Here is a 141816-nt window from a genome sequence, read left to right as displayed (position 1 = left end):
ATATCGAAGGATGGACCCCACACCGAAGTTGTCCCCACCTCAAACTTGTGCTGCCCTGATAGACCCAAGGCAGCCCTACAAACTGACATCAGGAACCTGGACTGCTGAGTTTTCTTTCCCAGGGAAAAAGGAAAAAGTATGTGCCCAGGGGCCCCTGGCCCTGACTGCAAAGAATCCTTATATCGAAGGATGGACCCCACACCGAAGTTGTCCCCACCTCAAACTTGTGCTGCCCTGATAGACCCAAGGGAGCCCTACAAACTGACATCAGGAACCTGGACTGCTGAGTTTTCTTTCCCAGGGAAAATGGAAAAAGGATGTGCCCGGGGGCCCCTGGCCCTGACTGCAAAGAATCCTTATATCGAAGGATGGACCCCACACCGAAGTTGTCCCCACCTCAAACTTGTGCTGCCCTGATAGACCCAAGGGAGCCCTACAAACTGACATCAGGAACCTGGACTGCTGAGTTTTCTTTCCCAGGGAAAATGGAAAAAGGATGAGCCCACGGGCCCCTGGCCCTGGTCTGGGACCTCACTGCAAAAAATCCTTATATCGAAGGATGGACCCCACACCGAAGTTGTCCCCACCTCAAACTTGTGCTGCCCTGATAGACCCAAGGGAGCCCTACAAACTGACATCAGGAACCTGGACTGCTGAGTTTTCTTTCCCAGGGAAAATGGAAAAAGGATGTGCCCAGGGGCCCCTGGCCCTGACTGCAAAGAATCCTTAAATCGAAGGATGCACCCCACACCGAAGTTGTCCCCACCTCAAACTTGTGCTGCCCTGATAGACCCAAGGGAGCCCTACAAACTGACATCAGGAACCTGGACTGCTGAGTTTTCTTTCCCAGGGAAAATGGAAAAAGGATGTGCCCAGGGGCCCCTGGCCCTGGGCCCCTGGCCGTGACTGCAAAAAATCCTTATATCGAAGGATGGACCCCACACCGAAGTTGTCCCCACCTCAAACTTGTGCTGCCCTGATAGACCCAAGGGAGCCCTACAAACTGACATCAGGAACCTGGACTGCTGAGTTTTCTTTCCCAGGGAAAATGGAAAAAGGATGTGCCCAGGGGCCCCTGGCCCTGACTGCAAAGAATCCTTAAATCGAAGGATGCACCCCACACCGAAGTTGTCCCCACCTCAAACTTGTGCTGCCCTGATAGACCCAAGGGAGCCCTACAAACTGACATCAGGAACCTGGACTGCTGAGTTTTCTTTCCCAGGGAAAATGGAAAAAGGATGTGCCCAGGGGCTCCTGGCCCTGGGCTGGGACCTCACTGCAAAAAATCCTTATATCGAAGGATGGACCCCACACCGAAGTTGTCCCCACCTCAAACTTGTGCTGCCCTGATAGACCCAAGGCAGCCCTACAAACTGACATCAGGAACCTGGACTGCTGAGTTTTCTTTCCCAGGGAAAAAGGAAAAAGGATGTGTCCAGGGGCCCCTGGCCCTGACTGCAAAGAATCCTTATATCGAAGGATGGACCCCACACCGAAGTTGTCCCCACCTCAAACTTGTGCTGCCCTGATAGACCCAAGGGAGCCCTACAAACTGACATCAGGAACCTGGACTGCTGAGTTTTCTTTCCCAGGGAAAATGGAAAAAGGATGTGCCCAGGGGCCCCTGGCCCTGGGCTGGGACCTCACTGCAAAGAACCCTTATATCGAAGGATGGACCCCACACCGAAGTTGTCCCCACCTCAAACTTGTGCTGCCCTGATAGACCCAAGGGAGCCCTACAAACTGACATCAGGAACCTGGACTGCTGAGTTTTCTTTCCCAGGGAAAATGGAAAAAGGATGTGCCCAGGGGCCCCTGGCCCTGGGCTGGGACCTCACTGCAAAGAACCCTTATATCGAAGGATGGACCCCACACCGAAGTTGTCCCCACCTCAAACTTGTGCTGCCCTGATAGACCCAAGGGAGCCCTACAAACTGACATCAGGAACCTGGACTGCTGAGTTTTCTTTCCCAGGGAAAATGGAAAAAGGATGTGCCCAGGGGCCCCTGGCCCTGGGCTGGGACCTCACTGCAAAGAACCCTTATATCGAAGGATGGACCCCACACCGAAGTTGTCCCCACCTCAAACTTGTGCTGCCCTGATAGACCCAAGGGAGCCCTACAAACTGACATCAGGAACCTGGACTGCTGAGTTTTCTTTCCCAGGGAAAATGGAAAAAGGATGTGCCCGGGGGCCCCTGGCCCTGACTGCAAAGAATCCTTATATCGAAGGATGGACCCCACACCGAAGTTGTCCCCACCTCAAACTTGTGCTGCCCTGATAGACCCAAGGGAGCCCTACAAACTGACATCAGGAACCTGGACTGCTGAGTTTTCTGTCCCAGGGAAAATGGAAAAAGGATGAGCCCACGGGCCCCTGGCCCTGGGGTGGGACCCTACTGCAAAAAATCCTTATATCGAAGGATGGACCCCACACCGAAGTTGTCCCCACCTCAAACTTGTGCTGCCCTGATAGACCCAAGGGAGCCCTACAAACTGACATCAGGAACCTGGACTGCTGAGTTTTCTTTCCCAGGGAAAATGGAAAAAGGTTGTGCCCAGGGGCCCCTGGCCCTGGGCCCCTGGCCCTGACTGCAAAGAATCCTTATATCGAAGGATGGACCCCACACCGAAGTTGTCCCCACCTCAAACTTGTGCTGCCCTGATAGACCCAAGGGAGCCCTACAAACTGACATCAGGAACCTGGACTGCTGAGTTTTCTTTCCCAGGGAAAATGGAAAAAGGATGTGCCCGGGGGCCCCTGGCCCTGACTGCAAAGAATCCTTAAATCGAAGGATGCACCCCACACCGAAGTTGTCCCCACCTCAAACTTGTGCTGCCCTGATAGACCCAAGGGAGCCCTACAAACTGACATCAGGAACCTGGACTGCTGAGTTTTCTTTCCCAGGGAAAATGGAAAAAGGATGTGCCCAGGGGCCCCTGGCCCTGGGCCCCTGGCCGTGACTGCAAAGAATCCTTATATCGAAGGATGGACCCCACACCGAAGTTGTCCCCACCTCAAACTTGTGCTGCCCTGATAGACCCAAGGGAGCCCTACAAACTGACATCAGGAACCTGGACTGCTGAGTTTTCTTTCCCAGGGAAAATGGAAAAAGGATGTGCCCAGGGGCCCCTGGCCCTGACTGCAAAGAATCCTTAAATCGAAGGATGCACCCCACACCGAAGTTGTCCCCACCTCAAACTTGTGCTGCCCTGATAGACCCAAGGGAGCCCTACAAACTGACATCAGGAACCTGGACTGCTGAGTTTTCTTTCCCAGGGAAAATGGAAAAAGGATGTGCCCAGGGGCCCCTGGCCCTGGGCCCCTGGCCCTGACTGCAAAAAATCCTTATATCGAAGGATGCACCCCACACCGAAGTTGTCCCCACCTCAAACTTGTGCTGCCCTGATAGACCCAAGGCAGCCCTACAAACTGACATCAGGAACCTGGACTGCTGAGTTTTCTTTCCCAGGGAAAATGGAAAAAGGATGTGCCCGGGGGCCCCTGGCCCTGGGCAGGGACCTCACTGCAAAGAATCCTTATATCGAAGGATGGACCCCACACCGAAGTTGTCCCCACCTCAAACTTGTGCTGCCCTGATAGACCCAAGGGAGCCCTACAAACTGACATCAGGAACCTGGACTGCTGAGTTTTCTTTGCCAGGGAAAAAGGAAAAAGGATGTGTCCAGGGGCCCCTGGCCCTGACTGCAAAGAATCCTTATATCGAAGGATGGACCCCACACCGAAGTTGTCCCCACCTCAAACTTGTGCTGCCCTGATAGACCCAAGGGAGCCCTACAAACTGACATCAGGAACCTGGACTGCTGAGTTTTCTTTCCCAGGGAAAAAGGAAAAAGGATGTGCCCGGGGGCCCCTGGCCCTGACTGCAAAGAATCCTTATATCGAAGGATGGACCCCACACCGAAGTTGTCCCCACCTCAAACTTGTGCTGCCCTGATAGACCCAAGGGAGCCCTACAAACTGACATCAGGAACCTGGACTGCTGAGTTTTCTTTCCCAGGGAAAATGGAAAAAGGATGTGCCCAGGGGCCCCTGGCCCTGGGCCCCTGGCCCTGACAGCAAAAAATCCTTATATCGAAGGATGGACCCCACACCGAAGTTGTCCCCACCTCAAACTTGTGCTGCCCTGATAGACCCAAGGCAGCCCTACAAACTGACATCAGGAACCTGGACTGCTGAGTTTTCTTTCCCAGGGAAAAAGGAAAAAGGATGTGTCCAGGGGCCCCTGGCCCTGACTGCAAAGAATCCTTATATCGAAGGATGCACCCCACACCAAAGTTGTCCCCACCTCAAACTTGTGCTGCCCTGATAGACCCAAGGGAGCCCTACAAACTGACATCAGGAACCTGGACTGCTGAGTTTTCTTTCCCAGGGAAAATGGAAAAAGGATGTGCCCGGGGGCCCCTGGCCCTGACTGCAAAGAATCCTTATATCGAAGGATGCACCCCACACCGAAGTTGTCCCCACCTCAAACTTGTGCTGCCCTGATAGACCCAAGGGAGCCCTACAAACTGACATCAGGAACCTGGACTGCTGAGTTTTCTTTCCCAGGGAAAATGGAAAAAGGATGTGCCCAGGGGCCCCTGGCCCTGGGCACCTTGCCCTGACTGCAAAAAATCCTTATATCGAAGGATGCACCCCACACCGAAGTTGTCCCCACCTCAAACTTGTGCTGCCCTGATAGACCCAAGGGAGCCCTACAAACTGACATCAGGAACCTGGACTGCTGAGTTTTCTTTCCCAGGGAAAATGGAAAAAGGATGTGCCCAGGGGCCCCTGGCCCTGGGCTGGGACCTCACTGCAAAGAACCCTTATATCGAAGGATGGACCCCACACCGAAGTTGTCCCCACCTCAAACTTGTGCTGCCCTGATAGACCCAAGGGAGCCCTACAAACTGACATCAGGAACCTGGACTGCTGAGTTTTCTTTCCCAGGGAAAATGGAAAAAGGATGTGCCCGGGGGCCCCTGGCCCTGACTGCAAAGAATCCTTATATCGAAGGATGGACCCCACACCGAAGTTGTCCCCACCTCAAACTTGTGCTGCCCTGATAGACCCAAGGGAGCCCTACAAACTGACATCAGGAACCTGGACTGCTGAGTTTTCTTTCCCAGGGAAAATGGAAAAAGGATGTGCCCAGGGGCCCCTGGCCCTGACTGCAAAGAATCCTTATATCGAAGGATGCACCCCACACCGAAGTTGTCCCCACCTCAAACTTGTGCTGCCCTGATAGACCCAAGGGAGCCCTACAAACTGACATCAGGAACCTGGACTGCTGAGTTTTCTTTCCCAGGGAAAATGGAAAAAGGATGAGCCCACGGGCCCCTGGCCCTGGGGTGGGACCCTACTGCAAAAAATCCTTATATCGAAGGATGGACCCCACACCGAAGTTGTCCCCACCTCAAACTTGTGCTGCCCTGATAGACCCAAGGGAGCCCTACAAACTGACATCAGGAACCTGGACTGCTGAGTTTTCTTTTCCAGGGAAAATGGAAAAAGGATGTGCCCAGGGGCCCCTGGCCCTGGGCAGGGACCTCACTGCAAAGAATCCTTATATCGAAGGATGGACCCCACACCGAAGTTGTCCCCACCTCAAACTTGTGCTGCCCTGATAGACCCAAGGGAGCCCTACAAACTGACATCAGGAACCTGGACTGCTGAGTTTTCTTTCCCAGGGAAAATGGCCAAAGGATGTGCCCGGGGGCCCCTGGCCCTGACTGCAAAGAATCCTTATATCGAAGGATGGACCCCACACCGAAGTTGTCCCCACCTCAAACTTGTGCTGCCCTGATAGACACAAGGCAGCCCTACAAACTGACATCAGGAACCTGGACTGCTGAGTTTTCTTTCCCAGGGAAAAAGGATGTGCCCAGGGGCCCCTGGCCCTGACTGCAAAGAATCCTTATATCGAAGGATGGACCCCACACCGAAGTTGTCCCCACCTCAAACTTGTGCTGCCCTGATAGACCCAAGGGAGCCCTACAAACTGACATCAGGAACCTGGACTGCTGAGTTTTCTTTCCCAGGGAAAATGGAAAAAGGATGTGCCCAGGGGCCCCTGGCCCTGACTGCAAAGAATCCTTAAATCGAAGGATGCACCCCACACCGAAGTTGTCCCCACCTCAAACTTGTGCTGCCCTGATAGACCCAAGGGAGCCCTACAAACTGACATCAGGAACCTGGACTGCTGAGTTTTCTTTCCCAGGGAAAATGGAAAAAGGATGTGCCCAGGGGCCCCTGGCCCTGGGCCCCTGGCCCTGACTGCAAAAAATCCTTATATCGAAGGATGCACCCCACACCGAAGTTGTCCCCACCTCAAACTTGTGTTGCCCTGATAGACCCAAGGCAGCCCTACAAACTGACATCAGGAACCTGGACTGCTGAGTTTTCTTTGCCAGGGAAAAAGGAAAAAGGATGTGCCCAGGGGCACCTGGCCCTAACTGCAAAGAATCCTTATATCGAAGGATGGACCCCACACCGAAGTTGTCCCCACCTCAAACTTGTGCTGCCCTGATAGACCCAAGGGAGCCCTACAAACTGACATCAGGAACCTGGACTGCTGAGTTTTCTTTCCCAGGGAAAAAGGAAAAAGGATGTGCCCGGGGGCCCCTGGCCCTGACAGCAAAAAATCCTTATATCGAAGGATGGACCCCACACCGAAGTTGTCCCCACCTCAAACTTGTGCTGCCCTGATAGACCCAAGGGAGCCCTACAAACTGACATCAGGAACCTGGACTGCTGAGTTTTCTTTCCCAGGGAAAATGGAAAAAGGATGTGCCCAGGGGCCCCTGGCCCTGACTGCAAAGAATCTTTATATCGAAGGATGGACCCCACACCGAAGTTGTCCCCACCTCAAACTTGTGCTGCCCTGATAGACCCAAGGCAGCCCTACAAACTGACATCAGGAACCTGGACTGCTGAGTTTTCTTTCCCATGGAAAATGGAAAAAGGATGTGCCCAGGGGCTCCTGGCCCTGGGCTGGGACCTCACTGCAAAAAATCCTTATATCGAAGGATGGACCCCACACCGAAGTTGTCCCCACCTCAAACTTGTGCTGCCCTGATAGACCCAAGGGAGCCCTACAAACTGACATCAGGAACCTGGACTGCTGAGTTTTCTTTCCCAGGGAAAATGGAAAAAGGATGTGCCCAGGGGCTCCTGGCCCTGGGCTGGGGCCTGACTGCAAAGAATCCTTATATCGAAGGATGGACCCCACACCGAAGTTGTCCCCACCTCAAACTTGTGCTGCCCTGATAGACCCAAGGCAGCCCTACAAACTGACATCAGGAACCTGGACTGCTGAGTTTTCTTTCCCAGGGAAAATGGAAAAAGGATGTGCCCAGGGGCCCCTGGCCCTGGGCACCTTGCCCTGACTGCAAAAAATCCTTATATCGAAGGATGCACCCCACACCGAAGTTGTCCCCACCTCAAACTTGTGCTGCCCTGATAGACCCAAGGGAGCCCTACAAACTGACATCAGGAACCTGGACTGCTGAGTTTTCTTTCCCAGGGAAAATGGAAAAAGGATGTGCCCAGGGGCCCCTGGCCCTGGGCTGGGACCTCACTGCAAAGAACCCTTATATCGAAGGATGGACCCCACACCGAAGTTGTCCCCACCTCAAACTTGTGCTGCCCTGATAGACCCAAGGGAGCCCTACAAACTGACATCAGGAACCTGGACTGCTGAGTTTTCTTTCCCAGGGAAAATGGAAAAAGGATGTGCCCGGGGGCCCCTGGCCCTGACTGCAAAGAATCCTTATATCGAAGGATGGACCCCACACCGAAGTTGTCCCCACCTCAAACTTGTGCTGCCCTGATAGACCCAAGGGAGCCCTACAAACTGACATCAGGAACCTGGACTGCTGAGTTTTCTTTCCCAGGGAAAATGGAAAAAGGATGAGCCCACGGGCCCCTGGCCCTGGGGTGGGACCCTACTGCAAAAAATCCTTATATCGAAGGATGGACCCCACACCGAAGTTGTCCCCACCTCAAACTTGTGCTGCCCTGATAGACCCAAGGGAGCCCTACAAACTGACATCAGGAACCTGGACTGCTGAGTTTTCTTTCCCAGGGAAAATGGAAAAAGGATGTGCCCAGGGGCCCCTGGCCCTGACTGCAAAGAATCCTTATATCGAAGGTTGCACCCCACACCGAAGTTGTCCCCACCTCAAACTTGTGCTGCCCTGATAGACCCAAGGGAGCCCTACAAACTGACATCAGGAACCTGGACTGCTGAGTTTTCTTTCCCAGGGAAAATGGAAAAAGGATGAGCCCACGGGCCCCTGGCCCTGGGGTGGGACCCTACTGCAAAAAATCCTTATATCGAAGGATGGACCCCACACCGAAGTTGTCCCCACCTCAAACTTGTGCTGCCCTGATAGACCCAAGGGAGCCCTACAAACTGACATCAGGAACCTGGACTGCTGAGTTTTCTTTCCCAGGGAAAATGGAAAAAGGATGTGCCCAGGGGCCCCTGGCCCTGGGCAGGGACCTCACTGCAAAGAATCCTTATATCGAAGGATGGACCCCACACCGAAGTTGTCCCCACCTCAAACTTGTGCTGCCCTGATAGACCCAAGGGAGCCCTACAAACTGACATCAGGAACCTGGACTGCTGAGTTTTCTTTCCCAGGGAAAAAGGAAAAAGGATGTGTCCAGGGGCCCCTGGCCCTGACTGCAAAGAATCCTTATATCGAAGGATGCACCCCACACCAAAGTTGTCCCCACCTCAAACTTGTGCTGCCCTGATAGACCCAAGGGAGCCCTACAAACTGACATCAGGAACCTGGACTGCTGAGTTTTCTTTCCCAGGGAAAATGGAAAAAGGATGTGCCCGGGGGCCCCTGGCCCTGACTACAAAGAATCCTTATATCGAAGGATGCACCCCACACCGAAGTTGTCCCCACCTCAAACTTGTGCTGCCCTGATAGACCCAAGGCAGCCCTACAAACTGACATCAGGAACCTGGACTGCTGAGTTTTCTTTCCCAGGGAAAATGGAAAAAGGATGTGCCCAGGGGCCCCTGGCCCTGGGCTGGGACCTCACTGCAAAGAACCCTTATATCGAAGGATGGACCCCACACCGAAGTTGTCCCCACCTCAAACTTGTGCTGCCCTGATAGACCCAAGGGAGCCCTACAAACTGACATCAGGAACCTGGACTGCTGAGTTTTCTTTCCCAGGGAAAATGGAAAAAGGATGTGCCCAGGGGCCCCTGGCCCTGGGCCCCTGGCCGTGACTGCAAAAAATCCTTATATCGAAGGATGCACCCCACACCGAAGTTGTCCCCACCTCAAACTTGTGCTGCCCTGATAGACCCAAGGGAGCCCTACAAACTGACATCAGGAACCTGGACTGCTGAGTTTTCTTTCCCAGGGAAAATGGCCAAAGGATGTGCCCGGGGGCCCCTGGCCCTGACTGCAAAGAATCCTTATATCGAAGGATGGACCCCACACCGAAGTTGTCCCCACCTCAAACTTGTGCTGCCCTGATAGACCCAAGGCAGCCCTACAAACTGACATCAGGAACCTGGACTGCTGAGTTTTCTTTCCCAGGGAAAAAGGAAAAAGTATGTGCCCAGGGGCCCCTGGCCCTGACTGCAAAGAATCCTTATATCGAAGGATGGACCCCACACCGAAGTTGTCCCCACCTCAAACTTGTGCTGCCCTGATAGACCCAAGGGAGCCCTACAAACTGACATCAGGAACCTGGACTGCTGAGTTTTCTTTCCCAGGGAAAATGGAAAAAGGATGAGCCCACGGGCCCCTGGCCCTGGTCTGGGACCTCACTGCAAAAAATCCTTATATCGAAGGATGGACCCCACACCGAAGTTGTCCCCACCTCAAACTTGTGCTGCCCTGATAGACCCAAGGGAGCCCTACAAACTGACATCAGGAACCTGGACTGCTGAGTTTTCTTTCCCAGGGAAAATGGAAAAAGGATGTGCCCAGGGGCCCCTGGCCCTGACTGCAAAGAATCCTTAAATCGAAGGATGCACCCCACACCGAAGTTGTCCCCACCTCAAACTTGTGCTGCCCTGATAGACCCAAGGGAGCCCTACAAACTGACATCAGGAACCTGGACTGCTGAGTTTTCTTTCCCAGGGAAAATGGAAAAAGGATGTGCCCAGGGGCCCCTGGCCCTGGGCCCCTGGCCGTGACTGCAAAAAATCCTTATATCGAAGGATGGACCCCACACCGAAGTTGTCCCCACCTCAAACTTGTGCTGCCCTGATAGACCCAAGGGAGCCCTACAAACTGACATCAGGAACCTGGACTGCTGAGTTTTCTTTCCCAGGGAAAATGGAAAAAGGATGTGCCCAGGGGCCCCTGGCCCTGGGCTGGGACCTCACTGCAAAGAACCCTTATATCGAAGGATGGACCCCACACCGAAGTTGTCCCCACCTCAAACTTGTGCTGCCCTGATAGACCCAAGGGAGCCCTACAAACTGACATCAGGAACCTGGACTGCTGAGTTTTCTTTCCCAGGGAAAATGGAAAAAGGATGTGCCCGGGGGCCCCTGGCCCTGACTGCAAAGAATCCTTATATCGAAGGATGGACCCCACACCGAAGTTGTCCCCACCTCAAACTTGTGCTGCCCTGATAGACCCAAGGGAGCCCTACAAACTGACATCAGGAACCTGGACTGCTGAGTTTTCTGTCCCAGGGAAAATGGAAAAAGGATGAGCCCACGGGCCCCTGGCCCTGGGGTGGGACCCTACTGCAAAAAATCCTTATATCGAAGGATGGACCCCACACCGAAGTTGTCCCCACCTCAAACTTGTGCTGCCCTGATAGACCCAAGGGAGCCCTACAAACTGACATCAGGAACCTGGACTGCTGAGTTTTCTTTCCCAGGGAAAATGGAAAAAGGATGTGGCCCTGGGCCCCTGGCCGTGACTGCAAAAAATCCTTATATCGAAGGATGCACCCCACACCGAAGTTGTCCCCACCTCAAACTTGTGCTGCCCTGATAGACCCAAGGCAGCCCTACAAACTGACATCAGGAACCTGGACTGCTGAGTTTTCTTTCCCAGGGAAAATGGAAAAAGGATGTGCCCAGGGGCCCCTGGCCCTGGGCAGGGACCTCACTGCAAAGAATCTTTATATCGAAGGATGGACCCCACACCGAAGTTGTCCCCACCTCAAACTTGTGCTGCCCTGATAGACCCAAGGGAGCTCTACAAACTGACATCAGGAACCTGGACTGCTGAGTTTTCTTTGCCAGGGAAAAAGGAAAAAGGATGTGTCCAGGGGCCCCTGGCCCTGACTGCAAAGAATCCTTATATCGAAGGATGGACCCCACACCGAAGTTGTCCCCACCTCAAACTTGTGCTGCCCTGATAGACCCAAGGGAGCCCTACAAACTGACATCAGGAACCTGGACTGCTGAGTTTTCTTTCCCAGGGAAAAAGGAAAAAGGATGTGCCCGGGGGCCCCTGGCCCTGACTGCAAAGAATCCTTATATCGAAGGATGGACCCCACACCGAAGTTGTCCCCACCTCAAACTTGTGCTGCCCTGATAGACCCAAGGGAGCCCTACAAACTGACATCAGGAACCTGGACTGCTGAGTTTTCTTTCCCAGGGAAAATGGAAAAAGGTTGTGCCCAGGGGCCCCTGGCCCTGGGCCCCTGGCCCTGACTGCAAAGAATCCTTATATCGAAGGATGGACCCCACACCGAAGTTGTCCCCACCTCAAACTTGTGCTGCCCTGATAGACCCAAGGGAGCCCTACAAACTGACATCAGGAACCTGGACTGCTGAGTTTTCTTTCCCAGGGAAAATGGAAAAAGGATGTGCCCAGGGGCCCCTGGCCCTGGGCTGGGACCTCACTGCAAAGAACCCTTATATCGAAGGATGGACCCCACACCGAAGTTGTCCCCACCTCAAACTTGTGCTGCCCTGATAGACCCAAGGGAGCCCTACAAACTGACATCAGGAACCTGGACTGCTGAGTTTTCTTTCCCAGGGAAAATGGAAAAAGGATGTGCCCGGGGGCCCCTGGCCCTGACTGCAAAGAATCCTTATATCGAAGGATGGACCCCACACCGAAGTTGTCCCCACCTCAAACTTGTGCTGCCCTGATAGACCCAAGGGAGCCCTACAAACTGACATCAGGAACCTGGACTGCTGAGTTTTCTTTCCCAGGGAAAATGGAAAAAGGATGAGCCCACGGGCCCCTGGCCCTGGGGTGGGACCCTACTGCAAAAAATCCTTATATCGAAGGATGGACCCCACACCGAAGTTGTCCCCACCTCAAACTTGTGCTGCCCTGATAGACCCAAGGGAGCCCTACAAACTGACATCAGGAACCTGGACTGCTGAGTTTTCTTTCCCAGGGAAAATGGAAAAAGGATGTGCCCAGGGGCCCCTGGCCCTGACTGCAAAGAATCCTTATATCGAAGGATGCACCCCACACCGAAGTTGTCCCCACCTCAAACTTGTGCTGCCCTGATAGACCCAAGGGAGCCCTACAAACTGACATCAGGAACCTGGACTGCTGAGTTTTCTTTCCCAGGGAAAATGGAAAAAGGATGAGCCCACGGGCCCCTGGCCCTGGGGTGGGACCCTACTGCAAAAAATCCTTATATCGAAGGATGGACCCCACACCGAAGTTGTCCCCACCTCAAACTTGTGCTGCCCTGATAGACCCAAGGGAGCCCTACAAACTGACATCAGGAACCTGGACTGCTGAGTTTTCTTTCCCAGGGAAAATGGAAAAAGGATGTGCCCAGGGGCCCCTGGCCCTGGGCAGGGACCTCACTGCAAAGAATCCTTATATCGAAGGATGGACCCCACACCGAAGTTGTCCCCACCTCAAACTTGTGCTGCCCTGATAGACCCAAGGGAGCCCTACAAACTGACATCAGGAACCTGGACTGCTGAGTTTTCTTTCCCAGGGAAAATGGCCAAAGGATGTGCCCGGGGGCCCCTGGCCCTGACTGCAAAGAATCCTTATATCGAAGGATGGACCCCACACCGAAGTTGTCCCCACCTCAAACTTGTGCTGCCCTGATAGACACAAGGCAGCCCTACAAACTGACATCAGGAACCTGGACTGCTGAGTTTTCTTTCCCAGGGAAAATGGAAAAAGGATGTGCCCAGGGGCTCCTGGCCCTGGGCTGGGACCTCACTGCAAAAAATCCTTATATCGAAGGATGGACCCCACACCGAAGTTGTCCCCACCTCAAACTTGTGCTGCCCTGATAGACCCAAGGCAGCCCTACAAACTGACATCAGGAACCTGGACTGCTGAGTTTTCTTTCCCAGGGAAAAAGGAAAAAGGATGTGTCCAGGGGCCCCTGGCCCTGACTGCAAAGAATCCTTATATCGAAGGCTGCACCCCACACCAAAGTTGTCCCCACCTCAAACTTGTGCTGCCCTGATAGACCCAAGGGAGCCCTACAAACTGACATCAGGAACCTGGACTGCTGAGTTTTCTTTCCCAGGGAAAATGGAAAAAGGATGTGCCCGGGGGCCCCTGGCCCTGACTACAAAGAATCCTTATATCGAAGGATGCACCCCACACCGAAGTTGTCCCCACCTCAAACTTGTGCTGCCCTGATAGACCCAAGGCAGCCCTACAAACTGACATCAGGAACCTGGACTGCTGAGTTTTCTTTCCCAGGGAAAATGGAAAAAGGATGTGCCCAGGGGCCCCTGGCCCTGGGCTGGGACCTCACTGCAAAGAACCCTTATATCGAAGGATGGACCCCACACCGAAGTTGTCCCCACCTCAAACTTGTGCTGCCCTGATAGACCCAAGGGAGCCCTACAAACTGACATCAGGAACCTGGACTGCTGAGTTTTCTTTCCCAGGGAAAATGGAAAAAGGATGTGCCCAGGGGCCCCTGGCCCTGGGCCCCTGGCCGTGACTGCAAAAAATCCTTATATCGAAGGATGCACCCCACACCGAAGTTGTCCCCACCTCAAACTTGTGCTGCCCTGATAGACCCAAGGGAGCCCTACAAACTGACATCAGGAACCTGGACTGCTGAGTTTTCTTTCCCAGGGAAAAAGGAAAAAGGATGTGCCCGGGGGCCCCTGGCCCTGACTGCAAAGAATCCTTATATCGAAGGATGGACCCCACACCGAAGTTGTCCCCACCTCAAACTTGTGCTGCCCTGATAGACCCAAGGGAGCCCTACAAACTGACATCAGGAACCTGGACTGCTGAGTTTTCTTTCCCAGGGAAAATGGAAAAAGGTTGTGCCCAGGGGCCCCTGGCCCTGGGCCCCTGGCCCTGACTGCAAAGAATCCTTATATCGAAGGATGGACCCCACACCGAAGTTGTCCCCACCTCAAACTTGTGCTGCCCTGATAGACCCAAGGGAGCCCTACAAACTGACATCAGGAACCTGGACTGCTGAGTTTTCTTTCCCAGGGAAAATGGCCAAAGGATGTGCCCGGGGGCCCCTGGCCCTGACTGCAAAGAATCCTTATATCGAAGGATGGACCCCACACCGAAGTTGTCCCCACCTCAAACTTGTGCTGCCCTGATAGACCCAAGGGAGCCCTACAAACTGACATCAGGAACCTGGACTGCTGAGTTTTCTTTCCCAGGGAAAATGGAAAAAGGATGTGCCCAGGGGCCCCTGGCCCTGACTGCAAAGAATCCTTAAATCGAAGGATGCACCCCACACCGAAGTTGTCCCCACCTCAAACTTGTGCTGCCCTGATAGACCCAAGGGAGCCCTACAAACTGACATCAGGAACCTGGACTGCTGAGTTTTCTTTCCCAGGGAAAATGGAAAAAGGGTGTGCCCAGGGGCCCCTGGCCCTGGGCCCCTGGCCGTGACTGCAAAAAATCCTTATATCGAAGGATGGACCCCACACCGAAGTTGTCCCCACCTCAAACTTGTGCTGCCCTGATAGACCCAAGGGAGCCCTACAAACTGACATCAGGAACCTGGACTGCTGAGTTTTCTTTCCCAGGGAAAATGGAAAAAGGATGTGCCCAGGGGCCCCTGGCCCTGACTGCAAAGAATCCTTAAATCGAAGGATGCACCCCACACCGAAGTTGTCCCCACCTCAAACTTGTGCTGCCCTGATAGACCCAAGGGAGCCCTACAAACTGACATCAGGAACCTGGACTGCTGAGTTTTCTTTCCCAGGGAAAATGGAAAAAGGATGTGCCCAGGGGCTCCTGGCCCTGGGCTGGGACCTCACTGCAAAAAATCCTTATATCGAAGGATGGACCCCACACCGAAGTTGTCCCCACCTCAAACTTGTGCTGCCCTGATAGACCCAAGGCAGCCCTACAAACTGACATCAGGAACCTGGACTGCTGAGTTTTCTTTCCCAGGGAAAAAGGAAAAAGGATGTGTCCAGGGGCCCCTGGCCCTGACTGCAAAGAATCCTTATATCGAAGGATGGACCCCACACCGAAGTTGTCCCCACCTCAAACTTGTGCTGCCCTGATAGACCCAAGGGAGCCCTACAAACTGACATCAGGAACCTGGACTGCTGAGTTTTCTTTCCCAGGGAAAATGGAAAAAGGATGTGCCCAGGGGCCCCTGGCCCTGGGCTGGGACCTCACTGCAAAGAACCCTTATATCGAAGGATGGACCCCACACCGAAGTTGTCCCCACCTCAAACTTGTGCTGCCCTGATAGACCCAAGGGAGCCCTACAAACTGACATCAGGAACCTGGACTGCTGAGTTTTCTTTCCCAGGGAAAATGGAAAAAGGATGTGCCCAGGGGCCCCTGGCCCTGGGCTGGGACCTCACTGCAAAGAACCCTTATATCGAAGGATGGACCCCACACCGAAGTTGTCCCCACCTCAAACTTGTGCTGCCCTGATAGACCCAAGGGAGCCCTACAAACTGACATCAGGAACCTGGACTGCTGAGTTTTCTTTCCCAGGGAAAATGGAAAAAGGATGTGCCCGGGGGCCCCTGGCCCTGACTGCAAAGAATCCTTATATCGAAGGATGGACCCCACACCGAAGTTGTCCCCACCTCAAACTTGTGCTGCCCTGATAGACCCAAGGGAGCCCTACAAACTGACATCAGGAACCTGGACTGCTGAGTTTTCTGTCCCAGGGAAAATGGAAAAAGGATGAGCCCACGGGCCCCTGGCCCTGGGGTGGGACCCTACTGCAAAAAATCCTTATATCGAAGGATGGACCCCACACCGAAGTTGTCCCCACCTCAAACTTGTGCTGCCCTGATAGACCCAAGGGAGCCCTACAAACTGACATCAGGAACCTGGACTGCTGAGTTTTCTTTCCCAGGGAAAATGGAAAAAGGATGTGGCCCTGGGCCCCTGGCCGTGACTGCAAAAAATCCTTATATCGAAGGATGCACCCCACACCGAAGTTGTCCCCACCTCAAACTTGTGCTGCCCTGATAGACCCAAGGCAGCCCTACAAACTGACATCAGGAACCTGGACTGCTGAGTTTTCTTTCCCAGGGAAAATGGAAAAAGGATGTGCCCAGGGGCCCCTGGCCCTGGGCAGGGACCTCACTGCAAAGAATCTTTATATCGAAGGATGGACCCCACACCGAAGTTGTCCCCACCTCAAACTTGTGCTGCCCTGATAGACCCAAGGGAGCTCTACAAACTGACATCAGGAACCTGGACTGCTGAGTTTTCTTTGCCAGGGAAAAAGGAAAAAGGATGTGTCCAGGGGCCCCTGGCCCTGACTGCAAAGAATCCTTATATCGAAGGATGGACCCCACACCGAAGTTGTCCCCACCTCAAACTTGTGCTGCCCTGATAGACCCAAGGGAGCCCTACAAACTGACATCAGGAACCTGGACTGCTGAGTTTTCTTTCCCAGGGAAAAAGGAAAAAGGATGTGCCCGGGGGCCCCTGGCCCTGACTGCAAAGAATCCTTATATCGAAGGATGGACCCCACACCGAAGTTGTCCCCACCTCAAACTTGTGCTGCCCTGATAGACCCAAGGGAGCCCTACAAACTGACATCAGGAACCTGGACTGCTGAGTTTTCTTTCCCAGGGAAAATGGAAAAAGGTTGTGCCCAGGGGCCCCTGGCCCTGGGCCCCTGGCCCTGACTGCAAAGAATCCTTATATCGAAGGATGGACCCCACACCGAAGTTGTCCCCACCTCAAACTTGTGCTGCCCTGATAGACACAAGGCAGCCCTACAAACTGACATCAGGAACCTGGACTGCTGAGTTTTCTTTCCCAGGGAAAATGGAAAAAGGATGTGCCCAGGGGCCCCTGGCCCTGACTGCAAAGAATCCTTATATCGAAGGATGGACCCCACACCGAAGTTGTCCCCACCTCAAACTTGTGCTGCCCTGATAGACCCAAGGGAGCCCTACAAACTGACATCAGGAACCTGGACTGCTGAGTTTTCTTTCCCAGGGAAAATGGAAAAAGGATGTGCCCGGGGGCCCCTGGCCCTGACTGCAAAGAATCCTTATATCGAAGGATGGACCCCACACCGAAGTTGTCCCCACCTCAAACTTGTGCTGCCCTGATAGACCCAAGGGAGCCCTACAAACTGACATCAGGAACCTGGACTGCTGAGTTTTCTTTCCCAGGGAAAATGGAAAAAGGATGAGCCCACGGGCCCCTGGCCCTGGTCTGGGACCTCACTGCAAAAAATCCTTATATCGAAGGATGGACCCCACACCGAAGTTGTCCCCACCTCAAACTTGTGCTGCCCTGATAGACCCAAGGGAGCCCTACAAACTGACATCAGGAACCTGGACTGCTGAGTTTTCTTTCCCAGGGAAAATGGAAAAAGGATGTGCCCAGGGGCCCCTGGCCCTGACTGCAAAGAATCCTTAAATCGAAGGATGCACCCCACACCGAAGTTGTCCCCACCTCAAACTTGTGCTGCCCTGATAGACCCAAGGGAGCCCTACAAACTGACATCAGGAACCTGGACTGCTGAGTTTTCTTTCCCAGGGAAAATGGAAAAAGGATGTGCCCAGGGGCCCCTGGCCCTGGGCCCCTGGCCGTGACTGCAAAAAATCCTTATATCGAAGGATGGACCCCACACCGAAGTTGTCCCCACCTCAAACTTGTGCTGCCCTGATAGACCCAAGGCAGCCCTACAAACTGACATCAGGAACCTGGACTGCTGAGTTTTCTTTCCCAGGGAAAATGGAAAAAGGATGTGCCCGGGGGCCCCTGGCCCTGACTGCAAAGAATCCTTATATCGAAGGATGGACCCCACACCGAAGTTGTCCCCACCTCAAACTTGTGCTGCCCTGATAGACCCAAGGGAGCCCTACAAACTGACATCAGGAACCTGGACTGCTGAGTTTTCTTTGCCAGGGAAAAAGGAAAAAGGATGTGTCCAGGGGCCCCTGGCCCTGACTGCAAAGAATCCTTATATCGAAGGATGGACCCCACACCGAAGTTGTCCCCACCTCAAACTTGTGCTGCCCTGATAGACCCAAGGGAGCCCTACAAACTGACATCAGGAACCTGGACTGCTGAGTTTTCTTTCCCAGGGAAAAAGGAAAAAGGATGTGCCCGGGGGCCCCTGGCCCTGACTGCAAAGAATCCTTATATCGAAGGATGGACCCCACACCGAAGTTGTCCCCACCTCAAACTTGTGCTGCCCTGATAGACCCAAGGGAGCCCTACAAACTGACATCAGGAACCTGGACTGCTGAGTTTTCTTTCCCAGGGAAAATGGAAAAAGGATGTGCCCAGGGGCCCCTGGCCCTGGGCCCCTGGCCCTGACAGCAAAAAATCCTTATATCGAAGGATGGACCCCACACCGAAGTTGTCCCCACCTCAAACTTGTGCTGCCCTGATAGACCCAAGGCAGCCCTACAAACTGACATCAGGAACCTGGACTGCTGAGTTTTCTTTCCCAGGGAAAAAGGAAAAAGGATGTGTCCAGGGGCCCCTGGCCCTGACTGCAAAGAATCCTTATATCGAAGGATGCACCCCACACCAAAGTTGTCCCCACCTCAAACTTGTGCTGCCCTGATAGACCCAAGGGAGCCCTACAAACTGACATCAGGAACCTGGACTGCTGAGTTTTCTTTCCCAGGGAAAATGGAAAAAGGATGTGCCCGGGGGCCCCTGGCCCTGACTGCAAAGAATCCTTATATCGAAGGATGCACCCCACACCGAAGTTGTCCCCACCTCAAACTTGTGCTGCCCTGATAGACCCAAGGGAGCCCTACAAACTGACATCAGGAACCTGGACTGCTGAGTTTTCTTTCCCAGGGAAAATGGAAAAAGGATGTGCCCAGGGGCTCCTGGCCCTGGGCTGGGGCCTGACTGCAAAGAATCCTTATATCGAAGGATGGACCCCACACCGAAGTTGTCCCCACCTCAAACTTGTGCTGCCCTGATAGACCCAAGGCAGCCCTACAAACTGACATCAGGAACCTGGACTGCTGAGTTTTCTTTCCCAGGGAAAATGGAAAAAGGATGTGCCCAGGGGCCCCTGGCCCTGGGCACCTTGCCCTGACTGCAAAAAATCCTTATATCGAAGGATGCACCCCACACCGAAGTTGTCCCCACCTCAAACTTGTGCTGCCCTGATAGACCCAAGGGAGCCCTACAAACTGACATCAGGAACCTGGACTGCTGAGTTTTCTTTCCCAGGGAAAATGGAAAAAGGATGTGCCCAGGGGCCCCTGGCCCTGGGCTGGGACCTCACTGCAAAGAACCCTTATATCGAAGGATGGACCCCACACCGAAGTTGTCCCCACCTCAAACTTGTGCTGCCCTGATAGACCCAAGGGAGCCCTACAAACTGACATCAGGAGCCTGGACTGCTGAGTTTTCTTTCCCAGGGAAAATGGAAAAAGGATGTGCCCGGGGGCCCCTGGCCCTGACTGCAAAGAATCCTTATATCGAAGGATGGACCCCACACCGAAGTTGTCCCCACCTCAAACTTGTGCTGCCCTGATAGACCCAAGGGAGCCCTACAAACTGACATCAGGAACCTGGACTGCTGAGTTTTCTTTCCCAGGGAAAATGGAAAAAGGATGTGCCCAGGGGCCCCTGGCCCTGACTGCAAAGAATCCTTATATCGAAGGATGCACCCCACACCGAAGTTGTCCCCACCTCAAACTTGTGCTGCCCTGATAGACCCAAGGGAGCCCTACAAACTGACATCAGGAACCTGGACTGCTGAGTTTTCTTTCCCAGGGAAAATGGAAAAAGGATGAGCCCACGGGCCCCTGGCCCTGGGGTGGGACCCTACTGCAAAAAATCCTTATATCGAAGGATGGACCCCACACCGAAGTTGTCCCCACCTCAAACTTGTGCTGCCCTGATAGACCCAAGGGAGCCCTACAAACTGACATCAGGAACCTGGACTGCTGAGTTTTCTTTTCCAGGGAAAATGGAAAAAGGATGTGCCCAGGGACCCCTGGCCCTGGGCAGGGACCTCACTGCAAAGAATCCTTATATCGAAGGATGGACCCCACACCGAAGTTGTCCCCACCTCAAACTTGTGCTGCCCTGATAGACCCAAGGGAGCCCTACAAACTGACATCAGGAACCTGGACTGCTGAGTTTTCTTTCCCAGGGAAAATGGCCAAAGGATGTGCCCGGGGGCCCCTGGCCCTGACTGCAAAGAATCCTTATATCGAAGGATGGACCCCACACCGAAGTTGTCCCCACCTCAAACTTGTGCTGCCCTGATAGACACAAGGCAGCCCTACAAACTGACATCAGGAACCTGGACTGCTGAGTTTTCTTTCCCAGGGAAAAAGGATGTGCCCAGGGGCCCCTGGCCCTGACTGCAAAGAATCCTTATATCGAAGGATGGACCCCACACCGAAGTTGTCCCCACCTCAAACTTGTGCTGCCCTGATAGACCCAAGGCAGCCCTACAAACTGACATCAGGAACCTGGACTGCTGAGTTTTCTTTCCCAGGGAAAATGGAAAAAGGATGTGCCCAGGGGCCCCTGGCCCTGACTGCAAAGAATCCTTAAATCGAAGGATGCACCCCACACCGAAGTTGTCCCCACCTCAAACTTGTGCTGCCCTGATAGACCCAAGGGAGCCCTACAAACTGACATCAGGAACCTGGACTGCTGAGTTTTCTTTCCCAGGGAAAATGGAAAAAGGATGTGCCCAGGGGCCCCTGGCCCTGGGCCCCTGGCCCTGACTGCAAAAAATCCTTATATCGAAGGATGCACCCCACACCGAAGTTGTCCCCACCTCAAACTTGTGTTGCCCTGATAGACCCAAGGCAGCCCTACAAACTGACATCAGGAACCTGGACTGCTGAGTTTTCTTTGCCAGGGAAAAAGGAAAAAGGATGTGTCCAGGGGCCCCTGGCCCTGACTGCAAAGAATCCTTATATCGAAGGATGGACCCCACACCGAAGTTGTCCCCACCTCAAACTTGTGCTGCCCTGATAGACCCAAGGGAGCCCTACAAACTGACATCAGGAACCTGGACTGCTGAGTTTTCTTTCCCAGGGAAAAAGGAAAAAGGATGTGCCCGGGGGCCCCTGGCCCTGACAGCAAAAAATCCTTATATCGAAGGATGGACCCCACACCGAAGTTGTCCCCACCTCAAACTTGTGCTGCCCTGATAGACCCAAGGGAGCCCTACAAACTGACATCAGGAACCTGGACTGCTGAGTTTTCTTTCCCAGGGAAAATGGAAAAAGGATGTGCCCAGGGGCCCCTGGCCCTGACTGCAAAGAATCTTTATATCGAAGGATGGACCCCACACCGAAGTTGTCCCCACCTCAAACTTGTGCTGCCCTGATAGACCCAAGGCAGCCCTACAAACTGACATCAGGAACCTGGACTGCTGAGTTTTCTTTCCCATGGAAAATGGAAAAAGGATGTGCCCAGGGGCTCCTGGCCCTGGGCTGGGACCTCACTGCAAAAAATCCTTATATCGAAGGATGGACCCCACACCGAAGTTGTCCCCACCTCAAACTTGTGCTGCCCTGATAGACCCAAGGCAGCCCTACAAACTGACATCAGGAACCTGGACTGCTGAGTTTTCTTTCCCAGGGAAAAAGGAAAAAGGATGTGTCCAGGGGCCCCTGGCCCTGACTGCAAAGAATCCTTATATCGAAGGATGCACCCCACACCAAAGTTGTCCCCACCTCAAACTTGTGCTGCCCTGATAGACCCAAGGGAGCCCTACAAACTGACATCAGGAACCTGGACTGCTGAGTTTTCTTTCCCAGGGAAAATGGAAAAAGGATGTGCCCGGGGGCCCCTGGCCCTGACTGCAAAGAATCCTTATATCGAAGGATGCACCCCACACCGAAGTTGTCCCCACCTCAAACTTGTGCTGCCCTGATAGACCCAAGGGAGCCCTACAAACTGACATCAGGAACCTGGACTGCTGAGTTTTCTTTCCCAGGGAAAATGGAAAAAGGATGTGCCCAGGGGCTCCTGGCCCTGGGCTGGGGCCTGACTGCAAAGAATCCTTATATCGAAGGATGGACCCCACACCGAAGTTGTCCCCACCTCAAACTTGTGCTGCCCTGATAGACCCAAGGCAGCCCTACAAACTGACATCAGGAACCTGGACTGCTGAGTTTTCTTTCCCAGGGAAAATGGAAAAAGGATGTGCCCAGGGGCCCCTGGCCCTGGGCACCTTGCCCTGACTGCAAAAAATCCTTATATCGAAGGATGCACCCCACACCGAAGTTGTCCCCACCTCAAACTTGTGCTGCCCTGATAGACCCAAGGGAGCCCTACAAACTGACATCAGGAACCTGGACTGCTGAGTTTTCTTTCCCAGGGAAAATGGAAAAAGGATGTGCCCAGGGGCCCCTGGCCCTGGGCTGGGACCTCACTGCAAAGAACCCTTATATCGAAGGATGGACCCCACACCGAAGTTGTCCCCACCTCAAACTTGTGCTGCCCTGATAGACCCAAGGGAGCCCTACAAACTGACATCAGGAACCTGGACTGCTGAGTTTTCTTTCCCAGGGAAAATGGAAAAAGGATGTGCCCGGGGGCCCCTGGCCCTGACTGCAAAGAATCCTTATATCGAAGGATGCACCCCACACCGAAGTTGTCCCCACCTCAAACTTGTGCTGCCCTGATAGACCCAAGGGAGCCCTACAAACTGACATCAGGAACCTGGACTGCTGAGTTTTCTTTCCCAGGGAAAATGGAAAAAGGATGAGCCCACGGGCCCCTGGCCCTGGGGTGGGACCCTACTGCAAAAAATCCTTATATCGAAGGATGGACCCCACACCGAAGTTGTCCCCACCTCAAACTTGTGCTGCCCTGATAGACCCAAGGGAGCCCTACAAACTGACATCAGGAACCTGGACTGCTGAGTTTTCTTTCCCAGGGAAAATGGAAAAAGGATGTGCCCAGGGGCCCCTGGCCCTGACTGCAAAGAATCCTTATATCGAAGGATGCACCCCACACCGAAGTTGTCCCCACCTCAAACTTGTGCTGCCCTGATAGACCCAAGGGAGCCCTACAAACTGACATCAGGAACCTGGACTGCTGAGTTTTCTTTCCCAGGGAAAATGGAAAAAGGATGAGCCCACGGGCCCCTGGCCCTGGGGTGGGACCCTACTGCAAAAAATCCTTATATCGAAGGATGGACCCCACACCGAAGTTGTCCCCACCTCAAACTTGTGCTGCCCTGATAGACCCAAGGGAGCCCTACAAACTGACATCAGGAACCTGGACTGCTGAGTTTTCTTTCCCAGGGAAAATGGAAAAAGGATGTGCCCAGGGGCCCCTGGCCCTGGGCAGGGACCTCACTGCAAAGAATCCTTATATCGAAGGATGGACCCCACACCGAAGTTGTCCCCACCTCAAACTTGTGCTGCCCTGATAGACCCAAGGCAGCCCTACAAACTGACATCAGGAACCTGGACTGCTGAGTTTTCTTTCCCAGGGAAAATGGAAAAAGGATGTGCCCGGGGGCCCCTGGCCCTGACTGCAAAGAATCCTTATATCGAAGGATGGACCCCACACCGAAGTTGTCCCCACCTCAAACTTGTGCTGCTCTGATAGACCCAAGGGAGCCCTACAAACTGACATCAGGAACCTGGACTGCTGAGTTTTCTTTCCCAGGGAAAATGGAAAAAGGATGAGCCCACGGGCCCCTGGCCCTGGTCTGGGACCTCACTGCAAAAAATCCTTATATCGAAGGATGGACTCCACACCGAAGTTGTCCCCACCTCAAACTTGTGCTGCCCTGATAGACCCAAGGGAGCCCTACAAACTGACATCAGGAACCTGGACTGCTGAGTTTTCTTTCCCAGGGAAAATGGAAAAAGGATGTGCCCAGGGGCCCCTGGCCCTGACTGCAAAGAATCCTTAAATCGAAGGATGCACCCCACACCGAAGTTGTCCCCACCTCAAACTTGTGCTGCCCTGATAGACCCAAGGGAGCCCTACAAACTGACATCAGGAACCTGGACTGCTGAGTTTTCTTTCCCAGGGAAAATGGAAAAAGGATGTGCCCAGGGGCCCCTGGCCCTGGGCCCCTGGCCCTGACTGCAAAGAATCCTTATATCGAAGGATGGACCCCACACCGAAGTTGTCCCCACCTCAAACTTGTGCTGCCCTGATAGACCCAAGGGAGCCCTACAAACTGACATCAGGAACCTGGACTGCTGAGTTTTCTTTCCCAGGGAAAATGGAAAAAGGATGTGCCCAGGGGCCCCTGGCCCTGACTGCAAAGAATCCTTATATCGAAGGATGCACCCCACACCAAAGTTGTCCCCACCTCAAACTTGTGCTGCCCTGATAGACCCAAGGGAGCCCTACAAACTGACATCAGGAACCTGGACTGCTGAGTTTTCTTTCCCAGGGAAAATGGAAAAAGGATGTGCCCAGGGGCCCCTGGCCCTGGGCCCCTGGCCCTGACTGCAAAAAATCCTTATATCGAAGGATGCACCCCACACCGAAGTTGTCCCCACCTCAAACTTGTGCTGCCCTGATAGACCCAAGGCAGCCCTACAAACTGACATCAGGAACCTGGACTGCTGAGTTTTCTTTGCCAGGGAAAAAGGAAAAAGGATGTGTCCAGGGGCCCCTGGCCCTGACTGCAAAGAATCCTTATATCGAAGGATGGACCCCACACCGAAGTTGTCCCCACCTCAAACTTGTGCTGCCCTGATAGACCCAAGGGAGCCCTACAAACTGACATCAGGAACCTGGACTGCTGAGTTTTCTTTCCCAGGGAAAAAGGAAAAAGGATGTGCCCGGGGGCCCCTGGCCCTGACTGCAAAGAATCCTTATATCGAAGGATGGACCCCACACCGAAGTTGTCCCCACCTCAAACTTGTGCTGCCCTGATAGACCCAAGGGAGCCCTACAAACTGACATCAGGAACCTGGACTGCTGAGTTTTCTTTCCCAGGGAAAATGGAAAAAGGATGTGCCCAGGGGCCCCTGGCCCTGGGCCCCTGGCCCTGACAGCAAAAAATCCTTATATCGAAGGATGGACCCCACACCGAAGTTGTCCCCACCTCAAACTTGTGCTGCCCTGATAGACCCAAGGCAGCCCTACAAACTGACATCAGGAACATGGACTGCTGAGTTTTCTTTCCCAGGGAAAAAGGAAAAAGGATGTGTCCAGGGGCCCCTGGCCCTGACTGCAAAGAATCCTTATATCGAAGGATGCACCCCACACCAAAGTTGTCCCCACCTCAAACTTGTGCTGCCCTGATAGACCCAAGGGAGCCCTACAAACTGACATCAGGAACCTGGACTGCTGAGTTTTCTTTCCCAGGGAAAATGGAAAAAGGATGTGCCCGGGGGCCCCTGGCCCTGACTGCAAAGAATCCTTATATCGAAGGATGCACCCCACACCGAAGTTGTCCCCACCTCAAACTTGTGCTGCCCTGATAGACCCAAGGGAGCCCTACAAACTGACATCAGGAACCTGGACTGCTGAGTTTTCTTTCCCAGGGAAAATGGAAAAAGGATGAGCCCACGGGCCCCTGGCCCTGGGCTGGGGCCTGACTGCAAAGAATCCTTATATCGAAGGATGGACCCCACACCGAAGTTGTCCCCACCTCAAACTTGTGCTGCCCTGATAGACCCAAGGGAGCCCTACAAACTGACATCAGGAACCTGGACTGCTGAGTTTTCTTTCCCAGGGAAAATGGAAAAAGGATGTGCCCAGGGGCCCCTGGCCCTGGGCCCCTTGCCCTGACTGCAAAAAATCCTTATATCGAAGGATGCACCCCACACCGAAGTTGTCCCCACCTCAAACTTGTGCTGCCCTGATAGACCCAAGGGAGCCCTACAAACTGACATCAGGAACCTGGACTGCTGAGTTTTCTTTCCCAGGGAAAATGGAAAAAGGATGTGCCCGGGGGCCCCTGGCCCTGACTGCAAAGAATCCTTATATCGAAGGATGGACCCCACACCGAAGTTGTCCCCACCTCAAACTTGTGCTGCCCTGATAGACCCAAGGGAGCCCTACAAACTGACATCAGGAACCTGGACTGCTGAGTTTTCTGTCCCAGGGAAAATGGAAAAAGGATGAGCCCACGGGCTCCTGGCCCTGGGGTGGGACCCTACTGCAAAAAATCCTTATATCGAAGGATGGACCCCACACCGAAGTTGTCCCCACCTGAAACTTGTGCTGCCCTGATAGACCCAAGGGAGCCCTACAAACTGACATCAGGAACCTGGACTGCTGAGTTTTCTTTCCCAGGGAAAATGGAAAAAGGATGTGCCCAGGGGCCCCTGGCCCTGACTGCAAAGAATCCTTAAATCGAAGGATGCACCCCACACCGAAGTTGTCCCCACCTCAAACTTGTGCTGCCCTGATAGACCCAAGGGAGCCCTACAAACTGACATCAGGAACCTGGACTGCTGAGTTTTCTTTCCCAGGGAAAATGGAAAAAGGATGTGCCCAGGGGCCCCTGGCCCTGGGCCGCTGGCCCTGACTGCAAAAAATCCTTATATCGAAGGATGCACCCCACACCGAAGTTGTCCCCACCTCAAACTTGTGCTGCCCTGATAGACCCAAGGCAGCCCTACAAACTGACATCAGGAACCTGGACTGCTGAGTTTTCTTTCCCAGGGAAAATGGAAAAAGGATGTGCCCAGGGGCCCCTGGCCCTGGGCAGGGACCTCACTGCAAAGAATCTTTATATCGAAGGATGGACCCCACACCGAAGTTGTCCCCACCTCAAACTTGTGCTGCCCTGATAGACCCAAGGGAGCTCTACAAACTGACATCAGGAACCTGGACTGCTGAGTTTTCTTTGCCAGGGAAAAAGGAAAAAGGATGTGTCCAGGGGCCCCTGGCCCTGACTGCAAAGAATCCTTATATCGAAGGATGGACCCCACACCGAAGTTGTCCCCACCTCAAACTTGTGCTGCCCTGATAGACCCAAGGGAGCCCTACAAACTGACATCAGGAACCTGGACTGCTGAGTTTTCTTTGCCAGGGAAAAAGGAAAAAGGATGTGCCCGGGGGCCCCTGGCCCTGACTGCAAAGAATCCTTATATCGAAGGATGGACCCCACACCGAAGTTGTCCCCACCTCAAACTTGTGCTGCCCTGATAGACCCAAGGGAGCCCTACAAACTGACATCAGGAACCTGGACTGCTGAGTTTTCTTTCCCAGGGAAAATGGAAAAAGGATGTGCCCAGGGGCCCCTGGCCCTGGGCCCCTGGCCCTGACTGCAAAGAATCCTTATATCGAAGGATGGACCCCACACCGAAGTTGTCCCCACCTCAAACTTGTGCTGCCCTGATAGACCCAAGGGAGCCCTACAAACTGACATCAGGAACCTGGACTGCTGAGTTTTCTTTCCCAGGGAAAATGGCCAAAGGATGTGCCCGGGGGCCCCTGGCCCTGACTGCAAAGAATCCTTATATCGAAGGATGGACCCCACACCGAAGTTGTCCCCACCTCAAACTTGTGCTGCCCTGATAGACACAAGGCAGCGCTACAAACTGACATCAGGAACCTGGACTGCTGAGTTTTCTTTCCCAGGGAAAAAGGAAAAAGGATGTGCCCAGGGGCCCCTGGCCCTGACTGCAAAGAATCCTTATATCGAAGGATGGACCCCACACCGAAGTTGTCCCCACCTCAAACTTGTGCTGCCCTGATAGACCCAAGGGAGCCCTACAAACTGACATCAGGAACCTGGACTGCTGAGTTTTCTTTCCCAGGGAAAATGGAAAAAGGATGTGCCCGGGGGCCCCTGGCCCTGACTGCAAAGAATCCTTATATCGAAGGATGGACCCCACACCGAAGTTGTCCCCACCTCAAACTTGTGCTGCTCTGATAGACCCAAGGGAGCCCTACAAACTGACATCAGGAACCTGGACTGCTGAGTTTTCTTTCCCAGGGAAAATGGAAAAAGGATGAGCCCACGGGCCCCTGGCCCTGGTCTGGGACCTCACTGCAAAAAATCCTTATATCGAAGGATGGACTCCACACCGAAGTTGTCCCCACCTCAAACTTGTGCTGCCCTGATAGACCCAAGGGAGCCCTACAAACTGACATCAGGAACCTGGACTGCTGAGTTTTCTTTCCCAGGGAAAATGGAAAAAGGATGTGCCCAGGGGCCCCTGGCCCTGACTGCAAAGAATCCTTAAATCGAAGGATGCACCCCACACCGAAGTTGTCCCCACCTCAAACTTGTGCTGCCCTGATAGACCCAAGGGAGCCCTACAAACTGACATCAGGAACCTGGACTGCTGAGTTTTCTTTCCCAGGGAAAATGGAAAAAGGATGTGCCCAGGGGCCCCTGGCCCTGGGCCCCTGGCCCTGACTGCAAAAAATCCTTATATCGAAGGATGGACCCCACACCGAAGTTGTCCCCACCTCAAACTTGTGCTGCCCTGATAGACCCAAGGGAGCCCTACAAACTGACATCAGGAACCTGGACTGCTGAGTTTTCTTTCCCAGGGAAAATGGAAAAAGGATGTGTCCAGGGGCCCCTGGCCCTGACTGCAAAGAATCTTTATATCGAAGGATGGACCCCACACCGAAGTTGTCCCCACCTCAAACTTGTGCTGCCCTGATAGACCCAAGGCAGCCCTACAAACTGACATCAGGAACCTGGACTGCTGAGTTTTCTTTCCCAGGGAAAAAGGAAAAAGGATGTGCCCGGGGGCCCCTGGCCCTGACTGCAAAGAATCCTTATATCGAAGGATGGACCCCACACCGAAGTTGTCCCCACCTCAAACTTGTGCTGCCCTGATAGACCCAAGGCAGCCCTACAAACTGACATCAGGAACCTGGACTGCTGAGTTTTCTTTCCCAGGGAAAATGGAAAAAGGATGTGCCCAGGGGCCCCTGGCCCTGGGCCCCTGGCCCTGACAGCAAAAAATCCTTATATCGAAGGATGGACCCCACACCGAAGTTGTCCCCACCTCAAACTTGTGCTGCCCTGATAGACCCAAGGCAGCCCTACAAACTGACATCAGGAACCTGGACTGCTGAGTTTTCTTTCCCAGGGAAAATGGAAAAAGGATGTGCCCAGGGGCCCCTGGCCCTGACTGCAAAGAATCTTTATATCGAAGGATGGACCCCACACCGAAGTTGTCCCCACCTCAAACTTGTGCTGCCCTGATAGACCCAAGGGAGCCCTACAAACTGACATCAGGAACCTGGACTGCTGAGTTTTCTTTCCCATGGAAAATGGAAAAAGGATGTGCCCAGGGGCTCCTGGCCCTGGGCTGGGACCTCACTGCAAAAAATCCTTATATCGAAGGATGGACCCCACACCGAAGTTGTCCCCACCTCAAACTTGTGCTGCCCTGATAGACCCAAGGCAGCCCTACAAACTGACATCAGGAACCTGGACTGCTGAGTTTTCTTTCCCAGGGAAAATGGAAAAAGGATGTGCCCAGGGGCCCCTGGCCCTGACTGCAAAGAATCCTTAAATCGAAGGATGCACCCCACACCGAAGTTGTCCCCACCTCAAACTTGTGCTGCCCTGATAGACCCAAGGGAGCCCTACAAACTGACATCAGGAACCTGGACTGCTGAGTTTTCTTTCCCAGGGAAAATGGAAAAAGGATGTGCCCAGGGGCCCCTGGCCCTGGGCCCCTGGCCCTGACTGCAAAAAATCCTTATATCGAAGGATGCACCCCACACCAAAGTTGTCCCCACCTCAAACTTGTGCTGCCCTGATAGACCCAAGGCAGCCCTACAAACTGACATCAGGAACCTGGACTGCTGAGTTTTCTTTCCCAGGGAAAATGGAAAAAGGATGTGCCCAGGGGCCCCTGGCCCTGGGCAGGGACCTCACTGCAAAGAATCCTTATATCGAAGGATGGACCCCACACCGAAGTTGTCCCCACCTCAAACTTGTGCTGCCCTGATAGACCCAAGGGAGCCCTACAAACTGACATCAGGAACCTGGACTGCTGAGTTTTCTTTCCCAGGGAAAATGGAAAAAGGATGTGCCCGGGGGCCCCTGGCCCTGACTGCAAAGAATCCTTATATCGAAGGATGGACCCCACACCGAAGTTGTCCCCACCTCAAACTTGTGCTGCCCTGATAGACCCAAGGGAGCCCTACAAACTGACATCAGGAACCTGGACTGCTGAGTTTTCTTTCCCAGGGAAAATGGAAAAAGGATGAGCCCACGGGCCCCTGGCCCTGGTCTGGGACCTCACTGCAAAAAATCCTTATATCGAAGGATGGACCCCACACCGAAGTTGTCCCCACCTCAAACTTGTGCTGCCCTGATAGACCCAAGGCAGCCCTACAAACTGACATCAGGAACCTGGACTGCTGAGTTTTCTTTCCCAGGGAAAATGGAAAAAGGATGTGCCCAGGGGCCGCTGGCCCTGACTGCAAAGAATCCTTAAATCGAAGGATGCACCCCACACCGAAGTTGTCCCCACCTCAAACTTGTGCTGCCCTGATAGACCCAAGGGAGCCCTACAAACTGACATCAGGAACCTGGACTGCTGAGTTTTCTTTCCCAGGGAAAATGGAAAAAGGATGTGCCCAGGGGCCCCTGGCCCTGGGCCCCTGGCCCTGACTGCAAAAAATCCTTATATCGAAGGATGCACCCCACACCGAAGTTGTCCCCACCTCAAACTTGTGCTGCCCTGATAGACCCAAGGCAGCCCTACAAACTGACATCAGGAACCTGGACTGCTGAGTTTTCTTTCCCAGGGAAAATGGAAAAAGGATGTGCCCAGGGGCCCCTGGCCCTGGGCAGGGACCTCACTGCAAAGAATCCTTATATCGAAGGATGGACCCCACACCGAAGTTGTCCCCACCTCAAACTTGTGCTGCCCTGATAGACCCAAGGGAGCCCTACAAACTGACATCAGGAACCTGGACTGCTGAGTTTTCTTTGCCAGGGAAAAAGGAAAAAGGATGTGTCCAGGGGCCCCTGGCCCTGACTGCAAAGAATCCTTATATCGAAGGATGGACCCCACACCGAAGTTGTCCCCACCTCAAACTTGTGCTGCCCTGATATACCCAAGGGAGCCCTACAAACTGACATCAGGAACCTGGACTGCTGAGTTTTCTTTCCCAGGGAAAATGGAAAAAGGATGTGCCCAGGGGCCCCTGGCCCTGGGCCCCTGGCCCTGACAGCAAAAAATCCTTATATCGAAGGATGCACCCCACACCGAAGTTGTCCCCACCTCAAACTTGTGCTGCCCTGATAGACCCAAGGCAGCCCTACAAACTGACATCAGGAACCTGGACTGCTGAGTTTTCTTTCCCAGGGAAAATGGCCAAAGGATGTGCCCGGGGACCCCTGGCCCTGACTGCAAAGAATCCTTATATCGAAGGATGGACCCCACACCGAAGTTGTCCCCACCTCAAACTTGTGCTGCCCTGATAGACCCAAGGCAGCCCTACAAACTGACATCAGGAACCTGGACTGCTGAGTTTTCTTTCCCAGGGAAAAAGGAAAAAGGATGTGTCCAGGGGCCCCTGGCCCTGACTGCAAAGAATCCTTATATCGAAGGATGCACCCCACACCAAAGTTGTCCCCACCTCAAACTTGTGCTGCCCTGATAGACCCAAGGGAGCCCTACAAACTGACATCAGGAACCTGGACTGCTGAGTTTTCTTTCCCAGGGAAAATGGAAAAAGGATGTGCCCGGGGGCCCCTGGCCCTGACTGCAAAGAATCCTTATATCGAAGGATGGACCCCACACCGAAGTTGTCCCCACCTCAAACTTGTGCTGCCCTGATAGACCCAAGGGAGCCCTACAAACTGACATCAGGAACCTGGACTGCTGAGTTTTCTTTCCCAGGGAAAATGGAAAAAGGATGTGCCCAGGGGCCCCTGGCCCTGGGCCCCTGGCCCTGACTGCAAAAAATCCTTATATCGAAGGATGCACCCCACACCGAAGTTGTCCCCACCTCAAACTTGTGCTGCCCTGATAGACCCAAGGCAGCCCTACAAACTGACATCAGGAACCTGGACTGCTGAGTTTTCTTTCCCAGGGAAAATGGAAAAAGGATGTGCCCAGGGGCCCCTGGCCCTGGGCAGGGACCTCACTGCAAAGAATCCTTATATCGAAGGATGGACCCCACACCGAAGTTGTCCCCACCTCAAACTTGTGCTGCCCTGATAGACCCAAGGGAGCCCTACAAACTGACATCAGGAACCTGGACTGCTGAGTTTTCTTTCCCAGGGAAAATGGAATAAGGATGAGCCCACGGGCCCCTGGCCCTGACTGCAAAAAATCCTTATATCGAAGGATGCACCCCACACCGAAGTTGTCCCCACCTCAAACTTGTGCTGCCCTGATAGACCCAAGGGAGCCCTACAAACTGACATCAGGAACCTGGACTGCTGAGTTTTCTTTCCCAGGGAAAATGGAAAAAGGATGTGCCCAGGGGCCCCTGGCCCTGACTGCAAAAAATCCTTATATCGAAGGATGGACCCCACACCGAAGTTGTCCCCACCTCAAACTTGTGCTGCCCTGATAGACCCAAGGGAGCCCTACAAACTGACATCAGGAACCTGGACTGCTGAGTTTTCTTTCCCAGGGAAAATGGCCAAAGGATGTGCCCGGGGACCCCTGGCCCTGACTGCAAAGAATCCTTATATCGAAGGATGGACCCCACACCGAAGTTGTCCCCACCTCAAACTTGTGCTGCCCTGATAGACACAAGGCAGCCCTACAAACTGACATCAGGAACCTGGACTGCTGAGTTTTCTTTCCCAGGGAAAAAGGAAAAAGGATGTGCCCAGGGGCCCCTGGCCCTGACTGCAAAAAATCCTTATATCGAAGGATGCACCCCACACCGAAGTTGTCCCCACCTCAAACTTGTGCTGCCCTGATAGACCCAAGGGAGCCCTACAAACTGACATCAGGAACCTGGACTGCTGAGTTTTCTTTCCCAGGGAAAATGGAAAAAGGATGTGCCCAGGGGCTCCTGGCCCAGCCCTGGGGCCTGACTGCAAAGAATCCATATATCGAAGGATGGACCCCACACCGAAGTTGTCCCCACCTCAAACTTGTGCTGCCCTGATAGACCCAAGGCAGCCCTACAAACTGACATCAGGAACCTGGACTGCTGAGTTTTCTTTCCCAGGGAAAATGGCCAAAGGATGTGCCCGGGGACCCCTGGCCCTGACTGCAAAGAATCCTTATATCGAAGGATGGACCCCACACCGAAGTTGTCCCCACCTCAAACTTGTGCTGCCCTGATAGACCCAAGGGAGCCCTACAAACTGACATCAGGAACCTGGACTGCTGAGTTTTCTTTCCCAGGGAAAATGGAATAAGGATGAGCCCACGGGCCCCTGGCCCTGACTGCAAAAAATCCTTATATCGAAGGATGCACCCCACACCGAAGTTGTCCCCACCTCAAACTTGTGCTGCCCTGATAGACCCAAGGGAGCCCTACAAACTGACATCAGGAACCTGGACTGCTGAGTTTTCTTTCCCAGGGAAAATGGAAAAAGGATGTGCCCAGGGGCCCCTGGCCCTGACTGCAAAAAATCCTTATATCGAAGGATGGACCCCACACCGAAGTTGTCCCCACCTCAAACTTGTGCTGCCCTGATAGACCCAAGGGAGCCCTACAAACTGACATCAGGAACCTGGACTGCTGAGTTTTCTTTCCCAGGGAAAATGGAAAAAGGATGTGCCCAGGGGCCCCTGGCCCTGGGCCCCTGGCCCTGACAGCAAAAAATCCTTATATCGAAGGATGCACCCCACACCGAAGTTGTCCCCACCTCAAACTTGTGCTGCCCTGATAGACCCAAGGCAGCCCTACAAACTGACATCAGGAACCTGGACTGCTGAGTTTTCTTTCCCAGGGAAAATGGAAAAAGGATGTGCCCGGGGACCCCTGGCCCTGACTGCAAAGAATCCTTATATCGAAGGATGGACCCCACACCGAAGTTGTCCCCACCTCAAACTTGTGCTGCCCTGATAGACCCAAGGGAGCCCTACAAACTGACATCAGGAACCTGGACTGCTGAGTTTTCTTTCCCATGGAAAATGGAAAAAGGATGTGCCCAGGGGCTCCTGGCCCTGGGCTGGGACCTCACTGCAAAAAATCCTTATATCGAAGGATGGACCCCACACCGAAGTTGTCCCCACCTCAAACTTGTGCTGCCCTGATAGACCCAAGGCAGCCCTACAAACTGACATCAGGAACCTGGACTGCTGAGTTTTCTTTCCCAGGGAAAATGGAAAAAGGATGTGCCCAGGGGCCCCTGGCCCTGACTGCAAAGAATCCTTAAATCGAAGGATGCACCCCACACCGAAGTTGTCCCCACCTCAAACTTGTGCTGCCCTGATAGACCCAAGGGAGCCCTACAAACTGACATCAGGAACCTGGACTGCTGAGTTTTCTTTCCCAGGGAAAATGGAAAAAGGATGTGCCCAGGGGCCCCTGGCCCTGGGCCCCTGACCCTGACTGCAAAAAATCCTTATATCGAAGGATGGACCCCACACCGAAGTTGTCCCCACCTCAAACTTGTGCTGCCCTGATAGACCCAAGGCAGCCCTACAAACTGACATCAGGAACCTGGACTGCTGAGTTTTCTTTCCCAGGGAAAATGGAAAAAGGATGTGCCCAGGGGCCCCTGGCCCTGGGCAGGGACCTCACTGCAAAGAATCCTTATATCGAAGGATGGACCCCACACCGAAGTTGTCCCCACCTCAAACTTGTGCTGCCCTGATAGACCCAAGGGAGCCCTACAAACTGACATCAGGAACCTGGACTGCTGAGTTTTCTTTCCCAGGGAAAAAGGAAAAAGGATGTGCCCGGGGGCCCCTGGCCCTGACTGCAAAGAATCCTTATATCGAAGGATGGACCCCACACCGAAGTTGTCCCCACCTCAAACTTGTGCTGCCCTGATAGACCCAAGGGAGCCCTACAAACTGACATCAGGAACCTGGACTGCTGAGTTTTCTTTCCCAGGGAAAATGGAAAAAGGATGTGCCCAGGGGCCCCTGGCCCTGGGCCCCTGGCCCTGACAGCAAAAAATCCTTATATCGAAGGATGGACCCCACACCGAAGTTGTCCCCACCTCAAACTTGTGCTGCCCTGATAGACACAAGGCAGCCCTACAAACTGACATCAGGAACCTGGACTGCTGAGTTTTCTTTCCCAGGGAAAAAGGAAAAAGGATGTGCCCAGGGGCCCCTGACCCTGACTGCAAAGAATCCTTATATCGAAGGATGGACCCCACACCGAAGTTGTCCCCACCTCAAACTTGTGCTGCCCTGATAGACCCAAGGGAGCCCTACAAACTGACATCAGGAACCTGGACTGCTGAGTTTTCTTTCCCAGGGAAAAAGGAAAAAGGATGTGCCCGGGGGCCCCTGGCCCTGACTGCAAAGAATCCTTATATCGAAGGATGGACCCCACACCGAAGTTGTCCCCACCTCAAACTTGTGCTGCCCTGATAGACCCAAGGGAGCCCTACAAACTGACATCAGGAACCTGGACTGCTGAGTTTTCTTTCCCAGGGAAAATGGAAAAAGGATGTGCCCAGGGGCCCCTGGCCCTGGGCCCCTGGCCCTGACAGCAAAAAATCCTTATATCGAAGGATGGACCCCACACCGAAGTTGTCCCCACCTCAAACTTGTGCTGCCCTGATAGACACAAGGCAGCCCTACAAACTGACATCAGGAACCTGGACTGCTGAGTTTTCTTTCCCAGGGAAAAAGGAAAAAGGATGTGCCCAGGGGCCCCTGACCCTGACTGCAAAGAATCCTTATATCGAAGGATGGACCCCACACCGAAGTTGTCCCCACCTCAAACTTGTGCTGCCCTGATAGACCCAAGGGAGCCCTACAAACTGACATCAGGAACCTGGACTGCTGAGTTTTCTTTCCCAGGGAAAATGGAAAAAGGATGAGCCCACGGGCCCCTGGCCCTGGTCTGGGACCTCACTGCAAAAAATCCTTATATCGAAGGATGGACCCCACACCGAAGTTGTCCCCACCTCAAACTTGTGCTGCCCTGATAGACCCAAGGCAGCCCTACAAACTGACATCAGGAACCTGGACTGCTGAGTTTTCTTTCCCAGGGAAAATGGAAAAAGGATGTGCCCAGGGGCCCCTGGCCCTGACTGCAAAGAATCCTTAAATCGAAGGATGCACCCCACACCGAAGTTGTCCCCACCTCAAACTTGTGCTGCCCTGATAGACCCAAGGGAGCCCTACAAACTGACATCAGGAACCTGGACTGCTGAGTTTTCTTTCCCAGGGAAAATGGAAAAAGGATGTGCCCAGGGGCCCCTGGCCCTGGGCCCCTGGCCCTGACAGCAAAAAATCCTTATATCGAAGGATGCACCCCACACCGAAGTTGTCCCCACCTCAAACTTGTGCTGCCCTGATAGACCCAAGGCAGCCCTACAAACTGACATCAGGAACCTGGACTGCTGAGTTTTCTTTCCCAGGGAAAATGGCCAAAGGATGTGCCCGGGGACCCCTGGCCCTGACTGCAAAGAATCCTTATATCGAAGGATGGACCCCACACCGAAGTTGTCCCCACCTCAAACTTGTGCTGCCCTGATAGACCCAAGGCAGCCCTACAAACTGACATCAGGAACCTGGACTGCTGAGTTTTCTTTCCCATGGAAAATGGAAAAAGGATGTGCCCAGGGGCTCCTGGCCCTGGGCTGGGGCCTGACTGCAAAGAATCCTTATATCGAAGGATGGACCCCACACCGAAGTTGTCCCCACCTCAAACTTGTGCTGCCCTGATAGACCCAAGGCAGCCCTACAAACTGACATCAGGAACCTGGACTGCTGAGTTTTCTTTCCCAGGGAAAAAGGAAAAAGGATGTGTCCAGGGGCCCCTGGCCCTGACTGCAAAGAATCCTTATATCGAAGGATGCACCCCACACCAAAGTTGTCCCCACCTCAAACTTGTGCTGCCCTGATAGACCCAAGGGAGCCCTACAAACTGACATCAGGAACCTGGACTGCTGAGTTTTCTTTCCCAGGGAAAATGGAAAAAGGATGTGCCCGGGGGCCCCTGGCCCTGACTGCAAAGAATCCTTATATCGAAGGATGGACCCCACACCGAAGTTGTCCCCACCTCAAACTTGTGCTGCCCTGATAGACCCAAGGGAGCCCTACAAACTGACATCAGGAACCTGGACTGCTGAGTTTTCTTTCCCAGGGAAAATGGAAAAAGGGTGTGCCCAGGGGCCCCTGGCCCTGACTGCAAAGAATCCTTATATCGAAGGATGGACCCCACACCGAAGTTGTCCCCACCTCAAACTTGTGCTGCCCTGATAGACCCAAGGGAGCCCTACAAACTGACATCAGGAACCTGGACTGCTGAGTTTTCTTTCCCAGGGAAAATGGAATAAGGATGAGCCCACGGGCCCCTGGCCCTGACTGCAAAAAATCCTTATATCGAAGGATGCACCCCACACCGAAGTTGTCCCCACCTCAAACTTGTGCTGCCCTGATAGACCCAAGGGAGCCCTACAAACTGACATCAGGAACCTGGACTGCTGAGTTTTCTTTCCCAGGGAAAATGGAAAAAGGATGTGCCCAGGGGCCCCTGGCCCTGACTGCAAAAAATCCTTATATCGAAGGATGGACCCCACACCGAAGTTGTCCCCACCTCAAACTTGTGCTGCCCTGATAGACCCAAGGGAGCCCTACAAACTGACATCAGGAACCTGGACTGCTGAGTTTTCTTTCCCAGGGAAAATGGAAAAAGGATGTGCCCAGGGGCCCCTGGCCCTGGGCCCCTGGCCCTGACAGCAAAAAATCCTTATATCGAAGGATGCACCCCACACCGAAGTTGTCCCCACCTCAAACTTGTGCTGCCCTGATAGACCCAAGGCAGCCCTACAAACTGACATCAGGAACCTGGACTGCTGAGTTTTCTTTCCCAGGGAAAATGGCCAAAGGATGTGCCCGGGGACCCCTGGCCCTGACTGCAAAGAATCCTTATATCGAAGGATGGACCCCACACCGAAGTTGTCCCCACCTCAAACTTGTGCTGCCCTGATAGACACAAGGCAGCCCTACAAACTGACATCAGGAACCTGGACTGCTGAGTTTTCTTTCCCAGGGAAAAAGGAAAAAGGATGTGCCCAGGGGCCCCTGGCCCTGACTGCAAAAAATCCTTATATCGAAGGATGCACCCCACACCGAAGTTGTCCCCACCTCAAACTTGTGCTGCCCTGATAGACCCAAGGGAGCCCTACAAACTGACATCAGGAACCTGGACTGCTGAGTTTTCTTTCCCAGGGAAAATGGAAAAAGGATGTGCCCAGGGGCTCCTGGCCCAGCCCTGGGGCCTGACTGCAAAGAATCCTTATATCGAAGGATGGACCCCACACCGAAGTTGTCCCCACCTCAAACTTGTGCTGCCCTGATAGACCCAAGGCAGCCCTACAAACTGACATCAGGAACCTGGACTGCTGAGTTTTCTTTCCCAGGGAAAATGGAAAAAGGATGTGCCCAGGGGCCCCTGGCCCTGGGCCCCTGGCCCTGACAGCAAAAAATCCTTATATCGAAGGATGCACCCCACACCGAAGTTGTCCCCACCTCAAACTTGTGCTGCCCTGATAGACCCAAGGCAGCCCTACAAACTGACATCAGGAACCTGGACTGCTGAGTTTTCTTTCCCAGGGAAAATGGCCAAAGGATGTGCCCGGGGACCCCTGGCCCTGACTGCAAAAAATCCTTATATCGAAGGATGGACCCCACACCGAAGTTGTCCCCACCTCAAACTTGTGCTGCCCTGATAGACCCAAGGGAGCCCTACAAACTGACATCAGGAACCTGGACTGCTGAGTTTTCTTTCCCAGGGAAAATGGAAAAAGGATGTGCCCAGGGGCTCCTGGCCCAGCCCTGGGGCCTGACTGCAAAGAATCCATATATCGAAGGATGGACCCCACACCGAAGTTGTCCCCACCTCAAACTTGTGCTGCCCTGATAGACCCAAGGCAGCCCTACAAATCGACATCAGGAACCTGGACTGCTGAGTTTTCTTTCCCAGGGAAAATGGAAAAAGGATGTGCCCGGGGGCCCCTGGCACTGACTGCAAAGAATCCTTATATCGAAGGATGGACCCCACACCGAAGTTGTCCCCACGTCAAACTTGTGCTGCCCTGATAGACCCAAGGGAGCCCTACAAACTGACATCAGGAACCTGGACTGCTGAGTTTTCTTTCCCAGGGAAAATGGAAAAAGGATGTGCCCAGGGGCCCCTGGCCCTGGGCCCCTGGCCCTGACAGCAAAAAATCCTTATATCGAAGGATGCACCCCACACCGAAGTTGTCCCCACCTCAAACTTGTGCTGCCCTGATAGACCCAAGGCAGCCCTACAAACTGACATCAGGAACCTGGACTGCTGAGTTTTCTTTCCCAGGGAAAATGGCCAAAGGATGTGCCCGGGGACCCCTGGCCCTGACTGCAAAGAATCCTTATATCGAAGGATGGACCCCACACCGAAGTTGTCCCCACCTCAAACTTGTGCTGCCCTGATAGACACAAGGCAGCCCTACAAACTGACATCAGGAACCTGGACTGCTGAGTTTTCTTTCCCAGGGAAAAAGGAAAAAGGATGTGCCCAGGGGCCCCTGGCCCTGACTGCAAAAAATCCTTATATCGAAGGATGCACCCCACACCGAAGTTGTCCCCACCTCAAACTTGTGCTGCCCTGATAGACCCAAGGGAGCCCTACAAACTGACATCAGGAACCTGGACTGCTGAGTTTTCTTTCCCAGGGAAAATGGAAAAAGGATGTGCCCAGGGGCTCCTGGCCCTGGGCTGGGGCCTGACTGCAAAGAATCCTTATATCGAAGGATGGACCCCACACCGAAGTTGTCCCCACCTCAAACTTGTGCTGCCCTGATAGACCCAAGGCAGCCCTACAAACTGACATCAGGAACCTGGACTGCTGAGTTTTCTTTCCCAGGGAAAATGGAAAAAGGATGTGCCCAGGGGCCCCTGGCCCTGGGCACCTTGCCCTGACTGCAAAAAATCCTTATATCGAAGGATGCACCCCACACCGAAGTTGTCCCCACCTCAAACTTGTGCTGCCCTGATAGACCCAAGGGAGCCCTACAAACTGACATCAGGAACCTGGACTGCTGAGTTTTCTTTCCCAGGGAAAATGGAAAAAGGATGTGCCCAGGGGCCCCTAGCCCTGGGCTGGGACCTCACTGCAAAGAACCCTTATATCGAAGGATGGACCCCACACCGAAGTTGTCCCCACCTCAAACTTGTGCTGCCCTGATAGACCCAAGGGAGCCCTACAAACTGACATCAGGAACCTGGACTGCTGAGTTTTCTTTCCCAGGGAAAAAGGAAAAAGGATGTGCCCGGGGGCCCCTGGCCCTGACTGCAAAGAATCCTTATATCGAAGGATGGACCCCACACCGAAGTTGTCCCCACCTCAAACTTGTGCTGCCCTGATAGACCCAAGGGAGCCCTACAAACTGACATCAGGAACCTGGACTGCTGAGTTTTCTTTCCCAGGGAAAATGGAAAAAGGATGTGCCCAGGGGCCCCTGGCCCTGACTGCAAAGAATCCTTAAATCGAAGGATGCACCCCACACCGAAGTTGTCCCCACCTCAAACTTGTGCTGCCCTGATAGACCCAAGGGAGCCCTACAAACTGACATCAGGAACCTGGACTGCTGAGTTTTCTTTCCCAGGGAAAAAGGAAAAAGGATGTGCCCGGGGGCCCCTGGCCCTGACTGCAAAGAATCCTTATATCGAAGGATGGACCCCACACCGAAGTTGTCCCCACCTCAAACTTGTGCTGCCCTGATAGACCCAAGGGAGCCCTACAAACTGACATCAGGAACCTGGACTGCTGAGTTTTCTTTCCCAGGGAAAATGGAAAAAGGATGTGCCCAGGGGCCCCTGGCCCTGGGCCCCTGGCCCTGACAGCAAAAAATCCTTATATCGAAGGATGGACCCCACACCGAAGTTGTCCCCACCTCAAACTTGTGCTGCCCTGATAGACCCAAGGGAGCCCTACAAACTGACATCAGGAACCTGGACTGCTGAGTTTTCTTTCCCAGGGAAAAAGGAAAAAGGATGTGCCCAGGGGCCCCTGACCCTGACTGCAAAGAATCCTTATATCGAAGGATGGACCCCACACCGAAGTTGTCCCCACCTCAAACTTGTGCTGCCCTGATAGACCCAAGGGAGCCCTACAAACTGACATCAGGAACCTGGACTGCTGAGTTTTCTTTCCCAGGGAAAATGGAAAAAGGATAAGCCCACGGGCCCCTGGCCCTGGTCTGGGACCTCACTGCAAAAAATCCTTATATCGAAGGATGGACCCCACACCGAAGTTGTCCCCACCTCAAACTTGTGCTGCCCTGATAGACCCAAGGCAGCCCTACAAACTGACATCAGGAACCTGGACTGCTGAGTTTTCTTTCCCAGGGAAAATGGAAAAAGGATGTGCCCAGGGGCCCCTGGCCCTGACTGCAAAGAATCCTTAAATCGAAGGATGCACCCCACACCGAAGTTGTCCCCACCTCAAACTTGTGCTGCCCTGATAGACCCAAGGGAGCCCTACAAACTGACATCAGGAACCTGGACTGCTGAGTTTTCTTTCCCAGGGAAAATGGAAAAAGGATGTGCCCAGGGGCCCCTGGCCCTGGGCCCCTGGCCCTGACAGCAAAAAATCCTTATATCGAAGGATGCACCCCACACCGAAGTTGTCCCCACCTCAAACTTGTGCTGCCCTGATAGACCCAAGGCAGCCCTACAAACTGACATCAGGAACCTGGACTGCTGAGTTTTCTTTCCCAGGGAAAATGGCCAAAGGATGTGCCCGGGGACCCCTGGCCCTGACTGCAAAGAATCCTTATATCGAAGGATGGACCCCACACCGAAGTTGTCCCCACCTCAAACTTGTGCTGCCCTGATAGACCCAAGGCAGCCCTACAAACTGACATCAGGAACCTGGACTGCTGAGTTTTCTTTCCCATGGAAAATGGAAAAAGGATGTGCCCAGGGGCTCCTGGCCCTGGGCTGGGGCCTGACTGCAAAGAATCCTTATATCGAAGGATGGACCCCACACCGAAGTTGTCCCCACCTCAAACTTGTGCTGCCCTGATAGACCCAAGGCAGCCCTACAAACTGACATCAGGAACCTGGACTGCTGAGTTTTCTTTCCCAGGGAAAAAGGAAAAAGGATGTGTCCAGGGGCCCCTGGCCCTGACTGCAAAGAATCCTTATATCGAAGGATGCACCCCACACCAAAGTTGTCCCCACCTCAAACTTGTGCTGCCCTGATAGACCCAAGGGAGCCCTACAAACTGACATCAGGAACCTGGACTGCTGAGTTTTCTTTCCCAGGGAAAATGGAAAAAGGATGTGCCCGGGGGCCCCTGGCCCTGACTGCAAAGAATCCTTATATCGAAGGATGGACCCCACACCGAAGTTGTCCCCACCTCAAACTTGTGCTGCCCTGATAGACCCAAGGGAGCCCTACAAACTGACATCAGGAACCTGGACTGCTGAGTTTTCTTTCCCAGGGAAAATGGAAAAAGGGTGTGCCCAGGGGCCCCTGGCCCTGACTGCAAAGAATCCTTATATCGAAGGATGGACCCCACACCGAAGTTGTCCCCACCTCAAACTTGTGCTGCCCTGATAGACCCAAGGGAGCCCTACAAACTGACATCAGGAACCTGGACTGCTGAGTTTTCTTTCCCAGGGAAAATGGAATAAGGATGAGCCCACGGGCCCCTGGCCCTGACTGCAAAAAATCCTTATATCGAAGGATGCACCCCACACCGAAGTTGTCCCCACCTCAAACTTGTGCTGCCCTGATAGACCCAAGGGAGCCCTACAAACTGACATCAGGAACCTGGACTGCTGAGTTTTCTTTCCCAGGGAAAATGGAAAAAGGATGTGCCCAGGGGCCCCTGGCCCTGACTGCAAAAAATCCTTATATCGAAGGATGGACCCCACACCGAAGTTGTCCCCACCTCAAACTTGTGCTGCCCTGATAGACCCAAGGGAGCCCTACAAACTGACATCAGGAACCTGGACTGCTGAGTTTTCTTTCCCAGGGAAAATGGAAAAAGGATGTGCCCAGGGGCTCCTGGCCCAGCCCTGGGGCCTGACTGCAAAGAATCCATATATCGAAGGATGGACCCCACACCGAAGTTGTCCCCACCTCAAACTTGTGCTGCCCTGATAGACCCAAGGGAGCCCTACAAACTGACATCAGGAACCTGGACTGCTGAGTTTTCTTTCCCAGGGAAAATGGAAAAAGGATGTGCCCGGGGGCCCCTGGCCCTGACTGCAAAGAATCCTTATATCGAAGGATGGACCCCACACCGAAGTTGTCCCCACCTCAAACTTGTGCTGCCCTGATAGACCCAAGGGAGCCCTACAAACTGACATCAGGAACCTGGACTGCTGAGTTTTCTTTCCCAGGGAAAATGGAAAAAGGATGTGCCCAGGGGCCCCTGGCCCTGGGCCCCTGGCCCTGACAGCAAAAAATCCTTATATCGAAGGATGCACCCCACACCGAAGTTGTCCCCACCTCAAACTTGTGCTGCCCTGATAGACCCAAGGCAGCCCTACAAACTGACATCAGGAACCTGGACTGCTGAGTTTTCTTTCCCAGGGAAAATGGCCAAAGGATGTGCCCGGGGACCCCTGGCCCTGACTGCAAAGAATCCTTATATCGAAGGATGGACCCCACACCGAAGTTGTCCCCACCTCAAACTTGTGCTGCCCTGATAGACACAAGGCAGCCCTACAAACTGACATCAGGAACCTGGACTGCTGAGTTTTCTTTCCCAGGGAAAAAGGAAAAAGGATGTGCCCAGGGGCCCCTGGCCCTGACTGCAAAAAATCCTTATATCGAAGGATGGACCCCACACCGAAGTTGTCCCCACCTCAAACTTGTGCTGCCCTGATAGACCCAAGGGAGCCCTACAAACTGACATCAGGAACCTGGACTGCTGAGTTTTCTTTCCCAGGGAAAATGGAAAAAGGATGTGCCCAGGGGCTCCTGGCCCAGCCCTGGGGCCTGACTGCAAAGAATCCTTATATCGAAGGATGGACCCCACACCGAAGTTGTCCCCACCTCAAACTTGTGCTGCCCTGATAGACCCAAGGCAGCCCTACAAACTGACATCAGGAACCTGGACTGCTGAGTTTTCTTTCCCAGGGAAAATGGAAAAAGGATGTGCCCAGGGGCCCCTGGCCCTGGGCCCCTGGCCCTGACAGCAAAAAATCCTTATATCGAAGGATGCACCCCACACCGAAGTTGTCCCCACCTCAAACTTGTGCTGCCCTGATAGACCCAAGGCAGCCCTACAAACTGACATCAGGAACCTGGACTGCTGAGTTTTCTTTCCCAGGGAAAATGGCCAAAGGATGTGCCCGGGGACCCCTGGCCCTGACTGCAAAAAATCCTTATATCGAAGGATGGACCCCACACCGAAGTTGTCCCCACCTCAAACTTGTGCTGCCCTGATAGACCCAAGGGAGCCCTACAAACTGACATCAGGAACCTGGACTGCTGAGTTTTCTTTCCCAGGGAAAATGGAAAAAGGATGTGCCCAGGGGCTCCTGGCCCAGCCCTGGGGCCTGACTGCAAAGAATCCATATATCGAAGGATGGACCCCACACCGAAGTTGTCCCCACCTCAAACTTGTGCTGCCCTGATAGACCCAAGGCAGCCCTACAAATTGACATCAGGAACCTGGACTGCTGAGTTTTCTTTCCCAGGGAAAATGGAAAAAGGATGTGCCCGGGGGCCCCTGGCACTGACTGCAAAGAATCCTTATATCGAAGGATGGACCCCACACCGAAGTTGTCCCCACGTCAAACTTGTGCTGCCCTGATAGACCCAAGGGAGCCCTACAAACTGACATCAGGAACCTGGACTGCTGAGTTTTCTTTCCCAGGGAAAATGGAAAAAGGATGTGCCCAGGGGCCCCTGGCCCTGGGCCCCTGGCCCTGACAGCAAAAAATCCTTATATCGAAGGATGCACCCCACACCGAAGTTGTCCCCACCTCAAACTTGTGCTGCCCTGATAGACCCAAGGCAGCCCTACAAACTGACATCAGGAACCTGGACTGCTGAGTTTTCTTTCCCAGGGAAAATGGAAAAAGGATGTGCCCGGGGACCCCTGGCCCTGACTGCAAAGAATCCTTATATCGAAGGATGGACCCCACACCGAAGTTGTCCCCACCTCAAACTTGTGCTGCCCTGATAGACCCAAGGGAGCCCTACAAACTGACATCAGGAACCTGGACTGCTGAGTTTTCTTTCCCAGGGAAAATGGAAAAAGGATGTGCCCAGGGGCCCCTGGCCCTGGGCCCCTGGCCCTGACAGCAAAAAATCCTTATATCGAAGGATGCACCCCACACCGAAGTTGTCCCCACCTCAAACTTGTGCTGCCCTGATAGACCCAAGGCAGCCCTACAAACTGACATCAGGAACCTGGACTGCTGAGTTTTCTTTCCCAGGGAAAATGGCCAAAGGATGTGCCCGGGGACCCCTGGCCCTGACTGCAAAGAATCCTTATATCGAAGGATGGACCCCACACCGAAGTTGTCCCCACCTCAAACTTGTGCTGCCCTGATAGACACAAGGCAGCCCTACAAACTGACATCAGGAACCTGGACTGCTGAGTTTTCTTTCCCAGGGAAAATGGAAAAAGGATGTGCCCAGGGGCTCCTGGCCCTGGGCTGGGGCCTGACTGCAAAGAATCCTTATATCGAAGGATGGACCCCACACCGAAGTTGTCCCCACCTCAAACTTGTGCTGCCCTGATAGACCCAAGGCAGCCCTACAAACTGACATCAGGAACCTGGACTGCTGAGTTTTCTTTCCCAGGGAAAATGGAAAAAGGATGTGCCCAGGGGCCCCTGGCCCTGGGCACCTTGCCCTGACTGCAAAAAATCCTTATATCGAAGGATGCACCCCACACCGAAGTTGTCCCCACCTCAAACTTGTGCTGCCCTGATAGACCCAAGGGAGCCCTACAAACTGACATCAGGAACCTGGACTGCTGAGTTTTCTTTCCCAGGGAAAATGGAAAAAGGATGTGCCCAGGGGCCCCTGGCCCTGGGCTGGGACCTCACTGCAAAGAACCCTTATATCGAAGGATGGACCCCACACCGAAGTTGTCCCCACCTCAAACTTGTGCTGCCCTGATAGACCCAAGGGAGCCCTACAAACTGACATCAGGAACCTGGACTGCTGAGTTTTCTTTCCCAGGGAAAATGGAAAAAGGATGTGCCCGGGGGCCCCTGGCCCTGACTGCAAAGAATCCTTATATCGAAGGATGGACCCCACACCGAAGTTGTCCCCACCTCAAACTTGTGCTGCCCTGATAGACCCAAGGGAGCCCTACAAACTGACATCAGGAACCTGGACTGCTGAGTTTTCTTTCCCAGGGAAAATGGAAAAAGGATGAGCCCACGGGCCCCTGGCCCTGGGGTGGGACCCTACTGCAAAAAATCCTTATATCGAAGGATGGACCCCACACCGAAGTTGTCCCCACCTCAAACTTGTGCTGCCCTGATAGACCCAAGGGAGCCCTACAAACTGACATCAGGAACCTGGACTGCTGAGTTTTCTTTCCCAGGGAAAATGGAAAAAGGATGTGCCCAGGGGCCCCTGGCCCTGACTGCAAAGAATCCTTAAATCGAAGGATGCACCCCACACCGAAGTTGTCCCCACCTCAAACTTGTGCTGCCCTGATAGACCCAAGGGAGCCCTACAAACTGACATCAGGAACCTGGACTGCTGAGTTTTCTTTCCCAGGGAAAATGGAAAAAGGATGTGCCCAGGGGCCCCTGGCCCTGGGCCCCTGGCCCTGACTGCAAAAAATCCTTATATCGAAGGATGGACCCCACACCGAAGTTGTCCCCACCTCAAACTTGTGCTGCCCTGATAGACCCAAGGGAGCCCTACAAACTGACATCAGGAACCTGGACTGCTGAGTTTTCTTTCCCAGGGAAAATGGAAAAAGGATGTGCCCAGGGGCCCCTGGCCCTGACTGCAAAGAATCCTTATATCGAAGGATGCACCCCACACCGAAGTTGTCCCCACCTCAAACTTGTGCTGCCCTGATAGACCCAAGGGAGCCCTACAAACTGACATCAGGAACCTGGACTGCTGAGTTTTCTTTCCCAGGGAAAATGGAAAAAGGATGTGCCCAGGGGCCCCTGGCCCTGGGCCCCTGGCCCTGACTGCAAAAAATCCTTATATCGAAGGATGCACCCCACACCGAAGTTGTCCCCACCTCAAACTTGTGCTGCCCTGATAGACCCAAGGCAGCCCTACAAACTGACATCAGGAACCTGGACTGCTGAGTTTTCTTTGCCAGGGAAAAAGGAAAAAGGATGTGTCCAGGGGCCCCTGGCCCTGACTGCAAAGAATCCTTATATCGAAGGATGGACCCCACACCGAAGTTGTCCCCACCTCAAACTTGTGCTGCCCTGATAGACCCAAGGGAGCCCTACAAACTGACATCAGGAACCTGGACTGCTGAGTTTTCTTTCCCAGGGAAAAAGGAAAAAGGATGTGCCCAGGGGCCCCTGGCCCTGACAGCAAAAAATCCTTATATCGAAGGATGGACCCCACACCGAAGTTGTCCCCACCTCAAACTTGTGCTGCCCTGATAGACCCAAGGCAGCCCTACAAACTGACATCAGGAACCTGGACTGCTGAGTTTTCTTTCCCAGGGAAAATGGAAAAAGGATGTGCCCAGGGGCCCCTGGCCCTGACTGCAAAGAATCTTTATATCGAAGGATGGACCCCACACCGAAGTTGTCCCCACCTCAAACTTGTGCTGCCCTGATAGACCCAAGGGAGCCCTACAAACTGACATCAGGAACCTGGACTGCTGAGTTTTCTTTCCCATGGAAAATGGAAAAAGGATGTGCCCAGGGGCTCCTGGCCCTGGGCTGGGACCTCACTGCAAAAAATCCTTATATCGAAGGATGGACCCCACACCGAAGTTGTCCCCACCTCAAACTTGTGCTGCCCTGATAGACCCAAGGCAGCCCTACAAACTGACATCAGGAACCTGGACTGCTGAGTTTTCTTTCCCAGGGAAAAAGGAAAAAGGATGTGTCCAGGGGCCCCTGGCCCTGACTGCAAAGAATCCTTATATCGAAGGATGCACCCCACACCAAAGTTGTCCCCACCTCAAACTTGTGCTGCCCTGATAGACCCAAGGGAGCCCTACAAACTGACATCAGGAACCTGGACTGCTGAGTTTTCTTTCCCAGGGAAAATGGAAAAAGGATGTGCCCGGGGGCCCCTGGCCCTGACTGCAAAGAATCCTTATATCGAAGGATGCACCCCACACCGAAGTTGTCCCCACCTCAAACTTGTGCTGCCCTGATAGACCCAAGGGAGCCCTACAAACTGACATCAGGAACCTGGACTGCTGAGTTTTCTTTCCCAGGGAAAATGGAAAAAGGATGTGCCCAGGGGCTCCTGGCCCTGGGCTGGGGCCTGACTGCAAAGAATCCTTATATCGAAGGATGGACCCCACACCGAAGTTGTCCCCACCTCAAACTTGTGCTGCCCTGATAGACCCAAGGCAGCCCTACAAACTGACATCAGGAACCTGGACTGCTGAGTTTTCTTTCCCAGGGAAAATGGAAAAAGGATGTGCCCAGGGGCCCCTGGCCCTGGGCACCTTGCCCTGACTGCAAAAAATCCTTATATCGAAGGATGCACCCCACACCGAAGTTGTCCCCACCTCAAACTTGTGCTGCCCTGATAGACCCAAGGGAGCCCTACAAACTGACATCAGGAACCTGGACTGCTGAGTTTTCTTTCCCAGGGAAAATGGAAAAAGGATGTGCCCAGGGGCCCCTGGCCCTGGGCTGGGACCTCACTGCAAAGAACCCTTATATCGAAGGATGGACCCCACACCGAAGTTGTCCCCACCTCAAACTTGTGCTGCCCTGATAGACCCAAGGGAGCCCTACAAACTGACATCAGGAACCTGGACTGCTGAGTTTTCTTTCCCAGGGAAAATGGAAAAAGGATGTGCCCGGGGGCCCCTGGCCCTGACTGCAAAGAATCCTTATATCGAAGGATGGACCCCACACCGAAGTTGTCCCCACCTCAAACTTGTGCTGCCCTGATAGACCCAAGGGAGCCCTACAAACTGACATCAGGAACCTGGACTGCTGAGTTTTCTTTCCCAGGGAAAATGGAAAAAGGATGAGCCCACGGGCCCCTGGCCCTGGGGTGGGACCCTACTGCAAAAAATCCTTATATCGAAGGATGGACCCCACACCGAAGTTGTCCCCACCTCAAACTTGTGCTGCCCTGATAGACCCAAGGGAGCCCTACAAACTGACATCAGGAACCTGGACTGCTGAGTTTTCTTTCCCAGGGAAAATGGAAAAAGGATGTGCCCAGGGGCCCCTGGTCCTGACTGCAAAGAATCCTTATATCGAAGGATGCACCCCACACCGAAGTTGTCCCCACCTCAAACTTGTGCTGCCCTGATAGACCCAAGGGAGCCCTACAAACTGACATCAGGAACCTGGACTGCTGAGTTTTCTTTCCCAGGGAAAATGGAAAAAGGATGAGCCCACGGGCCCCTGGCCCTGGGGTGGGACCCTACTGCAAAAAATCCTTATATCGAAGGATGGACCCCACACCGAAGTTGTCCCCACCTCAAACTTGTGCTGCCCTGATAGACCCAAGGGAGCCCTACAAACTGACATCAGGAACCTGGACTGCTGAGTTTTCTTTCCCAGGGAAAAAGGAAAAAGGTTGTGCCCAGGGGACCCTGGCCCTGGGCAGGGACCTCACTGCAAAGAATCCTTATATCGAAGGATGGACCCCACACCGAAGTTGTCCCCACCTCAAACTTGTGCTGCCCTGATAGACACAAGGCAGCCCTACAAACTGACATCAGGAACCTGGACTGCTGAGTTTTCTTTCCCAGGGAAAAAGGATGTGCCCAGGGGCCCCTGGCCCTGACTGCAAAGAATCCTTATATCGAAGGATGGACCCCACACCGAAGTTGTCCCCACCTCAAACTTGTGCTGCCCTGATAGACCCAAGGCAGCCCTACAAACTGACATCAGGAACCTGGACTGCTGAGTTTTCTTTCCCAGGGAAAATGGAAAAAGGATGTGCCCGGGGGCCCCTGGCCCTGACTGCAAAGAATCCTTATATCGAAGGATGGACCCCACACCGAAGTTGTCCCCACCTCAAACTTGTGCTGCTCTGATAGACCCAAGGGAGCCCTACAAACTGACATCAGGAACCTGGACTGCTGAGTTTTCTTTCCCAGGGAAAATGGAAAAAGGATGAGCCCACGGGCCCCTGGCCCTGGTCTGGGACCTCACTGCAAAAAATCCTTATATCGAAGGATGGACTCCACACCGAAGTTGTCCCCACCTCAAACTTGTGCTGCCCTGATAGACCCAAGGGAGCCCTACAAACTGACATCAGGAACCTGGACTGCTGAGTTTTCTTTCCCAGGGAAAATGGAAAAAGGATGTGCCCAGGGGCCCCTGGCCCTGACTGCAAAGAATCCTTAAATCGAAGGATGCACCCCACACCGAAGTTGTCCCCACCTCAAACTTGTGCTGCCCTGATAGACCCAAGGGAGCCCTACAAACTGACATCAGGAACCTGGACTGCTGAGTTTTCTTTCCCAGGGAAAATGGAAAAAGGATGTGCCCAGGGGCCCCTGGCCCTGGGCCCCTGGCCCTGACTGCAAAAAATCCTTATATCGAAGGATGGACCCCACACCGAAGTTGTCCCCACCTCAAACTTGTGCTGCCCTGATAGACCCAAGGGAGCCCTACAAACTGACATCAGGAACCTGGACTGCTGAGTTTTCTTTCCCAGGGAAAATGGAAAAAGGATGTGCCCAGGGGCCCCTGGCCCTGACTGCAAAGAATCCTTATATCGAAGGATGCACCCCACACCGAAGTTGTCCCCACCTCAAACTTGTGCTGCCCTGATAGACCCAAGGGAGCCCTACAAACTGACATCAGGAACCTGGACTGCTGAGTTTTCTTTCCCAGGGAAAATGGAAAAAGGATGTGCCCAGGGGCCCCTGGCCCTGGGCCCCTGGCCCTGACTGCAAAAAATCCTTATATCGAAGGATGCACCCCACACCGAAGTTGTCCCCACCTCAAACTTGTGCTGCCCTGATAGACCCAAGGCAGCCCTACAAACTGACATCAGGAACCTGGACTGCTGAGTTTTCTTTGCCAGGGAAAAAGGAAAAAGGATGTGTCCAGGGGCCCCTGGCCCTGACTGCAAAGAATCCTTATATCGAAGGATGGACCCCACACCGAAGTTGTCCCCACCTCAAACTTGTGCTGCCCTGATAGACCCAAGGGAGCCCTACAAACTGACATCAGGAACCTGGACTGCTGAGTTTTCTTTCCCAGGGAAAAAGGAAAAAGGATGTGCCCGGGGGCCCCTGGCCCTGACTGCAAAGAATCCTTATATCGAAGGATGGACCCCACACCGAAGTTGTCCCCACCTCAAACTTGTGCTGCCCTGATAGACCCAAGGGAGCCCTACAAACTGACATCAGGAACCTGGACTGCTGAGTTTTCTTTCCCAGGGAAAATGGAAAAAGGATGTGCCCAGGGGCCCCTGGCCCTGGGCCCCTGGCCCTGACAGCAAAAAATCCTTATATCGAAGGATGGACCCCACACCGAAGTTGTCCCCACCTCAAACTTGTGCTGCCCTGATAGACCCAAGGCAGCCCTACAAACTGACATCAGGAACATGGACTGCTGAGTTTTCTTTCCCAGGGAAAAAGGAAAAAGGATGTGTCCAGGGGCCCCTGGCCCTGACTGCAAAGAATCCTTATATCGAAGGATGCACCCCACACCAAAGTTGTCCCCACCTCAAACTTGTGCTGCCCTGATAGACCCAAGGGAGCCCTACAAACTGACATCAGGAACCTGGACTGCTGAGTTTTCTTTCCCAGGGAAAATGGAAAAAGGATGTGCCCGGGGGCCCCTGGCCCTGACTGCAAAGAATCCTTATATCGAAGGATGCACCCCACACCGAAGTTGTCCCCACCTCAAACTTGTGCTGCCCTGATAGACCCAAGGGAGCCCTACAAACTGACATCAGGAACCTGGACTGCTGAGTTTTCTTTCCCAGGGAAAATGGAAAAAGGATGTGCCCAGGGGCTCCTGGCCCTGGGCTGGGGCCTGACTGCAAAGAATCCTTATATCGAAGGATGGACCCCACACCGAAGTTGTCCCCACCTCAAACTTGTGCTGCCCTGATAGACCCAAGGGAGCCCTACAAACTGACATCAGGAACCTGGACTGCTGAGTTTTCTTTCCCAGGGAAAATGGAAAAAGGATGTGCCCAGGGGCCCCTGGCCCTGGGCCCCTTGCCCTGACTGCAAAAAATCCTTATATCGAAGGATGGACCCCACACCGAAGTTGTCCCCACCTCAAACTTGTGCTGCCCTGATAGACCCAAGGGAGCCCTACAAACTGACATCAGGAACCTGGACTGCTGAGTTTTCTTTCCCAGGGAAAATGGAAAAAGGATGTGCCCGGGGGCCCCTGGCCCTGACTGCAAAGAATCCTTATATCGAAGGATGGACCCCACACCGAAGTTGTCCCCACCTCAAACTTGTGCTGCCCTGATAGACCCAAGGGAGCCCTACAAACTGACATCAGGAACCTGGACTGCTGAGTTTTCTGTCCCAGGGAAAATGGAAAAAGGATGAGCCCACGGGCTCCTGGCCCTGGGGTGGGACCCTACTGCAAAAAATCCTTATATCGAAGGATGGACCCCACACCGAAGTTGTCCCCACCTCAAACTTGTGCTGCCCTGATAGACCCAAGGGAGCCCTACAAACTGACATCAGGAACCTGGACTGCTGAGTTTTCTTTCCCAGGGAAAATGGAAAAAGGATGTGCCCAGGGGCCCCTGGCCCTGGGCCCCTGGCCCTGACTGCAAAAAATCCTTATATCGAAGGATGCACCCCACACCGAAGTTGTCCCCACCTCAAACTTGTGCTGCCCTGATAGACCCAAGGCAGCCCTACAAACTGACATCAGGAACCTGGACTGCTGAGTTTTCTTTCCCAGGGAAAATGGAAAAAGGATGTGCCCAGGGGCCCCTGGCCCTGGGCAGGGACCTCACTGCAAAGAATCTTTATATCGAAGGATGGACCCCACACCGAAGTTGTCCCCACCTCAAACTTGTGCTGCCCTGATAGACCCAAGGGAGCTCTACAAACTCACATCAGGAACCTGGACTGCTGAGTTTTCTTTGCCAGGGAAAAAGGAAAAAGGATGTGTCCAGGGGCCCCTGGCCCTGACTGCAAAGAATCCTTATATCGAAGGATGGACCCCACACCGAAGTTGTCCCCACCTCAAACTTGTGCTGCCCTGATAGACCCAAGGGAGCCCTACAAACTGACATCAGGAACCTGGACTGCTGAGTTTTCTTTCCCAGGGAAAAAGGAAAAAGGATGTGCCCGGGGGCCCCTGGCCCTGACTGCAAAGAATCCTTATATCGAAGGATGGACCCCACACCGAAGTTGTCCCCACCTCAAACTTGTGCTGCCCTGATAGACCCAAGGGAGCCCTACAAACTGACATCAGGAACCTGGACTGCTGAGTTTTCTTTCCCAGGGAAAATGGAAAAAGGATGTGCCCAGGGGCCCCTGGCCCTGGGCCCCTGGCCCTGACTGCAAAGAATCCTTATATCGAAGGATGGACCCCACACCGAAGTTGTCCCCACCTCAAACTTGTGCTGCCCTGATAGACCCAAGGGAGCCCTACAAACTGACATCAGGAACCTGGACTGCTGAGTTTTCTTTCCCAGGGAAAATGGCCAAAGGATGTGCCCGGGGGACCCTGGCCCTGACTGCAAAGAATCCTTATATCGAAGGATGGACCCCACACCGAAGTTGTCCCCACCTCAAACTTGTGCTGCCCTGATAGACACAAGGCAGCCCTACAAACTGACATCAGGAACCTGGACTGCTGAGTTTTCTTTCCCAGGGAAAAAGGAAAAAGGATGTGCCCAGGGGCCCCTGGCCCTGACTGCAAAGAATCCTTATATCGAAGGATGGACCCCACACCGAAGTTGTCCCCACCTCAAACTTGTGCTGCTCTGATAGACCCAAGGGAGCCCTACAAACTGACATCAGGAACCTGGACTGCTGAGTTTTCTTTCCCAGGGAAAATGGAAAAAGGATGAGCCCACGGGCCCCTGGCCCTGGTCTGGGACCTCACTGCAAAAAATCCTTATATCGAAGGATGGACTCCACACCGAAGTTGTCCCCACCTCAAACTTGTGCTGCCCTGATAGACCCAAGGGAGCCCTACAAACTGACATCAGGAACCTGGACTGCTGAGTTTTCTTTCCCAGGGAAAATGGAAAAAGGATGTGCCCAGGGGCCCCTGGCCCTGACTGCAAAGAATCCTTAAATCGAAGGATGCACCCCACACCGAAGTTGTCCCCACCTCAAACTTGTGCTGCCCTGATAGACCCAAGGGAGCCCTACAAACTGACATCAGGAACCTGGACTGCTGAGTTTTCTTTCCCAGGGAAAATGGAAAAAGGATGTGCCCAGGGGCCCCTGGCCCTGGGCCCCTGGCCCTGACTGCAAAAAATCCTTATATCGAAGGATGGACCCCACACCGAAGTTGTCCCCACCTCAAACTTGTGCTGCCCTGATAGACCCAAGGGAGCCCTACAAACTGACATCAGGAACCTGGACTGCTGAGTTTTCTTTCCCAGGGAAAATGGAAAAAGGATGTGTCCAGGGGCCCCTGGCCCTGACTGCAAAGAATCCTTATATCGAAGGATGGACCCCACACCGAAGTTGTCCCCACCTCAAACTTGTGCTGCCCTGATAGACCCAAGGCAGCCCTACAAACTGACATCAGGAACCTGGACTGCTGAGTTTTCTTTCCCAGGGAAAAAGGAAAAAGGATGTGCCCGGGGGCCCCTGGCCCTGACTGCAAAGAATCCTTATATCGAAGGATGGACCCCACACCGAAGTTGTCCCCACCTCAAACTTGTGCTGCCCTGATAGACCCAAGGCAGCCCTACAAACTGACATCAGGAACCTGGACTGCTGAGTTTTCTTTCCCAGGGAAAATGGAAAAAGGATGTGCCCAGGGGCCCCTGGCCCTGGGCCCCTGGCCCTGACAGCAAAAAATCCTTATATCGAAGGATGGACCCCACACCGAAGTTGTCCCCACCTCAAACTTGTGCTGCCCTGATAGACCCAAGGCAGCCCTACAAACTGACATCAGGAACCTGGACTGCTGAGTTTTCTTTCCCAGGGAAAATGGAAAAAGGATGTGCCCAGGGGCCCCTGGCCCTGACTGCAAAGAATCTTTATATCGAAGGATGGACCCCACACCGAAGTTGTCCCCACCTCAAACTTGTGCTGCCCTGATAGACCCAAGGGAGCCCTACAAACTGACATCAGGAACCTGGACTGCTGAGTTTTCTTTCCCATGGAAAATGGAAAAAGGATGTGCCCAGGGGCTCCTGGCCCTGGGCTGGGACCTCACTGCAAAAAATCCTTATATCGAAGGATGGACCCCACACCGAAGTTGTCCCCACCTCAAACTTGTGCTGCCCTGATAGACCCAAGGCAGCCCTACAAACTGACATCAGGAACCTGGACTGCTGAGTTTTCTTTCCCAGGGAAAATGGAAAAAGGATGTGCCCAGGGGCCCCTGGCCCTGACTGCAAAGAATCCTTAAATCGAAGGATGCACCCCACACCGAAGTTGTCCCCACCTCAAACTTGTGCTGCCCTGATAGACCCAAGGGAGCCCTACAAACTGACATCAGGAACCTGGACTGCTGAGTTTTCTTTCCCAGGGAAAATGGAAAAAGGATGTGCCCAGGGGCCCCTGGCCCTGGGCCCCTGGCCCTGACTGCAAAAAATCCTTATATCGAAGGATGCACCCCACACCAAAGTTGTCCCCACCTCAAACTTGTGCTGCCCTGATAGACCCAAGGCAGCCCTACAAACTGACATCAGGAACCTGGACTGCTGAGTTTTCTTTCCCAGGGAAAATGGAAAAAGGATGTGCCCAGGGGCCCCTGGCCCTGGGCAGGGACCTCACTGCAAAGAATCCTTATATCGAAGGATGGACCCCACACCGAAGTTGTCCCCACCTCAAACTTGTGCTGCCCTGATAGACCCAAGGGAGCCCTACAAACTGACATCAGGAACCTGGACTGCTGAGTTTTCTTTCCCAGGGAAAAAGGAAAAAGGATGTGCCCGGGGGCCCCTGGCCCTGACTGCAAAGAATCCTTATATCGAAGGATGGACCCCACACCGAAGTTGTCCCCACCTCAAACTTGTGCTGCCCTGATAGACCCAAGGGAGCCCTACAAACTGACATCAGGAACCTGGACTGCTGAGTTTTCTTTCCCAGGGAAAATGGAAAAAGGATGTGCCCAGGGGCCCCTGGCCCTGGGCCCCTGGCCCTGACAGCAAAAAATCCTTATATCGAAGGATGGACCCCACACCGAAGTTGTCCCCACCTCAAACTTGTGCTGCCCTGATAGACACAAGGCAGCCCTACAAACTGACATCAGGAACCTGGACTGCTGAGTTTTCTTTCCCAGGGAAAAAGGAAAAAGGATGTGCCCAGGGGCCCCTGGCCCTGACTGCAAAGAATCCTTATATCGAAGGATGGACCCCACACCGAAGTTGTCCCCACCTCAAACTTGTGCTGCCCTGATAGACCCAAGGGAGCCCTACAAACTGACATCAGGAACCTGGACTGCTGAGTTTTCTTTCCCAGGGAAAATGGAAAAAGGATGTGCCCGGGGGCCCCTGGCCCTGACTGCAAAGAATCCTTATATCGAAGGATGGACCCCACACCGAAGTTGTCCCCACCTCAAACTTGTGCTGCCCTGATAGACCCAAGGGAGCCCTACAAACTGACATCAGGAACCTGGACTGCTGAGTTTTCTTTCCCAGGGAAAATGGAAAAAGGATGAGCCCACGGGCCCCTGGCCCTGGTCTGGGACCCCACTGCAAAAAATCCTTATATCGAAGGATGGACCCCACACCGAAGTTGTCCCCACATCAAACTTGTGCTGCCCTGATAGACCCAAGGCAGCCCTACAAACTGACATCAGGAACCTGGACTGCTGAGTTTTCTTTCCCAGGGAAAATGGAAAAAGGATGTGCCCAGGGGCCCCTGGCCCTGACTGCAAAGAATCCTTAAATCGAAGGATGCACCCCACACCGAAGTTGTCCCCACCTCAAACTTGTGCTGCCCTGATAGACCCAAGGGAGCCCTACAAACTGACATCAGGAACCTGGACTGCTGAGTTTTCTTTCCCAGGGAAAATGGAAAAAGGATGTGCCCAGGGGCCCCTGGCCCTGGGCAGGGACCTCACTGCAAAGAATCCTTATATCGAAGGATGGACCCCACACCGAAGTTGTCCCCACCTCAAACTTGTGCTGCCCTGATAGACCCAAGGGAGCCCTACAAACTGACATCAGGAACCTGGACTGCTGAGTTTTCTTTGCCAGGGAAAAAGGAAAAAGGATGTGTCCAGGGGCCCCTGGCCCTGACTGCAAAGAATCCTTATATCGAAGGATGGACCCCACACCGAAGTTGTCCCCACCTCAAACTTGTGCTGCCCTGATATACCCAAGGGAGCCCTACAAACTGACATCAGGAACCTGGACTGCTGAGTTTTCTTTCCCAGGGAAAATGGAAAAAGGATGTGCCCAGGGGCCCCTGGCCCTGGGCCCCTGGCCCTGACAGCAAAAAATCCTTATATCGAAGGATGGACCCCACACCGAAGTTGTCCCCACCTCAAACTTGTGCTGCCCTGATAGACCCAAGGCAGCCCTACAAACTGACATCAGGAACCTGGACTGCTGAGTTTTCTTTCCCAGGGAAAATGGCCAAAGGATGTGCCCGGGGACCCCTGGCCCTGACTGCAAAGAATCCTTATATCGAAGGATGGACCCCACACCGAAGTTGTCCCCACCTCAAACTTGTGCTGCCCTGATAGACCCAAGGGAGCCCTACAAACTGACATCAGGAACCTGGACTGCTGAGTTTTCTTTCCCAGGGAAAATGGAAAAAGGATGTGCCCAGGGGCCCCTGGCCCTGACTGCAAAGAATCCTTATATCGAAGGATGGACCCCACACCGAAGTTGTCCCCACCTCAAACTTGTGCTGCCCTGATAGACCCAAGGGAGCCCTACAAACTGACATCAGGAACCTGGACTGCTGAGTTTTCTTTCCCATGGAAAATGGAAAAAGGATGTGCCCAGGGGCTCCTGGCCCTGGGCTGGGGCCTGACTGCAAAGAATCCTTATATCGAAGGATGGACCCCACACCGAAGTTGTCCCCACCTCAAACTTGTGCTGCCCTGATAGACCCAAGGGAGCCCTACAAACTGACATCAGGAACCTGGACTGCTGAGTTTTCTTTCCCAGGGAAAATGGAAAAAGGATGTGCCCGGGGGCCCCTGGCCCTGACTGCAAAGAATCCTTATATCGAAGGATGGACCCCACACCGAAGTTGTCCCCACCTCAAACTTGTGCTGCCCTGATAGACCCAAGGGAGCCCTACAAACTGACATCAGGAACCTGGACTGCTGAGTTTTCTTTCCCAGGGAAAATGGAAAAAGGGTGTGCCCAGGGGCCCCTGGCCCTGACTGCAAAGAATCCTTATATCGAAGGATGGACCCCACACCGAAGTTGTCCCCACCTCAAACTTGTGCTGCCCTGATATACCCAAGGGAGCCCTACAAACTGACATCAGGAACCTGGACTGCTGAGTTTTCTTTCCCAGGGAAAATGGAAAAAGGATGTGCCCAGGGGCCCCTGGCCCTGGGCCCCTGGCCCTGACAGCAAAAAATCCTTATATCGAAGGATGCACCCCACACCGAAGTTGTCCCCACCTCAAACTTGTGCTGCCCTGATAGACCCAAGGCAGCCCTACAAACTGACATCAGGAACCTGGACTGCTGAGTTTTCTTTCCCAGGGAAAATGGCCAAAGGATGTGCCCGGGGACCCCTGGCCCTGACTGCAAAGAATCCTTATATCGAAGGATGGACCCCACACCGAAGTTGTCCCCACCTCAAACTTGTGCTGCCCTGATAGACCCAAGGGAGCCCTACAAACTGACATCAGGAACCTGGACTGCTGAGTTTTCTTTCCCATGGAAAATGGAAAAAGGATGTGCCCAGGGGCTCCTGGCCCTGGGCTGGGGCCTGACTGCAAAGAATCCTTATATCGAAGGATGGACCCCACACCGAAGTTGTCCCCACCTCAAACTTGTGCTGCCCTGATAGACCCAAGGCAGCCCTACAAACTGACATCAGGAACCTGGACTGCTGAGTTTTCTTTCCCAGGGAAAAAGGAAAAAGGATGTGTCCAGGGGCCCCTGGCCCTGACTGCAAAGAATCCTTATATCGAAGGATGCACCCCACACCGAAGTTGTCCCCACCTCAAACTTGTGCTGCCCTGATAGACCCAAGGGAGCCCTACAAACTGACATCAGGAACCTGGACTGCTGAGTTTTCTTTCCCAGGGAAAATGGAAAAAGGATGTGCCCGGGGGCCCCTGGCCCTGACTGCAAAGAATCCTTATATCGAAGGATGGACCCCACACCGAAGTTGTCCCCACCTCAAACTTGTGCTGCCCTGATAGACCCAAGGGAGCCCTACAAACTGACATCAGGAACCTGGACTGCTGAGTTTTCTTTCCCAGGGAAAATGGAAAAAGGGTGTGCCCAGGGGCCCCTGGCCCTGACTGCAAAGAATCCTTATATCGAAGGATGGACCCCACACCGAAGTTGTCCCCACCTCAAACTTGTGCTGCCCTGATAGACCCAAGGGAGCCCTACAAACTGACATCAGGAACCTGGACTGCTGAGTTTTCTTTCCCAGGGAAAATGGAAAAAGGATGTGCCCAGGGGCCCCTGGCCCTGACTGCAAAGAATCCTTAAATCGAAGGATGCACCCCACACCGAAGTTGTCCCCACCTCAAACTTGTGCTGCCCTGATAGACCCAAGGGAGCCCTACAAACTGACATCAGGAACCTGGACTGCTGAGTTTTCTTTCCCAGGGAAAATGGAAAAAGGATGTGCCCAGGGGCCCCTGGCCCTGGGCCCCTGGCCCTGACTGCAAAAAATCCTTATATCGAAGGATGGACCCCACACCGAAGTTGTCCCCACCTCAAACTTGTGCTGCCCTGATAGACCCAAGGGAGCCCTACAAACTGACATCAGGAACCTGGACTGCTGAGTTTTCTTTCCCAGGGAAAATGGAAAAAGGATGTGTCCAGGGGCCCCTGGCCCTGACTGCAAAGAATCCTTATATCGAAGGATGGACCCCACACCGAAGTTGTCCCCACCTCAAACTTGTGCTGCCCTGATAGACCCAAGGCAGCCCTACAAACTGACATCAGGAACCTGGACTGCTGAGTTTTCTTTCCCAGGGAAAATGGAAAAAGGATGTGCCCAGGGGCCCCTGGCCCTGACTGCAAAGAATCTTTATATCGAAGGATGGACCCCACACCGAAGTTGTCCCCACCTCAAACTTGTGCTGCCCTGATAGACCCAAGGGAGCCCTACAAACTGACATCAGGAACCTGGACTGCTGAGTTTTCTTTCCCATGGAAAATGGAAAAAGGATGTGCCCAGGGGCTCCTGGCCCTGGGCTGGGACCTCACTGCAAAAAATCCTTATATCGAAGGATGGACCCCACACCGAAGTTGTCCCCACCTCAAACTTGTGCTGCCCTGATAGACCCAAGGCAGCCCTACAAACTGACATCAGGAACCTGGACTGCTGAGTTTTCTTTCCCAGGGAAAATGGAAAAAGGATGTGCCCAGGGGCCCCTGGCCCTGACTGCAAAGAATCCTTAAATCGAAGGATGCACCCCACACCGAAGTTATCACCACCTCAAACTTGTGCTGCCCTGATAGACCCAAGGGAGCCCTACAAACTGACATCAGGAACCTGGACTGCTGAGTTTTCTTTCCCAGGGAAAATGGAAAAAGGATGTGCCCAGGGGCCCCTGGCCCTGGGCCCCTGGCCCTGACTGCAAAAAATCCTTATATCGAAGGATGCACCCCACACCAAAGTTGTCCCCACCTCAAACTTGTGCTGCCCTGATAGACCCAAGGCAGCCCTACAAACTGACATCAGGAACCTGGACTGCTGAGTTTTCTTTCCCAGGGAAAATGGAAAAAGGATGTGCCCAGGGGCCCCTGGCCCTGGGCAGGGACCTCACTGCAAAGAATCCTTATATCGAAGGATGGACCCCACACCGAAGTTGTCCCCACCTCAAACTTGTGCTGCCCTGATAGACCCAAGGGAGCCCTACAAACTGACATCAGGAACCTGGACTGCTGAGTTTTCTTTCCCAGGGAAAAAGGAAAAAGGATGTGCCCGGGGGCCCCTGGCCCTGACTGCAAAGAATCCTTATATCGAAGGATGGACCCCACACCGAAGTTGTCCCCACCTCAAACTTGTGCTGCCCTGATAGACCCAAGGGAGCCCTACAAACTGACATCAGGAACCTGGACTGCTGAGTTTTCTTTCCCAGGGAAAATGGCCAAAGGATGTGCCCGGGGGCCCCTGGCCCTGACTGCAAAGAATCCTTATATCGAAGGATGGACCCCACACCGAAGTTGTCCCCACCTCAAACTTGTGCTGCCCTGATAGACCCAAGGCAGCCCTACAAACTGACATCAGGAACCTGGACTGCTGAGTTTTCTTTCCCAGGGAAAAAGGAAAAAGGATGTGCCCAGGGGCCCCTGACCCTGACTGCAAAGAATCCTTATATCGAAGGATGGACCCCACACCGAAGTTGTCCCCACCTCAAACTTGTGCTGCCCTGATAGACCCAAGGGAGCCCTACAAACTGACATCAGGAACCTGGACTGCTGAGTTTTCTTTCCCAGGGAAAATGGAAAAAGGATGAGCCCACGGGCCCCTGGCCCTGGTCTGGGACCTCACTGCAAAAAATCCTTATATCGAAGGATGGACCCCACACCGAAGTTGTCCCCACCTCAAATTTGTGCTGCCCTGATAGACCCAAGGCAGCCCTACAAACTGACATCAGGAACCTGGACTGCTGAGTTTTCTTTCCCAGGGAAAATGGAAAAAGGATGTGCCCAGGGGCCCCTGGCCCTGACTGCAAAGAATCCTTAAATCGAAGGATGCACCCCACACCGAAGTTGTCCCCACCTCAAACTTGTGCTGCCCTGATAGACCCAAGGGAGCCCTACAAACTGACATCAGGAACCTGGACTGCTGAGTTTTCTTTCCCAGGGAAAATGGAAAAAGGATGTGCCCAGGGGCCCCTGGCCCTGGGCCCCTGGCCCTGACTGCAAAAAATCCTTATATCGAAGGATGCACCCCACACCGAAGTTGTCCCCACCTCAAACTTGTGCTGCCCTGATAGACCCAAGGCAGCCCTACAAACTGACATCAGGAACCTGGACTGCTGAGTTTTCTTTCCCAGGGAAAATGGAAAAAGGATGTGCCCAGGGGCCCCTGGCCCTGACTGCAAAGAATCCTTATATCGAAGGATGGACCCCACACCGAAGTTGTCCCCACCTCAAACTTGTGCTGCCCTGATAGACCCAAGGGAGCCCTACAAACTGACATCAGGAACCTGGACTGCTGAGTTTTCTTTCCCAGGGAAAATGGAAAAAGGATGTGCCCGGGGGCCCCTGGCCCTGACTGCAAAGAATCCTTATATCGAAGGATGGACCCCACACCGAAGTTGTCCCCACCTCAAACTTGTGCTGCCCTGATAGACCCAAGGGAGCCCTACAAACTGACATCAGGAACCTGGACTGCTGAGTTTTCTTTCCCAGGGAAAATGGAAAAAGGGTGTGCCCAGGGGCCCCTGGCCCTGACTGCAAAGAATCCTTATATCGAAGGATGGACCCCACACCGAAGTTGTCCCCACCTCAAACTTGTGCTGCCCTGATATACCCAAGGGAGCCCTACAAACTGACATCAGGAACCTGGACTGCTGAGTTTTCTTTCCCAGGGAAAATGGAAAAAGGATGTGCCCAGGGGCCCCTGGCCCTGGGCCCCTGGCCCTGACAGCAAAAAATCCTTATATCGAAGGATGCACCCCACACCGAAGTTGTCCCCACCTCAAACTTGTGCTGCCCTGATAGACCCAAGGCAGCCCTACAAACTGACATCAGGAACCTGGACTGCTGAGTTTTCTTTCCCAGGGAAAATGGCCAAAGGATGTGCCCGGGGACCCCTGGCCCTGACTGCAAAGAATCCTTATATCGAAGGATGGACCCCACACCGAAGTTGTCCCCACCTCAAACTTGTGCTGCCCTGATAGACCCAAGGGAGCCCTACAAACTGACATCAGGAACCTGGACTGCTGAGTTTTCTTTCCCATGGAAAATGGAAAAAGGATGTGCCCAGGGGCTCCTGGCCCTGGGCTGGGGCCTGACTGCAAAGAATCCTTATATCGAAGGATGGACCCCACACCGAAGTTGTCCCCACCTCAAACTTGTGCTGCCCTGATAGACCCAAGGCAGCCCTACAAACTGACATCAGGAACCTGGACTGCTGAGTTTTCTTTCCCAGGGAAAAAGGAAAAAGGATGTGTCCAGGGGCCCCTGGCCCTGACTGCAAAGAATCCTTATATCGAAGGATGCACCCCACACCGAAGTTGTCCCCACCTCAAACTTGTGCTGCCCTGATAGACCCAAGGGAGCCCTACAAACTGACATCAGGAACCTGGACTGCTGAGTTTTCTTTCCCAGGGAAAATGGAAAAAGGATGTGCCCGGGGGCCCCTGGCCCTGACTGCAAAGAATCCTTATATCGAAGGATGGACCCCACACCGAAGTTGTCCCCACCTCAAACTTGTGCTGCCCTGATAGACCCAAGGGAGCCCTACAAACTGACATCAGGAACCTGGACTGCTGAGTTTTCTTTCCCAGGGAAAATGGAAAAAGGGTGTGCCCAGGGGCCCCTGGCCCTGACTGCAAAGAATCCTTATATCGAAGGATGGACCCCACACCGAAGTTGTCCCCACCTCAAACTTGTGCTGCCCTGATAGACCCAAGGGAGCCCTACAAACTGACATCAGGAACCTGGACTGCTGAGTTTTCTTTCCCAGGGAAAATGGAAAAAGGATGTGCCCAGGGGCCCCTGGCCCTGACTGCAAAGAATCCTTAAATCGAAGGATGCACCCCACACCGAAGTTGTCCCCACCTCAAACTTGTGCTGCCCTGATAGACCCAAGGGAGCCCTACAAACTGACATCAGGAACCTGGACTGCTGAGTTTTCTTTCCCAGGGAAAATGGAAAAAGGATGTGCCCAGGGGCCCCTGGCCCTGGGCCCCTGGCCCTGACTGCAAAAAATCCTTATATCGAAGGATGGACCCCACACCGAAGTTGTCCCCACCTCAAACTTGTGCTGCCCTGATAGACCCAAGGGAGCCCTACAAACTGACATCAGGAACCTGGACTGCTGAGTTTTCTTTCCCAGGGAAAATGGAAAAAGGATGTGTCCAGGGGCCCCTGGCCCTGACTGCAAAGAATCCTTATATCGAAGGATGGACCCCACACCGAAGTTGTCCCCACCTCAAACTTGTGCTGCCCTGATAGACCCAAGGCAGCCCTACAAACTGACATCAGGAACCTGGACTGCTGAGTTTTCTTTCCCAGGGAAAAAGGAAAAAGGATGTGCCCGGGGGCCCCTGGCCCTGACTGCAAAGAATCCTTATATCGAAGGATGGACCCCACACCGAAGTTGTCCCCACCTCAAACTTGTGCTGCCCTGATAGACCCAAGGCAGCCCTACAAACTGACATCAGGAACCTGGACTGCTGAGTTTTCTTTCCCAGGGAAAATGGAAAAAGGATGTGCCCAGGGGCCCCTGGCCCTGGGCCCCTGGCCCTGACAGCAAAAAATCCTTATATCGAAGGATGGACCCCACACCGAAGTTGTCCCCACCTCAAACTTGTGCTGCCCTGATAGACCCAAGGCAGCCCTACAAACTGACATCAGGAACCTGGACTGCTGAGTTTTCTTTCCCAGGGAAAATGGAAAAAGGATGTGCCCAGGGGCCCCTGGCCCTGACTGCAAAGAATCTTTATATCGAAGGATGGACCCCACACCGAAGTTGTCCCCACCTCAAACTTGTGCTGCCCTGATAGACCCAAGGGAGCCCTACAAACTGACATCAGGAACCTGGACTGCTGAGTTTTCTTTCCCATGGAAAATGGAAAAAGGATGTGCCCAGGGGCTCCTGGCCCTGGGCTGGGACCTCACTGCAAAAAATCCTTATATCGAAGGATGGACCCCACACCGAAGTTGTCCCCACCTCAAACTTGTGCTGCCCTGATAGACCCAAGGCAGCCCTACAAACTGACATCAGGAACCTGGACTGCTGAGTTTTCTTTCCCAGGGAAAATGGAAAAAGGATGTGCCCAGGGGCCCCTGGCCCTGACTGCAAAGAATCCTTAAATCGAAGGATGCACCCCACACCGAAGTTGTCCCCACCTCAAACTTGTGCTGCCCTGATAGACCCAAGGGAGCCCTACAAACTGACATCAGGAACCTGGACTGCTGAGTTTTCTTTCCCAGGGAAAATGGAAAAAGGATGTGCCCAGGGGCCCCTGGCCCTGGGCCCCTGGCCCTGACTGCAAAAAATCCTTATATCGAAGGATGCACCCCACACCAAAGTTGTCCCCACCTCAAACTTGTGCTGCCCTGATAGACCCAAGGCAGCCCTACAAACTGACATCAGGAACCTGGACTGCTGAGTTTTCTTTCCCAGGGAAAATGGAAAAAGGATGTGCCCAGGGGCCCCTGGCCCTGGGCAGGGACCTCACTGCAAAGAATCCTTATATCGAAGGATGGACCCCACACCGAAGTTGTCCCCACCTCAAACTTGTGCTGCCCTGATAGACCCAAGGGAGCCCTACAAACTGACATCAGGAACCTGGACTGCTGAGTTTTCTTTCCCAGGGAAAAAGGAAAAAGGATGTGCCCGGGGGCCCCTGGCCCTGACTGCAAAGAATCCTTATATCGAAGGATGGACCCCACACCGAAGTTGTCCCCACCTCAAACTTGTGCTGCCCTGATAGACCCAAGGGAGCCCTACAAACTGACATCAGGAACCTGGACTGCTGAGTTTTCTTTCCCAGGGAAAATGGAAAAAGGATGTGCCCAGGGGCCCCTGGCCCTGGGCCCCTGGCCCTGACAGCAAAAAATCCTTATATCGAAGGATGGACCCCACACCGAAGTTGTCCCCACCTCAAACTTGTGCTGCCCTGATAGACACAAGGCAGCCCTACAAACTGACATCAGGAACCTGGACTGCTGAGTTTTCTTTCCCAGGGAAAAAGGAAAAAGGATGTGCCCAGGGGCCCCTGACCCTGACTGCAAAGAATCCTTATATCGAAGGATGGACCCCACACCGAAGTTGTCCCCACCTCAAACTTGTGCTGCCCTGATAGACCCAAGGGAGCCCTACAAACTGACATCAGGAACCTGGACTGCTGAGTTTTCTTTCCCAGGGAAAATGGAAAAAGGATGTGCCCGGGGGCCCCTGGCCCTGACTGCAAAGAATCCTTATATCGAAGGATGGACCCCACACCGAAGTTGTCCCCACCTCAAACTTGTGCTGCCCTGATAGACCCAAGGGAGCCCTACAAACTGACATCAGGAACCTGGACTGCTGAGTTTTCTTTCCCAGGGAAAATGGAAAAAGGATGAGCCCACGGGCCCCTGGCCCTGGTCTGGGACCTCACTGCAAAAAATCCTTATATCGAAGGATGGACCCCACACCGAAGTTGTCCCCACCTCAAACTTGTGCTGCCCTGATAGACCCAAGGCAGCCCTACAAACTGACATCAGGAACCTGGACTGCTGAGTTTTCTTTCCCAGGGAAAATGGAAAAAGGATGTGCCCAGGGGCCCCTGGCCCTGACTGCAAAGAATCCTTAAATCGAAGGATGCACCCCACACCGAAGTTGTCCCCACCTCAAACTTGTGCTGCCCTGATAGACCCAAGGGAGCCCTACAAACTGACATCAGGAACCTGGACTGCTGAGTTTTCTTTCCCAGGGAAAATGGAAAAAGGATGTGCCCGGGGGCCCCTGGCCCTGACTGCAAAGAATCCTTATATCGAAGGATGCACCCCACACCGAAGTTGTCCCCACCTCAAACTTGTGCTGCCCTGATAGACCCAAGGCAGCCCTACAAACTGACATCAGGAACCTGGACTGCTGAGTTTTCTTTCCCAGGGAAAATGGAAAAAGGATGTGCCCAGGGGCCCCTGGCCCTGGGCAGGGACCTCACTGCAAAGAATCCTTATATCGAAGGATGGACCCCACACCGAAGTTGTCCCCACCTCAAACTTGTGCTGCCCTGATAGACCCAAGGGAGCCCTACAAACTGACATCAGGAACCTGGACTGCTGAGTTTTCTTTGCCAGGGAAAAAGGAAAAAGGATGTGTCCAGGGGCCCCTGGCCCTGACTGCAAAGAATCCTTATATCGAAGGATGGACCCCACACCGAAGTTGTCCCCACCTCAAACTTGTGCTGCCCTGATATACCCAAGGGAGCCCTACAAACTGACATCAGGAACCTGGACTGCTGAGTTTTCTTTCCCAGGGAAAATGGAAAAAGGATGTGCCCAGGGGCCCCTGGCCCTGGGCCCCTGGCCCTGACAGCAAAAAATCCTTATATCGAAGGATGCACCCCACACCGAAGTTGTCCCCACCTCAAACTTGTGCTGCCCTGATAGACCCAAGGCAGCCCTACAAACTGACATCAGGAACCTGGACTGCTGAGTTTTCTTTCCCAGGGAAAATGGCCAAAGGATGTGCCCGGGGACCCCTGGCCCTGACTGCAAAGAATCCTTATATCGAAGGATGGACCCCACACCGAAGTTGTCCCCACCTCAAACTTGTGCTGCCCTGATAGACCCAAGGCAGCCCTACAAACTGACATCAGGAACCTGGACTGCTGAGTTTTCTTTCCCAGGGAAAATGGCCAAAGGATGTGCCCGGGGACCCCTGGCCCTGACTGCAAAGAATCCTTATATCGAAGGATGGACCCCACACCGAAGTTGTCCCCACCTCAAACTTGTGCTGCCCTGATAGACCCAAGGGAGCCCTACAAACTGACATCAGGAACCTGGACTGCTGAGTTTTCTTTCCCAGGGAAAATGGAAAAAGGATGTGCCCAGGGGCCCCTGGCCCTGACTGCAAAGAATCCTTATATCGAAGGATGGACCCCACACCGAAGTTGTCCCCACCTCAAACTTGTGCTGCCCTGATAGACCCAAGGGAGCCCTACAAACTGACATCAGGAACCTGGACTGCTGAGTTTTCTTTCCCATGGAAAATGGAAAAAGGATGTGCCCAGGGGCTCCTGGCCCTGGGCTGGGGCCTGACTGCAAAGAATCCTTATATCGAAGGATGCACCCCACACCGAAGTTGTCCCCACCTCAAACTTGTGCTGCCCTGATAGACCCAAGGCAGCCCTACAAACTGACATCAGGAACCTGGACTGCTGAGTTTTCTTTCCCAGGGAAAAAGGAAAAAGGATGTGTCCAGGGGCCCCTGGCCCTGACTGCAAAGAATCCTTATATCGAAGGATGCACCCCACACCGAAGTTGTCCCCACCTCAAACTTGTGCTGCCCTGATAGACCCAAGGGAGCCCTACAAACTGACATCAGGAACCTGGACTGCTGAGTTTTCTTTCCCAGGGAAAATGGAAAAAGGATGTGCCCGGGGGCCCCTGGCCCTGACTGCAAAGAATCCTTATATCGAAGGATGGACCCCACACCGAAGTTGTCCCCACCTCAAACTTGTGCTGCCCTGATAGACCCAAGGGAGCCCTACAAACTGACATCAGGAACCTGGACTGCTGAGTTTTCTTTCCCAGGGAAAATGGAAAAAGGGTGTGCCCAGGGGCCCCTGGCCCTGACTGCAAAGAATCCTTATATCGAAGGATGGACCCCACACCGAAGTTGTCCCCACCTCAAACTTGTGCTGCCCTGATAGACCCAAGGGAGCCCTACAAACTGACATCAGGAACCTGGACTGCTGAGTTTTCTTTCCCAGGGAAAATGGAAAAAGGATGTGCCCAGGGGCCCCTGGCCCTGGGCCCCTGGCCCTGACTGCAAAAAATCCTTATATCGAAGGATGCACCCCACACCGAAGTTGTCCCCACCTCAAACTTGTGCTGCCCTGATAGACCCAAGGCAGCCCTACAAACTGACATCAGGAACCTGGACTGCTGAGTTTTCTTTCCCAGGGAAAATGGAAAAAGGATGTGCCCAGGGGCCCCTGGCCCTGGGCAGGGACCTCACTGCAAAGAATCCTTATATCGAAGGATGGACCCCACACCGAAGTTGTCCCCACCTCAAACTTGTGCTGCCCTGATAGACCCAAGGGAGCCCTACAAACTGACATCAGGAACCTGGACTGCTGAGTTTTCTTTCCCAGGGAAAATGGAATAAGGATGAGCCCACGGGCTCCTGGCCCTGACTGCAAAAAATCCTTATATCGAAGGATGCACCCCACACCGAAGTTGTCCCCACCTCAAACTTGTGCTGCCCTGATAGACCCAAGGGAGCCCTACAAACTGACATCAGGAACCTGGACTGCTGAGTTTTCTTTCCCAGGGAAAATGGAAAAAGGATGTGCCCAGGGGCCCCTGGCCCTGACTGCAAAAAATCCTTATATCGAAGGATGGACCCCACACCGAAGTTGTCCCCACCTCAAACTTGTGCTGCCCTGATAGACCCAAGGGAGCCCTACAAACTGACATCAGGAACCTGGACTGCTGAGTTTTCTTTCCCAGGGAAAATGGAAAAAGGATGTGCCCAGGGGCTCCTGGCCCAGCCCTGGGGCCTGACTGCAAAGAATCCATATATCGAAGGATGGACCCCACACCGAAGTTGTCCCCACCTCAAACTTGTGCTGCCCTGATAGACCCAAGGGAGCCCTACAAACTGACATCAGGAACCTGGACTGCTGAGTTTTCTTTCCCAGGGAAAATGGAAAAAGGATGTGCCCGGGGACCCCTGGCCCTGACTGCAAAGAATCCTTATATCGAAGGATGGACCCCACACCGAAGTTGTCCCCACCTCAAACTTGTGCTGCCCTGATAGACCCAAGGGAGCCCTACAAACTGACATCAGGAACCTGGACTGCTGAGTTTTCTTTCCCAGGGAAAATGGAAAAAGGATGTGCCCAGGGGCCCCTGGCCCTGGGCCCCTGGCCCTGACAGCAAAAAATCCTTATATCGAAGGATGCACCCCACACCGAAGTTGTCCCCACCTCAAACTTGTGCTGCCCTGATAGACCCAAGGCAGCCCTACAAACTGACATCAGGAACCTGGACTGCTGAGTTTTCTTTCCCAGGGAAAATGGCCAAAGGATGTGCCCGGGGACCCCTGGCCCTGACTGCAAAGAATCCTTATATCGAAGGATGGACCCCACACCGAAGTTGTCCCCACCTCAAACTTGTGCTGCCCTGATAGACACAAGGGAGCCCTACAAACTGACATCAGGAACCTGGACTGCTGAGTTTTCTTTCCCAGGGAAAAAGGAAAAAGGATGTGCCCAGGGGCCCCTGGCCCTGACTGCAAAAAATCCTTATATCGAAGGATGCACCCCACACCGAAGTTGTCCCCACCTCAAACTTGTGCTGCCCTGATAGACCCAAGGGAGCCCTACAAACTGACATCAGGAACCTGGACTGCTGAGTTTTCTTTCCCAGGGAAAATGGAAAAAGGATGTGCCCAGGGGCTCCTGGCCCAGCCCTGGGGCCTGACTGCAAAGAATCCATATATCGAAGGATGGACCCCACACCGAAGTTGTCCCCACCTCAAACTTGTGCTGCCCTGATAGACCCAAGGGAGCCCTACAAACTGACATCAGGAACCTGGACTGCTGAGTTTTCTTTCCCAGGGAAAATGGCCAAAGGATGTGCCCGGGGACCCCTGGCCCTGACTGCAAAGAATCCTTATATCGAAGGATGGACCCCACACCGAAGTTGTCCCCACCTCAAACTTGTGCTGCCCTGATAGACACAAGGCAGCCCTACAAACTGACATCAGGAACCTGGACTGCTGAGTTTTCTTTCCCAGGGAAAAAGGAAAAAGGATGTGCCCAGGGGCCCCTGGCCCTGACTGCAAAAAATCCTTATATCGAAGGATGGACCCCACACCGAAGTTGTCCCCACCTCAAACTTGTGCTGCCCTGATAGACCCAAGGGAGCCCTACAAACTGACATCAGGAACCTGGACTGCTGAGTTTTCTTTCCCAGGGAAAATGGAAAAAGGATGTGCCCGGGGGCCCCTGGCCCTGACTGCAAAGAATCCTTATATCGAAGGATGGACCCCACACCGAAGTTGTCCCCACCTCAAACTTGTGCTGCCCTGATAGACCCAAGGGAGCCCTACAAACTGACATCAGGAACCTGGACTGCTGAGTTTTCTTTCCCAGGGAAAATGGAAAAAGGATGTGCCCAGGGGCCCCTGGCCCTGGGCAGGGACCTCACTGCAAAGAATCCTTATATCGAAGGATGGACCCCACACCAAAGTTGTCCCCACCTCAAACTTGTGCTGCCCTGATAGACCCAAGGGAGCCCTACAAACTGACATCAGGAACCTGGACTGCTGAGTTTTCTTTGCCAGGGAAAAAGGAAAAAGGATGTGTCCAGGGGCCCCTGGCCCTGACTGCAAAGAATCCTTATATCGAAGGATGGACCCCACACCGAAGTTGTCCCCACCTCAAACTTGTGCTGCCCTGATATACCCAAGGGAGCCCTACAAACTGACATCAGGAACCTGGACTGCTGAGTTTTCTTTCCCAGGGAAAATGGAAAAAGGATGTGCCCAGGGGCCCCTGGCCCTGGGCCCCTGGCCCTGACAGCAAAAAATCCTTATATCGAAGGAAGCACCCCACACCGAAGTTGTCCCCACCTCAAACTTGTGCTGCCCTGATAGACCCAAGGCAGCCCTACAAACTGACATCAGGAACCTGGACTGCTGAGTTTTCTTTCCCAGGGAAAATGGCCAAAGGATGTGCCCGGGGACCCCTGGCCCTGACTGCAAAGAATCCTTATATCGAAGGATGGACCCCACACCGAAGTTGTCCCCACCTCAAACTTGTGCTGCCCTGATAGACCCAAGGGAGCCCTACAAACTGACATCAGGAACCTGGACTGCTGAGTTTTCTTTCCCAGGGAAAATGGAAAAAGGATGTGCCCAGGGGCCCCTGGCCCTGACTGCAAAGAATCCTTATATCGAAGGATGGACCCCACACCGAAGTTGTCCCCACCTCAAACTTGTGCTGCCCTGATAGACCCAAGGGAGCCCTACAAACTGACATCAGGAACCTGGACTGCTGAGTTTTCTTTCCCATGGAAAATGGAAAAAGGATGTGCCCAGGGGCTCCTGGCCCAGCCCTGGGGCCTGACTGCAAAGAATCCATATATCGAAGGATGGACCCCACACCGAAGTTGTCCCCACCTCAAACTTGTGCTGCCCTGATAGACCCAAGGGAGCCCTACAAACTGACATCAGGAACCTGGACTGCTGAGTTTTCTTTCCCAGGGAAAATGGAAAAAGGATGTGCCCGGGGGCCCCTGGCCCTGACTGCAAAGAATCCTTATATCGAAGGATGGACCCCACACCGAAGTTGTCCCCACCTCAAACTTGTGCTGCCCTGATAGAACCAAGGGAGCCCTACAAACTGACATCAGGAACCTGGACTGCTGAGTTTTCTTTCCCAGGGAAAATGGAAAAAGGATGTGCCCAGGGGCCCCTGGCCCTGGGCCCCTGGCCCTGACAGCAAAAAATCCTTATATCGAAGGATGCACCCCACACCGAAGTTGTCCCCACCTCAAACTTGTGCTGCCCTGATAGACCCAAGGCAGCCCTACAAACTGACATCAGGAACCTGGACTGCTGAGTTTTCTTTCCCAGGGAAAATGGCCAAAGGATGTGCCCGGGGACCCCTGGCCCTGACTGCAAAGAATCCTTATATCGAAGGATGGACCCCACACTGAAGTTGTCCCCACCTCAAACTTGTGCTGCCCTGATAGACACAAGGCAGCCCTACAAACTGACATCAGGAACCTGGACTGCTGAGTTTTCTTTCCCAGGGAAAAAGGAAAAAGGATGTGCCCAGGGGCCCCTGGCCCTGACTGCAAAAAATCCTTATATCGAAGGATGGACCCCACACCGAAGTTGTCCCCACCTCAAACTTGTGCTGCCCTGATAGACCCAAGGGAGCCCTACAAACTGACATCAGGAACCTGGACTGCTGAGTTTTCTTTCCCAGGGAAAATGGAAAAAGGATGTGCCCAGGGGCTCCTGGCCCAGCCCTGGGGCCTGACTGCAAAGAATCCATATATCGAAGGATGGACCCCACACCGAAGTTGTCCCCACCTCAAACTTGTGCTGCCCTGATAGACCCAAGGGAGCCCTACAAACTGACATCAGGAACCTGGACTGCTGAGTTTTCTTTCCCAGGGAAAATGGAAAAAGGATGTGCCCAGGGGCCCCTGGCCCTGGGCCCGTGGCCCTGACTGCAAAAAATCCTTATATCGAAGGATGCACCCCACACCGAAGTTGTCCCCACCTCAAACTTGTGCTGCCCTGATAGACCCAAGGCAGCCCTACAAACTGACATCAGGAACCTGGACTGCTGAGTTTTCTTTCCCAGGGAAAATGGAAAAAGGATGTGCCCAGGGGCCCCTGGCCCTGGGCAGGGACCTCACTGCAAAGAATCCTTATATCGAAGGATGGACCCCACACCGAAGTTGTCCCCACCTCAAACTTGTGCTGCCCTGATAGACCCAAGGGAGCCCTACAAACTGACATCAGGAACCTGGACTGCTGAGTTTTCTTTCCCAGGGAAAATGGAATAAGGATGAGCCCACGGGCCCCTGGCCCTGACTGCAAAAAATCCTTATATCGAAGCATGCACCCCACACCGAAGTTGTCCCCACCTCAAACTTGTGCTGCCCTGATAGACCCAAGGCAGCCCTACAAACTGACATCAGGAACCTGGACTGCTGAGTTTTCTTTCCCAGGGAAAATGGAAAAAGGATGTGCCCAGGGGCTCCTGGCCCAGCCCTGGGGCCTGACTGCAAAGAATCCATATATCGAAGGATGGACCCCACACCGAAGTTGTCCCCACCTCAAACTTGTGCTGCCCTGATAGACCCAAGGCAGCCCTACAAACTGACATCAGGAACCTGGACTGCTGAGTTTTCTTTCCCAGGGAAAATGGAAAAAGGATGTGCCCGGGGGCCCCTGGCACTGACTGCAAAGAATCCTTATATCGAAGGATGGACCCCACACCGAAGTTGTCCCCACGTCAAACTTGTGCTGCCCTGATAGACCCAAGGGAGCCCTACAAACTGACATCAGGAACCTGGACTGCTGAGTTTTCTTTCCCAGGGAAAATGGAAAAAGGATGTGCCCAGGGGCCCCTGGCCCTGGGCCCCTGGCCCTGACAGCAAAAAATCCTTATATCGAAGGATGCACCCCACACCGAAGTTGTCCCCACCTCAAACTTGTGCTGCCCTGATAGACCCAAGGCAGCCCTACAAACTGACATCAGGAACCTGGACTGCTGAGTTTTCTTTCCCAGGGAAAATGGAAAAAGGATGTGCCCGGGGACCCCTGGCCCTGACTGCAAAGAATCCTTATATCGAAGGATGGACCCCACACCGAAGTTGTCCCCACCTCAAACTTGTGCTGCCCTGATAGACCCAAGGGAGCCCTACAAACTGACATCAGGAACCTGGACTGCTGAGTTTTCTTTCCCAGGGAAAATGGAAAAAGGATGTGCCCAGGGGCCCCTGGCCCTGGGCCCCTGGCCCTGACTGCAAAAAATCCTTATATCGAAGGATGCACCCCACACCGAAGTTGTCCCCACCTCAAACTTGTGCTGCCCTGATAGACCCAAGGCAGCCCTACAAACTGACATCAGGAACCTGGACTGCTGAGTTTTCTTTCCCAGGGAAAATGGCCAAAGGATGTGCCCGGGGACCCCTGGCCCTGACTGCAAAGAATCCTTATATCGAAGGATGGACCCCACACCGAAGTTGTCCCCACCTCAAACTTGTGCTGCCCTGATAGACCCAAGGGAGCCCTACAAACTGACATCAGGAACCTGGACTGCTGAGTTTTCTTTCCCAGGGAAAATGGAAAAAGGATGTGCCCAGGGGCCCCTGGCCCTGGGCCCCTGGCCCTGACTGCAAAAAATCCTTATATCGAAGGATGCACCCCACACCGAAGTTGTCCCCACCTCAAACTTGTGCTGCCCTGATAGACCCAAGGCAGCCCTACAAACTGACATCAGGAACGTGGACTGCTGAGTTTTCTTTCCCAGGGAAAATGGAAAAAGGATGTTCCCAGGGGCCCCTGGCCCTGGGCAGGGACCTCACTGCAAAGAATCCTTATATCGAAGGATGGACCCCACACCGAAGTTGTCCCCACCTCAAACTTGTGCTGCCCTGATAGACCCAAGGGAGCCCTACAAACTGACATCAGGAACCTGGACTGCTGAGTTTTCTTTCCCAGGGAAAATGGAATAAGGATGAGCCCACGGGCCCCTGGCCCTGACTGCAAAAAATCCTTATATCGAAGGATGCACCCCACACCGAAGTTGTCCCCACCTCAAACTTGTGCTGCCCTGATAGACCCAAGGGAGCCCTACAAACTGACATCAGGAACCTGGACTGCTGAGTTTTCTTTCCCAGGGAAAATGGAAAAAGGATGTGCCCAGGGGCCCCTGGCCCTGACTGCAAAAAAACCTTATATCGAAGGATGGACCCCACACCGAAGTTGTCCCCACCTCAAACTTGTGCTGCCCTGATAGACCCAAGGGAGCCCTACAAACTGACATCAGGAACCTGGACTGCTGAGTTTTCTTTCCCAGGGAAAATGGAAAAAGGATGTGCCCAGGGGCTCCTGGCCCAGCCCTGGGGCCTGACTGCAAAGAATCCATATATCGAAGGATGGACCCCACACCGAAGTTGTCCCCACGTCAAACTTGTGCTGCCCTGATAGACCCAAGGGAGCCCTACAAACTGACATCAGGAACCTGGACTGCTGAGTTTTCTTTCCCAGGGAAAATGGAAAAAGGATGTGCCCAGGGGCCCCTGGCCCTGGGCCCCTGGCCCTGACAGCAAAAAATCCTTATATCGAAGGATGCACCCCACACCGAAGTTGTCCCCACCTCAAACTTGTGCTGCCCTGATAGACCCAAGGCAGCCCTACAAACTGACATCAGGAACCTGGACTGCTGAGTTTTCTTTCCCAGGGAAAATGGCCAAAGGATGCGCCCGGGGACCCCTGGCCCTGACTGCAAAGAATCCTTATATCGAAGGATGGATCCCACACCGAAGTTGTCCCCACCTCAAACTTGTGCTGCCCTGATAGACACAAGGGAGCCCTACAAACTGACATCAGGAACCTGGACTGCTGAGTTTTCTTTCCCAGGGAAAATGGAAAAAGGATGAGCCCACGGGCCCCTGGCCCTGACTGCAAAGAATCCTTATATCGAAGGATGCACCCCACACCGAAGTTGTCCCCACCTCAAACTTGTGCTGCCCTGATAGACCCAAGGGAGCCCTACAAACTGACATCAGGAACCTGGACTGCTGAGTTTTCTTTCCCAGGGAAAATGGAAAAAGGATGTGCCCAGGGGCCCCTGGCCCTGGGCACCTTGCCCTGACTGCAAAAAATCCTTATATCGAAGGATGGACCCCACACCGAAGTTGTCCCCACCTCAAACTTGTGCTGCCCTGATAGACCCAAGGGAGCCCTACAAACTGACATCAGGAACCTGGACTGCTGAGTTTTCTTTCCCAGGGAAAATGGAAAAAGGATGTGCCCAGGGGCCCCTGGCCCTGGGCTGGGACCTCACTGCAAAGAACCCTTATATCAAAGGATGGACCCCACACCGAAGTTGTCCCCACCTCAAACTTGTGCTGCCCTGATAGACCCAAGGGAGCCCTACAAACTGACATCAGGAACCTGGACTGCTGAGTTTTCTTTCCCAGGGAAAATGGCCAAAGGATGTGCCCGGGGACCCCTGGCCCTGACTGCAAAGAATCCTTATATCGAAGGGTGCACCCCACACCGAAGTTGTCCCCACCTCAAACTTGTGCTGCCCTGATAGACCCAAGGCAGCCCTACAAACTGACATCAGGAACCTGGACTGCTGAGTTTTCTTTCCCAGGGAAAATGGCCAAAGGATGTGCCCGGGGGCCCCTGGCCCTGACTGCAAAGAATCCTTATATCGAAGGATGGACCCCACACCGAAGTTGTCCCCACCTCAAACTTGTGCTGCCCTGATAGACCCAAGGCAGCCCTACAAACTGACATCAGGAACCCGGACTGCTGAGTTTTCTTTCCCAGGGAAAAAGGAAAAAGGATGTGCCCAGGAGCCCCTGGCCCTGACTGCAAAGAATCCTTATATCGAAGGATGCACCCCACACCGAAGTTGTCCCCACCTCAAACTTGTGCTGCCCTGATAGACCCAAGGGAGCCCTACAAACTGACATCAGGAACCTGGACTGCTGAGTTTTCTTTCCCAGGGAAAATGGAAAAAGGATGTGCCCAGGGGCTCCTGGCCCTGGGCTGGGGCCTGACTGCAAAGAATCCTTATATCGAAGGATGGACCCCACACCGAAGTTGTCCCCACCTCAAACTTGTGCTGCCCTGATAGACCCAAGGCAGCCCTACAAACTGACATCAGGAACCTGGACTGCTGAGTTTTCTTTCCCAGGGAAAAAGGAAAAAGGATGTGTCCAGGGGCCTGACTGCAAAGAATCCTTATATCGAAGGATGGACCCCACACCGAAGTTGTCCCCACCTCAAACTTGTGCTGCCCTGATAGACCCAAGGGAGCCCTACAAACTGACATCAGGAACCTGGACTGCTGAGTTTTCTTTCCCAGGGAAAATGGAAAAAGGATGTGCCCAGGGGCTCCTGGCCCTGGGCTGGGGCCTGACTGCAAAGAATCCTTATATCGAAGGATGGACCCCACACCGAAGTTGTCCCCACCTCAAACTTGTGCTGCCCTGATAGACCCAAGGCAGCCCTACAAACTGACATCAGGAACCTGGACTGCTGAGTTTTCTTTCCCAGGGAAAAAGGAAAAAGGATGTGCCCAGGGGCCCCTGGCCCTGACTGCAAAGAATCCTTATATCGAAGGATGCACCCCACACCGAAGTTGTCCCCACCTCAAACTTGTGCTGCCCTGATAGACCCAAGGGAGCCCTACAAACTGACATCAGGAATCTGGGCTTCTGAATTTGCTTTCACTATGTAGATATCCCTCATTCATTGGCAGGGCCCTGCGATCCCCTTGGTTTTCAGGTCCCACGTTTCCTTTTGCGTCCTCAGTGTCAAAACCTCACTGGATTTCCCTCATCTTGCATCTCCCACCCCCAAGTACTCAGGGATTTTTTTTCATGCCGAATACCTGTTGTAATCTGACAGTACAAAGGTTCGGCTTGATTTTTTCTGTGCTGGATTTCTCCTTGGGAAATCTGCCACCATATAACCCTAACCACAACCACTTTGCTTTGCTCAGAATTCTCAACCTTCAGACCAGCATCATGGCACCTTACCCACTGGCCCTCCACTGGCACCTTCCCAAAGCATTCCAGTAATGCTCCACATTTTCAGTGGGCATCCTGTCTCACCCTCATCCTGACCCTAAAAATACACCAAGGAATTCTAAAATAGCCATTAGGAAGGTATAACAATTCTCTAAAAGATGCCAGAGAAAGCCTTCAAAAATCCCCTAATAGCCCTGCAAAAAAAAACACTCAAGGAAGCCTGCTCTGCCTCCAAACCCCTTCCTGTTGCCCTCTAGCCCACAGATGTCATCCCTACCTTTTCGCAGCGGGTCCTGTTGTCCTCTGAGGGTTCTGGCGTTGTCCTGGTGCGAGGGTCGCTGCCCTGTCCCACTGGGAGGCTTCCGGTGTGGTCTCGCTGTCAGGCTTGCTGTGCTGTGCTGCTGTTGTTGGGGTGAAAAGGGAAAAGGCTGCTTAGGGTGAGGTTAGGGCTGGGTGAGGGGTGCTGCACCTGTACCCTAACTTGCCTCCTAAGTTGTACCCTGTAGCCCTGATCCCCACTGGACTGTCCAGCCCTCAGACCCTCTCCCTTCACCCCTGACCCCTCCCTCAGCCCCCCAGCCCTCAGGCTCTGGCTGTCACCCTCGAGCCCCCCCTTGCCCCTCAAGCCCCCTCTCAGCTGCCCCTCAGCTCCTGTGTGCCACCCTTAATCCCTCTCCTCTGCCCCTCAGCCCCCAGCTTCTCTGTGTCACCCTCCAGCTGCCCCTGCCCCCCTCAGCATCTCTCTGTGTCACCCACTGTCCCCTCCCCTGTTCCTCCCTCAGCTCCCAGCCTCTGTCACCCTCAAGCTGTCCCTCAGCCTCTATGCCATGAAAAGACCCTTAAAAACCCACAAAAATGCCCTAAAAAACCCCTCATCTTCAAAATGTCTTAAAACCCCGACAAAAACATGAAAATAGCCTCAGAATGCCCTTAAAATACAATAAAAATACTCTACTTTAAAAAGCCCCTAAAACACCCCTAAAAACCCCCAAAGAACCTTTAAAAAATATCTCTAAATATTCCTAGAAAAGCTCTAAAAATAGCCCCAAAATCCTTAAAACACATTGATGAGACCCTAAAGAAACACCGCAGCGAGGAAGGCTGGAGAATGCGAAGCCGCGCTCCCGGCCCCGGGCGCAGCGCGGCTCCGGCAGGAAAGCGGCTCCTCCGGCAGGCAGAGGCGGCGCCGCGCCGGCAGACCCCCGCCCGCTGCCCCCGGCCCGGCGGGGCCGGCACCGGGCCCGGGGGGCCCCGGCGGCGCCCGAGCCCCGCGCCCGGAGCGGACGGAGCGGCGGCACCGGCCGGCACCGGTGCGGCGCCCGCGCCGCCTCCCCCGCCCGCCGGCCCGGCCAAAGCTCCGCTCGGCTCCGCACGGCTCGCACCGGCGCGGCTCCGGCGGGCCCGCGGCAGCCCAGCCGCGCCCAGCTCCCCTTCCGCCCCGGCCAGCCCCGGCACTGCCGGCAGGGCTCCGCGCCGGACCCTTCGCTGCCGGGCCGGGGGCAGAAGAAGCGCCCCGAATGCAGCGGCACAGCCCGATCCCCGCCCTGCCAGCGCTGCCACAGCTGCAGCTCCCTTCCTCTGAAGCCCCGACTCTGACGCCACGCTCCGGCGCTCACCTCACCCCAACAAGGGAAAAGAAATGTGGGCTCCCCTTCAACTGCGTCCCCTAGAAGAACAGAAAAGAAGCGGCTTGCCTCAAATGATGGCAAAAGGGGGCTTTTTACCTCAGTCCAAACCCCTTAAGAGGGGGGACAACAGGACTGCCCCCTCCAATTCAACCTCAGGATGACGAAATTTCAAAGGGAAAGGGGAAAAGTCCCCGTTATAAAAGCGCACCGGCTCACCTGCTTGGCTGCTGCTTCTCGGCACAAAGGTTTGTCCCTCAGCTCCTCCTTTGAGCAATGTTCCACGTATCCAAGTGTGTATCCAGGGGATTCCCCGGACCCTGTCCAAAGCACTCACCGTCCTTCCAGGAGACAGCCCCGGGAGCCCCCCACAAACTCCTCTTCTTCAGCAGCTCCGTGCAAAACCTGGCTGAAGCAAACCCTCACCCTTAAATAACCTCCCCCCGGCAGGACACGCCCCTCGTCATCATCCTGACAGCTCACACCTGTGGCTGCTCTGAGCCCTCATCATCTTAACAACTCACACCTGTGGCTGTTCTGAGCCCTCATCATCTTAACAACTCACACCTGCCACTGTTGCCACTCTCCAACAGCGTCTCTCCGTCTCCAGCACACAGCCCACTTCTCACAGACACTGATCCAACACAAATCTGCTACAGGTGTCGGCTTTTCTTAATGCACCTGGTTACACGATTAAAACACATACGTGCATTGATGGTCATTGAGAGAAAGCTTTCCCCTGGAGAAAACAGTCCTTTTGCTGGCACACTTTGATACACCATGGCAAAAAGCAGAATCTGCACCAACTCCTAAGACCCCTGCCGAGGAACCCAGCCCTGCCTGGGACACCCAAAGCAGCAGACCTCGAAAAAGGAGGGGAAAAGTCAAGGTTGGAGTGGAAAAAGAGAACAGAAGTACAGCAGCCTTTAAAAATGCCTGCACGGAGCAATAGTGGGAACCACTCACATTTCTTCCTTCCTTGCTTTCTGTGATGACATAAATAGGAAGTAAGAACACGTTAAACAAAAGGCAGAGCTAGGATTTTACAGGTCTTTATTTTGGCAGGCTGCATGACAAACACCGCTTCAGGGACTGCGACGCCTTTTGGGGAATGGCAGAGAACGGAGGCAAAAGGTGCCGGGAGCCCTTTCTGTTCCCTTCAGCCCCTGCAGCCCCTCCGGTGCTTTCAGGGCACTTGCTTGGTTCGTTCCTAGAGAAAAAGGCTAGGGCATGATTTTCAAAACTACTGCCCGTCCCCAGTCAGAGTTTCCTACATTCCTGGGTACAAATGAGTAGATGGAGAGAGTGGATGGATGCTGTCCAGCAGTGTCCCCAGGGGCATCTGGAGTGTTCACACTGCTGAGCTGAGAAAAACTCACCAAACCCAGCCCAGGGGCCTGTGATCCTCCACCCACCCGGGGGAACTCCGGGCACTGTAAACAGAGGCCAGAGTGCACACCAGGCTCTGCTGTGCCCGGTGAGGAGTCTCTGTATGAGCCCTGAGCCCTGGCATCGCCTCCCAAACACCACAGAGACCTCTTGTGTCAACAGAGAAAAGCCCTGGAGCAAACGTGTGTCCCCAGCACGATCAACAAGAGATGCAGAATTACCTCCTCAATAAAAACGCTGTTTCGGATGGAAATGTAACCTCTGTTGACTGCGAGGATTTTATAGGAATACTGGCTCAAGAATTCAGTGACTTCAGGGATTCCATACCACAGGTTCCTGGGACTGCTTGGGCATCCAGAGTCTATAGTATTGGTTAAACTGGTAGAGCTGAGGATACTTAGCAGCTTTGTCACAGAGCTGGAACGTCACGCAGGGAGCAAGGGGTTCTCTCAGAGAGTGCAGGAGGCCAGTGAAAACAGCACCAAGGGCCTCCACGACGTCTGCTCCTAGAAAAGCCAAATAAATTAAACTATTGACATGAGCACGGACACTGGGGCAACCTTCCTTACTTTGGGCCTTGCCAGCAGCCCACAGAGCCTCACACAGAAAAGAACTGAACGAGATCAAAAAGTGTTCCTAGTGACCTAGACAGGTGCTCCTGGCCGCTGAGGAACCTGAAAAACCCTCCAGACATCATCAGCTCTTGCTGAAGCAAATAATCCACCTTCACCGTGTTGTGCTAAACACACGCCCGGCCCTTAACAGGGAGAGACCCTGCCAGGCACCGCCTCAGAGAAGACCCTGGCTGTACTGGGGGGACACACCCAGCCAACGTGTACAAGTTAAACAGAATTTTCTGTCAGAACTGGGACTTTCAGCACCCCCCAGGTGCTTCTCGACTGCCACATACACACAGAGGGCTTTGTGAGGTGCTCTGGGGTTGGCCAATCCTGCTCCAAGCCCTGCTGATGCCCCTGTGATTTTAACGCTGTCCTCAAGGAGGTGGTAGAACCTCGCAGTATTTGCCCCTGGAGCTTAATTTCTGAAGTTTTCCTTGGGAAACGCACCCACTTCCTACTTAACAATGCAGACCCCTCTCCCTGCTCTCGGGAAGAGCTGCCCACAGGCACGGGAAACACCTTCCTCTCCTGATCGCCACGCTCTGCCCTTAAAACGCTGTGTTACTGAGGCCAGCTACTTTCAGACCAAGACTGTCCATGCAGGGACAGTGTCCCTTCTCTTCAGGGTCAGGGAAAAAGGGCAGAAGCACCTACAGAGCTTCAATGCCCCTCCTGAGCACAAAGCACCGTGAATCTGAACCTCCTGCTGCCTGCAGGGAAGATAATAAAATGTCTCAAGGTAAAAAATGATAAGTGGTAAAAAATTATTACAAGAGGGTAGAAATGATGCCGCTTTCACTCCACTGCTAGAAATGACACATAAAACAAAAAAAACCTGTACCTGTTCCGTTTTCAGACTGAAACAACAGCATATTCCTGGCTGCTCATGCAGCAGGGACAACAGCACTGCAGGGCAATGTCTGGATAATCACGTCTTCATTTAAAGAGAACACAATTTCCTCATCTAAGCCATCACTGCCCTCCATCAGAACAGCCAGCACATCCACGACATCTAATAAGCGAAGGAAAAAATGTAAGCAGAGGATCCAGACTAACTGGGAAAACAACAGAGGTAGAATGCAACATTCCAGGAACACAAGGTAGCTTTTTAGTCAAAAAAAAATGAAAAAAAAAAAAAAAAAACACCCAAAAAAACTAAAAAAAAAAAAAAACCAAAAATCCCCAAAGGCACATTTGCCAGGCAATACAAAGTTAGGGGCAGCACAAAAATCACAGCTGTACTTCACTCTGCCTTTCAAAGCTGCTGTCCAGCACAGGTTGCCCACAGAAGCTGTGGCTGCCCCCGGATCCCTGGAAGTGTCCAAGGCCAGGCTGGACAGGGCTTGGAGCACCCTGGCATGGTGGAAGGTGTCCCTGCCCATGGCAGGGGTGGAACGGGACGAGCTTTAAATAAAGGTGCCTTCCCATCCAAACCCTTCTGGGATTCCACGATTCTGTGAGCAGCCCCAGGCAGAAGGGCTAAATTTCCATTGTGGTTCGAAAATGCTGCTGCAAGAACACGAAGAGAGATTTCAAATACTGTTCAAGTGGCAAAACCACATCAAAAATTACCTGACCCTGACCCTAACCCTGACCCTAACCTGACCCTGACCCTAACCCTAACCCTGACCCTAACCTGACCCTGACCCTGACCCTGACCCTAACCCTAACCCTAACCCTAACCCTAACCCTAAATTGGGGGGAGGGTCCTGGGGGATTCCTGAAGGTCTTTGGGGCATCCCAGGAGGAATTTTGGGGTGTCAGATATTTTTGGGGAGTCGTGAAGAGCATTCTGGGGTCTCAGGGAGTTTTTGCGGGTCCCAGGAGGAATTTCAGGGACCCTAATGGGATTTTTGGGGGTCCCAGGGGGGATTTTGATGTCCTGGAGAGGTTTTTTGGGGGGCTCTCAGGGAGTTTTTGGGGTCCCAGGAGGAATTTCAGGGGTCCTAAAGGGAAATATGCAGGTCCTGGGGGGTGCTTTGGGGTCCGAAAGGGAATTTTGGGCATCCCAGGGGGGGTTTTGGAGTCCTGGGGAGAATTTTGGGAGTCTCAGTTTTTGGGGTCCTAGGAGGAATTTCATGGGGTACTGAAGGGATATTTGGAGGTCCTGGGTGATGTTTTGGGGTCCTGAAGGTAAGTTTGGGCGTCCCAGGGGGGGTTCTAGAGTACTGGGGAGAATTTTGGGGGTCTCAGGGGGTTTTGGGGAGGAATTCTGGGGGTCCCGAGTAGAATTTTGGGGGTCCTGGATGCGGTTTTGGGTTCCTGAAAATAATTCTGGGGGTCTCAGGGGGCTTTTGGGGGTCCCGGGAAGAATTTTGGGGACCCTGATGGGAATTTTGCGGGTCTCAGGGGGTTTTTAGGAGGAATTTTTGGGGTCCCGAGTAAAATTTTGGGGGTCCTGGGGGGTTTTTGGGGTCCTGAAGAAATTCTGGGAGTCTCAGGAGGCTTTTCGGGGTCCCAGGAGGAATTTTGGGGACCCTGATGGGAATTTTGGGGGTCTGAAGGGGATTTTTGGGGTCCCAAAAGGAATTTTGGGCATCCCAGGGGGGGTTTTGGAGTCCTGGGAAGAATTTTGGGGATCTCAGGGGGTTTTTGGGAGGAATTTTGGGGGTCCCGAATAGAATTTTGAAGGTCCTGGGGGGGTTTTGGGGTCCTGAAAATAATTCTGGGGGTCTCAGGAGGCCTTTTGGGGGTCCTAGGAGGAATTTTGGGGACCCTGATGGGAATTCTCAGCCTCCCAGGGAGGGTTTTAGGGTCCGAAAGGCAATTTTGGGCATCCCAGGAGGGGTTTTGGAGTCCTGGGGAGAATTTTGGGGGTCTCAGGGGGGTTTTGGGAGGAATTCTTGGGGTCCCGAGTAAAATTTTGGGGGTCCTGGGGGGGATTTTGGGTTCCTGAAAAGAATTCTGGGGGTCTCAGGGGGCTTTTGGGGGTCCCAGGAGGAATTTCAGGGGTCCTAAAGGGAAATATGCAGGTCCTGGGGGGTATTTTGGGGTCCGAAAGGGAATTTTGGGCATCCCAGGGGGGGTTTTGGAGTCCTGGGGAGAATTTTGGGGGGTCTCAGGGGGTTTTTGGGAGGAATTTTGGGGGTCCCGAGTAGAATTTTGGGGGTCCTGGGGGAGATTTTGGGTTCCTGAAGAGAATTCTGGGGGTCTCACAAAGTTTTTGGGGGTCCTAGGAGGAATTTTGGGGACCCTGATGGGAATTTTGCGGGTCTCAGGGTGGGTTTGGGGTCCCAAAGGGAATTTTGGGTGTCCCAGGGGGAGTTTTGGAGCACTGGGGAGAATTTTGGGGGTCTCAGGGGGTTTTTGGGAGGAATTTTGGGGATCCCGTGTAAAATTTTGGGGGTCCTGGGGGGGATTTTGTGCTCCTGAAAAGAATTCTGGGGGTCTCAGGGGGTTTTGGGGGTCCTAGGAGGAATTTTGGGGACCCTGATGGGAATTTTGCGGGTCCCAGGGTGGTTTTTGGGGTCCCAAAGGGAATTTTGGGCGTCCCAGGGGGGGTTTTGGAGTCCTGGGGAGAATTTTGGGGGTCTCAGGGGGTTTTTGGGCGGAATTTTGGGGGTCCCGAGTAGAATTTTGGGGGTCCTGGGTAAGGTCTTGTGTTCCTGAAGAGAATTCTGGGGGTCTCAGGGGGCTTTTGGGGGTCCCAGGAAGAATTTTGGGGACCCTGATGGGAATTTTGCGGGTCTCAGGGGGTTTTTAGGAGGAATTTTTGGGGTCCCGAGTAGAATTTTGGGGGTCCTGGGGGGTTTTTGGGGTCCTGAAGAAATTCTGGGGGTCTCAGGAGGCTTTTCGGGGTCCCAGGAGGAATTTTGAGGACCCTGATGGGAATTTTGGGGGTCTGAAGGGGATTTTTGGGGTCCCAAAAGGAATTTTGGGCATCCCAGGGGGGGTTTTGGAGTCCTGGGGAGAATTTTGGGGATCTCAGTGGGTTTTTGGGAGGAATTTTGGGGGTCCCGCATAGAATTTTGAAGGTCCTGGGGGGGTTTTGGGGTCCTGAAAATAATTCTGGGGGTCTCACAAAGTTTTTGGGGGTCCTAGGAGGAATTTTGGGGACCCTGATGGGAATTCTGGGCCTCCCAGTGGGGTTTTTAGGGTCCGAAAGGGAATTTTGGGCATCCCAGGAGGGGTTTTGGTGTCCTGGGGAGAATTTTGGGGGTCTCAGGGGGATTTTGGGAGGAATTTTGGGGGTCCCGAGTAAAATTTTGGGGGTCCTGGATGCGGTTTTGGGTTCCTGAAAACAATTCTGGGGGTCTCAGGGGGCTTTTGGGGATCCCAAGAGGAATTTCAGGGGTCCTAAAGGGAAATATGCAGGTCCTGGGGGGTGTTTTGGCGTCCGAAAGGGAATTTTGGGCATCCCAGGGGGGGTTTTGGAGTCCTGGGGAGAATTTTGGGTGTGTCAGGGGGTTTTTGGGAGGAATTTTGGGGGTCCCGAGTAAAATTTTGGGGGTCCTGGATGCGGTTTTGGGTTCCTGAAAAGAATTCTGGGGGTCTCAGGGGGCTTTTGGGGGTCCCAGGAGGAATTTCAGGGGTCCTAAAGGGAAATATGCAGGTCCTGGGGGGTGTTTTGGCGTCCGAAAGGGAATTTTGGGCATCCCAGGGGGGGTTTTGGAGTCCTGGGGAGAATTTTGGGGGTCTCAGGGGGTTTTTAGGAGGAATTTTGGGGGTCCCGAGTAGAATTTTGGGGGTCCTGGGGGAGATTTTGGGTTCCTGAAGAGAATTCTGGGGGTCTCACAAAGTATTTGGAGGTCCTAGGAGGAATTTTGGGGACCCTGATGGGAATTTTGCGGGTCTCAGGGTGGTTTTTGGGGTCCCAAAGGGAATTCTGGGTGCCCCAGGGGGGGTTTTGGAGTCCTGGGGAGAATTTTGGGGGTCTCAGTGGGGTTTTGGGAGGAATTTTGGGGGTCCCGAGTAAAATTTTGGGGGTCCTGGATGGGGTTTTGGGTTCCTGAAAAGAATTCTGGGGGTCTCAGGGGGCTTTTGGGGGTCCCAGGAAGAATTTTCAGGACCCTGATGGGAATTTTGGGGGTCTCAGGGGATTTTTGGGAGGAATTTTGGGGGTCCCGAGTAGAATTTTTATCGTTCCAGGGATAGGTTTTGAGGTCTTGAAAAGAATTCTGGGGGTCTCAGGGGGCTTTTGGGGGTCCAAGGGTGGTTTTTGGGGTCCCAAAGGGAATTTTGGGCATCCCAGGGGGGGTTTTGCAGTCCTGGGGAGAATTTTAGGGAATCTCAGGAGGTTTTTGGGAGGAATTCTGGGGGTCCCGAGTAAAATTTTGGGGGTCCTGGGTAAGGTCTTGTGTTCCTGAAAAGAATTCTGGGGGTCTCAGGGGGCTTTTGGGGGTCCCAGGAGGAATTTTTGTGAACCCTGATGGGAATTTTGGGGGTCTCAGGGGGTTTTTGGGAGGAATTATGGGGGTCCCGAGTAGAATTTTGGGGGTCCTGGGATAGGTTTTGAGGTCCTGAAAAGAATTCTGGGGGTCTCAGGGGGTTTTGAGGGTCCCAGGAGGAATTTTCGGGACCCTGATGGGAATTTTGGGGTTCCCAGGGTGGTTTTTGGGGTCCCAATGGGAATTTTGGGTGTCCCAGGGGGAGTTTTGGAGTACTGGGGAAAATTTTGGGGGTCTCAGGGAGTTTTGGGAGAAATTTTGGGGGTCCTGAATAGAATTTTGGGGGTTCTGGGGGGGGTTTTGGGGTCCTGAAAAGAATTCTGGGGGTCTCAGGGGGCTTTTGTGGGTTTCAGGAGGAATTTTGGGGACCCTGGTGGGAATTTTGGGGGTCTCAGGGGTTTTTTGGGGGGAATTTTAGGTGTCCCGAGTAAAATTTTGGGCGTCCTGGGTGGGGTTTTGGGTTCCTGAAAAGAATTCTGGGGATCTCAGGGGGCTTTTGGGGGTCCCAGGAGCAATTTCAGGGGTCCTACAGGGAAATTTGGAGGTCCTGGGTGGTGTTTTGGGGTCCCAATGGGAATTTTGGGCATCCCAGGTGGGGTTTTGGACTCCTGGAGAGAATTTTGGGGGTCTCAGGGGGTTTTTGGGAGGAATTTGGGGGGTCCCGAGTAGAATTTTGGGGGTCCTGGGGGGGATTTTGGGTTCCTGAAAAGAATTCTGGGGGTTTCAGGGGGCTTTTGGGGGTCCTAGGAGGAATTTTGGGGACCCTGATGAGAATTTTGGGGTCCCAGGGTAGTTTTTGGGGTCCCAAAGGGAATTTTGGGCATCCCAGGGGAGGTTTTGGAGTCCTGGGGAGAATTTTGGGGATCTCAGGTTTTTGGGAGAAATTTTTGGGGTCCCAAATAGAATTTTGGGGGTCTTGTGGGGGTTTTGGTGTCCTGAAGGGAATTTTGGGGGTCTCAGGAGGTTTTTGGGGATCCCGGGGGGGTTTTGGGGTTCTATATGGAATTTTGGGGGTCCCAGGGGGATTTTTGGGGCTCCTGAAGGGAATTTTTGGATTCCCAGGGCTGTTTTTCGGGGATCCCGCTGGGTTTCTTTGGTGGTCCCGGAGCTGTTTTTTGGGGATTCCGCTGGGTTGTTTTGGGGGTCCCGGGTGAGATAAGTGGAAGATCATTTGTTCACTGTGATATGCTCGCTTACCTTGGTTTGCATAAGAATGTACTGGTGTGTCTTTGAAATGCTTATTTGCTTACAAGGTGATAAGGAGGTTGAGATTAAAGTCCTGGGTGTGTATATCTGGTCTGCTTGCTGTATCTCAAAAGAAGAGACTTAGAAGCTATCACAACGACCAGACTCAGACTACATCTGGAGAGTCACGCCTGCAAGGAGAAAAGGGGGGATAAAAGGAAGGTTGGGACAGAACATTTTTGCGCGCCGTTGGTGGAGCAGGAGACTCCCCGGCCGCCCAGCGCTGGATTTTGCCTGCCTTACTTGCTTGCTATTTTAAATAAAATTGCTTTATTGAATTAAGACACTTCAAATTGTCGTGTCACAATTTATAACACCGGGGGTGTTTTTGGGGTCCCCCTCTCACCAGTCCATGGACGCTTCCACTCCCCGGTTCCTGGTCAGCGCCAGCGCCTTCGCCCTGCGGGACCGGGGGGCTCCCGGTTATTTTTGCGGTGTTCCCGGGAGGGTCTTGAGGCGTCCCGGGAGTCCCGGGGTCTCCGGGGCCTTTCCGTGTCTATCCCCGCCCCCCCCCCCTCCAATAATCCCATTCCCGGTCCCGGTGCCGTTACCGGGTCCACTCCGGCTGCTCCCGCCCGCCCTCCCCCGTTGTCCCCGGCCCTCCCCCGGTGTCCGAACGGTGCCGGCGCCCTCACGCGCGCCGGGTCCCGAATCCCATCTCCAGCAGCGCCTCCAGGGCGAGCCCGGGCCCGGTCCCACCGCCCTCCGCCATCACGGCGGCGCCGGGCTCGCGACACGTGGAGGACGACGGCCGGCGCGAGACAGAAATGCAGAAAGCGTTCCGGTACGGACGGCGGCCTCGGAGGGATAAAAAGCCTCAACTGCGTTCTCGGACGGACGGCGTCTAGAGAGGGACAGAAATCCTAAAATGCGTTGTGGTACGCACGGTGGCTGTACAGGGACAAAAATACTCAAATGCGTTGTGGTACGGACGGCGTCCGGAGAGGGACAGGAAGCTTAAAAGCATTTTCGTACGGACGGCGGCCGGACAGGGACAGAAAGTATCAAATTCGTTATGGTACGGACGGCGTCTGGAGAGGGACAGAAAGACTCAAAGCGTTCTCGTATGGCCGGCGGCCGGCGTGGGACAGGAAGCCGCTCGCGCCGCCGCCATCCCCGGCGCCGCGGAGCCGCCTCCAGCCCTCCCCTCACTCACAGACACCGCCCCGCTCGCCGCTCGCTCCCGCCTCTCACCCCTCCCGCCCCGTCTCGGCGGGTTTTGCAGGGCGCTGGCTGGGGGGCTGCAGTACCCCTTTCTGTCCACAAGGCGGCAGCACTGCCGCCCGCCACCGCCGGGGGCCGCCGCTCGCCTCGGGGCCGCGGGCGGGGCAGGCGGCAAAAAAGAACGGGCGCCGTCCCCTGCGGAACGTCCTCGGTTGCAAATGCCCCGAAACATCTCGCGCAGAAAAGAACGCCAACAAAAAAAAACCCTGCCTCTAACCCAACAAGAAACAAAAGAAAAAAACCTTTTCTTTTAAACTGCATTTCAATGTATTTCATTTTTGTATTATTTATATTCACATTCGGATTTATAATTCGGATTTAAAGGCCGGCAGGGGAGGGAAGAGGGACGGGGCACAGAGGAGGGAGAGAGGGGGAATGGAACGGAGTAGCGGGGCAGGGACAGGATAGGAAGGAGCCGGGTTTGGGGGGGACACGGAAACGGGGGAAAGAGAGGTAACTGAACACGGGCAGGAGGATGGAGCGGTAGAGAGAGGGACAGGAGGGGATCCTCCCGGCGCCCCGGCTCCGCCCCGGCTCAGCCCCGCCCTGCCCGGGATGCTGCGCTCGGCAGAGCTCGGCTCCGTTCGGCTGGACTCGGCTCCTCGGCCAGCTTCGGCTACTTTCGGCCACGCTCGGCTATTTCCGGCCGCATTCGCCTCTTCGGCAAAGCTCGGCTCGCCTCGGCTGAACTCGGCAAAGCTCGGCTCCACTCGCCTCCTCGGGCCCTTTCGGCCGCTTTCGGCCACGCTCGGCTATTCCCGCCCGCACCCGCCTCCATTCGCCCACTCCCACAGCTCGGCTCCCTCCGCCCGGCCTCGGCTCCCTCCGGCTCACACATTTCCTCAGGGCACCTCATTCCTCGGCACACAAATTGCAGCCCCTAAAGGCTTGCGGCTCTTTCAACACACACACACTTGCTCCTTTAGGACAAGAATAGTTACATCTAAAAGCAATTCCCTCATTTTGCATCTCCTTTTTATTTAACCCCCCCAAAATCCCATACATATCACAAGGAATGTGCAGTTCTGGTTCCCCCACCCTCTGTACCCTATTTGTACAAAGGACCTGGGCGCAGCACACACCCGAAATTCAACTGAATAAAGCCCGGCTTCAATAATCAGAATAAACTGACGTTTGTTTACAAATTAGGTGCAGTTTTGTATGGTGCTGCATAGCCTTGGAGCCGAGTCGAGGAAAAAGAGCTACAGCACTGGAACCTAAGTTTTAGCAGTCAAGTCATTTGTAACTTGTGCCATAAAGTACACCAAGCATAACTGCAGTATTATCTGCTGAAGTTCTCTACTGTGGATTTCGGGTACAGCAGCACGTGCTTTACTCCCAACAAAAGCTGCTCAGGTGGGGGGAGCCGGGAAGCCAAGTCTCTCCACTTTGTCTGAACACCATCTTCCAGGAAGGTACTGCTTCCTCTCTCCCAGGCTCCCTTCAGCAAAGTGGCAAATTCAGAATCCGGTGCCACAGGAGGCCCTTGGCTTAACTCCTTGTGGTTTTCAAACTGTTTAAAGTGAAACAAAAAGCAGAGGAGAAAAACAGTGATAAACATGAACCAAAAATCTCTTCAGCCACCTTTGTTTTGAGATGAGCTCTGAACTGAAGCTCTGGGAACACAAGCGTGCAGTCCTGCTAGAACAGAGCTGCCCAGCAGTGTCCCCAGGGGCATCTGGAGTGTTCACACTGCTGAGCTGAGAAAAACTCACCAAACCCAGCCCAGGGGCCTGTGATCCTCCACCCACCCGGGGGAACTCCGGGCGCTGTAAACAGAGGCCACAGCACACACCAGGCTCTGCTGTGCCTGGTGAGGAGTCTCTGTATGAGCCCTGAGCCCTGGTATCGCCTCCCAAACACCACAGAGACCTCTTGTGTCATCAGAGAAAAGCCCTGGAGCAAACGTGTGTCCCCAGCACGATCAACAAGAGATGCAGAATTACCTCCTCAATAAAAACGCTGTTACTGATGGAAATGTTACCTCTGTCGACTGCGAGGATTTTATAGGAATGCTGGCTCAAGAATTCAGTGACTTCAGGGATTCCATACCACAGGTTCCTGGGACTGCTTGGGCATCCAGAGCCTATAGTATCGGTTAAACTGGTAGAGCTGAGGATACTTAGCAGCTTTCAGGGACTTGGGATCTTTGACACAGAGCTGGAACGCCACGCAGGGAGCAAGGGGTTCTCTCAGAGAGTGCAGGAGGCCAGTGAAAACAGCACCAAGGTACTCCACATCATCTGCTCCTAGAAAAGCCAAATAAATTAAACTATTGACATGAGCACGGACACTGGGGCAACCTTTCTTACTTTGGGCCTTGCCAGCAGCCCACAGAGCCTCACACAGAAAAGAACTGATCGAGATCAAAAAGTGTTCCTAGTGACCTAGACAGGTGCTCCTGGCCGCTGAGGTACCTGAAAAACCCTCCAGACATCATCAGCTCTTGCTGAAGCAAATAATCCACCTTCACCGTGTTGTGCTAAACACACGCCCGGCCCTTAACAGGGAGAGACCCTGCCAGGCACCGCCTCAGAGAAGACCCTGGCTGTACTGGGGGGACACACCCAGCCAACGTGTACGAGTTAAACAGAATTTTCTCTCAGAACTGGGACTTTCAGCACCCCCCAGGTGCTTCTCGACTGCCACATACACACATAGGGCTTCGTGAGGTGCTCTGGGGTTGGCCAGTCCTGCTCCAAGCCCTGCTGATGTCCCGGTGGTTTTAAGGATGTCCTCAAGGAGGTGGTAGAACCTCACAGTGTTTGCCCCTGGAGCTTAATTTCTGAAGTTTTCTTTAGGAAACGCATCCACTTCCTACTTAACAAGGCAGACCTCTCTCCCTGCTCTCGGGAAGAGCTGCCCATAGGCACGGGAACCACCTTCCTCTCCTGATCGCCACGCTCTGCCCTTAAAACGCTGTTACTGAGGCCAGCTACTTTCAGACCAAGACTGTCCATGCAGGGACAGTGTCCCTTCTCTTCAGGGTCAGGGAAAAAGGGCAGAAGCACCTACAGAGCTTCAATGCCCCTCTTGAGCACAAAGCACCGTGAATCTGCACCTCCTTCTGCTTGCAGGGAAGATAATAAAATGCCTCAAGGTAAAAAATTATAAATGGTAAAAAGTTATAACAAGAGGGTAGAAATGATGCCGCTTTCACTCCACTGCTAGAAATGACACATAAAACATAAAAAAAATCCTGTACCTGTTCCGTTTTCAGACTGAAGCAAAGCATATTCCTGGCTTCTAATGCAGCAGGGACAACATTTAAGAGAACCAAATTTCTTCATCTAAGCCACCACTGCCCTCCATCAGAACAGCCAGCACATCCACGACATCTAATAAGTGAAGGAAAAAAATGTAAGCAGAGGATCCATACTAACTGGGAAAACAACAGAGGTAGAATGCAACATTCCAGAAACACAAGGTATCTTTTTAGTTCCCAAAAAAAACCCCAAAAACAAACAAAACAAACAAAAAACCCCACCAAAATGGAAACATTTTATACGGCCGCCGTGAGGACTTTCTTGGGTTGTTACTGGTGTTTGGAGGGGTGTAAGAGCAGTTAACTCTTGTGTTTGTGATGCTTTTGCTTGCTTTTGTAACTTTTCCTTTAGTATTTTAATAGTTTTAACTAAAAATGTTTGTTGCTTTGTTGGTATAGTAGTTATCCTTTTTAGTGTATTTTTTATAGTTTAATTAGTTTTTAATGTATTTAGTATACTTCTTGTAGAAGTATTACAATTTTGTAAAGCATACTGCTTTAATAATGATTTACGTATAAACTTAGGCACTAGTCTTTTTAATTGCTGTTGTTGCTTTATTAATAAATGCTTTAAAAGTTTTATACTTTTTTGGTTAATTTTTATATATGTTGGTAAACTTCTTGGGCCTTTTACTTGATCTATAGCTCGTTGAGTTAGTTGCATTGCCTTTTGACATTTTTTAGGTTTTAGCATAGCTTGTGCCTCAGTGCGAAAATATGGTCTTAAGCTTATCAATTTATCTATACTTACTTTGTGAAGAGGATCTTTAGGCTGCTTTTGCATAGCTACAGCTTTATTAACTTCTGCTTGCTAGTGTGCACTAAATAAAAGTTTCTGATGCGGTGAGAAAATAAGTTTAGCAAGACTTTTATAATTTTTTGGTAGCAATATATTAGTACTCTAAATATAATTTAATATTTGCTTAGTTGGTTTATTAGTTACTCTAAACTGACTCACTGTAGCTTGCAACTGTGACAACAATTTTTAATCTAACGGTGTAATTTGAGCTGTTAACCTTTTGCTCGCTTGCTGCTAAAAAATTATAGGATAAGCTAGTTCTGCTGCTAGTTCTAAATTTGCTTATTTTCTTTGTTTCATTTTTCTTTTGTTAGAGTTGCCTAAACTTCTTTTTGCTCTCTGGCCAGAGCCTTTGTTAGGTCAGATTTTGCCTTAGGGGTTGATTTACTGACAGACAAACTCTGACAAACGGGTGATCTCTGTTTGGGGGGGCTGGAGGAGCCGTGGGCTCACAACGACTCTGTTTCCGTGTCCTCAGGCACGGGTCGCAATGGAGGTAACTCCACTGTAGACACAGCAGGTGGCATGGAAATACTAGGTAATTAATTTTCTCTGCTGTAACTTTTATTCTTCTCTAGTGTAGAGGTTGCTTGTGCAGCAGCTTTTTTTTCTGCCTTATGTTGTAATAACTCATTGTGAACTACCTTTTACAACTTTTTTAGCTTTTTGGCTGTCTTACCATCATCTAAAACGTCTTCATATAATTTATCTTTAAACTTACGCCACTTAGACAACTTATGTACTGTATGAGGATTTATAAAGAACCCCTTAGCATACCTATATGTTAATAACCTTGGCAGATCTTTATGTAAATTAATGTTTTTAATCTGTCTTTTCTGCAAGAATTCAGTAAATAAATCATATGCTGCTTGCCTCTCCATACCTCTATTGTCAGCGCTGTTGCAGCCCTCCGAGGTCGTCGGCAGCACGTATCGGCCAGGCTTGCCTCTGCAGTCACCTGGGGCACGGTGCACTCTATTTCAATTCAGCACTGAACTCTTTTTCCTCACTCCACCGTGGCGCCTATCACGTCGAGGTCACCATTTTTGTGTAAAAATGACGGGAGACAAGCCCATTCTATAACGTCAACAAGTTTCGGTTTATTCTAAGCACGCATGTACAGTTATACCCATTATATATTATATATATATTGCAAAACTTAGGCTCCTCACTGGTGTCTCTAGAACAGGTCAAGCTCGCCTTTGGGGCTTTCTCTGCTTGCTTTGTTTTCCCTTACACTTATCTCTTTGCTGACCGTTCTGCTGCTGGGAACCAGCTCACCCAAGGACGTGTGATATTGTTGCTACATCCGCTATTGCTGCACTCTGCAATTTTCAGCTACTGCTTCACTAACTGCACGTAGTCATGGCCTCTCTCCCGAAGCCGCTCATCCACAAAACTCTCCACACACCGATCCGAATTTTTTGGCTATTTTCCCTTTTTTTTTTTTTTTGCTTTTTCCTCATTTTTTTCCTTTCCCGCATTTTTGGGCTCCTAAACCGTTTCTTTGTGCGATTTTACCACATTTTCAGATATTTTATCCACTTTTCGGCTCTTTCGCCGACTTTGGTCACTCTCCCCCAATTTCCGAGCTCCCCGATCCCATTTTCGCCCTTTCTTCCCCAATTTTTGGGCTCTTTTCCCATTTTTGGTCACTTTCCCCGCATTTCCGCGTTCCCCCATCCCGATTCCGGGCTCGTTTTCCCGCTTTTGGGCTTTTTTTTCCCGTTTTTTCCCTTTTTTTACCCCATTTTTTTGGGCTCTCACCTGGCGCGGTTCCCGCGTCCTGTCCCTCATGGCGGCCGCGCATGCGCAGGAGCGACCACAGAGACGGTCCATAGAGATGAATGGGAGGTCCTCCAGGAGCATAGAGACGAGCCGAAAGTTCCATAAAATCATAGAGACGAATCGGAAGTCCTCCAAAAACCATAGAGATGAACCGGAAGTTCCATGATATCATAGAGACGAACAGGAAGTCCTCCAAAAACCATAGAGATGAGCCGGAAGTTCCATGATATCATAGAGACGAACAGGAAGTCCTCCAAAAACCATAGAGATGAGGCGGAAGTTCCATAATACCATAGAGATGAGACGGAAGTCCTCCAGAAACCATAGAGATGAGCCGGAAGTTCCTTAATACCATAGAGACGAATAGGAAGTCCTCCAGAAACCATAGAGATGAGCCGGAAGTTCCAATAAACCATAGAGACTAAGCGGAAGTAGTCCAGAAACCATAGTAATTATCTGGAAATTCCATAAAACCATTGAGATGAACAAGAAGTCCGCAGAAACCATAGAGATTAACCGTTGTCGTACGGAGGGCGGCCGGCGCGGGGCAGAAAGCCAGAACGCGTGGTGGCACGGACGGCGGCCGGCGCGGGACAGAAAGCCGCCCTCGCCGCCGCCATCCTTCGCCGGCGCCGCCGCGGAGCGCCTTCAGCCCTCCCCTCACTCACAGACACCGCCCCGCTCGCCGCTCGCTGCCGCCCCTCGCCCCTCCCGCCCCGTCTCGGTGGTTTTGGGGCCGCTCTGGCCCTTCCCGCCCCGTCTCGGTGTTTTTGCCGGGCGCTGGCTGGGTGGCTGCAGTACCGCCCTGTGTCCACAAGGCGGCAGCACTGCCGCCCGCCACCGCCGGGGGCCGCCGCTCGCCTCGGGGTCGCGGGCGGGGCCGGCGGCAAAAAGAACGGGCCACAGAGCCTGAAAGTTTTTACTGCTGCTTTTTTAAAACTAGAAAGGAAAATAAAGTTAGAAATAAAGATAGAAATAGAGAGAAAGAAAGGGTTAAAGAAAGTTACACTTAGAAAAAGAGAGAAAAAAATAAATAGGAAAAGAAAGAGAGTGAAAAATGAGAAGGGTTAGAATGAAAAAGAAAGAGAGTGAGAGTAAAAAAGAGGGGGTAAAAGAGTTAAAGCTGGAGATAAAAAGAAATAAAGAGTAAAGTATAAACTGAAGTACAAACTATAGAGAGAAAAATAAATAGAAATAGAGAAACAGAAAAAAAGAAATACAGGGAAATAGAAAAGCAGAGAGACAGTTAGAAACAGTGAGAAATGGAAACACACAGAGACGGACAGAAATTAAGTTAGAGATAAAAAAGTAAGATGAGAAGCAAAGGAAGAAATACTGTGAAAAAAAAATTACTAAACCCCACCAAAGAAAGACAGAAGCCAAAGGAGCCAAAGATGGAGGGGAAGGGAGCGGGGGCCATCATTACTAGGGTTGATTCAACTTGATTGAATGAATTTTTTTTATTTACACTTCAGCAAAACAAAAGAGACACTTTCCCTTAAGGTGGCCTAAGGGGACACTTCTTGGACATCCCCATCTCCAAAACGGACACAAAAACCCCTCCCGAGGAGTCCCAACCTGGCATCCCACTTCCATCCCCTCTGTGGTCCCCCACCTCAAACTTGTGCTCCCCTGACAGTCCCAAGCAAACCCTGCAAACTGACGTCAGGAACCTGGACTGGTGAGTTATGTTTTACAGGGAAAATGGATAGTGTTCGTGTTCAGGGGCCTGTAGTGTTGCATGGGTGGTTGCTTCCTGAAATTCTGAATGGTGAAGGATGTGTCCCAGACCAAACTTGCCACCACCTCAAACTTGTGCTGCCCTGACAGTTCCAAGTGGGTTTAGCTGTGTTCTGTAGATGCTTTCTTTGTTATGAATTGCATTGCACATAATGATAACAGTTGTTTTGTGGGTTGTAGGTCTGGATTAAGAGGCTGTGTCCTACTTTTGGAGGTCTTAATGTCCATAGCTCTGTGGGCTTATATAAAGCAATTGAGTCATAAAACAAAATACTTGGAGAGGAGAATTTTCTTTTTAAACCAAATGACTGTCATTTCCACACAGCTGTTGTGGCTATGGTTAACTTTTCTGGGCTCAAATGTGGGTGATGCCAGTGCAGAAGAGGCCTTAGGAACTGCAGCAGTGGGAAGTACTGCTTATTCTGATCCCTGATACACGCTTCTTGACTTCCCTCTGTGCTGAGCCTTGGCTTCAGACAGAGTCCGTGCAATCTAGGTTCAGTAGTATTTATCCTGTGCTGTTTCTTGAACACTGGAAGGGGTTTGCAGGCTCTTGCCTGCTGTCCCTTTAGCTGTCAGTGGCCTGTTTTGGTATGGGGCTGTTAAATCCAATTTTTCCAAGAGCTTTTCCAGTGTATCCTCAGTGTATCTGTCTTGGCTGTCACATTTCTACAAGAGACACCTGCTCAAGTTTGTTGCATGAGCAAAGGATCCTTCCCACAGAGGCTTTTCTGCATTGCACATTTAGTTAGTGTCTCCACTCTAGAGGGAACCCTCATTTGGAGCCAGTTACTGCCTTTCTAAGAAAAATTGTAAGATGGTCACAGACTGAGCTTACCCTTAGAAACACAGCATTGACTGACAAGGCTATCTGTGGAGCATGTGCCATCTCCAGAGAGGATTCAGTGACAGTTACTTGGGTTGTAGGAAGACAGCTGGTGGCAGCTGGCGATTTTATCCTATCATAATCAAGGTTGTCAATACTGCTGTTCTTCCTTTAGTTCCGTTTCTATGCATGTCAGTTCTGCAGCTGTGCTGATGAAGTGCCAAGGATGAATTCACTCACTTGTTATCTCAGTCTCTTATAGATTCTAGTTCCATTAATGGGCCTACCTGGTGTAGACAAGAGGAGAGTTTGGTTCGGGTTTTTTTGTCTTTACTTCTCCCTGCCCCCCCCCCCCCCCCTTTTGTAATTTGATTGATAAGAGGTAATTCTTCAACTCAGCCTTCACTCTTGATGCTGCAGCGTTGTGCTTACTAGGGAAAGCTGCAAGTAATGAATGCACATTGCATTCAGCTGTCAGAAATAGCTTCCCATCTGTCCATTTGTGGCACAAAATTAGAAAGTGGTCCTTCCAGTATGCAACTCTGCCCTGCATTTCCCCCAACCAAGTTATTCAGTACGTAAGTTGTCAATTTTGGCATCTTCTCTTTCTGGCCAACAAAATATGCGTGAAAAAATAACTGCCTGCAGGCCATAGAACTGTAGCTGCAAGTCATGATCAAAAGCTGACCTTCCTGGTCTTTTCACAACTTTCTTGCCAAACTCTTTGGCTTCACTGGATCTCAGTTCTCTATGGGAGAAGGAGCTTATTAAAAGCCACACAGAAACATTAGCTAACAAGGGCAGAATAGCCTTTCCTACCCTCAACAAAACCCTTGGGAGGTTTTGTTAATCCCTCCAAGCTGCAACTAGCATTACTGCATTTTATGTGCTCCTGCTGTAAGGCAGCCCCTTGTAGGTCATAAATCACCATAAGTGTCATCACAGAACAACCTTGCTGGCCCTGTTATTGTTATTAGGTCTAGAAAGATGAGTTGCTGACCTTTACTGAGCGCTATTTCTGTTGACTGCTAAAAACCTTCAGAGCAGATTTGGATGTTCGTTAGTTGTGTGAGCCAGGTTCTTTAACTGCCTGTGAGCTTTCTGAATCTTAGGAAATCTTCAAAGATCTCTCAAAGGAGAGCCTAGTTTACTCTGCATGTACTCGAAAGAAAGGTAAGCTTCAGGTCCTGACTACTGGTACAAAGTACTACTGGTTAATTCCATTGACACAGCTTCTGGTTTGCACACAGCAGGAAAGCAAGCTCCCATGTAGAAAGAGGCATACTGCTGTTGCCCGTGACACAGACTGCCCACTGTTAGTGTGGGCAGCCTAGTGCTGCTCTATGCCACGGAGAAGCTCATTAGGAATGCAGTAGCAGGGTGGGAACTTAGGTGGAACTTGTATATTCCAAAAATTTTGGGATAATGCTTGTCAAATGCCTGCTATTCTGCTGTGCATCTCTTATCAGATGGGGTGAGCTGAGTGCTGTGGAAAATAAAAGGTACTGTGCTTTGTAAGCATTGTAAGGTGCTGTGCTTGCTGAAGCAGGTGCTAAAGAGGAGATGTGAATAAAGGACTGGTTTGTGTGAAGTGACTGTAGAATTTTTCCACTTCTTCTGTAATAGAGCACTTTGAGACAGGTGCTGACAAAAAATGTCCTATTGCTGAGGCCTTCCCCCTTGGTTGGCAGTCTTGTGTAAGCTGGAGCTAGCCCAGAGTATCAAATTGCTTTATGCCATGAAAAGCTAGAACTCTGATCTGGAAAGAATTGGAACTGCCTGTGGAACGCTGTCAGACACATGATCGCATAGTGATTGCTAAGGAGAGGATGACCAGGTCTCAGATACCCGAGATCAATATTGAGAAAACAAAGTTTGCAGCCATGGCAGCAACCGTTGTCTCTTAAATGTTACCCTTTACAGGGCTTGGCATCCTTAGGTGTAAGGGAGACTGTTAGTCCTTCTTGTGGTGAGTGAACAGGGCCAAAGGAGCTGAATACCTTGCACAAGTCAGGGAATGGCTGCTCCTGTTGCTGCCTTTGGGTGCGTGGGAGCGACATACATCTGCAGACACGTGCCTCGTGTGTACGCTCTGTTACCTTCTGCCACTGTGATTTCAGTGTTACGGTAATTCCTGGTGCAAGCAAGAACGACACAGAAAAGCTGCCTGTCAGTTATAAGAAACAACTGAGGCTTTTTGGCTGTTAGTCTGCTCGGAGTGATTATTATCTTTGGCTGTTTTCAATAAGCTTTGCAAATTAGAACTAATGACCAAGATGAGTCACTAAGAACATAACTCATGTTTTATATTTAGAAGGTTTATCCTTTCTCAGTTGCTAAAAAACTGTAGTTTCACATGCAATCAGGCTGTGAAACTTCATCTGAGCAGTGATTGTACCCATGCACTCAAATAATCCCATTTCAGAATCGGCTTTTAATATTTAAACTATCAAAAATCTTTCTACATCTAAGACACCTCTTTAAATCCTTGTTGCATAACTTCCAGTGGATTGCTTAGCTTTTAGATTAGTACATCTCAGTAAGTTGTTTTTTTCTCAAGGTCTGAAATGAGTATGCTTTAACACAAGTCTAGAAAGAACTTATTATCAGGGGAGGACTTCCCAGCTCATGGTTTGGCTTCTGAATATACATGGGTAGACCCACCTATATTATACATGCATGTGTCTTTGTATGGAGAAATGTAGGGAAGCAAACAGAGTTTTTTTTAATGAAATGACACGTTGCTGCCATTATAGGATAGTTTTCCTTTTTGTTTTGTAGCACTCCAGATTGATTCTAAAAAGTGATAACCACAAGTGCTTGGGGAACTATTGAAACACCATGAACAGAAATGCACCCATTGATCTTGGTTTTTGGATTGTGGTTCAGACCTGAAAAGAGGTCCTTAAGTGCCTGTACTTCAAAAGAAATCTTATTTCCCAATAGAGTTTTACTGAAGAAGGAAAAACATCAAATATTGAGACAGAGAACCTAGTGGGATTTGGGCATCAAAATATTCTAAATCTCTCAGTTTAAGCTCTGAGAATCATTATCTTTCCATCTTTGAATCACTAGTTTGGGCTTCACTTGTGCATTTTACATCCAGTAACTCCTTTGAGAGGCTTTGGGAGAGTGACATATTCCTATGCTCTGTCCACCTGCAAGAGCTCCAAAGAAGCTTTCAAAGGGAACAGAAAGGTGGGTGTGCTTTCAGACTATTGAAGTATAAAGCTAGCTCCTTGTTTGTGACAGGACAGAAAGACAGATGGAAAGTTGTACTTAAATTTTTTGTGAGATGAGGATGTACATTAACCGTTAGTATTGTTACATGTACTGCAAATTGTTCTAAATGCATGAATGAGAGGCAGCTTTAAGAACACTGGGGGTTTGTGATTTCTCTATGGTTGCTGAGTCTGTAAACAGTGAAACAGTTTGATTTGCTTGGCTCTGCTAGACCTAGCTGAGAATAGGTTGGAAATTTTCTTTCAAAGCACCTTTTGTCAGAAAACTGAAATGTCTACTAGATAATTGTTCTGTGAAAAAGTAAACGTTTTCTTTAGAAATTGAAAAAATTGTAAAAATGGAAATATTTACTATCTAGGGAAGAGTATATTGCAAAGAATTACACTATTAGTACCATTAGCTAATAGCTGTGAGCTGTCAACAGTAATAACCACACACATGCACACATATGTCCCCCTGATTCTTAAGATTTTCTATAGCCTTCTGAGTTTAGATTCTTGTAGAGAACTTTCTCACACAACTTTCTGCAAACAACCAATTGTTTTGCATTCCTTCATAGAGGCGCAGAAATTTGATGTACTGGCAGTTTGTCCAGTGTCATTGGAGAGGTGGCACGTTCACCCTCCAATCCACTGTCACCTTTGGAAAACTATAAATGTTGGAGTCAGAAGTAAAACTTCCTCTTTTTTACCTTTGCAATAGCAGTGGCTCGCATCATGCTTTCACATGTATAGTGACACACATGCATATTGTTTTTAGATAAGGTTGCATATGGTAAGAAATTGCCTGTGAGGTAATGGTAATTGAATTTTGTCATTATTACTTTAGGGTTTCACAAATATTTCCCTGCAAATTCTAGATTTACAAGCTTAGCTATCTGCTGCTGTAAGGGAGCTACTATTGACAACTATTAAATGGTACCAAAGAAGTTGTAGCTACCTGACATAAAGTGCTGATGCGTATAGGCTACCTGATGATGCAAATTTGCTTAAAATATTTCTCAGATTCCCTTTTTCTGTGAGGTTTTTTCTCTTGTGCTGCAGTAAAGAATACGCCTGAAAATGTCCTGCATAGCGGCTCTAGCTAGCTTGACAGAAATGTGTCGCATCCACCACGCACACAGATTGGATCTGCTGGACAACTTGGCAGCTCAATACTAATGCCCATCGAATTACAGCCTACTGTGGGAAACGTGTGTGAACATGCCGGTTACAAGTTTCTGCCCAGAAAGCGCAGAAATCTGGCAGTTTGTCTAAGGGTGTATGTGCGCTCATTTCCATCTCTATGCCTTCAAAGACCGTCGTCTTCTCCCTTTTGCCTCCGTGTTCCCCTGTGCATACTTTCACATCGTCATCGTCCAAGCAACCCGGGAAAGATCTGGCACTAACCCCTCGTTCTGTCTCTCTCCGATTCCTTCCCGACCCACATCTCCCACTTCTTCCTCCCCCCAGGCCGGCGCTGCCGCCCGATCGGAGCCGTCTCGCTCCCGCGCACAACCCATCGCGACCGACCCCGTCGGGCCCTAAAGTCCCCGGGCAGCTGTGACCGAGCCCGAGGCCCCGCCCCTTCCCCTCGCTTGTTCCACCGTTGCCTGCCGAAATTCCATCTCCCCCTGGAAGGAGTGCACGCTGAGCGGGGCAGGCAGGGCTGCCGTGCGGCGGCTGCCCCGCCGAGCTCCAGCGCCGCAGCAGAACGGGCCGTGCCCGCGGCGCCGGGGGCTGGGCTTAGGGCCGGGCTAGGGGCCGGGGAGGCACGGGGAGGGCCCAAAGACGAGAGGCGACGGGGAAGGGGGAGGCAGTCCGGCGTCTGCATTTAGCCGCTCCTGGCCCTCCTGCGTCCCTGCCCGCGCAGCCTGCCGTGAGCGGACACCATGGCCGGCGAGATCGAGCATCTGAACAGTCGGGAGGCGCAGACTGTCTGCGACGGCCTGGAACGCTACGAGGACACGCTACGGGGCGCCGTCCGGGACATCCATGTGGACATCCAGCTGTTCAAGCAGGGAGTAGGCCGGCAGGTGGAGGAGGTGCTGCGCCTCGCCAGCCCCCTGGCACAAGCAGTCTCTGAGCTGCAGCAGGAGAACCGGCGCCTGCGGGTGCAGCTGGAGCGCCTGTCCCGGCAGGTGGAGGCCCTGGGCAGGTCGGCGGGGCTGCCGCAGGAGTGGGTGTGCGAGACAGCGGAGAGCCCTCAGGTCGTGGGGCCCGGCTCGCCGGCGCAAGGTTCGGCCGACGGCGCGTTCTCCGGTCGTGCCAAGCTCACGGTCGCTGGCCGGAGCCAAGTAAGCGGCCAGCGAGACGGCAGGAGGGAGGGCCAAGGGTATGCATGAAGGGATGCTTCACGGGTGTTGCCAGATTGCACGGGATAATGTTTAGGGACACGGAGTTCCTCTTCTGCGGCATGGGGTCAGTGGTATTTTGGGAGGTGCTCTGAGAAATGGTCTTGGCTGTGATACCACCTGGCGATATACCTGATCATGGCCCTCTTTGTTCAGACTGGGATCTTGGTTAGAGTGGTAGCAACCTGTCAGTTCCCTGTGGTTAGAAATAAGAGGAGATGGGGAGATGGGGAAGTCTAGGCTATCAATGTACGTGTGTATGCGAGTAATTTTGTATCCTTTTTGGACTCGATTCTGGGGGATCCGTGTGCCACCGATGCTGTTTGGCAGTTGGCAAGCTTGCAAAGGGGAGTAACTTAGCATATAGCAGGCAGTGGTTTCCCTAGGATGACATCCCACAGTGAGTCAGTTTTGCTGTCCAGCCACTGTACCTCACCGCTTCAGCTCATCCCTGAGAGGTTGACACAAGCTTTTGTGGTCTCCGTGACTTAAACTTGTACAAACATAGTTATTCCTCCCAGTGATAAAACTTTCTGCAGTGCAATGGAACATTGTAACTTGGTGCACAGAAATCCCATTAGTGGAAAGCTCATCTGGTACTGAGATGTTTTGTGTAATCTTTTGTCTGGGTCTGTCTCTGTGATAAGAATTGAGAGCTCCCGTGCCATCTGTAACACCAGGAGAGTGCAACCAGCTGGTACGCTGTGATTCGGACACATAAAACTGGGCTACTAGAGACTTGGCTTTCACAGATGACAGCCTGTTTCATGTCCTCTTGGTTAAGCATGTCTTAAAGGGGTTTTAAGACTGTTGGAGCTTTAAAAAGCTGGTCTGTGGTCTATTCAGGCTTGGGGTTAAAGAAGAAAAGCTTGGAAGTTAAATTCACTAGAATTGGTGGGAATGAGTAGAGGCTGTATTGCATGCCAGCCCTCTTACTTCCTACTGACCTGTGAATGGGGGCATTGGGCTTCCTACATCTGGGCAAATGGAAAGGAAAAACTGCTGTTTGATACATTCTAGCAACTGCTGCCTTTCTCCCCATGTGACAAAGATAAGCAGCATCCATGCAACTTCCATACTTCTTCCTTTTTGTTCTGCGGAGCTATCCACACTTGCTTGTATTGCAAGGGATTGAAGTAAGCCGAGTGATATGGAAGGGACAAGGGACTATGGTCCCTCACTCCATCACCACTGCCTGCACTGTGGTGTGTACTTAAACAGTCTGTGAACACAGAGTCTTGCATCAATGTTATGGCCAATAACCAGCTTTAGGTATCGGTCTGTGTTAAGCACAGTATGAGCTTTTGTTTGGATGGGAACCTTCCTGCTTTGCTTTGAGGGTTCAAGGAAGATCACTTAAGTGCTGATCGTTCTTCAGTGCCCTCCCAACAATTTAGGCTGGAGAAGTTCCCAAGTTAGCAGAGCTGACCGAAAGGGAATTTCAGTACTGAGAAGTATGGGAAGTGCAGCTACAGCTATACACACCAAATGTGTGCAGTGAAAACATGAGTTTGTGGGTCAGGTTCTGATGTGGCTACATGCAAATGGCAAAAGACCAAGATTTGATTGCTGAGACAGTTGCTCAGATTCTCTGTAATGAACACTGTTCCTTCGGTTGATTCCAATTTCTGGTTATATGACTGAAGCATTTGAAAAAGAATACCATAAATGGCACTGTGTATGTTTCAGATACACAAGCACCTATAATAAAACTGATGACACTTCTAGTCTTAGTAAATACTTCTAATAATGCGAGACATGAAAAGCAAATAATACTGACCTGGAAATAATAGCAAATCAAGATGTAAATCTTGGTTTGCAAATCTTTTGCAAATCTTTTGCTCCTGAAAAGATTTATTGATTGAGTTCCTTTTTACTGTGCGATCGATGCAGCATTAATTGGATACCAGAGATTCTGAGCATCTTTGGCATCCGAGCCATTCTTTTCTAATATTGCTAGATTATTTTTCATGGTAATTTAATTAGGGAAAAAAAATTAATCCAGGGAATTCCAAGCATAGTTCAGAAGCAAGGACACAAATCTCCTTTTAATTCTAATCTGGGCAATTTCTCCTATGATGTCTTTGAAAGCTGATACAGAACAGTCTAAATGATGGTTTAGGTGGAATTTTAAATGGCTGTTAGCCACTCTGATTCAGAGGTCAGTCTTACTCTTATTTTGATATCAGACTGCAACTCAGCTCTCTTAACCATGCCAGAGTCTTGAGAGCTGCTTTCACAAAGGTGGAAAATAGGGGATATTTGAAGAGTTAATTTCAAAGATCTGGATCCTAGAGCCATACTTGTGCTACTGAGCATTTACAAAGGAAGAGTTTTGATCTTTTTTCTTGTTGGTCTGATTTTACATTTTGGCAGGAGCTTCATAACTTACAATATTTCCATAGTTTTTGTGATTGAGCATGATGCCTTTATTAAGCAGGAGGACTAAAAGTACTTTACAGGTGTCCTGTTTTAAAACTATCAGAAGAGTTTCTGTGTAACGTGGACAGATGGCTGCAGAGAATCTGCCTGCAGTGGTCAAAGCTGCAGCGAGATAGATAGCTGGCTATGACCACCTATGAAAGTCTAAACAAGTATTACCCATTGGGATCTCTCCCTGATGACCTAATGGCAGCCAGCACTTAGTCAGCCTGTGAGTAATTACATAAGACACAACTTGGGTGTATATAATGACCTACGTATTTCCAGAAAAGATGAGCTGAGAGAACTGGGGCTATTCAGCCTGGAGAAGACTTCAGAGAGACCTCATTGTGGCCTTCGAATATTTTAGGGGGCTTACAAAAAGGGGGGGTGAGTGATTTGTTTTTGTACGGGCAGATAGCAACAGGACAAGGGACAATGGTTTTAAAACATTGAAAGAGGGCGGGTTTAGATTAGACGTTAGGAAGAAACCGTTCACTCAGGTGGTGGAGCACAGGTTGCCCAGGGAAGTTGTGGATGCCCCATCCCCATCAGTCTTTGAGGCTAGGCTGGATGGGCTCCTGAGCAACCTGATCTAATGCATGGAATCCCTGCACATCTGAAGGTGTTGAAACACGATGATCTTTATGATCCCTTCCAGCCCAAACCATTTTATGGTTCTATAATGACAGTGAGATTACATAATTAATAGAGCATGACATACTCTATTTCCAAACTATCTTAACTCCTATTTTTGAAAAAGGAAGTCTGTTGATTTAACTTCTTTATTATTCTCTTATACCTCCTCCAAGTGTCCTTTTGGAATGGTGACACTTCAAGGTTGCCTTGATCCTTCCCTAGATTATTTTTGTTGTTGTTTGTTTTGTTTTAGTTCACTGTGGTATAGCCACAGGCACCTGCTGAAGCTGCTAAGGAAGAATTGTTCCCTCCTATCCATTTATATCCAGGCTTACTTCAAAAAAGGTTCTATGAGAAGTACTCCTATTGTTTTTATTCAGTGCAGTAGCTTTTCTAATATGTCCATGGTGTTCAAGGCTTTTTCTTCATATAGCAGGGTTAATTACAGATAGAGAATACTTGTACTGTCTTATGGACAATGGCTTTCTAGTAGTAGATTTAAGGGGTAAGTGTGGTGCACCTCTTGCTGGTGTCTATCTGGCTTGTTTGCATTTCCTCAAATCCTCATTATTCCCAATATCTGATATATTAGTGATCTCTATATATGCAAGAAACAGAGTGTGAAACCTTATCTTTGTGGCAGTCAGTGGTGACATTACTGTTCATCACAGTGAAGCAACAATTTCACCTGTCATATGTAAGAAGAAGATGTCCTTCTCCTAGATAAACAGCATTTCTAGAACCAGTGATTTGTATTGTGACCCTTGTGGTAGTTGGTAGTTTTATGAAAGACACTAAATGACTGAAATCTATCACTTGAGTGAGAGTAATATCATTTGTGTCTGTCATTCTTCTAGAATTTTACCCTGTTCCAGACAAAATCTTGAAGATGTAACAGACATGCACCTTAGATGTTCAGCGAGCAAATAACAATTGTATTTCTTTTTTTTTTCCTAATCTTCTCAACTGGTGCTTATTTTTTCTGAATGCATTGAATTTTACTGGCTTGCGATAATTGCAGCTTCTGGTTATGGATCTCCAAAGTGTAACTACTTTGCAGCAAAGGAGGAATTCCAGCAGCCCTATAACTATGTAAAGTATTATCATCCTCCATTACATGGAGACCTCTGAGCTGCACAGAGATTAGTTCTACAAGCAAGCTTGGATAAGGCATCCACAATATTAGTGTTAACTTTCTTTTCTTCAAATTCATCAGTTGTTCATTGTGTTGTTGTCATAAGAGTTGTGTACTTCTTATTATTAAGAACAGATATGTGTAGTTATCCCTCTGCTATTCATAATCTATGTAAGCAATGACAGAAGTAATATTGTAAACACATGTGTGTGTCAGAACCTTGGCATCTCCAAAGTGGATTTTGAAAGTACTTCAGCCTGACACTACTAAATGCACATCAGAATCTGATCTCAAATCCTCCCACTGTTCTGTCAGCACATGGGCCTTCTTCCCCATCCTCCAGCCTGGTATCAGTTTCTTCTTTGGCACTGTTAGCCAAACTGTAGCAGCCAGGTTTGCATGAAGTAAGGTAATGCAGCACTTGACATTGCATTAGAAAGCCAGTTCAGTGTGTAGAATGCTATATGACCTTTGCAACGATCATGTCATTTGATGATTTTACTCACCCACACTTCCCCAGCTTATAAAAGTAGATTCATGTTTATGGTCTACACAGGCGTTCTTCACATTCAGGTCATAATGACTGACATGAATGGCTAAGTAGTTCTAACTGTGTATCATGGGTACATTCTAGGGAGCTGCATTAGCTATGCTTTACATTTCATTTCTGGATGTGGACAATAATTGTTGACTGGGATCTCAATTGCATTAAGTGCAGCAATAAAAGTTCTGAAACCCCGATTCTGTGTGGTTTCTAGAATTAATATTTATTTAATTGGTATTTTTCTCAATCCTGGCAGCTAGTGATAACCGAGTTTAGTCATGTACAGTACCTTTTTCAAAAGTTTCAAAATAGGGGTTTTTCCCCAGAAATTAAAACATCTGCATACAACTACACAATCAATGAATGTTTTTGTGGACTGTGTGTTGGGGAATTTCTACTACTTGTAGCTACTGCTTCTTTTTGGAAACTTAACTGCAGTAATCATGTATCCGTGAGGCAGTTTCTTCTTCCTTTAGTTACACAGCCAAAAATCACATGGTTTCTCACAGTTTAACATGCCCCTTCACCCCCCCAAAAAAACCCAGCCCAACCAGCCAAAAAAACCCAATCAAACAAACAAACAAACTCCACAACCGCCTACTAAACTCACAAAAAAATTCCTGGCTGATTTGTTTGGAATTATATTGACAGCCATTATGAGGTGAATTTATGCTTTTGCCAGAAAAAGACTATCCTTACAGAAGTTACAGATTATAAAATAGCTGTAGTGTCCTAGGATTTAATTTACTTTGTAATGCCTGTACAATATGTTTTTATACTGTAATTTCTTTCTGCAGCAAATAGAAAAAAATGTACAGCATTATTCCATGCAATCTCAATCGATTTCTCTACTGTTACATCAAGTCTTCTGTTTATTACCATTTCAGTGGATGGTGATACCTTTATCTAACAGAAGATAACACCTCCTAGGTGCTTGGGGTCCGTTAAGGACATGTGTGTGAAGATTGATTTAGGTTATGTATTGCCAATGCTTCATTTGCAGGCTTGGCTCCTGGGGTTAGGTAATTGTTCCTTTCTTATTCTGTGGTCATTTGCACAAGGAAGACCTGCTCTTGGCAGGTGTTTCTGTATATTCTTCTCACTTTTGCTACTGTTTGAAATTTAGCTGTCATGTCTGTTGTCTGTTCTGACAGAGCGTAGACCTGGATGACCACCAGAAACCTGAGTTTAGAAGAGTTTTTAGTTCTTCCATCATTGAAAATGGGCATCGATCTTCATCATCAGGTAGGAACAGGGCATGAAATGAAGTAGCACTGCTTGTAAAATACCTGATTTTGGCAGTCATAGAGCAGGAATCACATTTTGGAAGGATTAGAATCTGCTACAGTTTCAGGTTGGGTATTGTCCAGTGGCACCAGTACTTTATTTCATAACTAGGAGTTGAACTTTTATACTTTGGCTTTACTGTTAAGCATGTACTGTGGTGTTTCATGAATTAGAGGCTATTACTGCTGCGTTAACTTGAGACATGAGTGATAAGGCCTTCTCTGCTGGGTGCCATTGTAGTCTTGCATCCCAAAACATCTTGCAAGTCACCCATCCACTTCTGTCATGCTTCAGTGGAGGAAAGACTTAGCATCTCTGCTTTAGAGAAAGTCATACAGTGTTTCATAAAACCATAAACAAAAATGCTGCTTTCTTAACCGGGGCAGGAGATTGTGAGCGTGGGCTGTACTGAGGAAGAGAAGCTTGCCAAATGCAAATGCTAGTATATTAATGATCTGAAGATATTGTTCCTGCTGAGATTCATGTAGAGTAAGTGTGATCACTGAAAGGATCGCTTGGGCTCTGGTTGCTTCTACTATGTAAATGGTACAACGTTTCACAGGGGATTGAGTCCAATGACCTGTAAAATAAAGTTGTTGCATGAACATTGGTTTGTAGCTTTGTTACAAACTTCAAACAAATTTAATTCCTCTCTCCCATTTTTTATTCAGGTCAGGCAAAAGTCACCCGTGAACTGACCTGCTTTCAGATGTCAGAATCTTCATCCCCCGAAGCCCATGCCCCTGCAGTCATCTTACAGATGCCCCACCTTCCCGTTACTGCAGTAACCAGGACATCTGAGAAGTTTTCAGGAGAAAACATCTGTCCAACCAATACATCTTCTTGCCTGCTGGGACAGGGAAAGAGCACAAATACAATGGGAGTAAAATCTTCTAACCAGCCAGGTAAAAGAGAAAAATAACTTGCTAAAGCAGTATTCTGTTTCCTTTCTTCGACTGCTGCTATGAGTATTGTCCTGTGAACTCGTGGTAATTATGAAACCTTGCTTCTCTGGCTATATATCCCATTGTGGGACACTCCAGTTTGGAATACTGTGGGTCCTAGCTAGAGGTTTTGGCTGTAATGTCTCATCTGCAGAGAATTTTTGTGCCTAACATAGTCAAGTTTTTAGTGAAGCGTATCTTACAGCACAGTTACTGAATTCAATAAGTTACTGAATCTCTTAAACATACCCAGCTCTTTTCATGAAATTCGTGGACATTATTAGCGCTTTGGGACTGGAGGCCCTTTGAGAAGTTAGACAGATATTTGGCCAACAGGTTCCAATAGTCATTTGGAGGAAGGAGTGACTGACAGCAGTCTGACACACAGACACATGTCAGAGACTGCAGAATCTTAGTTATATTGAAACTGAGTTTAAAAAAAAAATTGCATGGAAGCCATTCATCCTTTGCTGTGACACTTACAAATTGGACTATATATATGGGTCAGAAATTACAGAAGGAGACTGGGATGGGATTGCTAGCAAGAGATAGGGATCATTTGCAGGTTATTACTTCACTTTTTATCTTACTAAAACTAAGAAAGTAGCAAACACTTCCTTTGTCTTTGTTTGTGCTGATACAGCGAAGGACTGGAATTCAATTACAATTAAAACAATGGATTCATCTGCCACTGGAGGTGAGTATTCCTATCTGCATGCCCTTATGCAACAAAAATTGAGGGTGATTCTGTGGTTTTTGGGGGATACAGATCTGAGCATGTAGTTTTGACTTGTACGTACATGTTAATACTAATATTGCTAACAAGTCTGTATGCAGACTTGTAGAATCATGAACACTTGTTCTACTTCATCAGATTCTCAATCAGTTCAAAGTGTGGTGTACTTACCCTTATTTACACGGTGATGTACATGTGTACTGTTAGGCAATCTCTGCAGTGGAAACCATAAGCGCCAGAAAAGTGTGGCAGGCAGACAGCTTGAGCAGTGAAGATTTCAGCTGATCAAGTGAAAACTGTGGCTGCACACAAAGCAGTCGGAAAGTGGTGTGCCCAACCATGTGTATTGAAGCAAATTACTATGGGTGAGATAAAAGTAAGGAGTCTTCTTTGTAATATAAATGTGGCAAAGAATTAAATGCTTTAAGGATTTCTGATTTCAGTTGAAAGAGATGAGTTGAGCTCTCTCCAAAAGTACCTCTGATTGCTGACACCAAGTTGTTACTGTCTGCACAATATACTGGCATTTCACATTTGTCTCAAGTGTTGGTTTATTTAGCAACATGTGTAGCCCTTCCAAAATAAGGATTACATTCCTCCTCATCCTAAAACATCCAAGATTGGCATAAATATCTGCCAATTTTTAGTGGTCACAAATTTGTCACACCTGTATGCTGGTATCTACCAGTGTGTTTTACATGAGAAATGTAGTTGATCTGGATCACTTCTATAAGAAAAGGAGAGAATTCTGCTTTTTCAGAGAGCAAGAGCAAGAGTGATCAGGCTGAATTGCTTCTAAGATGGCAATCCTTCATGTATAGAAGGAGCTTTCAAGATATAGTTGCTGGTTTATACAACAAGTTTTGGCTTCGGTACGTTAAAATTGGGCAAGACGCTCCACTATTTTGCAATTATAGAGCATAGCTGGAGTCCAGAGCTGAACCCTAAGAGGCAAAGCACATAAGGTAGAACCTCAGAGGTGGAGGGAGGAAGATGTAAAGTTAATTTTAAGCCACATTTGCAACTTCGAGTCTGTTCTACTTTACAAACTAAAATGTCTTCCTGGTAGAATTTAGATAATTTAAATTATGCACTTAATTACATGAAACTCCCCAGAGCTTGTCTGCTAGAATGACTTTTGCAAGCACCACTTTTTCCTTTAACTGAAATGTCACTGGCAGTGTGCCCTCTTCTGAGGACTGCCCAAGGGCCTGAAGTGATCTGACCTTCTGACTGCAGTTTTATCAAAGACATCCTCTCGGAGTCTTTTCTGGTACGCTTACACTATCCTCGCTGCAGCACAACAGTTTTACAAAAGAATTGAACTGCTGGGGAAAATCCTCCCCCAGCTTGTTAGCTCATATGGAAGTCAGAGGCCTGCAGCTTTACAGTGTAGTGAGTAAAAATCAATGCGTGTCTATCCATCAGGAAAGCACATGGGGAAAGTTTCTATTCGAAAGCACATAAAGAAAGTTTCTAAGATGCACTAATGCATCTTTTCTGGTTTTATATAGAGAGTGCTACTTCTGTCCCCAAGCCTGCCTCAACTATGAACTATGGGCTGCGTAGTGGAGCCAAAACTGGTGAAAGGTATGCATTTTTGGTGACATTTTGTTAGGCCATTGTGGTCAATGTAGTCTCAAGGGACAGGTGTTCTGCTGACTTGGAAAATAGGTGAGTCCCAGATGCTGTTTTAAGCATTGGATGTGTAATTGTACATTAATCTACTTGCTCCATAATCTCTTACATTAACATAGGTAGTTCATTTAATGTATGTATGTATGTACATTAAATTACATTAATGTACATTATGTATGTACTGTGTCCATCAACATGAAAATGGGCATATTCCTCTTAACTACACTTCTACTTTCAGGGAATAACCAATCAATGACTACTGGAATTATCACACTATCTGTACTAAAACCATCCTAGTGATGTGCTGTACGTAGTAATTTTCATTCAACACAGCAGTCCTTATATATATACCCTGAATATTCTCAGGTGAAATGTACCAGGTTATTTATTGATCGTACTTCTCATGGGAAATCAGCAACCTGCTGTATATATACTATATGTCTAGTTTGAGGATCACTCATTCCCCCTAAATCCCTTGGATGACTTGCTCTTTTGTACCTCTGTACTTCCTGTATCAGGGCCATATCCTGGTTAATCCTCACACCTTTCTTTTCACAAGGCATCTAGTAGGCTGAACACCAACATCACACCTGTGATTACAGCTTTGGATAGCCTTAGCACATTTGGCTCTTTTTTTTTTTTTTTTTGTGGGGAGCGCTTCTTCAGGCTGCCCCACCAGTGCACCAAAGAACAAATGAGTCGCTGGTGCTATATTGTAAGCCTGTTAAAAGCTGTGAGCTTTCCTCTGGGCTAAGTGGAACAGGATGAGAAAAGACAAAATTTTACAGAGCACTTTCAAGTAGACCTAACTGTGGATTTCCACATTGTTTTAGTCTTAATCAGTAAGATTATCAGTGCTTGATAGTGGTGGATTTTTGTTGGGAGGAAGAAGTTGTCAGGTCCTTTGAAAACATAAATATAAATATACTCATCTGTGTTGAAATTAGTAGTTTGGGCTTATTTTCCAAAAATAAGATGATTACCACCAAATATCCTTACTTTGGCTAGCCTAGAGTTTAATTTGTAGATAAATGTCTTGCTGAGGACTACTACACATTCATTATTAACTCAAGAGTTGCAGTTGCTTAGTAGAGGATAACATGGTATCACAATTACTCCTGGCATATCCAGACACCTTAGCATGCAAAATATCCATCAAGAAAAAAATTAGAGAGAATAAAGTTTAAATCTCTTAAATTAGGCTTGTATCTGCCTTGAAAACAATCCCAAATTAGGCCTTACATTTCTTCCGAGGTAGTTCCAACATCAGCACTTCAGTATTAGAGTCATGATACGCTGAGCACCCTAGAGAACTTGGTGTCATACCTGAACTCCATCTGTACCAGAAATTAACGGGTGACACTGTCGTCATTGTTCTTTGCCTGTTTCCCCATCTCTGTGATATGGAATAATTCCAAATGCAATGTTTGGCTTGCTTCATTAATGCCAATGAAGCAGTATATGGCTCAAACAAACACAAATTAGAATGCAATCCCGTATTTCTCAATCACATATACAGCTTGCAGTCAGCAAAGCTACACTGTCAGGAGGTCAGAATTCTGTGCGCTAGAAGTAAAAATTTCAAACGTACTTTCTGATTTACTCTTTAAATTTCATTTAAAAAATGTCACAGCCTCCAAGAAGCCTGAAGTTGGAAATCAATGGGATTTAGTGCTCCTGTCTGGCCACATGTTTATTTTTGTCTTCTTTGTTTTCTTGAAGGTTTTGAACTGTTGTTCTGCTCAGTGCTACAAAGTGCTTGTGGCTTGTCCAGCTGTGTCTTATTTGTAACAGTACCTTAGGGGCTTCAATACTTAAGTGCTGTTGTATGTCATAATAATTTCACTTTTATTAACATAGCTTTTGACTCATGCAGGTTCTCTTGAAATAGATCTTTCGGAAGGTTTAGAGACACCAGTTGAACCTTTATGCTGGCTCTTGTCACTGCAGAGAGTTACTCTTTCATTTACCACGTACTTTTCACGTTATCTTTCTCCAGTGCCATTGACAGTTACTGTGAGGTGAGCCCCAGCTCTCAATCACCTCCTCCTACTGTGCATCGCCAAGTTGAAAGGAGGCGAGAATTGGTGCGGTCTCAGACGCTCCCACGGACTGCAGGAACGCAGGCCAGGAAAGCGCTTTTTGAGAAACTTGAACGTGATGATGGAAAGTACGTCTCAGTAATTGTCTCCAGAACGGTTTGTTAATGGGAAACTAATTTGTCAGTTATTACCAGCAGATCACAGCTGGGTGGGAGAACTCTGTGTAGGATTTGGAGCTAAGGGACAATGTAAGGTCTCTAAAGTTTCACTGACTTTACAGACCAAGCCTTGGAAATTCACAGCTACAGATTCCTCTGACTTTGAAGTTGTTCAGCTGAAGCAGCAGGTGCCTTTTATGAAGGAAGAGTTCTGTGAAAGCTGCCTTCTCCATCATTATAGGAGACTGCAAATATAGTGACTTTCTGTAATGCCATTCCTTGAGGATCAAAATATGGACAGTTCTTGATGGGAGTATCATTTAAATAAAAGAGGGCCTGGAATTGGAATTACGGCTTTCGTTTAATAAAAATTACATTTCTCTTTCAGGACCAACAAGTCAAGGTTTCAGCAACATGTTTCTCAAATATCACCTGGGCAGGGGCTGACCTGAGCAAAGTTGCATAAATGTTCCTGACAAGTAGGTTTAAGTTCTTCTAGAATGTAATTTAATTTGGTCTCTGTTGATTTTCCAGAGGAAAAGGAGAATCGAGAGCTAAGCTGAAGAGGTCGCTGAGTTTTGGGGTTGCCAGCGCTAGCAGCATTAAACAAATTCTGTTAGATTGGTGTCGCTCAAAAACCATAGGATACAAGGTAAAGATATGCTAGTATTTTCATCTCGCTCTTTTTTGTTTCAAGAGAATTTGCCAAATTCTGTACTCAAAGAGTGAATGTAAAATATGCTAGAGAATGAGTTATCTTCTTCAATGTCATCAATTTTTGTGTGGGTAACATGAAAATGGTTTGTGTACGCAGCACTTCAAGACTGTCAGTGACTGCGTGAATGAGATTCTGTATGTCTATTAAAGTAATGCATTAGTGTTTTTCTAAAAGCTTTTTGTGCTTATGAATATAAATTTCAGTATATGTTCAAACTTTTTTTTTTCTTAGTTGCAGGCTGTAATTTTTTATTCACATTATACATGACAAGTTCTGAATACATGAAGACTATGGCCATTTTGCTACATGCAGACCCAAGTATCTGTTAGTATTCAAATGAATTTGTAGTAAATTGTTGAGTTTCAATCACATTGTGAGTAAATTTTTGTGAGGTAGCATCAGTGTCACTAAAAGAATACAGCGGTTGAGATTTTATTTGTTTTACCTGGCCTTAAACTGCAACTGTCAAAGAAATATAGATTTTTTTTTCCCTAGGGTTTTTTTTTTGTGTGTTTAGTATGTTTTTCAATGTTACTAAATGTGCATAATTATTGCTAAACTGTACATTATAGTTTAAATAAGCAGAACTAATTAAAATTATGGTTAATTGCTTACTAGAAAAGCTGGGGCTTGAATTTTTTATGATGGGAAAGCAGCATGAGACAAAACCATAAATATGTTTCTTTTCACTGTGGCATTTAAAAGTAACAGTAAGAATTTGTTTTGAGAATCAAGTTGTGCAGTAGATATTATTTTTCCTATATTTCTACCTATCTGTGTGTAAACAGATAATGAATTGGGCAAAGCAAGCAAGCATAGGCTTTATCTAGTGTTATTCACAAAATAAACTGTTCTTCAATTTTAAATCCTCCATAGCGTGATTATGGTTATATATAAGCAGTATCCTTAGTTTCCACAGATACTGGGCCTGCCCCAGTGCTCACTGATGTTGATAAGATTCTTCACAGTATTTTCAGTGGGCTTTGGATGAGGGACCTTGACTAGGCATCTGCTTTGCATCTGAATATTTCAGGCAAGGAGTTTTTATTGCTGTGTGCCATTTTTTTTCCCAGGATGTCAACAATGAAATGGACATACAAAGATGGGAAGAAAAAATAAAGTCTATGCTCTTGCTTGTGGGAAAGAATGATAGAAAACAGCATTGAACAAAAGCAGCTGCTCTTATTTGTTCCCCTGTTCTGCGTTAATATGTGTATTTTTTTTCATCATGACAGCACATTGATCTTCAGAACTTCTCCTCAAGCTGGAACGATGGGATGGCATTCTGTGCTCTTGTACATTCTTTCTTTCCTGAAGCTTTTGATTATAATAAGCTTGACCCAGCTAATCGCAAGCAGAACTTTGAGCTGGCCTTCACAACGGCTGAGTGAGTACATTAGCGCTCTGTGAAGTGCTTCCAGTTCAAGTCTAATGCACCTGAGCAGCAGTGAAGAATTTCATTATTATTCTTTTTGACTCTGTATTGATGCCTTGGAAGGCTACCTAGAACAGAGGCTAGACAGTGTTAAAGGAATAAAGTAGGTATTTAGTAAAAAGGCCTTCAAAGGATACAGCTTGGGCAGTACAAGAGCCTGGGCGAGGCTACACCCAAGATGGACAATGGATCACACGTTTTCACACTTTTGTAAGTTTTGGTCCATTTACCTATTGGGGTTAATTGTCCAACTACAGCTTCATATTATGAAGCTCCATCCTCTGAGATTGCTCTCCTCAATTCGCTGCTGTTTATACTTTCTGGGCCTGAAGCTGCAATGGTGTCCTTGGTTCTCAGGCTGGGAAAGGATTGTTTTGTCTGACTAAACTGTGAAGAGAACTTGCTAGCACTTTATATGAAGTTCTGACTTATATACTAATGCAGTACAGAATCTGGATAATATGAAAGCTAAAACTTAAAGCATCAGTATTACTAGCTTGCATGTATCATGCAAAAAAAGATAATAAAGCTCTGCAGAAAAACACATAGAACATGTGAGAGATTTCACCTCTGACTGTACCTTGTTTTGCTTGAAAAAGAACAAAGGTTGAATTCAGTGTAAGTACAGATCAAGTCTGTGAACTTCTCAGTATCTCAACCAAGTAACTGCATTTCTGAAAACAGGAGAGTTAATACCCTCAGTCACATTATCCAGATTCTTTTTTATGCTGTATAGCAGGTAATTAAATGCTAATTTATTTTTTAAAGTCATTATGAATGTGAACCTGATAGTCACAGATAGTAACATTTTTGAGCTTGTATCAACACGATTCTTATGGTAAGACCTCTCCATGTGGTATGCAGCTGGGCTTGGTACACTTTTTCCAAATGATAACAGGCGGTAGGAACACATGGCTAGTGAGGTAACTTAAAGAACTGGATTTGCCATTGACCATTCAGAAAAAACCTTTCAAATTTCGTGACATAACGTTGTTTCTCCTTATTGCAGCCTCTAGCAAAGGCATTAATTTGGGAAATACAAGTATTTTTATAAGTACACATATATGTATATATAAAAAATTTTGTTGCTTGTCAGTGAATTGAAGGAGATTCTGTGATTCTGTGATTGATCTCTAAAAAATGATCTACAACTCTCAAAGGAAAGCTGCAGTGTTCTTCTACCTCAGTTTATGTAAACAGTTAGTTTATGGGAGAACAAAAGACACCACAACACAACACTAAGAAACATTAGGTGAGAGAAAATTACAGAAATTACTATTCATAACTATGATTGCCTTTGAACTTATTTATTTGAATGCCAGTGAAGGCTATTTTCTCAATTATTGCTATTCACCCCAGTACTAGCTATGCTGATAAAATTGATTCCTGCTCTTGCGATTTTTCATCTTAAGCCTCTGCAGATCATTCCTTTCTGCTGGTCCAGATCACTCACATCTTGAAGATATGGTGGTGGTGGAGAACAAACAATTCACAGCCACATGGACTTTCATCAGCACATCTCATCTCCTCCTGAGTTTTTCCATTCTTTTGGAACTCCCTATGTATTAACCAAAACCTGAGACATGGGCAGAGTAATATGAGATTGGGCTACATGCTACAGAGGAATGTGGAATGATAGTGAAGAAAGCCCACCCTTCCAGGGCTTAAGATCAGATCTCACTATAAAGCAAGAGACAGAAAGAACAGGAGTATTCCATGGTCATAAAAATAACAATGTCCAGCCCGACCCTGCTTAATTCATTGTGAAATGAAATGCTGCCGATAAACCTCAGGATTTCATAAATGTTTCAATGGTGCTCAAATCAGAGCATCAGATGAATCCTGGAAGCAGTTATGTAACTCTTGATTTGCTGTATCTGTTTTATTGTTAATACAGGAAAATGGCTCACTGTGACCGTCTGATAGAAGTGGAAGACATGATGGTGATGGGTCACAAGCCAGATCCCATGTGTGTCTTCACCTATGTCCAGTCTCTGTACAGTCATCTACGACATTTTGAATAAAAGCAGCCTTGGCCTCTCCAGCCAGAAGGGTCAAGTACAGCATGCTAACAGGAAGACTGACATTTTGCAAATGGAACACAGTATTATTTCTTGCTTTGTGCTGTCCCTTTGCTTCCATCCAGCTGTGTAGCTGGCTGATTGAAGTATTGCTGAGCAGTGCCCTGAAGTGTTGATCACATCACCGTGTCAGTAATACGGAAATAGGTTTGAAAAAGACAAAAAGACATTGGCAAAGGCAAATATTGTCATTTTGGTGCTAGTAGTAGATTGGATTTTTATGTTTAAAGATCACAGGAAGCAAATGTACTTCTGTATGTAAGGCTAGGGACAATTTTATACAGTAATTCTGCTATGAAGGTGTTCCATCTTAAAAAGCAGGTAAAATTCTAGAAGATAGCACCTTCAGTTTCACTTCTCTATTGAGCATAGTATAAAAGAAATAGCAGATGGACAAGGAAAATTCTGTTTAGCAAATAATAACTTAGAGTGCTCAACCACTAGGGCAATAATGCCTCTCCTTCAACCCTACCCATCCACTCTAGCATACCCACACTGAGATAAAACAGACATTGGTTTGTTCTCTTAAAGCATAAAGAGAGCATAACCTTTTGTCTGATGAGTGTGGTGACAGATTACTACATTACATAATGGCATTTGTCTGTAATGGTCAAATCTAACAGTATATGCTGAGAGGGTTGCTAATGCCTCTACTGGCAGTCCTGGGGATTAATTTCTTGATAAGACTAGCAACAGTTGGGACTGTCCTTTGTCCGAGATTGTGTGTTTGCGTGGTTTAGGACTGCAGGAAAGGTATAAGCTAGCAAGGTACAAAATCCTTTGAACAGTTATAATAGAAACAAGCCTATAATGTGCTTTTACCTGGACTCAGGGGGAGAGCAGCTCTTCAGTGTGGACAAGAGTGAACTCTTTACAACTTGTTCAGTACAGATGCTGATTATTTGGCAGATGAACAATACACAAAAATATATATTAAAGATGTGGGAGTTTTGAAATAGTTTCAAAAACTTTGCACTAGTTTCAGTTTTCAGTTAAATTAGTATTAAAACCACAGTACAGTTAGATTATTCCAGATTAATGGACTAAAAAAAGCCTTCTAAAAAAGCCTTCTAAAATTATTTCTTCCCTCAAACTCATAGAAAGAAAAAACTGAAAGCCACAAATCATCTGCTCATGCTAGAGAATTATTTTCAACCTGCCCTTGTGCATTTTGTAAATATTTAGAAAGATTAATTTGGTTCCGTATTGATGACAATTTATAATAAAACATATCAAGCATTCTTCAGATTTATTGCATCTTTTTAGAATGATGTGACAGATAACCAAGTAAAACCAAGTGAAAAGACAGAGCTTTTACTTAAAAGATTTTTGTTCCAGTTATGATTCTGTGTGCTCTGAATTTCAGTTTAAAAAGTACATAAGTTCAATTGCATTTGAAACATGATTTTAGTTCCGTCTCCCTTTCTAGTCTAGTTTACTTAAAAACCATGAATGAAGCAACCACTTTGTTAGTATCTAAATGCCATTGCCTTCAGTTTTTTACTTTGTCTTGAATGATTATAATTCTGAGGTGTAAGTGTGAGCCTGTAGCTCTACCAAATGCACTGCAAGGATAAACACATTGTACTTATGTTTTGGGGGAGTTTTGAGGAGCAATCTGTCCAAAACTGGCACACATAATTCACCTATTTACATTCTTACAGTAGAATACTTTTTATTGAGTAGCAGAGGAAAGGTCCATCAAAACTACCACGAGGGGCAATACTGGCTTAATACATCGCATTCCTTCACAGTCCGAGGTCATAGATGATTTAACTGTGTGATGTGAGCACTGAAGACGCAGGTAAGTGCTTGGCCAATTTAATCCTAATAGCATATAATTATATAAAGGAACTTTTAAACTGTAAAATGATTGCAAATTCAACAGGGTGAATCTACCTACTTTCTGTAATTTTGTTTTTGCATCTACCAGCAAGGTATTTGTACAGGTTTTCTAAAGTTTTCCTGCTTCAGAGAGGTGATTGTAAAGATATCTGGGACTTACCAGCCACCTGTGGAAGACTGTAAGCTAAGTTGATCTTTTGATGGTTTGTGTGAAAGGGTTAGGGAGATAGTGCAGTGCTCTGACATACTTTTAAAAAAACTTACAGCTTTGTGCATTGAGGTCTGCTCTATATGAATGACCTCAACTATTTGTTATGATTAAATTGAAATTAAAGTATATAATGTATGCCCCCAATTGATTTTTCAGTATTTTTATTTTTAAATAAATGCAGAGCATGTGTGTATATATGACAGTGTGTTTCGCATGAATAGTAAAAGAACAATCTATTAAGTTGGCATAGTATATATTTTACACAAATGGACTGTTTCTTAACTTTTCTAATGTTTATTATATCTAAAAGTATATCTATGGTTGTTTATTGACAACTTGATAATACTTTTAAAGGCTAAATCAATTTCTTCTGTGCAATATTTTCAAGATAATGTCAGCAGAAACATCATCTACTTTTTAAGACTATGCTTCCCATAGCAGCAGTCTTTCTCTTTTCAAGTGTAGTAACTGGATGAATGTCTTTCATCACTTCTCTGTGTGATATTTCCAATAAAGTGTTTAATCTAAAACTATGCTCAAACCCATGCTTGCATGTATTGTAAATGTATGTAATTATGTATAAAACTATCACCTGTGGCATTAATTTAAACCTGGCCTGGCTTACAGAGGTAAAGAGTCCAAAACAACAGATGGGATTGCCTTGTGTAAAATGCATTTAAAAGCCATTTTCGGTTATGCTAAAATGCGTCTATGTCTACATAAAGCCTCAGAGAAGTTAACATAGAACCACAGAGTATTCTGAGCTGGAAGGGACCCACAAGGATCATCAAGTCCAACTCTTAAGTGAATGGCCCATATGGGGATCAAACTCACAACCTTGGTGCAGTTATAGCTCAAACATACTGAGCTAATAGTTTGGGTTAGCTGTTTATATCCACCCCCTGACTTGCATCTGAACGAAACCCCTTGGACAATACAGCTAGGGGCTTTTTGTCCTTGTGCCTTTACCTGGAGTAAACTGTTCCTTGTGGAACCTCAGGACAGAGAGCCTCCTCATTTCTCCTCTACATGGTCCCTGTCATGGCTTGTGTCTGGCACCTTGGAGCTCTAAAGATTCTTCCTCTGGTAAATCCCCATACAGGCAGTTCCCCCACTCCTGGCATGGCACCAGAGTTCTAAGAGCTAGCCCTGGGTTCCAGCAGCCACTTCACCTTGCATCTAGTCTAAATCAACCTTTTTAGTTTTAAACTGTTAAGCCTTGTTCTATCACTGCAGGCCCTAATGAAAAGTTTGTCCCCATCTTTCTTAGAACCCTCCTCTAAGTACTGAAAGGCTGCCAGAAGCTCTCCGATGAGCTTTCTGGAGGTTGAACAGTCCCAGCCCTCTCAGCCTTTCTTAATGGGTTATTTTGGACACTAGTGGACCACCACAGTTCAGATCTATTACATTAGTCTGCTTTGTGATTTTAGCAACACTGAAAGAAAACAGTAAACGATGCTGCAGTGTGAGCTTAACCTAGAGAACTCTCCTACTTCAACACAGTGACAGCAGTTCTGATTGATTCTCTGATTAATAAGACTATCTATGGTATTTTTCATGCAACCAACAAGGAACATGGCAGCATACTTCATTTACATCTAGTCTCATGAATGCTGGTTGGTTAGACTCCTCTGCAGAAAACGTGAGACGTTTTTAGACTGAAGACTTGGCCATTCCACAAATAGTGACCCCATTTTCTACATCCTGATAAAATTCACAATGTGAGGAACCGCTCCTCTGTGCAATCCTTTTTAGAGGCATTACAATGGAAAGTGGTAAGGGAGCTGGTGTGCAGAAGAGGACTTTTTCAGGCGGCCGTACCGGGCCCTTAGCCGTGGCGTGGAAGGGCGATACGGTGTCCGCGCAGCCGGCGCTGCCTCCGCCCGTTACCGCGGCGCGCGGGAGGGGCGCGGCCGGCCCGCGGCGGGACCGGCCGGTGCGCGCAGCCCCGGCGGCCGTGGAGCCGTTCCTACCCCTGTCAGTCGGTAGAGGGAACCATCTGAGGTAAAACTAAAGCTTTCTTTTGTCGTGTAATTCATATTGCAGGATCGGTTTTAAATTTCATATTAACAGTTTGAAAGGAAATTGTCTTTTACGGTAGCTGACATTAATGAACGTATTTGTGGTTTGTCGCTTTAATTTGTGGCAGTGTCGCTACAATCTGGGGTAGGACAGCATGAGATACTGGGGTTTTAGAACAAAATGGCATGAAGTCCCACTGGTCCCACAATAACGTCGTGGAGAACCACCACTAGGAGTTTCCTCGGCTTTCAAGGTGACTGAGCACTTTTTCAGAAACGTGACATTCTCTCTGCTCTGCTTCTTTTTGACTAATGTTGCTTCTTTATCATTCTGTGATCTTTTGGAACATTTTCGGGTTTCACTCTGAGAAACTCTGATCTAAACTATAGCAGAGCTATACAGAGGGGACACAATTGTACCGTTTGATGTCAAGCTCTTGATCTCCTTCATCTCCTCTGTCTGGCTCCCAGTATCTTTTCTCCCAGGAGAGAATATTGTTGACATAAAGATGGAGGATATTTTATGATAGACATTTTAGATAACTGGACACTTAACACACCTCTCAGTTGTTTTCACAATCTCTATGCATTTCTACAACAAATCAATTCAGAATTACTGTCCACAGCTCTGAGAATCAACCAAAAAATAATGTACAGTGAACACCTGGTATTTTTTCCTGATAAATCTTAACAGGAAGTGGGTGAAATGAAGGAGCACTGGCTTGTGTATGTTGTGCCTCCATCACCCGGTGCCATAGCACCAAGCTGCTAGCAGAGGCTTGTTTGCCTACTGTGCAGTTCGAGCTACCTCCTGAAATATTTAGTTGCACATTTAAAAAGAAACTGCTGCTGCTGAGGAGATTGAGGCTGAAAGACCCTTCCTAGGGAAGAAGGACTGAGGACATGGCATTTTGGCAGGCTTTGAACTTCAGAGCAGTTCAGTCGAGGAGCAAGATCAGTCGAGATGTGTGTGAGGCCAAAGGAAGTTAAGGTGGCTGTGCTGAAGGGAGTGTGGGCAGACCTGTGTATTGATGACCAGTTGTGTGCATTTGGGCTCAGGAGCTCTCTAAGGAACACTGGATGAGCACACTGCAAGAATAGGAGAATTTATAATCAAACAACTTTGTGCAAATTCAGGGCACTGGTTTCACCCTCCACTAAACAAGTGTCCTCAGTATGCTTTGTTCTTTTCTGTAGTCCTTTCTAGACTTTCCCATTGCCTCATTTGCCTGCTGAATTTTTTCCTTCAGCTTTTCAGGTCCGGTTTTGGTTTGGGGTTCGGTGTTTTGTTGTGTTGTGTGGTTGTGGGTTTTTTGGTTTGGTTTGGGTTTTCTTTGTGTGTTTTTGTTTGTTTGCTTGTGGGTAGGGGTTTTTGTTTGTTTGGTTTGGGGTTTTGTTTTGTTTTTCCTAATCATCATTAGAAAAAAAATCACCTAATCAAGCATTAGAACAGACTGCCTTGGGAAGTGTGGGAATTCTCATCCCTGGATGTGTTCAAAAGGCATGTGGATTTAGAACTTGAGGATCTAGGATGGTTTATTGATGAGCACAGCTCTACTGCATTAACAGTTGGACTCAGTGATCTTAGAGATCTTTTCCAACATTAGTTCTGTGACTACATTTCTTCTAGATTTTATCCATCTCTCCAGCCATATTCTTGAAAGGTGTTTGCTTCTCCAACCTCTGTGAGGCTTTTATATTTGTTCGCTTTTTCTCTTGTTTTCTGCGATTGCTTTTTTAGTAATTCCATCTTTCTCCACAGGTCTCCTTTCCCTTCTCCTTCCTATTGCATAGTCCATCTTTTCCTGTTAGATCCACTTCTCTTCTCCTAAATTTCACTCACAAATTCTTTTGTTTCTTCATTCTACCACTCCAAACATGTCAGCACATTCTTCCCTACACATCAGCAAATACCTGGGGAACTTTGGGCAAGAAATCTTTTTTTTTTTTTTTTTTTTCATATCAGTGTCATTTTGCAGGTAAAAAGAACAAAATATTTCTCATTCTTATAGACCTGCCTTCTCTCCTTCTTGCTTTGGCTGCCAAATATAATGCTATTTCTGTTTTCAGGTTCCATATTCAAAGAACTCACCTGCATTATATCCAGAAACTTTCCAAATAGCAATGGCCAGACTGTTGCAAGATCCATCTAAACTTCATCCCTCAGAATGGCACACTGCAAACAGAATGCAGCGTGCCAGCACAGAGTCCCAGAAATCCAGGTCAGAATGCATGATAGCTGAGAGTTGGAGGCTGGTGGACGAAATAGAAAAGACAACTCAAAAAACCCAAATCGATGTCAACAAGAAATTAGGTAATCCCATGTCTTCCGCAAGGGTCAAGATGTGTTATTTGAGCTATATGTTCAAGAAGGGCTTAGCAAATTAGTTGATAATGAAGAGCCATGTTTGCCGATGTAATGAAAAAAACCAAAACTATTTTTTAAAATATTTTGAGGCAGACTCTTTATTTTTATAAGAAAGCACATAAAAAGCTCTCTTAACCAAACAACCTGACACAGGTTTGCTAAACTGTTTCCACACAGCCCACAGCACTTCAGCACTCCACTATAGAATAAGTCTATTTTTAGCCATACCTAAGATCTGAGCTGCAGTGCCCTTGCTCATAAAATGGGACCATATTAATACATGTTTGTTATTTTGATTCTACAGAACAGAGACGGGAAGAGATAAAATTCTGGAAGCAAGAGTTAGATAACAAGCTAGACCAAATTGTTCATGAGACAGAGATACTGTTGACTTTCAAGAATAGGCTGGAGAGAGCTTTGGAGGGCTGCAAAGAGCCCCTTGTCATTGCCCAAAAGTGTCTCCTGTACAGGTGAGCATTCAAGGAGCCAAAAAAAGTCTAGGTAATGAACCTTTAACAAAGAAGAAAAAAGACTGCAAACTAAAGGCCCACCTGTCTTTACAGTGGAGTCACAGTCTGATTTAGGTGTACAGCACTGGGGAATGCGGAACTTTATCATCTTCTGTTCAATGCAGGCATTTGAACAATGTGGCTGATGGTTTTTTCTTTTTTCTTGTAGGCAGAAGCGAGTTGGGATTGACTTGGTGCATGATGAAGTGGAACAGGAACTGCTGAAGGAAGCAGAAGTCATCCAGGGGGTTATTGCTTTACTTGGACGTACATTGGAACAAACAAACGAGCAAATCAGGTGCAGAGGCAAAGACCATAATAGAACATTAATTAGATGAGAATTAAGACAGCCATAATACTGAGAAGTTGTAGGGTCAGGCTGAGCACAGGTCCTAAGTTACCTTCAATGCTAACCACTAGCAGGAGGTCAGTCCTAATTCATACCACTCAATCAGTAGTGGTGAGGGGTTCTGCATGTAGAATACAAAGTACTTGCACTTGATCATGATCCAGACCTGTGCCTTTAATTTCAATGAGAATTGTACCATCAATTTATAGAAAGTCAGCTTCGTACTGCAGATTTTGTGACTTGACAACTAAGAGTTCTTACACAAATATTTCTGTAACAGCATTTGAATTACCTAATGCTTGTATGCATGCATATTAAGGACACCTGTGAATGCCTACACTTGGTCTGAGTTTGGTTGTTTTCTCTCCTAGACGAAACCGTTCAGCAAAATACAACCTGGATATGGATCTGAAGGACAAATTCACAGCTTTGACAATTGATGATTACTGTGCTAGCTTGACAAACGACACTCCTCATATTATATATGCTGATAATGCAATGAAACTAGAAGGAAAGTAAGTGGTTCTTTAGTTCAAGAAACATATGGTAATTATACAGATAATATGAGATGTCCCAGTAATAGCAAGATTTGTTTGGTGTAAAACAAGCTTTATCTTTTTGCCATTTAATTATTTCTTATACTTCTGTCCATCACCTTTGTATCTGTGGAATATGTCTGTGAAATAAGCCACAATAATTATGCTCCCAGTGAACTACAGTTTTTTAAAAGTTTTTGAAGCTCACAGTTAGCAAAGGAAGAATTTCACATATTGCTTAAACACAGAATAGATTTACTGATCTTAACTTCTTTCTTCTCCCAGGGTGTCCCAGTGGGGAGAATACTGAACTGGGACACATGAGGTGTCAAGTCAGCTTCTGAATCAGACATTAACCTGTCAAATGTGCCCATTCTGCATGGGTTAGTTAGTGTGAAAGGTTTAAATGGACAAATAGCTACCACAGCAGAATGGGCTGAAAAGAGGAACTATACTGAGAAAGCAATGTGTGTAAGAGCCTCAGAAGTCACTGTTGCTATGCAACAGCTAGCAAACTTGCAACACCAAGAGGCTTGACAGCTCTTGCTGCCAGCACCAACTACAGGATTGTGTAACTTTTGTAACCCAGGACGGTTTTGCCTGCTATGTGCAAATGACAGTTACAACTTTACATATTCACCCAATGAAACAAGGAATGAACCCTCTGGGGAACTTTCCAAACACCTGTGTGCAAGCCAAAGCTGCACAAGGATGACCCTCTAATTCTGGGGATATAGTTGGGGCTGGGCTTCTCAACTATTGTTCCAGGCAGGTACTGTAAGTGTAGTATAGGTGAACTGTGTGAGAGAATAAGTGACTGTGTTGTGTAAATAGCTACCTGCTATTAATAGTAACAGCTTTATTAATGAAAGATGTTCTAAGAAATATTTGTTACTATGTGTGTTTCCTCCCATGATAGCGCAATCCTTTACCACGGGAAAAGAAATTAATAGCAAGGCTGCTCTATCACTCTAGCAAATTTGTTTTCATCCTACTCTTATCTACTTCATTACAAGATGATTGTGACAGAGTCTTTCTTTTGTATCTGTAGCACTCCCTGGACATATGGCACTTACTGGGACATGCAGTTAAAAGTACTGCGTTGTTCTTGATTTTGTGGCATAATTACAGATCTATGAAGTCATAGAGGGCCTGCTTCTGTCTGTTGGTGACCTTTTATTTTGAATCTCTTTCAGTTTTGTTAGCCCTGAGGACTGGATAGATTTCTCAAACATAAATGTTGAAAAGGCTGACAAGCAGCGAAACAATTCTTTGGCACTGAAGGCACTTATCAATAGCATCCTCTCACAGACAGCAAATGACATGCGCAAGCAATGTGAGATGGTGAATAATGCTTTTAGAAATAGGGTGAAGGAAGTCAAGGATGCCAAGCACAAGCTAGAGACACTTCTTGCAATGGTAAGTCATAGGGGACAGTCAGTGAAAAAGTGGAAACACACAGGGCTTGGGTTATCTGCTGTCTGTTTCCCATCCCAGTGGGTTGCACTTACCTGCCACATTTTCCTTTTTGTTCCCTTTTCCCTTCTCTGTAAAAGTAATTTTAGATTTTTTTTTTCTCAGCTCTGTGTTTGTGCCACCACAGAGATGAATTTCTGGAGTCACTAATTCAACCTAAATGTTGCTGTAGCCATCAGTAAAGTCAGGATTTTCCTCATGATTTCTAGTTGCATGAGGCTCCTATAGCTTTTTCAGGGTCCTATAGCTTTTTCAGGATTGTGATATAATTTATAATAGCAGGGTCAATGTGCTCAAAATCTGACACATGAAAACTGAGTATTAATATTAAAAATTAATTGCTGAGCATAAATTTCTGGGTTCACTCAAAAGAGTGTCATCTGCTTTCCAATGAAGGCTAAGCTTTGCAAACTATCATTTGATGAAACAACAACACAGTGAGTGTTACTGTGATTGTTACAACTATGAAAGATGATGATGATGATTTCACACATTGTAAGAGACAGTGTGCAGAATTTCATGGTTGGATTTTAAGGTGATGGATGAGACTGCCTCACAGGAGAAGAACATTGCAGCCTTAAAGAAAGCAATCACTGATAAGGAAGGACCTGTAAAAGTGGCTCAAACCCGCTTGGAAGCGAGGAACCATCGCCCCAATGTGGAACTGTGCTACGACACAGTGCACAGCAGCCTGATGAGTGAAGTTCAAGAGATTACCAAAAATATTCAAAGGCAAGTGGAAATGATGCAAGAGGAAAATCTGTGGTACTGGTTAATTTAATGTGTCAGCATAACAATGGGTCCCAACTATTCTCCCTGAAAATTGAGAATTAGTTTTCCCTTAAGGGCAGGACACTTTAAGGGAAGTTAATGAATAGGCTTTAAGGGAAGATAATAGATATATTGTCTCTATGAATCCCTTTCTATCTTTCTTTTTCTTGCACAGAATTTCTAACCCTTATGAGAAAAAGAAACCTATCCATGTGTTTTCAACTAATGCCTGCCTCTATTTTCCCTATTAGATTAAAGGATGCATTGGCACAGGCTGAGATAGAGTTGAAAGGCCTGAGCCGCCGACAGCTTTCCTTGGAGGAAGAGATCAAGGTCAAGGAGAACACACTGTACATTGATGAAGTGCTGTGCATGCAAATGAGAGAGTCTCTTTGCATAAACAATTACTGAAGTCATTATACTGGGAGACTGTGCTCCAAAGAACCAGCTCCTGCTGAAATTTTATTGACAAACTTCCAAATTTATTGGCTTGGCTCAATGCTGTCTAGTTGTGCAAGGTAATTAAAAGAGACCTAGTAGCTATTTGTTTCAGAACTATCTGTGCTCTAAAATGTTTGATGAAATCTTCTGCTTGGCAATAAAATTCCAGAATAATGAGAAATGCCCCTTCTTCCATGTTTATCTCACGTGTAACCAGTGATATCTTTTCCTATTGAAAGGTGTCAAAAAGCAACTGTGTGGAAGCCAGAGCAGGGGTGTCCACATAAATCACTTATTGGAAAGCTGGGCAAGTGGGAGGGATGTCTCTCAGGACTGGCCATGCGATGTTTGGTTTTTATCTTAGCATCTGTTGCTAAGAACTAGACAGTATGCCCAACTTAACAGTACCTAACTTATATAACTAATAAACTAGATAGTGTATCTGTCTGCATCTGAATTAAGATCAAGTCAAGGCTGACTTTGGGAAAATCACTTGTTCACCCCATGTCTGTTTCCCTATTCATAAAATGGAAACAATGAGATGGGCTTCAGTGGTAAAGTGTCTGAAGCTCTACCATGAGAAGTGCTGAAAAAAGAGGAGGGTCTTATTTTTATCAGAGTTACCTGTAAGGATGGAAAAGAGATCACTACTTCCTTTGGTTCTGGCAAAGAAAAAGCAAGGACAAGAATAAATAATGCTGCAGACAACGAGTCCAGTTCCCAAGTCCAACATTTTAATGCATGGAGTTTAAAATTGTCCCTTGCCTCCCTCTTGCTGGAATGATAACTCCCTTTTGCAGGCACTGCTGTCAAAATTCAAATCCCTTACTAAAGCCCTCCAAAGGATCTGTTAATGCAGATGTTACTGGGTGTTCTTTCTCTTCCTATAGTTTACACCATTGGGTAGGTGATGACAAAATAATTAAGCTCTGAGTCAATCAGGTACTTGAATTTCCTGTAAATATCAACCAGCAGCTGCTCCTCCTCAGTGCTGTCATCTTGGGCTGTATAAATCCTGACCTGTATGCACAAACAGTGGTCATGTCTCTCAGATATAGGGAGCTCAACCCATTACAACTCATAGCAACAAGAACCATCTGTGGCTAATAAGGAATCTGGAGAAGTAAAATTCCTTGAATTGGACTAGAATCTTGAGGTTTTACTCTCTTCCCACTCCCAGCTGACTGAAAATATAATCTCCTGCCAAAGCATTTTTGGGAGGTGTTGGGAGGAATGGGTTAAATAGTAGAATACTAGCAAGAAGGATTGTGAATCACTCAGGTGACCTTGCAGATGGGAGTAACCCTTGATAACCCAATATGAGCACCAGCCAGTGATCCTCTGGCATGGACTGAGTTTAACTGTGCCTCTATCTCCACTTGTGTGTGTATCTGCCTGGGGGTTGCTTTGGGGATGCCGCAGTGAGCAAAAGAAGGGAAGTAAATTTACTTGTTGTCTTTTAGCTGTGGTTTTGTGGTTGTCCCAGCTGTGTGCCTGTGCTGACTCAGACAGGAAGAGCAAGGTTCTTTTTACCCCCAGAACTGATGCATCCCTAGGATCTGCACAGATCTGTGAGGACCTACTGAATAGAGATTGTAGCACAGAAAGTAGCATGTCAGCATTGTTTACCATAGCTACAGTTGTGGCCTGGCCCCAGTTCAAGACAGGACCTTTGAAGGATGTGGTGTTTATATCTTTTTGCAGTTTAGTGGGATTCAGTCCACCTTCCTTGGTTTAAGCATAGACATAAGCACTGAGCCTGAGAGGTAACTGGGAAACCCTGGAAGTGGGAGAAGGCTTTAACTAGAGGTGACAGAGGGAGTGCCAGTCTAGGAAGGACATCTGGAATTTTTGGGACTTCATAATAAACTTCTAGAGTGTCTGTATGTGACTAAATAGGGTTGGAAAGCCCCTTTCTGTGAGTGGCTCCCAAGCTCTTTAGTACTAAGGCATAACATAGGGAAGATTGTTACAGTAACATTTCTGGATGTGCTCTTTGCCTGGTCATGGGGACCTTTGGGTATAGGAGAAAAAATGGGAATGGGAGTTTTGAAGCACAAAGTCTTACCTTTATGGTAGTCAAAATGCATTTCCTTTCTGCACGGTTTTGTAGCAGCCTTTCCATAAAGCTGACACTTAGAAATGCCCAGACTTTCAGAAATAACAACCTCTTGCATGATAAGATAAGCTGTAGCAGCTCATTGTCCAGCAACTCATGGTCATTGTTTAATTCAAGTGTTAATTTCTTGAAAAAAAATGAACAGTTAGTACTACTAAACAGATGTTGCATGCAATAACTAGAATTCAACAAATAGTTTTTCAAGTTAACCAACAAAAATGTCAGCAGATCAATTTTGTACCTTGGTATTAGCTGAGGATCTGTTTTGCATTATGACAACAGTGTATGTGCTAAAGTAAATAATTCTCCTCATAAGATGGGGTGATCCCTTGTGCATTTATTAGAAAATGCTGCACCCACAGTCATACCATGACCTTATCTGACATAATGAAAATTATCCCAGAGACATGAGTGGAGCCAATGATGGTTTCTGGAAAGCTTTACATATCTGTGGTGTTTATTGGCAACTCTGCAATGGAACAGACCTTACAAAAAGCTGTCAACAACCATCAGATGTAAGACCACGTTTCCCTCTGGCATGCAAAGACCTGATGCTCACTTATGTGGGTCAGCTGTTAGAAACCTTTGATGACACATCCCTTGTGACACCGAAGTGCTTTGACATGGGCACTAGTTAATTTAGATGTGCCGTAGGACATTTGTGCATTGGCAAAATACAGCAGCCTGATAGCATTAATGGAGGGTTATAATTGGACAAGGATAATTTCATTAATGACATTATGGGTGAAACACTGAAATGATTCACTTATGAAAACTGCCCTCTGAATGTAAAACTAAAGCAGTCAGGAACTTCTGTTGCTGACTGCTGTTATGCAGAAGGCCTACATGATTACTTTGTTTACCATTGTGATATTGCAGTAGGGTATCTCTATTTAGTTTTCCTTACCTGCAGACCATGCCAATAAGCTGGGAGAAGGTTGGTGAGGGTAGGTCTCATTGTCCAGTCTGGGTCACTAAAATAACAGCTCCGTAGGCTGATGCTCCTGACTGGGATCTCTTCTAGCAGGATCCTAGCTAGGTGGTCATGCTTCATGACTCTTTCAAAGAAGAAGTTCACATTCAGTTTTGGGGCCCTCTTGGCCAAATTTGCCCATGACGTTCCTGAGATCACTTGCCCATGAGGGTCATGGATATGACACTTGATATTCAAGGTGCACAGGGAATGAGAGTTGTGCTCCCGCAGGATGTCCAGCAGTTCATCTGAGATGCAGTTATAATTGAAAGTCAGGATGGTCAGCCTGTGGAACTTAGACATAGTTTGGTGGAACAAGGGACTGCTGTAGACAGAAAGGTGGAAACTGAAGAAATCCTCAATATTGATTTCAGATATAAAGCTTCTATTTGTCAAGCTGCTTAGAGAATTCAGAAGCTCACAGCCTTCTTCCAAAGTCATTCTTGCTCCTTTTAAGTTAAGATAATCAAGTTGATTGCTTATTCTTTTCAGGAAGGCAGCTAAGTTCTTGATAAACTGAGCCCTAACCACATTTTTCCAGATCAAGCAGTCTAATTCAAGGTACTTGATACTCAGGGATACTAGGTGACTATTACACTTACCCAGGTGTGAAAGAAGACCTCTCAGAGTCACGTGAAATTTTTTGGTAAAGGGGGTATTGTAAGGACTCGATAACTTAATCTCAAGGTGTTTCAAATATTTGCCAAATTTCTTGGTATACCACAGTGCACTTTGAAACTCCAGTGTGCGTGCCCTTGATGGTTGGCCATAGAAGGTGATGGTTCTGCATCTCCAGAGAGATCCAGAGTGCATGGTGCAACTCCATTTTTTACAGACCAAGGCAGCCCGAGATCTGTCCCTGTCATCTAACCAATGGAAGACATGCCTCAGACAGACATCAGGTAGATAGGCCCAGGAGCTTTGCTCAGGTTCACTGTCATCTTCCATTGAGAGGACTTATCTTCTGGGTCTTAAATAAAACCAACATGCAGAAAGCTGTGGGTAGATTTCTTGCCAATCCCAATGTAATAGGCTTCTAAACAAATGGATGAAAGTTTGTTTCTTCACAATCAAAACCAACAACCCTTTGCCTCTGTACTCCAGCTGTCAAACAAGCCCTTGAGTCTAAACTATAGTCTTACCTAAATAAAAAGAAAAAAACAAAGAATGAAGAACAATTGCAGTACAAGCACAAGACACATCTTTTAACTTTTTGGCCTTCACCTTCAGTCTAGCTAAACAGTGAAATGCTATCAATTGCTGCTACAGCAGCCACACGGTCTGCAAAAACCTTTGGTTAGCATCAGCTGCAATTAATTGATCATGGTCTGTGGTCTGATGACTAGCATTCAAAAGTACTCAGTTCTCTGGGCTGTATACATTTGAACAGGACCATCAGTGCAAAATTAGCACTAATGACTTTTCATAGTCTTCTGGAGTACTATTTCATGACAATTAATACCGTGCCTTAGATTAAGGCTGGATAAAAAAAGTTGAAATTTGTGGAAACAAGAAGTGCACCATAAGAAGAACATGGATCCCTGCAGAATCTGTTTACAACTACAGTTCCCTGAGGATCTGTTTACAACTACAAAGCGTCAGATATTTATATTTTAATTTTATAAATGGATATGAAAGAACAGGTTGATAGCACAATTAAGCTTCAATCTGCTGTCTTTTGGCCTACGGTTCTTATGCCATACAGAATCTCTCTGCCTGTACACATCCTCTTTTCAATTAACACCATTTATATTCTTAGGGATTCCTCTGCCCACTCTTGCTTACCAACACACATCCCCAGCTATCAAGATAACCCTTAGAAATGGAGCATGTGGTCTGATTACTACCTAGACTTTCTCTCTCTCTCTCTCTCTCTCTCTCTCTCTCGTATTTAGTACCCCCAAGAAGAGCTCTTTGTTTTAGGTGGTCTCTAGATCAATGTCCAAAAATCCAAACCAAGTCTAAAAATATGGTGGCTGAAGCTCCAGTTTGCTAGTGAGAAGAACCTGAAATTTTGCTATAGAAATTGAGAGTGGGGAGGACACAGGGGAAGAGGTCTAATGCTTCAGCTACCTGGAAGCCCTGAAGTCAATGGACAGAGGAAAGCAGAACAGAATATAGGGCTGTAATACACAGAAACACATCTGCTAATAAAAGGTGTTTATTATACTGCAGTCATCATTATTAGTGTGTGAATACAAAGCGGCACAAACACCATTGTGTGGATTTTTTTTTTAGATCAGAGTTCCTAAGAATTAGTAAAAAGTATGTTTGTTTATAAGCCAGTGGTGAGATTCAAGAGGTATCCTGCAGTGTTGGGTTGGCTTCCCCATCACTATAAGCCAAGTCTTAGCAAAGGAGGTGTTTCAGCTGTCAGCTCTGAGTTTAATTTGGTGAGGGAAAAACAAATCTTTGGAAAAAAACAGATGCTGCTAATGTTCTTTCTAGTGCAATTTTTTCAGGCAGAAGTCATTTTTTGCCCTTGGCCCTCTTTGCTGCCCGATTTGCTTCAGAGGGCATCCCTGACGGTTTACGGTCCCATACGGACAGTTACCCTAGCTGTCTCCTCCAGCAAGAGCTGCAGAAGCCCGTGGAGTAAAAGCAAACAAACAAAAGCCTCCTAAGACTTTGACAGATAATTACCAGAAGTAACAGGAGCTGTGGCTTGGATACCCAAGTGGGCAACCCAGCCTGAGTCCCTTTACTACTCCAGCTGACGCGGATCTTGGGCCGAGGTCCGCAGAGGCGCCAGAGCCGCGGGCGGGGCGCAGCGCCGCGGTCGTGCCGCCGGGCCCGGGACGTTCCCCTCAGCCCGGCCGGGGACGTTCCCCTCCGCCCGGCCGGGGACGTTCCCCTCCGCCCGGCCCGGGACGTTCCCCTCAGCCCGGCCGGGGACGTTCCCCTCAGCCCGGCCCGGGACGTTCCCCTCAGCCCGGCCCGGGACGTTCCCCTCAGCCCGGCCGGGCCGCCCCACCGGCCCGCTAACGGCAGCCGCGCGCGCCCGGCCCAGCCAATCCAGCCAATTGCGGGCGGCGGCGGCGGCGGCGGCGCCAATCCGGGGGCTCGGAGCGGGCGGCGCGGCGTTCGAACGCGGCCGCGCAAAGCAGCGCTGCGGGGAGGCGGCAGCTCGGTCCGGATCCGAGGTTCCGTCCGGCCCACTGAGTGAGTACGCACCGAGGGGCTGCCCGAGCGGCCCGGTCGCGGCTCCCTTTTCCCGAGCCCGTCTCCTCTGGCCTTGGCGGCACTTTTCGCGCTGTGTTTCCGCTGTCCCGGTGGGCGCAATAACGGCACTGGCTGGTCCCGCCCATGCCCCTGGTCCCGTTAGCCCGATGTGGCAGCACGGCGGATCTGCCGCGGCTGTTGGCGGGGAGCACGGCCAGCGGCACAGAACGGGGTTCGTCCGGCCAGAGCGGCTCGGACGAGGCCGCAGCCTGGGTGTGCCCAGGGGCCCGGCGAGGGCTGCCCCAGACCGCCGCGGCCTCCAGAAGAAAGAAGGCGCCGCGCTGTCCTGTGCAATACCCGTTTAATAAACGCATCCTTGTAACCGTAGCACAGCAGCGGCTCTCGGGTCATTTCAATCGTGTTTGTTAGCAAGTGAAAATCAAGAATGAAAAGTATATATGTTTAAATTGTCATACAGATAACTAGCGTTTTAGCCCTTCCTGCCAAAGTCTTCTGCCAGTAATAATCCTGTCTGTTTCAGAAGTTATGTATCCACAATCATAACTGGGACTGAAGTAGAAACCATCAGCTAGCAAGTACAGCAGGAGACAATAGCAGCTGCGTAAACTAGTCTTGCAAGGTTGTTCTGATTAAAGAAGGCAAAAATTTGGGATATCAGATCTTGATCTGAGACAAAAACAAAAAAAATTGCACTCATTGAGCATTCTCCCTCTCAAACCAGAGTTTTGCAGTGGAATTGCAATACAAGGTGTCTTTGTGGACTTGCACAAACCTAAATACCTGTAAAAACCAATCCTGTTGTCTTTCAAGACTCCAAGTAAAAATCTGCTCAGCTTTGGTTTTCCTGTTTCAGGCAATTGTAACCAAATATAAATTGTAACAGTTTCCATTTCTCGATTTTTATGCTGCTTTGTACCTTGTTCTGCCTAGTCTTTGCTCTCATTTTCATTGTTTTAGAAATAAAGTTGACCAAGAACTGGAACAAGATGGCATCTGTGTTCCAAAATGTGAAAGCAACAGTGGCGTGGCGGAAACACCGGCTCCTAAATGACCTCAATGAGAATGAGAGCCCTGTACCTGACAAATTCAAGAGAAGGACCTCTCTCAGTTCTCTCAATACCATTCACATGTCTTTAAGGAAACGGGTACCACTAAAGCGAGTCGAGCTGAATTTTGACAAAACACCAACTAGGGAAAGTCTGGAACCAAGGCAGAGATGCCGAACTCTTCAGACAATTAAAAGAACAGCAAAATATGCTTTTGGAACCATGTCCCAGGTATTTTGTCTTTGCAGTAGAACATAGATAGAGTTTAGATTTTGCTTCAATTCAGTACTAAGATTTCTGAATTCTGTACTGAGTGCTTTATTCTAGAGAGTTCATTCCCACACACTTGCACACCTTAGTACTTGTCTCATAGCTACTAACTTTTAAAATCTTTAATATCTGTTCTTAAAGTATAGACAGGCAAATTATGGAGCTGGCAAGACATGGAGGAAGCTGAAAACAGTTTATTTTATTTGAAATAAGAGCTTTTCCCCTACTGTATTTAATCATATATGGCAGAGCAGCCTTTACACAGAGGAAATTGGGTAGAGATTGACATCATTTGCAAATAATTGTTACCAAGAAAAGTGCACACTTTGGGGTTTTTTTCCTTTTACTTATTCTCCTGTACCCATACTATTTACTAGCATGTTCTCTATTATAGTTAATCTAAATTTAGACTGACAAAACCTGCTACAACATAGCAGGGTATGAGATTCAAGCTTGCACTTCCCTTTCTTAGAGACCTCAGGTTTTTAAATACATGAGTTCTCTGTTGGGGAGCTTGAATTTTTTTAGCATAAGAGCATCAAGAGCTTTGTTCCAATGCCTGCTCTGAAGTCCTTGATGAATGTCAAGAGTTAGGGAAGAAGAGACTCCCTATGCAAATGAGTACAGAGGTTGAGATGCATTCATGTTAGTTGAAACCTGATATGAAAATGGAAACTAGTAACTCAGCCCAAATATTCCTAGTCCTCCTGGTTCTAAACTCACAGCTAATTGAGTTAATTTAGCCTAACATGTCTAATGCTTCTTTCAGAAAATACAGAAGTCTTGCCAAAGCCCAGTAGGCTCAGTGGTGACCTTTCCAGTCGAGTCGATCAGCAGAAGCTGTGCGACCAGTTCTACCAAAAAAAGAACTGCTACACCTCAAACACCTTGCTGTAATACTTCAGCAGCCAGTTCCAAAGGCACTCCAAGGTCCAGCAAAAGGGCCTTGCTTGGGCCAACAAAGGTATCAGAACATAGAGAATGGAGGGATTTCTCATCCTGGCTTGGTAAAAATGCTGTCTCTCTCCGGAGATCCAGAAGAGCAGCGGCACTGAAGAGCCCTTATTCATCTCCTGCCCCTTCCAGCAGAAAGATGTAAGTCACATTATTTTGTAAACTTTTTTTTTTAAATTTTAATTTTTTAAAAAATGTATTACTCTGATTAGAGTATCTGATAAAGTGAAAGGCAAGGTATTAAGTTTTCTGTCCTATTCCCCTGAAGGTGTGTGCTGCTTGAATAATTAAGAAAGTAGTTCCAGCTCCCTGTATAGATAGGGATTGAGCTATGTGTAAAGCTGAAACATAAAAAGTAATTTTTTCTTAGAGACATACTTGAGTTCTTTGCTGGTGCCTTTTTGGTAAAGGAAAATGCTCTGTATCTCACTCTGATTTAATTGTAACTTTTCCAAAGCTGCTATTTGTATGCCAAAGATACCAGGAATAGCTTTGTTTATGCTGAGTTCTTTATAGAATGTGGAGAAATTCCTATCTCAAAGAGGAAACACAAATTAGATCAAGGGTTGTGAGTTAGGGAAATACTTAATAATGTGCAGACATGTTTTTCTTTTGGTCGAAGCCACAAGAAAAGGTAAAGCTAGGAGTTGAATCCAAGCCTTGTGAATCTGAATTTTGTGTCTGAGTTGGAAGATAGCTGTTTGGGGAATAAATGAAGACATGAAGCTGTTGGCTAATGGAATTAAGAGCATAATTTCCACCACCCTAAACTTCTCTGGGTAAAGTCTAGTGGTACTGCAGGGATGGAGGCTTGAATACTGTCACCTAGTTAGCTTGTCCTGTTTGATCTGTAGCAATGACCATTCCATTTGCAGAGAGTTTGACTGGGAGTTGGAACTGGTCTCTTCAGGGATTTGCCAATTGAAGCGTATCTCCCAAGCATTTGATGATGCCATTGTGAAAGAGGAGAGGTAAATACTGCTAAGTATCCCTCAACTTTACCTGCTACCTGAACACAGCCAATTGCAGTCCCTGTAACTCAGGATTAGGAATAGTTGCAGAACTTTTTCAGTTGTAATGTAGTATATCCATTTTTTCTTAAAGATACTTGGGAAGATTAAATTTGCAGTTGGATTTGCAGCTTCTAAAACCTGCTAAATGCTCTACTTGTCTTCAGTTTCCTTGTTGTGGAAGTCAGATTTTTATCAGAAAGAGCCTACCTTTGACCTTGTGTGAGAACAGTACTTCCCTGACTCTTGTCTAAAAGAGGTGTCAATCCAGGCTGGGGGAGGAGGTGGGAAAATTCCAGTGTACTGGCACAGTCACTGATGTCTGCACATCTATTTAAAAAATCCTTTTATTAGGTAGCATTATGCTAACAAGCAGTCCATGGGCACCCGGATGAAGAAGCCTCTTACAAAACACCTTGGTTAATCCACAAGGTGGTAGGCTGCTGTATTTGTGAAGGTTATGTCATTCTGAATTAGACAATTAAGAAAGTAAAAACTAAGGGTCAGAAATCTTGTCACAGGGTGATTCCCTAAACTTCTTCCTCTCTTAGAGCATGTAAAGTATTCAATAACTAAATGTCATGTACCTCAAATTCTCTAGAGAGAGTTTAGCATCAAGTCCTTTACCTACAAAGAGGTAATGGCTTAACATCCCAGATAATTGCAAAAATTTGTACCAATGGGACCATGTCTAGATAACTATAGGTTAAAACTTGTATCAAGTTAATTTTATCATATCCACTGAAAGTTCACTAAATCTCACTCTTAATATTCTCCCATCTGCTAGTGATATGACAGTTTCTCTCATTCGTAACTGAAGATAGTAGCAACCAGGTAAAGTAGTTGTTCACTTACCTCGGCTATGCCTGCATGCATCTGTGGGGAGAAAACCTGCTGTTTATAGAGAGAAAGGCTTATTATCTCAGGCTACTTTAAGGCAGTATTATGTAGAACCACATGGTTCTTCCTTCATATTCACTGTGGCCATCTCTGCTACAGCAGATCATTGTGCAGTTGTAAAACTTCACCTCTAAATTGTGGATTAGTGAGTCCTTATGGGTTCTCAATGAACCTCCTATGCAAACATCAGTTTTTCTCACTCCAGACCAAAAAATGACTGGTACTAATCTTTTTGTCACTGAAGTTCAGTTCTCACTGGTTACTAATGATGACAAAGCATGAGAGAACCAGCCGTTATCCTGAGCTATCTGATTTTACAGCCTTTCTTTTCCATCCCTCAAAATTTCATAGCAGTTGAGTCTATGCTATCACAATTAACAGCAGCTCGTAACTTATACCCAAGTGGATGTGACATAAATATCTTCACCTGTTATGTTGGAGGTATTCTTTTTGTTAGAGGGAAAGGTACATCCTGAATACTATGTCCTATTTTAGCAACGAAAATAGGTGCATGACACTTTGTTGTAACTTTTCAAGAAAAATGAGAGCAGTTTCAAATGCTGGACTGATGGTTTCAGCAGTGATCTGTACTGCTTCCACAATTTGGTCCAGTACCCCTGCATGTGTAGATGCATACAATGTGCTGTTAATG

At 49.6% G+C, this 141816-nt stretch overlaps 4 protein-coding genes and 3 long non-coding RNA genes across 10 annotated transcripts; 3 read left to right on the top strand and 4 right to left on the bottom strand.

Annotated features, from left to right (window-relative positions):
• Positions 1-78957: 78957 nt before the first annotated feature.
• Positions 78958-80957, bottom strand: LOC144247255 (uncharacterized). Its single transcript, XR_013340990.1, has 3 exons — positions 80766-80957; positions 80538-80587; positions 78958-79322 (listed from the first exon to the last, which is right to left on the bottom strand). It is a non-coding gene; the product is annotated as an uncharacterized LOC144247255 (long non-coding RNA).
• A 625-nt stretch (positions 80958-81582) lies between these two features.
• On the bottom strand, positions 81583-90118 carry LOC144247254 (uncharacterized). Of its 3 annotated transcripts, none has more exons than XR_013340989.1 (4): positions 89823-90118; positions 89140-89318; positions 83397-83567; positions 81583-82441 (listed from the first exon to the last, which is right to left on the bottom strand). It is a non-coding gene; the product is annotated as an uncharacterized LOC144247254 (long non-coding RNA). The 3 variants fall into 3 exon arrangements; XR_013340988.1 differs by lacking the exon at positions 89823-90118 and adding an exon at positions 89534-89710; XR_013340987.1 differs by lacking the exon at positions 89823-90118 and having other exon boundaries at positions 89140-89710.
• A 1251-nt stretch (positions 90119-91369) lies between these two features.
• On the bottom strand, positions 91370-96284 carry LOC110471980 (uncharacterized). 2 transcript variants are annotated; one of them, XR_013340985.1, is made up of 5 exons: positions 96243-96284; positions 95359-95552; positions 93617-93749; positions 92358-92660; positions 91370-91924 (listed from the first exon to the last, which is right to left on the bottom strand). It is a non-coding gene; the product is annotated as an uncharacterized LOC110471980 (long non-coding RNA). The 2 variants fall into 2 exon arrangements; XR_013340986.1 differs by having other exon boundaries at positions 92396-92660.
• Positions 96285-103705: 7421 nt separating this feature from the next.
• On the top strand, positions 103706-122783 carry SMTNL2 (smoothelin like 2). Its single transcript, XM_021533103.3, has 9 exons — positions 103706-104347; positions 110298-110388; positions 111102-111335; positions 112018-112071; positions 113625-113700; positions 115748-115918; positions 116483-116600; positions 117902-118053; positions 119999-122783. The coding sequence occupies exons 1-9, from the start codon at positions 103943-103945 to the stop codon at positions 120123-120125; spliced, it is 1428 nt and encodes a 475-aa protein (XP_021388778.1). The 5' UTR covers positions 103706-103942; the 3' UTR covers positions 120126-122783.
• A 1368-nt stretch (positions 122784-124151) lies between these two features.
• TEKT1 (tektin 1) lies at positions 124152-130890 on the top strand. The gene is made up of 8 exons (XM_021533099.3): positions 124152-124242; positions 124388-126573; positions 126932-127097; positions 127306-127434; positions 127857-128000; positions 129218-129440; positions 130033-130229; positions 130520-130890. The coding sequence occupies exons 2-8, from the start codon at positions 126384-126386 to the stop codon at positions 130677-130679; spliced, it is 1209 nt and encodes a 402-aa protein (XP_021388774.1). The 5' UTR covers positions 124152-124242; positions 124388-126383; the 3' UTR covers positions 130680-130890.
• PIMREG (PICALM interacting mitotic regulator) lies at positions 130741-141175 on the top strand. The gene is made up of 5 exons (XM_077787619.1): positions 130741-130786; positions 137942-138261; positions 139070-139395; positions 140130-140225; positions 141052-141175. The coding sequence occupies exons 2-5, from the start codon at positions 137971-137973 to the stop codon at positions 141080-141082; spliced, it is 744 nt and encodes a 247-aa protein (XP_077643745.1). The 5' UTR covers positions 130741-130786; positions 137942-137970; the 3' UTR covers positions 141083-141175.
• Positions 131601-134942, bottom strand: FBXO39 (F-box protein 39). The gene is made up of 3 exons (XM_021533102.3): positions 133736-134942; positions 132778-132954; positions 131601-131729 (listed from the first exon to the last, which is right to left on the bottom strand). The coding sequence occupies exons 1-3, from the start codon at positions 134747-134749 to the stop codon at positions 131601-131603; spliced, it is 1320 nt and encodes a 439-aa protein (XP_021388777.1). The 5' UTR covers positions 134750-134942.
• Positions 141176-141816: the final 641 nt, after the last annotated feature.

Source organism: Lonchura striata, chromosome 20 (assembly GCF_046129695.1).
Source record: "Lonchura striata isolate bLonStr1 chromosome 20, bLonStr1.mat, whole genome shotgun sequence".
Lineage (NCBI taxonomy): Eukaryota > Metazoa > Chordata > Aves > Passeriformes > Estrildidae > Lonchura > Lonchura striata.
The sequence above is the reverse complement of the archived record's forward strand: the minus strand, read 5'-3'. Positions and strand labels throughout refer to the sequence as shown.

Excerpts from the sequence above, each read along its gene's own strand:
- TEKT1 (XM_021533099.3), top strand. The coding sequence starts at position 126,384 with ATGGCCAGACTGTTGCAAGATCCATCTAAACTTCATCCCTCAGAATGG. Across the intron at positions 127,098-127,305 it reads CAAAAGTGTCTCCTGTACAG|GCAGAAGCGAGTTGGGATTG; the intron begins GTGAGCATTCAA and ends TTTTTCTTGTAG. Across the intron at positions 127,435-127,856 it reads CAAACAAACGAGCAAATCAG|ACGAAACCGTTCAGCAAAAT; the intron begins GTGCAGAGGCAA and ends TTTCTCTCCTAG.
- PIMREG (XM_077787619.1), top strand. The coding sequence starts at position 137,971 with ATGGCATCTGTGTTCCAAAATGTGAAAGCAACAGTGGCGTGGCGGAAA. Across the intron at positions 138,262-139,069 it reads CTTTTGGAACCATGTCCCAG|AAAATACAGAAGTCTTGCCA; the intron begins GTATTTTGTCTT and ends TGCTTCTTTCAG. Across the intron at positions 140,226-141,051 it reads GCCATTGTGAAAGAGGAGAG|TGATATGACAGTTTCTCTCA; the intron begins GTAAATACTGCT and ends CCCATCTGCTAG.
- FBXO39 (XM_021533102.3), bottom strand. The coding sequence starts at position 134,749 with ATGGAAGATGACAGTGAACCTGAGCAAAGCTCCTGGGCCTATCTACCT. Across the intron at positions 132,955-133,735 it reads CTTATTGGCATGGTCTGCAG|AAATTAACACTTGAATTAAA; the intron begins GTAAGGAAAACT and ends TTTTTTTTCAAG. Across the intron at positions 131,730-132,777 it reads GCATTTTGACTACCATAAAG|GTCAGGATTTATACAGCCCA; the intron begins GTAAGACTTTGT and ends TTGTGCATACAG.
- SMTNL2 (XM_021533103.3), top strand. The coding sequence starts at position 103,943 with ATGGCCGGCGAGATCGAGCATCTGAACAGTCGGGAGGCGCAGACTGTC. Across the intron at positions 111,336-112,017 it reads AAAATCTTCTAACCAGCCAG|CGAAGGACTGGAATTCAATT; the intron begins GTAAAAGAGAAA and ends GTGCTGATACAG. Across the intron at positions 118,054-119,998 it reads CTGGCCTTCACAACGGCTGA|GAAAATGGCTCACTGTGACC; the intron begins GTGAGTACATTA and ends TTGTTAATACAG.